The sequence below is a fragment of the Indicator indicator genome, chromosome 13 (genome assembly GCF_027791375.1).
Source record: "Indicator indicator isolate 239-I01 chromosome 13, UM_Iind_1.1, whole genome shotgun sequence".
Classification (NCBI taxonomy): domain Eukaryota; kingdom Metazoa; phylum Chordata; class Aves; order Piciformes; family Indicatoridae; genus Indicator; species Indicator indicator.
In genome coordinates this window covers 5,894,577-6,038,755 of record NC_072022.1, presented here as the reverse complement: position 1 = coordinate 6,038,755, position 144,179 = coordinate 5,894,577, and the positions used below count along the sequence as shown (strand labels likewise).

Genomic DNA, 144,179 nt, shown 5'->3' with positions numbered 1-144,179 from the left:
AGCTATAGCTGACTCCATATCCTTTCCCAAAATTAAAATGGGGACCTAGTGAGTGGTGGTTGCTTAAAGTGTCTGCCATTATGTGGGATGCCAAGAGGCCACCCCCTGCTGTTTTCCATTCAGATGAATGGGAAACCTATGGATAAATTACCACCTGCAGTGTGTGATAGTGGACATTGTAAGCAGCTGTCACTGTAGCTCTGTAATTATGCAAGTATTCTTCTAATATTATACAATTAGATGGCCCCATCTCCCTTTCTTTCTTTTGATAATGTTTTTGTAGGTGTCAAGAGCACTGAACTCTCTCCTTGTTCAATCATTTATGTCTCTGTGCAACCAAAAGCCCAAACCAGCACTTTCCTGATGCTCCTGGAGCTGGCACTCTTCCTATACCTGAGGTTGTCTACTGCTGCTTTTTCGGTACTGTATTAGATTTTTTTTTTTTTTTTTTTTGTATTGTGAGGTAGCAAAACCCTTTGGGATTACTGTTAGTAAGCTGTCACACCTTCCTTTTATTTGGCAGTGTTGGCTGTTAGAAAGATGCATCTGGCTTTATTTTCTTCAGCAAAATCTTCTTGCAAGCATTTGGTGATTGAAGTGTGATGTGAGAGACAGACCAAAAAGTATCAGTGAATCCTTTCTGCGTTTGAGAGATTGTTGCACTAACAGAAATATGAGAGAAACAGGATGTTAAGAAGCAAACCCAACTTTTTCATAATTAGAGTACAGGTCTCATCTGAGGGAACCATCTTAGCAGGAAATGGTTCTTTTTTCCTTGAAGTTGTTCAGAAAATAATATTTTACTACAAAAGATTTCTGCCTTTCTTGTTGTATTCTTCTTTTCTTCTCCTCAGGATGCCACTCTGTAATTAGCAGTGAGATTATGAATACAAAAAGCCTGAGTTTTCCTAAAGATTCTTTACAAAAATGGCTGATATTTAGGTTTTTTTTCCCTCCCAGAACCCACTTGTCATTTTACAACTTAGTACTTTTGATTTCCTCCATTTCTTCCATATGTTGTTTCTGCAAGTCTCTTTGAACAAGAAACTATGGTGATCTCTTGATGCCATACAAGGTGTCAGATCTCATCCTCAAGAGGTAGCATTCATTCTGAAGTGGTCTACATATTTTGTGTTAAAGTAACCTACAAAACCTGCCCACTTGGTTCTATATTTCTCTAAGCTGTGGAAAGTCAGTTACATAAGATGAGGCTCTGCTCTTCAAATTAGCCTTCTCCTGTTAGATTAAAGTTTAAAATAAGTTTAGCTTCAACAAGATGGTTGATCATAAGTACCTGCTTTTGTACCTAAATTTAGCTAAGCCACACTGAATTTCACGTTTGAAATGCTTCCTTCTTGCTGCCTTAAAGATAATTCCTCTAAATAGAAATTGTGAGCCAAGTTTGAAATTGCCTTTATTACTGCTGTTTACAAGATCCTCAATCCTTCTTTTTGCAGAAAGCATGCAAAGATTATTAAACTGCACTTTGGAAGCAGCTGTAATGATTAGCATGTTAACCCTCCCTCTGCAGCCACCCGGCTGCGTGAGCTGCGCGGCTAAGCTGGAGTGGACTCAGAGCGGTTATGAACACCACCGTTTTACAGGCTGGTGCTCATGCCAGCAGTTATGCAGCCATACAAGAGGTGAACAAGGATAGTGATGTTTTAAGGCACTTCAGTTATAGAAACAAATGTGTGATTGTGCCCAAAGGCTCTTGGGTGGCACCCAGGGTGCAAATCTGTGGTCAGTTCCCTGGGCTTTTGCTAGCTGCAGTGGGTATTTGCACACAACATTGCAGGGGACAGGAGACTGGCTGAGACCTGGTGACAAAGCCAAAGCTATTTGGCTGAATATTGCAGATTGCAGGTTCTCCTGCATGCCCTCTGAAGGAACAAGTGGACCATAGCTAGACCAGAGCCATCCTGCCCTCTCCCATCACCCCTGCAGTTGCATTGCTTTTCAAGTCAACAGTGAAGGAATAGTCTCATGCTGTGCAGAGCCCAGGACACTAAAGTTACATTACCTTTCTCATCTCTTGTTTCTTCCTTAAACAAGGCTAGTCCCATGCTTTCTTTGTACATTCACTCCACAATGGGTTTGTGACACTTTACAGATTAATCTGCACATTTCAGAGTAAGGAAATGGATCTAATTTAAATGGCAGGTAATAAGTAAGGGTGCCTATCTCATGCTTTGGATGGCCTGAAAAGGACTTCTGAAACAGCAGAATACATAGAACATAGTTTTCTATGCTCATTTCTTGAGTTGGCGTAAATACAGGGCTGAGAGCTCAAGGAATATCACAATAGCAGAGCATTATTCTAAATTAATAAATTAGAAGAACAAACCATGGTAACATAATGCCCCCTATGGTTTGTAAGGGAACATTTACAGCAGAATTAAGAGAAACAATTCCCTACATACTTCAGCTTAGTACAGTTACAATTACATATTATGTTCCTCAGCTACAGAGGAAAAAAATCTAGCTGGATTTTCTTAATAAAGAGGTCAAATGCTGCTAATTTGGATGTCCTTAATCTCCTTTTTTGGAGATTCAAAGCAATTGAAATAAAAAATGGTTTGGGGGAATGTAATTGCATAACTGAGAGCAGCTGAATTAATAAATTTACATGCCAGACATTTGAATGGAGGAATTTGTCACCTAAGGAAAGGCAGACAGCCTGCCCCAGAGGGGAGAGGTGCTGTGTAATTGAAAAACTGGCCACTTGATGGCAACATCTTACCACACATAAGTGAACCCAGAAGAATTTGACAGTGGAAACTATAAACCTGGAAAGATGCGCACTTCCTCAGGACCCAGTTAAAAACACGTCCATGCAACATTGTTTGCCAATAATCTCTGCAAATAACACTTTTATCCACCGTATCCTGTCTAAATCACAATTGGATGTCTGTTTAGGAATTCCCTTGTTAAAGTATTTCATGCAGCAGGTTAACACTTCCTTCAGTTGGCTAACCCTTTCAAGCAGAAGTAGGCACAACATACAAATAGGTTTGCAGAGCAGTAAGCCAGCTCAGGGATAAGTTATACAGAAGGTAATGTGTGAATAACAATAGGATGTTTTGCAGGTAAATCAGAGATCTTTTTCTGTTCAGTCTTTTATTCTGCTTTCTCACATCAAATTTAATGACAAGTCTTCACCCCTTGTGTTCTGTTTCTTTACGACCTCATGGTGGCAATGAGGGCAGAGGCATTATTGCAGCTGAGAAAGGGAGCAAACCCATCTAGGGCTGCTTGGTGCAGTGCAGTTAAGTGATCCAAGACCTAAAATGGATGCAATTGATTAAGCACACCTTTGACCTCTGGATGGGGAACATCTTGATAGTCGATTCTCTTTCTGTTTCCATTCACTTTTAAACCTTCCCAGTGAAATAAAGAAGTGACTCTTATGTGGTGGTTAACTGGCAGCAGACCCACAGGTTCTTATGAGTGCACATATAAAGTAAACCAAAAGTATATTGGTTGTTGCAGGTCGCCAAAGAGTAGATGTCTGCAAGTTGGCTGTGTGGAATGTTCTGGAGGAGATGCCTCCCAAGACCAGGATTTTAGCATTATGTCTTGAGATTATTTTGTGTTAATAATCTTGATTACACATTTCTTCTATTTCAGTAGCTTCTGAAAAAGTCACAGTTTTCATATTTATGACTTTGCAACCTGGGGACTGAGTGGGAGAGGAAAATACAGGGAGAAGGCAGAGGTGGCTCACTGAGAGTAACTATTGCATGTTGTTAGAGTGTAATTAAAATTATTCTGGCCTTCTAATTTTGAGCTGGAATCCTGCTACTAAACTGTAGGCAGATTGATTTAGCCTAAGTACACTTAGAACTCTGAAAAAAACAGATCTTTCATTTCACTGACAGCTTATGATAGTGTCCTAGTTTGAGTTGGAACAGAAATGATTCTGTTGATTTTACTTTTCAACTCAGTCTCTAAGTAACTGTACTTTCTGACATTGAAGGCATATTCTCACAGTGTCTGCTTCTGGCAGTGATAATGCTCAGAGTTTCTAGTTAGCACCAAGGATTGGTGTGCAGGTCAAAGCTGGGTGCCACACTGAGGGTGCGCAGTAAGAGGCCACACCTTTAGGGAGGAGCAGGCAAGCCTAAACTGACAAGGGAAGGATTCCATTCTATATACATCATGTTTGGTATAAAGCTAAGGGGTCACAAGGATCAAACTCTCTTTCTTCTTCTTCAATGGCAGATACCCAAGGAGGACTCTGTCTGTTCTGTCTTTTATCTCAATCCATAGGTTCCTGAATCCAGTTCCAGAATCCAGCTCCTGCATCTGGTTCCGGTCTGCCACTGAGTTCATTCTGGGACTTCTGCCACAGCATCAGTGGTGATGGTGCCATCAAGGGACTTCAGTTTGATAATGGTTTGTATCTATTTGTGTCTATTTTATTTTCATTAAAATAGTTCTACATTTATTTTCCAAACCACATCTTTCTTGTCCTTATTCCCTTTCTCTTCCCTATGGGAATGGTGACGGGTTAATAGAGAGCACCTGTCACTAGTTTAGTGGCTGGCCCGGCCCTAACCCTTGGCAGGTAGTAATCCTCTTGCTACATCTCAGACACAGCTAGTGCACATCTGGAGTGGACAGTGCCTCTTCTTCCTCACTCCTTCTGCAACAGCCATTTATTTGTTGGACTGGAACTGAAAACACAATTCACTGCTAAATTTACCACAGCTAAGGTTAAACAAATGTTATTTGTTATTCCAGCTCCTGGTCCATGGGCATGTATACAGTTAACATTTAAAATCCATGAAAGGACATATTCACAATGTGTGTGAAAAATGAGGCAGTTTTCCTTCCCATAATGGCAGGGATCTCAAACGAGATGTCAATGGGAGCACAAGAGGTTATATAGTTTTCCATAATCTATAAAGCCTCTTCAGAATCATGTCATTAGCTTTCCTGTGGCAATGCACAGCAGAGCTAATAATGCAATTATGGTTCATGTAGTTAAACTATGCTATTGATATTTTTTTTTTCCCAGGAGGCCTTCATTTCTAGCAATTCTAATCATCTTCATTGTACAGCTGTATGGATTCCACGTTTCCTTATGAGGGAAATAAAATTGCAAATAAATACCATCTTTCCTAATGTCTCTGTAAATGCCAGATTTAGTAACCATTAACCAAATGTTGGAGTCTATAAAATGTATAATCCTTTGTAGGGAAAAAAAAAATACATAGAAGAGGCCACATTCACATACCAGTCACCAGAACAAACCATTATGCTGCAGTAAATGACAGCAGAATTTCATCCAATATTGGATTATTCTCATTTCTTGCTGCTATAATTCATAACTGTTTCTGGATTTGGTATGCTAACCTTTCCACTCTCTGTCTACTGTATTTAAACTCTAAGTGTTAGTTTAAGTTAATGTAATTACCATGTGAAAATGATGTGTGTGTTTATCAGAGGAGGAATCTCCTTTCAACTTCCCATTCTTTTGAACAAATCTGGAACCTGGAGTTCTGCATTTTTACCTGATAAGCAGTAAGTATGAGAGCTAGCAAGCACAAAGTAATTAAAAGGCTATTTAGTCTATTATTAAGCATTAATTTATGATTCCCATTAAGGATATATTGTATTTCTAAAGAAATTGAATGGTCCCATCTGTGCCAATCCCTACAACAACAACAAAAAAGCTCAATCCTGAGATGCTGGAACCCTCATTCAAAAACATAAAACAAAAATAAGGATGTTCATTGCATCCATGGTTTCAGTCTTGCCTGATTAAGCTTGTTCCTAGAAGAAAAAATAATTAGAGTAATCAATCTCTGAAAGGATTGCCCTGCTTTTTTGAGAAATAATTTGTTTCTATCAATTGTTTTGCTGCTTCTGAGCAAACTATCAAGCACGTTACAAAGCTTTTAGAAAAGACAATTGATAAGGTGATAGAATGTTAAATAATTTTCCTGAGAAATATCCTTCTCCTTTAACATGCCTAAGACACCACAAAGGGTTGAAAACCAGCACAGAAAATGATTGCTATTAGGTGTCTGAGCTAAGAAGACAGCTATGAGAGGGACCTGCTAATTAAACTCCCTTGATGGACTACATGAAGATGGAAAGGATTTAAAAATAAAAATAAAGCAAACATAGCTAAGGCCTTTAGATATTCTTGGAAAAAAAACCAACATTATTTGTCTTTCTATGCTCTCAATAACTTTGGAGAGAATATCTGTCATTTTCCTGCATACATCAGAGACCAGGTTGTTGCTTAGGGATCTCATGGGACATACAACAGTCCAGGTTAAAGTCAGTGTTACTGAAATGAGGAAACAGCAGAACCAACTTTAACTATCAGAGCATCTTGTTATGGGCATAGAACAGCTCCTGCCATTCCCCACTTTGTTATTGCTTGAAGAGAGAAAGCCTGCAGTGACAGAGCTGGTAGAAGTATGAGTGAAGTCCACATGCATTTTCCATTATAACCTGAGTTTTTAAATTGTTTAACTCTTTCTACTATTAATTATATATATATAAAAATCTGTTATGTAGTAATTGTTGTGATTTTTAGTCTTCAGTAAAGCATTGGAAATAGTTAACCTGGTAGTTTGAACTACATAAGCAAAATGCTGTTGAGATCTATTTAATTAGAAAACTTGTATACACATAACTTCCTGGTGTCCTCCTTTGCTCTCACAGATTCAGATTGCATCAGGTTGGGAAAAGGCCCCAAAGGTCATCTTGTCCAACTTCCCTGCAGTGAACAGGGACGTCTCCAGCCAGATCAGGCTGCCTAGGGCCACATCAAACCTGATCTTGAATGCCTTCAGGGACGAGGCTTCAACCACATCCCTGGACAACCTGTTCCAGTATTTCACCACTCTCATTGTAAGAACTTCCTTATGTTCAACCTAAATCTACCCTGCTCCAGTTTCAAACCATTGCCCTTCATCCTATCACTACAAACCCTTCTGAACAGTCCTTCCCCAGTCTTCCTGTAGGTGCCCTTCAGATATTGAAATGTAGCTATAAGGTCTTCCCAGAGACTTCTCTTCTCCAGGCTGAAAAGCCACGATTCTTTCACCTCTCCTTCATAGGAGAGGTGCTCCAGCCCTCTGATCATCTTGGTGGTCCTCCTCTGGACCTGCTCCAACAGATCCATGTCTCTCTTGTGTTGGGGGCCCTAGAGCTGGACACAGCACTCCAGATGAGGTCTTAACAGAGCAGAGTGGCAGAATCACCGCTTTTGATCTGCTGGCCATGCTTCTTTTGATGCCACTCAGGATGCGATTGACCTCCTGAGCTGCGCTGCAAGTGCACATTGTTGGCTCATGGCCAGCTTCTCATCCACCAGCACTCCCAAGTCCTTTTCTGCAGGTCTGCTCCCACTTTCATCACCCCCCAGCCTGACTTGATAGTGAGGATTGCTCTCACTTGTTTTGCAGATAGTGCTGTCCTTACAAGACAAGTAACTCTCAAATGCAAGCATGGCTACGTTTTCATCTGTTTTTCTCCTTAGCTTTTTTGCTTTGGCAGTTTGCTAATAGTTTCTTCTCTCTTTTTTTACTTCATCTAACAGGGAATATGAGAAGCACTTTGCAGGAATTTAGTATTACAAACTTGTTGCTTTTGGGAGTAAAAAGCAAATGGAAAAATTTGCTGTGATTTTTTTCACCAGTAAGTGAACTGTAATACAAGAAAAGAGTAACATGAAACTGACTTGGGGAAAGAAAGAGTCTGTTTTCCAGATCTGCATTGACCAAAATAATGAATTAGTATGTCCACAAAAACGTCTGAGTTGACCATTGCTTATAGATATGTGAAGGGTGAGTGCTGGGAGGACAGAGACAGGTTCTTGTGAGTGATGTCCAGTCATAGCACAAAGGACAAAGGGTGCAAGCTGGATCAGAGGAGGTTCCAGGTGAACATAAGGAAAAACTTTTTTACCACGAGGGTGACAGAACAGGCTGCCGAGAGAGGTTGTGGAGTCTCCTTCTCTGGAGACATTCTCTGGATGGGTTCCTGTGTGACTTGCTCTAGGTGATCCTCCTCTGGTTGGGGGGTTGGACTTGATGCTCTTTCAACATCCCTTCCAAAGTCTAACATTCTGTGGTTCTGTGACTCTGTGAGCAGCAGTATAGCAGTCACTCAGTGACTATTGTCCAGGTAAACTGAGGCATAAACTATCAGCTGTGCACCATGTGTTCCAGATACATTCCGAGGATTTGGGATGCAATGGGTAACTGCTGTTGTGTAGCTTTGGTGGAAAATCAGCACTAAAGAAGGATTTTGTTTAAAGTCCATGAATTATCCATGCATTATCCATGCTGGCTATCAGTTTTAATAGTAGGAAATAATATGAAAAACAGAACTACCTAGTATCCTGCAAGAATTACTTTTTCCTAGTGGACCAATGCCATCTCCTCCATAGGTAGAAAGTCTGAATTGCAGTAAGTGCAAAACCAAAATGCTTTCAAATTAAAAGAAATTAATAATGCTCTATTGAGTAGAATTTCTGAATTTTGCTACTAAATGTAGAAAACCAATTGGATTCAGATCCTTAATTCCTTTTATTGTATTTTTTAGGGGACAAAAAGCTTTATTAGAGTTAAGCTCCTCTGAAATTTATTATTCTTTCAGTATGCTAATTAATAGATCAGGTTCATGGATTTGGTAATTAAAATAAGATACCTCAGGGAAACTGAAATGAATTTTTATGTCCTAATAGAGTTACTATTGTATCATTAAATTATGTGTGTGTCTTACCTCTTTCTCTTCTTTTTCTTCTCTCAGAAAGTGAAAAATGTTTTATCTACTTTCTATTTAGAATTAGAATATTCAATGTTGACTTTCCAAAGATGTGGAGGAGATCAGCTGATTGTCTTGGAATAGCTGTAGCCCTCATGGGAGTGTCAGGCCTGTTCACCTTGTGCACTCTCAATTAGCACAGAACCATTCACCACTGGGTCACTGGATCTGTGTTATTAAGGATTAACTTGTAGACAGTCACTCTAGTAGCCAGCTGGAGTAATTTAGTAATGTTGGCTTATATCTTCTAGAAGCAGAACTAGCAAAACTCAACTATCAGGCAGACATCATAATAACTACCAAAAATCATAATGACTACCAAAAATTTGGAACAGGCTGCCCAGGGGGGTTGTGGAGTCTCTCTCTCTGGAGATATTCAAGACCCACCTGGATGTGTTCCTGTGTGATCTGGTATAGGTGATCCTGCTCTGGCAGGCGGCTTGGACTGGATGATCTTTTGAGGTCCCTTCCAGCCACTTACATTCTGTGAAATCTACAGCACCTTAGTAAAATGTCTTTCATGGATGGAAGATGTCATCTGACAGCAATACCGTGGTCAGGTAAGTATGTCCATGTTAGTGATTTATATCATATAGAGTTTTAAAAGGGAATCCCCTGGTCATCCCCACTTGCAGTACTTGAGTTTAGTTTTGGAGCAGTCCTGAAGTCTGGAGACTGATTCCTGTTACGTGGGACCATATTGGAAGACGTGCCTGCCTTTTCTTTCTACAGATCTGCTGCTATTAGCCATGTGGGCATAGCTAGAGCTGTCCAGATCCTACCCAGTGCCTTGACAAGAGATCAGAGAGTCATTTTTACAAAAGGAAAAGCATCTAAAATATACTCAGTATTTTCTGGTACTCTGTTTTTTCAGTACACTTTCTTTCAATTTAGATGTTTCATAGTGTAGAGAAAGGGAAAAGGAGTGGTAAATATAAGGGAAGCACTAATTTTTCTTCTGCAGCAAAGCTTAGTTGTTCTAATTTTACCTAACGAATTTTCAAGGCCAGCAAAGTTGTTCTGCATCATCATCAAGAGTGTTAATTGCATTTGTATCCAAAACTTCTGATTCTCAATGTGCTAAAAGACAGAAGTCTTATTAATATACTAGTGTGTGTAATTAGAATTGTCTATCACATTTGAGCACTGTGTTAAATGGGTAAAATATAATTAGAGATAAGCACTAGATAGAGTTGTTAGAGGGTGCTGTGTAGTTGTTGTGTGGTTAGCCTTTGAAAATTTATGACTTCCCAGGAAGAATACTTACTGTTGGCTTTCAGCCTGAAAAGTGCTCATAAGCACTTGGTTACCTGTAAGGAAAGGCAAGATGCAGTTCTCTTAATGTTGAGTTAGTGTTTAATAAGCAAACAAAAGGTTGGGATGGTTTGTGAATTTCAGCTGAACTTGGCAAACTATTTCAAGTCAAAATAAACTCAGGTAACATTCAATTCTGCTGCTCAAAATGGATTAATCACATTTAGCGTTTACTGAAGTAAGCATAAAAGAGGCATAAAAGGTCTTAGTTTCCAACACACAGTTAAAGCTGTGAACTTTTTATGTGTTTCCAGAGTGTTCTGGAAGAGCTATAAAGTTGTTCACTCTGATACTCAAACCTAATGAATATTACAGGATATTTACCTGCAGTAGAATAGCCTCAGGATAGATTAAAAAAAAAAAAAATCCCAAAGAATAAATCGCTCAGACTGCTCACTGATTAGGTCAAATTCACTCAGAGGAGAGAGAGAGTTTCAAAATATCTTCATAACCAAAGAGAAGGTTTGGTACATGGTTTGGTGCAAGATACATTCAGGTCTTGCATGAAGCTCCTCTTGGGCCTTATTTTTGCTTAAATCACATTGGACTGCCGACATAAATCAATCTCTTCATTGTCATGTTTCCTCTGCTTTTATCTTAAAACCTTTTAAATATGATTCAAATTGAAATATTTGGATCTGAATGCTTCAATTCAGTATTTTGGACTAATGATTTCAAGCAGGTATTTTAGAACTTCCAGGAAACCAGAATGTGCACAAGGCAGTGCTGCTCATCAGTAGTGCCCACAGCCCCTTGGGGTGCTGCATTTTCATGACAATAAGATTTTCCTAAGGATTTAAAACAAACAAACAAAGCAACAAAAGCTTGTTACTCCCCCAAACCTGACAAAACCAAAAATCAAACACTGGCTCCCCCAAAAGAAAAAATAATTTAAAAAAATCAACCAACCAGAACACCCCCAAAGCCTCCTCCATCTACCAGGTCAAAACTGGATATGGAAGCTGGTTTATGAATTTCCAGTTGATTGTAGTATTTTCCTGGCATATATTTAAGTTCTGATCCATATCAATACTTTCTGTGGGCAGCTTTATAATTTCTGATACATATTGGGTACCTATTTGCTATTTCTAAATGCAAGTGCTTGGAAGGTTTGTTTTTGGTTTTTTTTTTTTTCTTGATCTTCCCTTACACTTTCATTTTATGATTGCTATTTTGATCCCCTTTCAATCTGGGGATTTTTGCATCTTTCAAATGCAAAAATAAACAGCAGATTGCTGAACAGTTGTTATTTTAAAGGGTATATTTTCCTGTTAATTCGTGCACAGGAATCACCTTGTGGCATACCTATGGCAAACGTACCACCGAGAGAAAATAAGAGAAGGCTGCTCTGCGGCACCGTGTGCTGTCAGCAGGGGAATTGACTGGCAAGCCAGCCGGTCAGCGCCGCTGGTGCCAGGATGCTGACTGCAGTATTTCAGCACAACTGCAGACGCCTTTGGAGGGGAGGAGTTACCGTAGCCACGAGCTGAAGCAGGATGCCTCACAAACCAAAGTTCAAGGTGAGATCCGTGCTAGACGGTAGCTGATTTAAGAAATTGAGTTTTTGTGTCTTTCTTTGTTTTCTCGAGTGCATAAAGCAGTAGTGAGCAAAAACGCTTGGAGCTTCTTATTGTGCAGGGTCTCTGTCTGATACTTATGCCCACACTCAGTCTTCCTCCCTGTACTAAAGGCAAGCCTAGTAAGGCTGTATAATTTCCTGTTAAAAATCTGACATTTACAACACATTTTAATCCTGGTGACAATTAATGTTTTGAGGAAAGGAAATTTAAAATGAAAAGGGATATTAGTGATCACCCCCCTTAGCAGTACATAAGCTCAGGCATTGCTCAGTAAGGTTTCAGGATGCCTGGATGCTGCTCCCTGAAATTCTTAAGACATAGCTAGAAATAGCTGTATACAATTCTTTAAGGGTTTATCCTGATTTCCTAAATCAGTTTTTTTTGGTGTGTATTTCTAAATACAGCAGAGTACGTGCCTGGATAAATATGACTAAGTCTTATGTATCTGAAGTCCTTGGTGAGGCTGATTTTAATCACAGCTGGAGCAGATTTTGACTAATATGTGAATATTTTGACTAATATGTGAATACTTACTTAAAAAAACCCAACCAACCAACCAAACAAAAAAAACCCCACCCCAACCCAACCAAACCCCCAACATTCAGATCAAAGAAATTATTAAAGAAGTAGTTTTACTTGTAAGGATCTATGCAGTTCAAGACTACTGCTTACAGATCCTGCAGAAATCTCTTTATGTAAGCTATTAAAATGATTGCTTCAGAATAAAACAATAAGAATAGGGTAAGAGAGGACATTATAGATACCTGGAAATTTGTGAAAAAAATGGAAAACATAAAATGTTCCTCAAGCCCAGTTTTATATCTTTCTATTACCTAGTTACTGCAGTTCTGTAGATAATGACAGAAAAATAGTTCTTTGGGGCAGAACTGCTTCAGGGAAATATGTTTCATGAACGGCAGGGTAATGAAATCTGTCTCCTGTAGACAGGTGGACCTGCCTGTGCCACTGTGGCTGCTCTTGCCCAGGTGCCTGTACCATGGTGGCAACACGTCCCAGCACCACCAGGCTTTCCTGTCCCAGAGCCCACAGCCACTGCAGGAATCAGTGGGACTGGTCCTGTATTGCAGCTACTGAGCACAGCATGGACAAGTTGCATTGGCTGGTGTCCATGTCTTCCTCCAGGTCAGCAACTGAGCTGCTTGGACTTCTCAAAAATGCTTATAATTGTTAGAATTATCTTCTTTCAGCACATGTATTTTCAGTATGTTTTAGCTTAGATATATTTCTTAATGTACTACACTTCCTTTGTATGCTTGCCTTTTTGTTTTGTTTCGTTTTCTAGGAAGTAAGTATTTGTTTATTTTAAAAGGTAGATGAGTGCCTTCTCATCTGAGTTTTCATCTATAATTTTCAAAGTTAGGTTTACTATATCTATCCAGAGCTTTCCCTATTCTTTCTTCTCTATTTAAGCTTTTGTCTTCTTTCTAGATTAGATACTCTGCCCCAAAGAAGCACATCTTTGTCAGGAAGAAAGGGATGTCAAACTTTTTCCTGATCCAGAAGTATTTTTAGTACCCAATTTTCAACAACCAAAGCTTTTATCTGTGGGCTACTCTCTTCCTTCACCTGGTGATTCCAGGGGTGAGCAAGCAGTGACAGGCTGCTGGGTTGAGCTGTGCTGCCACTGCACCCAGAGATTTCTCAAGCAGCCAAGGATCAACTCCTGGCAAGTTTCACATAGCCAGATTTTCATACGTTCCATAGGCAGACCTGAGGCCCTTGCATTTTCTAAAATAGTCAATAACAATCATCTTACATATAATTTGAGGGAAGGTTGGAGGGGTTTTCTGTATTCTTCATTCAGAGAATCCTCCTCAGCATCTTCCTGGACTGCAAACTCAAAGAATTAAATCTGCTCAGATGTGCTCCTACAGACCATTTGAATTCAGTAGGTCTTGACTGTAACAGAAAGCACAGAAAATGGTCTCCCAACACCTCACTCTGCTCTGCTGGACTCTGCCATTTATGCAGCCATGTGTCATATCTGTCTGCAGATTGCATGTGTGATGATCTCCATGGTGACTTGGGCACTTGAGGCAGAAATATGAGCTGGTAAGTCAAGGTTACTCTCTCCCTCCTCCTTTCCTCCTAGTGCAGCACAGGTGATTACATGACCAGTGCTTCTCTGGGACAAAGCACAGCCAGACTGGTTTAATCCTCCAAATCCAGTTTTAAACCTTCATATGGATCAGCAGAGCCCTGCATGGGTGGGTGGTGAAGGGGAGGGTACAGGGTCATTGTCTGTATCTGGATGTAAGCATGACAACTCTTGTAGGGGAGGCTGATGTTACACAGGTGGCATACAATGAGAAGTCCAAGGTAGCTTTTCCTGCTCTATGAACATTGACTGGGGGCCAGCAGCAGGGAAATGCAGGTAATTAGCTCTTCTGTCTGGATACTCTGAAGAAACAGAAACATAAATATTGAATTAAAAAGATGGAGGTCTTATAGTCTTAGAATACATACATACATTATAAAGCAAAATTTTGGGGTCTACGTGTTCAGTTAGCCAGTGGGTACATTGAAGTTTTGCTTCTTTGTATTCACAGAAGACTTTTTCCTCTTTCCATTGGTGCAAATGACTTGAAATGAATGTTTTTCTTGTTTGTTAGCATCATCTCCCCCTGTTGTCCGTCAACATAAAATGCAGTGTTCTGGAACATGAGAAAGGCAAAACATTTCCTCCAGTTCTTTGTAAGCTGATATGAAGTAGACAGACACCTTCTGAAGTTTTGTGCATGCTGTGCTCTTTTTTTCTTTGCTGCAACAAGAAAAGCCTTTTCTTTTTAACCTGGCTTCCTTTGAAGAAGTAACTCAGAAGCTTCATGGCCTCTCAAGGTAAGTGCATCTATAGTCCATATTTTTAGATCATGTTTACAGAAAACTACAGTCTTGTATGTTTCCAGCAATCAGCAGTCTGATGAAATGAGAATTTCAGGCTAAAACCACATCAGCCAAAGCACAGTTGTTTTGCCTGCCTTTAATTTTTCAGAAGTCAAGAGGCTCCCAAGGGAATGAAAATCTATACTAGAATGTTATTTGTTATAAAACGTTAGTGTTTGCATTCAGCCAGAAAATTGTTTGTATCTGAGTGCTTAAACCTGTCAGTGCAGAATATGTGGGAAGGACAGGTGCTGAGCCAAGGGTACCACTATTTTTGTACATTTCTTTCCCATTCATGTTGAAAATATCAAGTCAGCAAATGCTTTTCACTCAAAAAAGTGGTCAGAGTCCTGATAACCACATAAAGAAAATAAATATCTGAAGAATAACTGAATTTAATCAGGTTACATCTATCTGGGTTTGTCTTTGTCATGTATTGCCCTTTAGCAGCAACTGGTTGGGTACTCAGGGCTATAGGCAACCATTGCAGCATGCTGATCTACCGGCCTTCTAAACTGATTTTCTCCATGCTTTCAAATATTTCAATTAAGCAGAAGGACACAAAGATTTTTTTTTTTTTTTCCTCATCATGAATGCAGCTCACAGAGGCCACTTAGTTGTGATGGTCAGAGGGAGACGTTGGCCCAGGGAGTTTCAGGAGCTTCTGTTTATCTTTGCCATATATTTCCCCTCTTTGTTGCCCCCAAAATACTGAAGTCATTCTGCATTTACAGCAATAAAAGCAGGATGTGCTCCTGTCATATACTTGTTTTGTGGTGGTTTTTTTGGTTTTTTTGTTTGTTTGTTTTGTTTTCATTTTGCTGATCTTTAGCTACATAAAATAATCTGGGTTTGTATATTTTGACTGCATAGCTGATAACAAAACCAGAAAATATTACACACCATTATTTTGGATTTCGTAATGAAGGAACTTGATCATATACTTATTCCAGGAACAAGTAACTCTACAATAATTTGTCTGTACAGAATGCTCACTGTATCACACAGTAACTTTTTAGTTCTTACATATCATAAATGAAATGGCAAACATCCACAAAAATAGATGAAGTGTCAGAGTAGCTCACATTGTCATCAATATTTAATGCATTTACTGTTTGATTTTTATACAGCTTAAAATTTGACAGGTAGAGCTGCAATTTGTTGTCTTTTTCTCTCTTTATTATTGGAGAATAACACTTGGCCACTTCATGGCATTTCATGTAACAAGAGTTATGGCAGTAACAGAACCCTGTGAGGTAAAATGATGCAGAAGAGCATATGAAATATTTATTACCCAGTTATACATTTTTAACAGGCAGCTACAAATTAGAAGGGGTTACTTCTTCTTCCTGTGGTCACAGACTTTGAAAGCAAGCAGTGGCTGCAAAGACAAATTAAGATCAAAATATGATTAAATGATGAATCAGCCACAGTGAGTTCAAATAATGTCAAAGGATCTCATTTTAAACCCATAACAGCAAAAGAGAACTTCAGACTTAGAACCAAAGTTCCTTCTGGACCTCAAACCCCATCATCATATAGAGATAAAAATGATGTTTGAGGACTGTTTTACTGCCAAAGCACAGGAGTTCAGGCTCAGCTTTAAACAGGGATTTGCCATTTATATGTGGAGAGCTTCAACGTGCTCTTGTTCTGGCAGAGTCAGTGTTGCTGAAGGCTGTGGAAAGATGCTCATAGTAAAACCAGCAGGAGCTTGTTGAGAATCAAATGGCTGAGGTGGTCACTGCACTGTGGGAGACAATGCCTGTGCATATGAAGGGGTGTGGGCACACAGGTACCTGTAACAATTAATACTCCCATTACCTTCACAGTGCTAGCCAACATAATCATCACTGTGTCCTAAAGCATGTGTTTGAAATAGCAAACCAGAAAACACAGCTTAACACCATCTGATCTTTTCATTAAGATAGCAATGAATAATACACTGTAAGAGGCTGTGTAGATTTTATTACCAGGGTTGTAACATCCAGCTTGGGGAATCTAATACCTCTTGAAAGGTTATCTCTAATTAAGAGAAAATATGCATGCCCTCAAGAGGCTAGAAAGCAAGCCCTCAGCAGCTCAGTGTACTTTAGCAGCTCACAGGGAGCAGAGCTGAGCAACCTGTTCAGAGGAGGTTGTGGCTATCCTGTGTGTGAGTCCAGGCCAGCTCCAGCCTTGTCACACAGAGTGCTCACTGTCAAAGGAGATTAGACACCCTCCAAGACCAAATCTCCCAGTTTAGCTTCACCTGCAGTGATGCCACTTTGGATATTCTAAGACTGTTTTCTAGAGTGGATCAGTGTGGGACTATCAGGAGATTTGTTTCAGATCCTCACTCCTGATCTAAATTAAAATGCTGATACAGGTACAGGCAGAATGTGATATTATTGCTCCAGTTTTGATCCAAGCAGCTAGCTGCTATTTTGGCCCTGTTCATTCACAGAAGAGTTTAAGTTGGAAAGGACCTTGAATATCACCTAGTTCTAACCCCCCCCCCGCCATGGGCAGGAGCACCTTCCACTAGATCAGGTTGCTCAAGGCCTCCTCCAACCTTGGCCTTGAACATCTCCAGGGAGGGTTCATCCACAACCTCCTTGGGCAACCTGTTCCAGTGTCTCACCACCCCCAATGTAAAGAATTTCTTCCTAATTCCCAGTCTAAATCTACCCTTCTCTAACTTAAAGCCATTTTCTTTCATCCTATCACTACAAGCCGTTATAAAAAGTCCCTTCCCAGCTTTGTTGTAAGCCTCCTCAGGTACTGGAAGGCTGCTATTGCTATGACATCTTGTCTTTTCTCCTGGCTGAACAGCCCTGACTCTCGCAGCCTGTCCCCATAGGGCAGGTTCTCCAGCTTTCTGATCATCTTTGTGGCCCTCCTCTGGGCCCACTCCAGCAGTTTCATGTCCCTCTTATGCTGGGGGCATCAGCACTTTACACAGTATTCCAAGTGGAATCTCATAAGAACAGAGGGGCAGAATCACCTCTCTCATCCTGCTGGTCACACTTTTGATGCATCCCAGGATATGGTTGGCCTCCTGTGCTGCAAGTGCACTGTTAATTTTTTTCCCCTTCTTTTTCTGCAGAGTATCAGCCACAAGCCAACAGATTCTTTAAGGATTACTCCCTTGGTTCTTCTGACCTTCATGAACAGAATAAGTCTATTGAACCAACGAGTCTCTGGAAGCAAACATCACACACTCATAACTTGCCACCAGGTCTGGAGTACCTGAACAAGGTCTTGAATCTTTCCAAATGTTAGGACTGCTTTGTTTTCCTCATAGAGCTGTTTGATATCTTATGGGATGGGATTGTTGCATCTTTTTCTTGGGGAAGGGACAGGTGGAGATGGAGGGGCTTTTTTGCTGTTTGATATTACTATGAAATAAGGAGTATAGGATGTCAAGTCCTTCCATCATTGCTGTCACTCATTTTTATAGAAACTCACTTGTCATGCATGCAGCTCTCCTTGCACCAGAAGCATGGTTTTCTTCCCTCTAGGAAGTTTTCCAGGGCATACTATTACCCCTTTCTTTGTCCTGTCAGTTTCCTTCCAGCTTCATAAGACCTCACCCTCTTCCTTTCACAGGAAAATTTATATCAAACTCCATCTGGCCTCAAAAAGACTAAACCAAGCAGTGTATGAAGGAGTTGTTACCTCCTTATAACACATCCTTTGAGGAATATGAAGGAGTTTTCCTTCTGATAGTGCTCTTCAGGTTAGATAACATCCTGGAGAGGCAACCTCCCAAGAAGACAACTTTGTGAGTATGAGCCTGGCTGGCTACAAACCCACACCCACTCTGTGTTGGGTTGTGGGGCAGGAGAGGGCTAGTGACAGAGGGAAATGCTTGAAAATGGCAGCAGACAAGTACAGCAAAGGCAGGTTATGGAGAGGGAGCACTGAAGTCTTTTCTATCCTACTGCAAAACGTGTGACTGTTCATCTTGCTCTGTGAAACCTCTCAGCTTCTGGAGCTTGGATCAGTGATGGTCTCCAGCTCTGCCTCAGAGGTTTAATCTCTTCCTATGTTTACTTTATTGGGAGGGTCAGTCCCTGCTACTGTTTTGACACTTACTCCAGTTTGTATTTCACATATGTCTGGATTCTGCCCCTCTCTCATATGCTGAGTAGCACATCATACACCCTGCCTGGTATGGACAGGAAGAAAATCAGACCCCCAGGCTGCAATTCTGATACACAGGCTGCTGCTGTGTTTGTGTTTTGGTTGTGCTGGGAAATGTCTAGGTCTGTACTTTAGATACACATTTCTAGTGGTTTTGTACAGAAGCAGAAATTGAATGTATTTTGTATTTGGAGCTAAGTTACTTAGTTAGCTAATGAAACTGTGAAACCCTTCAGAAACAATGTTTCATGTGGAGTTATGATTTTCATTTCATGGTGCCCATGCACAAAATGATATGTGTTGTCAATTACATGAACATTTGCTCACAGACGGTGGGAGCTACATTTTTTAGTCTGAAAGTGATTGTGATAGTAAATACTTGGCAGGTTAGTCTGTACAGTCTCCTGTATGGACATGAATTATACTGGAGATTTACCCAGACAATGTAGGCAAACAAATTCTATTACTCCATTTTATAGAAGCTTTCTGTCTGACAGACACAAAAGAGTAAGTTGCTGTCAGAACTAGAACTGGAACTCCAGACCTCATTCCTGCTTGTTCTTGGCCCAATAACCATATCTGTGCTGCAGCCCTCACTAAGTATCCTTAATTTTCTCTACCATCTCTAAGTGGAAAGCATGGAAAGTGGAAGCATGTGTGTGGGGCTGATTAGTTGCATACACCCACAGCTAGAGTTGCTGTGCTTTGCAGAACGTTTTGGTGTGTGATGCTGAAGTCATACTGCCTTAAACAATCTCACACAGGATAGATGGGAGCAGAAAAGAAATCCAACCAGCAGGGAGAGGGCTGCCTGAAGAATGAATCTGGGACTCACATCTGCTAGGGTAATCCCTTAGGATTTATCCTGATGGACTAAGAGATTTTCATATAATGAAGTTGTCAAATTAAGATGTTTCTAGCAGAACTGGGAAATTTTGATGCCATTGGAAAGAGTGAAATACTGTGCATCCTTCTGTTTTTGTGTTTATTGGCAAAAGACAGATCCAAACTGAAATGGAAACAGACTTGTGCTATCAGAAGGATATGGGGAACAGAGAATCTGCTTGAAAACAAGACTGCAATTCTTCAATTTTCAGACTAACGCTACCAGAGAGGGAACATGACAGAGTACTTAGAAGAGTAACCAACTTGTGGGAGAAACATTTAATTTATAGAATTGTATTAGCAAAATGAAGATTATATAGCAAGTGGTTATGCATAAATACAGCACAGCAAACAGAAATGAGGTTCTGGTATTATTTCCAGCAGGAGAGGGGAAGATAGGTGGATAGATTTGAGAAAAATGTATGTTTTTCTTCAAATGTTTGTGTTATGTTTGACTCTATTCAAATTTAATGAATCTCAGAAAGATTCCTACTGTCTTATTCTAAACAGCAGTACTAGGACACAGACATAGGGTTGGATAAGAAGCTATCTGTACTATATCTTAAGGCCAAAGAGCAACATTTTAATGTCTTAAGGCCAGAGGCAACGAAGAGCAATGGAGGAGTTGGACTCGATGATCTATTTGGGTCCCTTCCAACCCCTGACATCCTGTGAATTCACTCTGCAAATACACACACACAGAGTCAGTCTTGCTGAGGAGCAATCTGCTACCTGTTCAAAGTGCCCTAGAGAAGGGCAATAAACTGCTTCAGCCTTGGCAAATGGATACTATGCTTTCTATAACTATCACAATTTCCTGCAAAATAAGGTTAACTAAACCTCATCAGCCATTGTTCGAGGAACTATCCAGCAATCATCATAAAAACTGAGAGAACCTTTTCCCATGGCAGGAATAGACTGAAGAATCGTTGGAGCAGAGTTTTTGAAGTAGCAAACCAGCATGTTTTGCCACCACTCAGGCTTAATCAATTTTGTCAAAGGCTTCTTAGTTCAGGCTTTGTTAGACTGGTCAGATGTACACTTAATGCACAGATGTAAACTTAATTCACAAACTGAATACTGAGAATCAGCTGTGTATAAAGAATTTTAACACATCAGACACTTGTAAACCTGAGGGCTTTAGATGCTTTTACATGCAAGTGCAGAATTCCCTTAATGAACAAATGCACCGATAAATGATGCATCAGCTGCCTTGCAGAAACCAGTGGAAGGTTTCAAGGCTAACAAGTGCTACTGTCATGTTTTCTCAACATTATTTACACACTGTTTACAGTAAACCACCACACAAACCAAAACCACCAAAAGATTTTAACACTTCAGGCTCTTAATTTTCTTTTCTGTGTGACAGTCTACATGGGACAAAGAAATCCATGTTAAAAACAGTACCGAAATATTAAAATATACTTACTATCTTGTTTATTTTTTTATCCAGCAGCAGAGCACTTTCCACAAGAGCTCACACCTCTCATGAAACCTAAACAACAAACAGCAAAGATTCTTGGGAGAAAAATTTTAAGTGCAAATATTTTTTATTATTTCAGTTACTAGCATGAACATTTCAGAGATTAATGAAAGATTTCTCTTTTAGCACCCTTTCTTTGCAGCCTGAACTAGCTGCAGGAGATGACTAGAACTGACAAATGGCTGCAACAGTTTGAATATGTACTAGGCAAGATTTATCAGATATAAAATATACTGATGCTGGAGAGCTGTAACATGCTGGTCTCAAGGTTGCTGTGTGCTTTCTGTCTGCAGCTGTGAGCAATGGCACAATCCTGTGCTAACGTTTGCCCATCAGGAATTTAAGGAAAAGAGATTAGCAAAGCTTAAAGTATCACATAAAACAGGCATAAAAAAATCACATAAAACTGAAAGGTAGACTGAAATTAAGTCTTGCTGGTTTTATAATCTAATGACTGTTCTCTAAAAAAGAATGATGTCAGAGGTACCATAAGCACAGCAAAGCTGGGGATCGTGGCAAGGAGGTTTTTCTTGCATTTGTAACCAAGTCACAGGAGGAGACATTTTCAGTGAGCCAAGGGTTTCTCTAGGGAGCTGTTCTTTTACTCACTCTGCCACCATGACCATTTGCCAGACTTAGGGTGCAGAATGTCCCAGGCCTGATATCAGAGCATGAAAGCTCCTGTGTGCTGTCATTGGCATCATCCAGTTGCTTTGCAGAGCTGCTCAGCAAAGCGAGGCTTTGGGATACAGCTACAGCACATTTTGAGCTCGAGCTCAAACGTATTCACTCCTGAACTACCATGGGGCTCAGCCTCTCCAAGACCAGGAGGGAGGAACAGGAGTGAAAAGTAGGTCTTGTTTCTCACATATATCTTTCCATTGCTTTTTGTCTCCCTCACTCCTCCAGTGAAGATTATTTTTCTTCAAATGTGCAGATGTATTTCATGACCACAGCACCCAACGTCCACTCATTTCAGAGGGATGTCTAAATTGTGACTTGAGATAGCCCTCAAGCACTCAGCTTGTGCACCTCTGGAAGGAAAACAGTCCTAATAATGGAGATGAGCAACAAAAAGAGACAAGTGATCCCTGGCAGCCCCAGACTTTTCTAACACACATCATCTTGTTTGTTTTTGTAAGCAGCTGGACCAGATTATTATTCATCAGCAAGTGGACCTTCTTGAAGGTATGGTGCAATCCTTGTTAGTCTTTAACAGTGCTGGTACACAGATGTCTCCAAAAGGTTTCTAAGTTGCCCCCCACCTCACTGAAATCATTGCAAAGCCTCCTGCTGCCTTGCCTCAGACCTGCAATGTAATGTTATTGTGGTGAAAGCTCACTTTATGCCTGATGTGCAGCAAACCAACGAGGAGGGAAAGAGTACAGTGAGTAATCCCTACACTGGCCCTAAATTCTTTCCCTCAGACACCTCCCTTTAAAATTTAACCATCTTTCCAATCTATGGAAAAATTGAGTGCCTTTAACAATGAATAACATGTTATGATTAGCAATGCAAATAAAGGAAAGTCAGAAGACACAAAATGAAACATAAGAATTTCTATTACATAGTTCCTCAGGATTTCAAAGCACTGTATGAATATAAAGTTCTGTGAGTAAAACATTTCCTCATGTATTTCTCCTATTTAAAATGTCCTTGGCTTGGTTTTTGAATACCTCATTGGATTTAAGTTTTGTCACTCAAGTAGGACAGCCTCATATTGTTACTGTTCACAGATAAGAAAGTAAGAAAAATCACCCAGACCAAAACTCAGGGTCTGAATTCTCTTTTGTGGTATGGACTTTACAGCAAATCAGAGTCTTTGATCTAAACATTCCACATAATTGTTTGCTTGCTTTGTGTCATTAATTCCAAATGATTTTTGACAGTCTCTGTTCTCCAGATTTTTAGAACATAATACTAACCTACATATGCTAATATCATACTGAGGTGGCATTCTACTTGTTTTCTTTATTAGGCATACTTGGCACAGAGACCTCCAGCAAATATGAGATAAAAAACCATTTGGGACAAAGAGTTTACTTTGCAGTAGAAGAAAATGATTGCTTTGATCGTAACCTGTGCTCCCCTATAAGGGCTTTCACCATAAGGATTGCTGATAACACTGGCCGAGAAGTAATTACAGTGAGCAGACCCTTGAGATGCAACAGCTGCTGGTTCCCTTGCTTCCTGCAAGAGGTGAGTGAATCCTAATTGCCTTTTGTCCAAGAATCTCTCTTGCTATATGTGTACAGAATTAATGAGGCCTCCTGCAACCTCTGCCAGGATGGCAGGAAAGAATTCACACCCACCTCTCAGCCTGGGGGACTGAGTGACTTTGTTCAGAGGTAACTATTGACAAACAGAGCCCTTTTGTGAGTTACATTCTCAGCATGCCTCCTCCCTTTCATGGGACCTTATTTTCCTGACATCCCAAATAAAGCTTTTGTGCCTGATGGTACAGTTGTCTCTCCAGTCAGGTGACATCCCAAAACATTGCTTGTTTGACACAGACTAAGGGCTGTTAGTGCTGCAGATGGAAATCACCCACTGTACTCCCAGAGTGTGATGGATGAAACACCCCTGGAGGCCATTAGTGTGTGTAGGTATGACTGGGAAGCAGCTCTCCAAGGAGGTCAATGCTTCGCTCCATAGCTCTGCCTCTTCAGGGCCATATATCTCCAAGGAATTGCTCCAATGAGCTGTGTTGAGTAAAAAATGTAGATTTGATAGAGTATCAAATCTTTTCTCCTTCTTTTTGACTCTATCTAATCTTACATATAAGACGTTAGCTTCTGCTGCAGCTTTTCAGCTTTGTGTTGTCCACTATGTTTAAAACCACTCTGAGACAGCCTTGAAATATCCAGTTCACAATCTGTTAAAATGATATTTAATTGTATTCAATAAATATATGTTGTCATTATATAGGCAATACACTATTATGGACAAATATACTAACATAAAACTAGTTTGTAAGGTTTTGTTTGTTTTTGTTTGTTTGCTAGTTAGAAGTCCAGGCCCCACCAGGCACAATAGCTGGGTATGTTGTACAGAACTGGGACCCTTTTCTGCCAAAATTTACTATACAGAATGAAAGTAAAGAAGATGTGCTAAAAATAATTGGCCCATGTGCAACTTGTGGCTGTTTTGAAGATGTTGACTTCGAGGTATGTTTCTTATGAGTGTCAAGTATTTTGAAGTTTTACTACTTTGAATAAATTGCTCACTCAATCCTGTTAGTCTGTCATTAGAAATATGATGCACACTGCTGTAATTAGGGCACAGAAACACAGCAATGTGAATTCCTGACTTGTACACTCAGATTCCTGCATGTCTTCTGGAGAGGAGTTTCATCCCTGCGTTCATGCATTCACTGTTAGGTGACACATAGTCCCTTAAAGCCTCTGGCGTTGAGTCTGCTTCCTTCATTACTCTCAGACTGAGAGCTATGGGCAGGATTACTGTATGATACATCTACATCCATTAGACCACACTCATCAGGAGAAAAATAATTCTGAAGAGATATTTAGATATTTAAGGGTGGAGAATGAGAGTGGGAGGTGCTTGAAGAAACTCTGGACAGAGTTTTCTGATGTGAACAAAGCGCTTTGCCTTAGTTAAGGAATCATAAAAGAGATTCTGTGTTGATTAACTTGTTAGCCAGATCAGAAGACTTCAGTAGATACTGTCTGAGATTTCAGTATGCTGAAAGATGCAGATGGCTACCTAATTGAGAACCTATCTGTCAGATGTAGGCAGCAGTGGTCTACAGCAATGGTACTGCTGGGACTTAGAGCATATCAGAAACACAGGAGAGGAAAAAAAACAATAATCATTGTGAAAGAAGACCAAAAGTGCTGTAAACTTTCACAATTGCTTTTCTCCACTTTTCTGTCAGCTCTTAAAGATCTTTTCTCATGTTACTCCTAAAGGCAAATCTGACACTAACAGAGCATCTCAATGCTAAGAATAAAAGAACCTTCTGACAACTATAGCATACTCTGTGTGTCGGGGCATAGTCATTAATTCTGTAGAGGTACAATCAGTGTACTGGAGTCATTATACTTGGGTATATTTTTCATTTGTGCAGGTAAAAGCTCTCAATGAGATGTCAACAATTGGCAAAATTTCCAAGTACTGGTCTGGATTTGTAAACAATGTCTTCACCAACACTGCCAACTTCGGGATCCAGGTCCCTGTAGATCTTGATGTGAGAATCAAAGCAGTAATGATTGGTGCTTGCTTCCTCATTGTAAGTATGCAAGCCCAGGAGCTAAATGTATAAAGCTGGGTAGGCTGTGATCAAAGGGGTCTCACTCTCAGCTATGATTCTACAAAGGTGGAAGTGCAGAAAGCCAAACTTGCTACCTAAAAGAAAAATTAACAGATACATTCTAAATTTTTGTAGCTGCTTTTGGTTCTTTCTTATTTGCTGAGCATCTTGAGGTTCCTTTGTTTTTGTTATTAAACCATTTAAATAGCATTCCATACGCAGTTCAGTGTCTTGCCTGGATGGATCAAATATCAACACATGTGTCAAACTTACCAAACTCTTCCAAACCCCTTACCTGTTGTGTTTGAATGAAAGAACGAAAGTTATGTTATTTCTAAATGATCACTTCAAACTGTGAGTGCCATTCCAATAGTTCTGTTGAGTATTGCATGTAAAAACTTCAGGTCATAGGAATTTCCTTACAAAAACTCCGTTGTGAAGATAATAATGAGATAAGAATTATATGAAAGAATGTTCATGTCCAGGGTTAAAGATGAAGTTAAGATGCAGGTTTTCTAGACTTAGAAATTGATGTTTGCTGTGTAGTTCTTTTGCCAGTGTGAGTGTGATAATTTTAATTGCAATGGTTACATCAGAGAATATAAAACAAAAGGATGAAACTATTTAAGTTATTCGCTGGAATGCATTTACTTTAAAATAGCAACAACAGCTTAGACTGTCCTTTTATTGGGACAGAAATATAACTCTAATGGCACTTAAGATTTTCAGATTGTATCCTCCAAAGCTCCTGTTGCTCAGTGAGAGAGGAATAGAAAACAATTGACTAATCTTACTACTGTATGTAACAAATGTCTACAAGTAAGACCTGATAGTGATCATTGCATTTCTGTTCCTTCCATAGCATTCACAATTTGTTTATTTGTAGGACTTAATGTTCTTTGAACACTCTTTGGATGCATTATAGACCACAGGAACAATATAGTATGCAGAATACATTTCAGTAAGTAAAAATGAACATAAATTGATCTTCTTGCTTTGAAGACTTCTATGTCCAGATACTTTCTAATTCTTTTTCATTTTCTTCCAGAAATCCCTTGAGCTTTGGACACGATTTTGAACTGCACAAATCCTTCTTCCTTATAGGAAAAGACAGGGGACTAATGATGCTATTTATTAAACTGTATCTCACGTAAATAATAATTTCCCACTTACATTTTATGTGTGTTGTGGCTAAACACATACTTTTCACACAGAGCACTGTTGCTTTGGAACAGTGCTATTCTCTTCTTTCTCTTTTGAAGTTCTTGCATGGGAAATCATGAAAGATTAGATGAAGCCTTGCAGCATCACTGATGAAAGGCTATGTTTAGAGAAGCCTTTGATGTTTTGCAAGTGCTGGTACTAGTTACTAACCACACAAGGGGGTGTTCTGGGGGTTTTGCATTTTCATGATTTTAGAAGTAATTTTCCCATTTGTTATTTAATTAACAGTAACAAACTGAGATTGAAAATAACAAATACAATGACATCATCCAATGGGAAATTCAAGATGCTAGCTGTGTCAGTGAGTTGAAAGAAGGGAAGTTATGTTTGCTAATAAATTACTGTTAAGGCAAAGAATTTTGTAATGAGTGGCAGCCAGAAATTAGGCTTCTAGCACTAGATTGCGGACCATAAACTCTATTAAGCACATCTATTCTTCCAATATTATTATTGAAGGCAGGTCATATGGTTTGAGGGGTGGTCCTCAGTGTGCTTAGAGGCACCACAAGACACTTCAGTTTGAACTATCCAGTGTTGAGGGTTCTTGCTGGATGGGGCTCTGAGCAGCCTGATCCAGTGTGAGGTGTCCCTGCCCTTAGCAGGGGGATTGGAACTAGATGATCGATAAGATCCCTTCCAACCCTGACAATTCTGTGAGTCTGCAATTCTATTTTCTGTATGAACTTGCTTATGCCTCTCTTAAAAACTCTAATGGGTCCTTTGAAAAGCAAATGAGTACTGTACAGTATTGGTGGCAAACCCAAATGCTTTCGTTGTCACTAGTCAAGCTTCCAAGTGGAACATTTTACAAATCACTGGGAATGTTAGCTATTATATATATATATATATATATATATATATATTTTAGCATGAACTAGTAATTCAATACTTGAAAACAACCAAGACATCAACGGAAAGACAAGGAAATGATGAATAATTCATAAAAATGAAAAAGATCTAAATTTATCAGATGATTAATTCCCAACAAATATTTAGACTAATTTTAAATTAATGTTCATGGATATGAATTCAAACACAGTGAAGTCAGGAAGTTGCAACTAATGTTCCCATAGTGAAATTAACTCAGGAATGCTTGTAGATTTAAACAGTATGTTTTAGATTATATAGCACACTTAGGTATTTATACAGATTTACATATGTCTTGAAAATAATTGTGGTTAACAAGCTCTGACAATCATAATTATCTGTTAACCATTTCAGTACTGGCTCTTGTCGTGACTCTTAGCAGTACAGTCAGGCTGAGCCTACAGACGTTATGAACTCACAGCAAACCGTGGCTGTCACCTTCCCCAGGCGAGCTGAAGCTCCCTCCTGTGGAAATTGAGGGTTTTGCAGAAGAATAAAGACGATGCCAGTTTGCTATTCTCATTAGTTTCACACTGGTGTAATTCTGCTAAATCCAGCCCTTTCACTTCTGAATCACTCTAATACAGATTGAGAAGAAAAGCCAGATTTTTATATTATTTTTTTTTCTCGTTGAATCCCTTTGCCATCTTAGGCAGAAGTGACTGTCATTGCAGCCAACAGTCATGGGTCTCATGCAAAACCATGTCCTTGTACTGTTGTTGAGCTGTGTGCCGCTGAATGCAGTGCCTGGTGAGATCAGAAGGTACTCCTGCTCTCTGCCACTCCTCCTCTGCAATTTCCAGCCTTCTTATGACCCTTAGCAACCAAAGATGTCCTTGAAGCAAATGCCACTGAAGTCAATACAAAACAGGGTCTTATTTACCTGCAGGGCTGAGTGTGACTGAGTACAGACCTTGTAGGAAAGCCTATTATATATTGCAACTAAATGATAGTACTTTATTTCTTGCACTTCATGACTAGTGGCTTTGTTGCTGTTTTGTGTGTTAGTACAATGTTTTTGTTTGGGGTTTTTTGTTGGTTTTTAAATTGTAATACTTCCACATATGTATTAGTATGTTTGAACGCCTCTGTTCACACCTGGAGGCAGCTTCTGGCACATACAGAAACTGGTTTGGTCCCTGGATGAAACAAACCACTGGGGCTGGGACAGTTCTAGTTGGTTAGAACTTCCTTAACAGCCTGCTTGACCTTTATCCCACCCTTCAACATTCTGGTAGAAATTTTGCACCAATGCCAGAGCTTTTTCACCTGGAAGCTTCTTCATCTAAATCACAACTCCCATGCTAGGGGAGGTAGTTGTCCTCAGCAAAGATGATGGAGTTATGTGTGCTAGTACTAAAGAAAAGCTCATGTGTACTAAGATTTATAAAACATGAAGCTCTAGCTTACTAATAGTAATGTGTTTCACATTATGGGAGCTACTTAATACTCTTTACAGATCTCACCTTTTCCCTGTGCCTAGGAGTTGCTCTCTAAAGGACAATTCATTATTCCCTACATGGGGACAGATATTCTTCAAAGCAGATTCATGTTCTGAATACCTTCTAGAAAGAAACATTTGTTCTAGTGAAAGAGAAATTTTACTTAATCCAGCCAAGCAAATAGTTTCACACTTGAGCACTAGCCAAACTGTAAATCTGTGCAGTACATCACTCTTGTGTTCAGTAGATGGCAGCAACAGTTCATTATTGCACTACTTAGCGTTCACAAGCTGTACCCAGGGCCCTGATTGAAGATCAACACACTTTTATCCTCTAATTGATTTCTATTTGCAAGGAGGATATAATTTTTTTTTGGAAGATTTTATTTTCTTTGTCTGATAGTAAACCTTTGTCATGCGATGCTAGGTTATCTTTATTGCCTAGAATTTACAGCTGAATTATGAATGATTTCTCTTTCATGAGATCTGCTAAATGCATGGGCAGACTCCAGTCTACCCAAAATCTATTGGGTTTGTACCTGGAGTACCTCTCCAGCTTCCACAAGTGGACAGAAGAGAAGCACCAGACCCAGGACATTCCAGACCTTCTGCAGCAACAGGAAGTGCTGTGTCTAAAGGACATTGCTTTGCAGTGGAGTTCCTAGAAATTTGTAAGTTTTCTATGGGTAAAATAACTATATGCCCCCATGTCATGTCATCATGGTCCACCACTATGTGCAGAATAGGGCAGAAAAGACTTCAATAATTCCTTAGAGGAAATTCCTCTGTATGCTGTGAAAGGAGATTTGTTGTTGTTCTTTTTTTTTTTTTTTTTTTTTTTTTTTTTTTTTGTCTGGACTCTTGGATGTTTTCTTAAACTTGGTCCCTTTTATGAATAGCTTCCTTAATGCCAAATCATTATTGAAGTACTCTATTAGCACCTGCCATGAGACAACAGTTTATTCATAGTTTGTCAGCATTTTATCACTTCACTCCTCCAAAATGAACTTAACAAACCAATTTTTAAGAGACTAATACCTTCTCTTTTTTGGAGTGAGACAGCCCAGGGCAGATACAAATTTATGCTTTCTGTCTATATTTGTTAGCATTATGCTTACAAAGGAAAGGTAAAGGACACAGAGTATCCTTTCAAGTGTAAAAGAAGAACACAGAGTGATGAATGTCCAGTGACTGTGCCCCCAAAGTGTATTCATCCCTTTATCCCAAATGACAATAAATGCCACTGTGAAAAGGAGACCTGCAGGTGACCTTACATTGGTGTGTATCTCCTAGACTGACATTGAAAATTCATTTCAATTCACAATTAGGTCCTGTTCTTCAGCATCTCTCTCCAAGAAACAAGGAGGCTTCCCACTCCTCTTCCCACTCCTCTTCCCACTCCTCTTCCCACTCCTCTTCCCACTCCTCTTCCCACTCCTCTTCCCACTCCTCTTCCCACTCCTCTTCCCACTCCTCTTCCCACTCCTCTTCCCACTCCTCTTCCCACTCCTCTTCCCACTCCTCTTCCCACTCCTCTTCCCACTCCTCTTCCCACTCCTCTTCCCACTCCTCTTCCCACTCCTCTTCCCACTCCTCTTCCCACTCCTCTTTCTTGTGGCAATTATTACAGCACTGCTGTAGAAATCAGTCCTGACCTCATCTGCTTTGATACCCAGCAGACCTACTTTGAAAGCTGCAGATTTCATATTAAACCTTCTGTATCAATGTGCTCAGGACCATCCAATCCAGTGAACCTCAGGTCTCACTGATCATTGGAAAAGGAAAAAAAAAAATCTTTCTGCAAAGAACTTCAACAGTACTTGTTAGTTTGATGACTTTTTTTCCACTTCAATGTATATTTGAAGGACATTTGCTCTCTGCTGGCTGCATCAGGTAAGTGCTCTATTTACTGATGTTTTGTATTTAAAAAATCCCAAACACAACAACAACAAAACTACAAAAAAAAAAAAAAAAAAAAAAAAAAAAAAAAAAAACAAAACAAAAAACACCAAACCCACAAGCTACTGTTGCAGTCATTGCTATTTCTAGCTAGAAATTACTTTGGACATTTATTTTATTTATTTTTTTTTTCATATGAGCATATTTAGAGAAAAAAAAAAAGTCTGTTCTTTATTGCTTGCAGAATCTTGGGGAATTTTTGGACAAGGCTAAAGACTATATTAGTTTTCTATCCAGTGGTTTTTGTTTTGTTGTTTTTTTGTTTGTTTGTTTTTCCCTAGAACCCTGAAGAATTATATTTTGCTATCAGGAAAAATTTTGGGCAGCTGTCATGATAATGTCCCTATATACCAACCAGGACTGAAATAAGAAATGTAGCCTGGGATCAAAATATAGATCAGTCCTAGAAATACCTCATATACTTCACACTTTTCTAGAATTCAAATGGAAGTTTTAAGTGCCTTTTATTGTTTTGTTTGTTTGTTTGTTTATTCTTTCTGGGTTTCATGAAGAACCCAATGAGTCAAAATAGAATTTTATTTTAAAAAGAAACATTTTATTTGCTTTGCAAATCCAGGGGAGGTATTTTGGTTATTATATAGGATAATTTGCTAAGTGCAAAGGACAGGAGTTTAAAAATATTATTTGTTTGTTTGTGCTTCTGTCTCTAATTCTATGCAGTTGTAAATTAGGGCTGAGAGTACCTGGGAACTAAGACAGAAGCGATGATTTCACAGAATCACAGAAAGTTAGGGGTTGGAAGGGACCTCAAAAGACCCTCTAGGCCAACCCCACTGCCAGAGTAGGATCACCTATGCCAGATCACATAGGAATGCATGCAGGTGGATTTTGAATATCTCCAGAGAGGGAGACTCCAGCCTTCAACATTGTGCAGTACCAGGGCAACACCACCACACCTGGAGCTGTAAGTTTCCCTTGCAAATAAGACTAGGGTTAGACAAGCCCTTACTATTTGCAGTTCAAAGCAGTTTTTGAAATGCCAGGACAAGCAGGTTAGTAATTTACTTGGTAAATGAGTTCATCGGTTCCCTATCAGGAAAGTTTTATCTCTGCCTTTATTGCTGCAGATTAACCAGGGCCTCATAAAATGGAGTCATCTAACACCAACTGTCAGAGAAACGTGAGGTATCTGCTGGAGAGCAGCCCCACAGAGAAGGACCTTGGAGTCCTGGTGGGTAAGAAGTTCTCCATGGGACAGCAATGTGCCCTTGTGGCCAGGAAGGCCAATGGGATCTTCTTAAGGTGCATTAAGGAGAGTGTGTCCAGCAGACTGAGGGAGGTTCTCCTCCCCACTCTACTTTGCCCTAGTGAGACCTCACTTGGAATATTGCATCCAGTTTTGGGCTCTCCAGTTCGAGAGGGACAGGGATCTACTCGACAGAGTCTAGTGGAGGGCTATGGGGATGTTTAAGGGACTGAAGCACTGCCTTATGAGGAGAGGCTGAGAGACCTGGGGCTGGTTAGTCCAGAGAAGAGAAGACTGAGAGGGGATTTAATAAATGTTTATAAATATGAGGGCTGTGTGTCAAGAGGGAGGGGACAGGCTCTGCTCAGCTGCACCCTGTGATAGGACAAGGGGTAATGGATATAAACTACAGCCCAGGAGCTTCCACCTCAACATGAAGAGGAACTTCTTTACTGTAAGGCTCATGGAGCGCTGGAACAGGCTCCCCAGAGAGGTTGTGGATTCTCTTTCTCTGGAGACTTTCAGGACCCATCTGGATGTGTTCCTGTGTGACCTGTGCTAGATTCTATGCTCCTGTTCTGGCAGGGGGATTGGACTCAATGATCTCTGGAGGTCCCTTCCAACCCCTAACATCCCGTAATCCTGTGGTCAGCAAGAATTAATGGTGTACAACGTATTTCATCCTTTTAGATATAGAGATGTGGGTATTGTACCAGCAAAATTAATACAGTCCCACAGTTTGGTTCCTTGTCTTTCCTAATGAGGCATAATAGGAGTGTTTTTTTTTCCTTTTGATGATCTGCAGGCTGTGTCATTATTGATATCCTTCATCCACCTGGACACTCACACAGTATTCATCATTCACAAGTGGGGTCTCCCAGGGATCGATATTTGGGCCCACACTGTTTAATGTCTTCATAAGGGATCTGGATGATGGGATCAGGCCTACCCTGATGATATTTGCTAATGATGCCAAACTGAGTGGGGAAATGGACATTTTGGAAAGGAGAGCCACCTTACAGGAAGACTGGAAGAGGGGGCTAACAGGACAGCACAGGCTGGGACTCACAGCACAGGTTGGGACCCACCTGGCTGGAGAGCAGAGGAAAGATGTCTGGGGGTCCTGGTAGACAACAATATTCACTCAATATGAATGAACAGCATGTTGCAGTGTCAAATAAAGCCAACATGGTGCTGGGCTGTAGCAACAAAGGCATCACTGAAGGAGACATCTCACTGTGCCACTCTGCCAAGTGCTTGTCAGGCCATAGCTGGAATACTGCATTCAGACTCTGATATCAGGCCAGTACTCACATCATTAAATACATATGCAATGTGCAGTGGTACTATACTTGTCTCTGCTGAAAGCCTGACTGGCTGGATTTGCTTCTTGCTTTGCTGGGTAACTGCAAGTAGGGCATGAGGAAATGGCATGAAGGTTTCAGGGTGGTAAGGGAAGTACAAGAGGCAAAAAGGGTAGGGAGGACTGCAATGAGAAGTGCTTTGCCTTTGAGGAAGGCTTTGTTAAGTAAGAGCAGAGGAACAGTGACTAATATGGTGACATCAAATGTGCCAGCCAGGGTGATAACTAAATAAAGACTATGTATGTGGTCCACAAAAACTTCTGTATGCTAAAACTGTTTGCTTTTGGCTGCAGTAGTTGGAACCTAGACATTTTGTCCTGATTTTCTTTTTTTTTTTTTTTTTCTTTTACAATGGGTAAGTTCCTATGGCTTCTGCACACACACCAGCTGTGAGAGATTGTTTTCACAGAGAGCTGTGGTTATGTGGCTGGGTGTGTGGGGAAGCACATTGACTTTGGACTAACCTGCTTGTATAAGCAGTCTCAGATAACCATTTAAATCAATCATTTCAGTCTTTTGCTCACTCCTCCATTGGCAGTACAAGGTTTCAACGTTGCAGGAAACACGATGTTTAGGTTGAACTGTAACCATTCCAGATAAAATCACTGGCCCTGATGTCCTGCAGTTGAATGATTGTGAAACTTGAGAAGAGGAAGAGCCTGCCTGACAAGAATTCCTGTAGAACCCCAGGGTAACTTGAGCTGAAGGAAAAAGCGAGAGTGTTATGGTAACGGAATAAGCAAGAGAAGGGGGAGGACACAAGGAGAATAAAGTATTTCTACCAAATGTTAGGGAATACTTGCAGCTAGCTGCGAAGTGTAAATGGTCTGTACCACAGAAAATACTGATTAATGCTTATACAGATCCACTGAGACAGAAACCATATGCTTTGAAATCCTGGGAAAGATCATTGAAAGAGGACCAGGTAGAATAATTGCAAATGTCAGTGTGAACAAGGCTTTTCTCTCTATTTTGAGATGTGCTCAAGGAGCATATTGGTTCCAGGAACCTGCAGATTGTACCTGTGAGACTTGTAGGCCAAATTATCCCATCCAACTTGCAGAAGCTGCAAGTCCAGAGGACTAGATCTCCTGCTTCTAGCAGGAGAAACCAGTCATTTCCTGTGAGACACAAAACCTTCTTCCCAGCATTGCAGGAGCATCATATGTCTTGGCAGGACCATCTCCACTAGCGTGATGTCCTCCATAAGCACACTACAAACCTGCTGTAACTGGAAGAGAAAAAGCAGTCTTTGTGGATGAGCTCCCACCATGACCTGTCCCTGCACAGGCAGGGTGGATGTATCCTGCTTTTGTTTTGGCAGCAGTGACAGGTGGTTAAGGGAAGAGAGGACATCTCCATTGTTACGTTAAACAATTGAATCAAGGACTGTTTGGCAAATACAACCTAGAATACCACATGATGCAGCAGCCCCAGGAAAATATCTCCTATGCTGTGAGTAACAAATCTGATATACTTGATTTAAGAATTAATAGAACTAATGGTTAATCTCCTGAAAGCTGTGGTCAGGTTTTCTAAGGAATGAGCCTGGCCTGAGAGTGAGGTCACTGCTTTGATGAGCAATTTCTTCCTGTGCAATTACTCCATGTCCTAGGTAATCAACATGAGAACTTACTGTACCTGACGTTAATGACTAAGTCTTAATAGTGAATGGAGTTTACGTCTGATGTAAATCTTCACTGTTTTCCTTTTCTTATGTTTGTTCCTTCCCAGCTTCCAAACCTCCCCAAATCCCCCAGATCTATGTGTGAAGCAGTGTCTGGTGCTGGGTCTCACGATTTTCATTCTTAATTGACCTGTAAATTCGCTTCATAAAATTTTGCAGATCTAGTGGCCCTTCTACCTTTGCAACCTCTTAATAATCTTAATTAATGAAATGTCCCCAGGCCATTTTTATCAGACAAACCTGTTACAAAATGAGTTAACTCAGACTTTATTGGTTTTGATAACATGCTCTCCTCAGTCTGATTGCATAGAATCATAGATTCAAGAAGGCTGGAAGAGACCTCAAAGATCATCGAGTCCAACCTGTCACCCTAAACCTCATGACTATCTAAACCATGGCACCAAGTGCCACATCCAATCCCCTCTTGAACACCTCCAGGGATGGTGACTCCACCACCTCCCTGGGCAGCCCATTCCAATGGCCAACCACTCTCTCTGTGAAGAACTTTCTCCTCACCTCCAGCCTAAACCTCCCCTGGCACAGCTTGAGACTGTGTCCTCTTGTTCTGGTGCTGGTTGCCTGGGAGAAGAGACCAACCCCCTCCTGGCTACAACCTCCCTTCAGGTAGTTGTAGACAGCAATGAGGTCACCCCTGAGCCTTCTCTTCTCCAGGCTAAACAGTCCCAGCTCCCTCAGCCTCTCCTCCTAGGGCTTGTGCTCAAGGCCTCTCCCCAGCCTCGTTGCCCTTCTCTGGACATGCTCCAGCAATTCAACATCTTTCCTAAACTGAGGGGCCCAGAACTGGACACAGTACTCAAGGTGTGGCCTAACCAGTGCTGTGTACAGGGGTACAATGACCTCCCTGCTCCTGCTGGCCACACTATTCCTGATGCAGGCCAGGATGCCATTGGCTCTCTTGGCCACCTGGGCACACTGCTGGCTCATGTTCAGGTGGCTGTCAACCAGTACCCCCAGGTCCCTTTCCGCCTGGCTGCTCTCCAGCCACTCTGACCCCAGCCTGTAGCTCTGCATGGGGTTGTTGTGGCCGAAGTGCAGCACCCGGCACTTGGACTTGTTGAATGCCATCCTGTTGGACTCTGCCCATCTGTCCAGCCTGTCAAGGTCCCTCTGCAGAGCCCTTCTACCTTAGCTTTGCAAACAAAACACTTTACAACTTCCCCAAACATACAAACAAACCCCCTAAGCAAACAAAAGTCCCCCAACCCAGATAACTCTAAGCAGTCTGTAAATTCAGAGTGCCAGTTTTGGCACATGGAGCTGGGCATCTGCAGGATGGGGTTTGTGGAATGAGCCTGAGGTGGCTTTCTTGGTGTATTGTTTTAATTAAGCTGGTATTAATTATGCTTTTTAGGGGAAAAAAAAAAAAAGCCATGCCTAGGAAAATGTTGCCTGTAAATATTACTTTGCAATATTAGCACTTGCTGGAAGGATAAACCAGTAGAAAATTTACCAAGCCCAATGCTTGGTGACCAGAGCAGGCACAAAGGGTGGATGGATCTGTGTTGCTATGGCACTGGGGAGAATGAAGGGGCCACCTACAGCACTGCTGACCAGAGGACTCACACCAAAGAAAAAACCCAAGAAATATCTTGTGCAACTGATGAAGGAACAACTGGCTGACCATCAGGTACTATTCATGCTCTTGGTTGCTTCTTTGGAATGTGGCCAGATCTACAGCAGACAGGCTGTTGGGGTATCTGGTGTTTGGCCTATAGTACCCACAACTGGCCTATCCATTAGAAGGTAAGTCCACCCACCCCAAGCCTCTCTAATCTCCACAAACCAGCTAGAATGAAAGGAATCTTTTACCCAGTTTATCCTTCTCTAAATGCAGCAGCATCCCTTTAGCAGAAAACAGGATTTACACGAGCTGCGTCTCAAACTCTTGGTATCACAGTTAATCCTAAATGCTGTAAACTGTAATGGCTTATTTCTTTGTGTTGAGTTGTTCTTTTCATCCTTATACCCTGGTTTCTGACCCTAAAGCAGCTTATCTGCAGTGATGACATTCAAAAACATGTATGACTGGCAGCAATAAAACTTTCTTTAGTCTCCTTCTCAAGTCTGTGAAAGAAATTGGCTTGGTACAAAACCCATTTCCTAGGAAAATCAAATCTGTTGTGTTGTTCTGCTGTTGTTCATTGGTTTTCCTTTGTGTCCAAATATCTTGAGGAAAGCCTGATGATAATGGCTGACAGTTCAGTGTGGGAATTGCTTTGCCTGTTTAAATTATTGTCAAGATTGTTGGTGACAGCTTGAGGGGACATGTTGCTGGTCAGTATAAGTAAAAATATGGCAGCTGCTTTATGGGGCTTGGAACTCTTTAACTGTACAACCCTGTTATCTGAATGCTGAACTAACAAAGATCTCGCAATACTAAAACCATTCTCACTCAGTTCTCAAAGGAGAACCTAAAACTGATTTGTTAGACTGCAGGCTTGATAACTGACTTGACATTGTTAAATGAAATCAATCACGCTAGCAGTCTTGTTAGCACAGTTAAAAATCTTTAATGCAGAGATAATGTGTTAGCTGTCTCTTCTGGTTTCATGAATATATATATATATATATATTTTTATTATCTTAGTGAGGGCTTAACTACCAAACTAAAAAGAGAGCTACACTGGACTTGGGAAACATCAGGTGCCTATTAGCTGTTAATGTGATGGAATCCATTTGCCCCAGTTCCACATCAAGGAAATAATAACAATAGTGATTTTTCTACTTTTAAAAGTGTTTTGATTTAAGCTGCCTTTTAGTGCATGTGTATCATGTCTGACACACTGGTGGTGGTCTCATATAAGCCTCATCATGTTTTATTAAAGTGTAGCTTTTTGGCTATTGGAACATTTCGTTATTTACCTGCCTGCTTTCCAAACCATTAGTTTGGATACAACAAGCAATATAAATGCAAAAAAAGGAAATTAGCTTGAGTAAGATTCCTAAAATGTGATTAATTGGGGGTTAGCCTTTTAAAAGCCAAACTGTCCCATCAAGTCCTAAATATTGTGAAAATCATATCAGGCAATTGTCACACTAGACAGATTTTAAAAGCTTATTTTTGTGGTCTTGGCCAGCAAAACCTATTCAGTGCAGAGCAGCCAATGTTGTGATCTCTGGTACAGCCTACCATTCCTCCTATAATCACCAAAATGTTTCTGATATCTGATACTCAGTTTCACTTTTCTCCCATCACCCCATAAATCATAATGCTGGCTCAAATTTACTTCATCCCGTTTTATCCCCGCAACAGTTTCTGTGCAGAGAGATGGAAGGATTTTACAATTCCAATGTCCAAGCGCTGCTTGGCAGGTACTAAATCTTAGGTCAGAAAAAAGGTCCTGGACTCAGTCAGCACTTTTTCTATTCCTCTGTGTACACAGTTTGAGTGACATCAGCCTTTTAGACCATGTCCACGTGAGGGATAGGAAACAGCAGAAAAAGAAATGTTACCACTTGTCTGAGGCTGCTGCCAGTGCATCTCAGGAGCCTTTCCTTGACTGCTATAAGGATTTGGGGCATCATTTCTTTACCTTCCCCACCCTCCTCCCCTCTTCTCATTTACTCTCTGGCAGCACCCTGGGTTTTGTGCCTTAAGCCTCAGATCCACTGTCTTCTCTGTTTTAAGACAACGGCAACTACTCACAGCTAATCTTTCTCTGCATCTGCCATGACTGCTTGCTCTTCTGTGATCTGCTTTTCCAGATCACAAACACCAGAGAAAGAGGAGTTGCTTAGGTGATGTTAAGAAGAAAGATGAGAGCTACTTTGGTCAACACAACTCCATCCAGCAAAGCAGGTTACTGGAGACCTCTGTGTCTGAGGCTGGTGGAGGCACAGATCCCTTTTCTGCTGTTGATCAGAGGAAGTGCTGGAGTGAGTGGAATCAGAAGCTAATGTAGCAGAAGGTAATATTATGAACGTGCAGACCATAAGCAATGTGTCTAGAAAACAGGGTAAAGAATCTACAACGTTCCTTTTCAGACAAACACACTTAAGCCTAAAAGAATATATTGCTAAAACATGGGCCCTTCCTCACTTCTTCTGAAGCAATTCCAAATTCTCATCTTCATGTTTGAGGGATTCCCCTGCAGCACTGATTATGTCTGCTCACTGAAGAAAATACAAAACTACTGAGCTTTTCAACCCACTGATCTAACATGAAAACACTGACTGCCAGTCACATCAGTAATCCTAGCTGGATAACAAGTGGAGCATTATTTGATATGGGAAAGACTAATAATACTCTGTATTCTTGTGAATCATGGTATCCTTTTTTTCTGCCAATGTAGATTAATAGTGTTTTTTTTTCCTACTGATGAATGGCTCAAAGGAAGAGGAAGAGATATGCTGCTATTTCTGTTAATTTTGGTAAGAAGATATCCTTATCTAAGAAGTAACACTCATCCCTGTGTAAAAAAAAAACAACAAACAAAGTCATGTTTGCTGAGCCACGTGCAAGTCTGAATTGTGCTAAATCTATCTTGGTTATACTCCATTCCTATGTTAAATAAAAGAAAGGTAGTACCAAATGCTACCATGTATTTCTAATTCTAGTATCTATTTCTGCCAGGCTGCCCAGGGGGGTTGTGGAGTCTCCTTCTCTGGAGACTTTCAAAACCCACCTGGATGCATTCCTGTGTGGACTACCCTATGCATGGATCCTGCTTTTGGCAGGTGGGTTAGACTTTGATGGTCTCTGGAGATCCCTTCCCACCTCTAACGTTGTGTGATTCTTAAAAAAAAAACAAAAATCCTTAAAACCTATTTCTTGGTGTCTGGTATTAACCCTAATGCAGATGTGTGGCAAAATGCTAATCTACTTTAGATTAGATTCTTATGTACCTGAGGAAACTAGCAAAATAAAGCCTCCAAATCCTTGTCATATCTGGTGTCTAGGTAGAATTCAGGGGGAGGGGTAGAATAAGGGCTTTTTGTTTCTGGAAAGCTGAATATTGAAACAAAGACCTTATTTTGGGAGCTAGAAGAGAAAGGCTGCAGAGTGTGTAAAACTACCAAGTGACCTGTGCTTACCAATTTCTGTTTTCTTTATCAAGGATTCAAATTTAATTCCCAGCCTTGGGCTCCATGCATGCACAAATTACCATGATCAGATTAGTCTGATTTAGATTAAGTACAGCTTACTTTGCAGAGATGTAAATGGATATCAGTAGCTCCAGTATGGACTGCATGCACATATAGAAAAGGATGTAGAAGATTAGTCCACCAACACCATTAATCAGGACATTAGCCAAGTTTCTCCAAGTGCTTTGTTTTCTAATTCAGTATTCATTTATTCTTGTTCCTGTTACTATGGAGTCCACATGAATTGTGGTGATTTTTTTTTTTTTCCCCTGAGGTGGTGCCTTTTAAGCAAAGTAAAATTGTTTCAAATATAATTTATTGCCCTTTCCAGGTACACGCACAGCTTGGAGTTATCACCTCTCATAGCCAGGTATTCTGTGGCTAACAATTAAAACATAATTGAAATAAATTGAACAATTACAATTAATTACAACTACACTGAATCAGAATTATACTCTGAAGTTGGAGATGGAAAAAGTAAATAACATGAGGAGAAAAGCTAAGTAATCTTTAAAAGCTCAGATACACAATATGTTTCTGCTCTTCTACTCTGTGAGAGGAAAAAAAGGCCCTTAAGCAGAAAGTGTTAGTTTGGGGGTTCCCCCCCCCCCCCCCTCCTCCACTGAAACAGAATAATATCTTTTGATAGGGGATTGCTTGGTTGGTTGCTTTTGGAGTGAATATTAAACATGTGGATCTGTAAACAGTAGAGACTTCAGTATTAACAACATCATAGTATCAGTCTTCTGAGGGCTTGACTTTGCTACAGGAAGGAGCTGAAGCACAGACAAGCATTATTTCTGTCCTGGCACCCATTCAAACATGCAGATCTGGGAGAGTAGGCTGCAGACAGCACAGGTACCACTCTTTTCTGATGAATTTTATTATGAGGTTGCCTTTAAGGCAATCCTGAAAAGCCAGTGCAGCTTTTCAAAAACGTATCCAAGTTCTCAAACAGCACCATGGGCACCATGGGCCAGCTCCCCCATGATAGAAGGGAGGCTTTGCAATTCAGGCAGCTCACCAAGCAGCTCCAGCAGCAATGCAGTTTAGATCATTTCATGTGATGCAACGCTAATTTGTGCAGGATATCAAACCCCTCAGCAGTAGTTCAAACTGAGGCTGCTCTCAGGTATTTCTATGGAAGTTCAAAACCCCCTATTCAGGGGACAGTTTGTCAGATTTTCAGCCCTGAGTGCATCTGAGTGCAATCTTGGTCAGATGAAAGGCCATTACAACTAAGCTATAAATTTGGCAGGTGGTGAGAAATGGTATAGATGAGACAGGATTTCATCCTGCTCTCCAGCATTCTATCTTAGAGTGGTGTGAGGTCAAGAGTTAATTTTCCAAACTGTTCTTTCCTAAGATCAAGATGATTTTATCTTTCAAGGTTATTCATCAGGAGTTTCCTGTGCCACTTGCATTCCTGGAGAAGCTGTCAGGAAGGCTTTCTTACTGTAAACCTAACTTTTACAGTTTATAATCTCTGAGTGCCAAACCCTTCATCTATTACTTCAAGGTACATAATGTGATATAAACTGAACTGCAGTAAATAACTTGCTTCAAAGGTGTTCAGTACTGTGTGATCTGGTGAAGAGGTAATTTGTTGTGCTGTCTGGGCAAGGATCTTATTGTTAATGCCACCTGAACTGTATTTCAGAATGATGCTACTTATTATGGGCAACCTTCTCTAGGTGAACCTGCTCTGGCAGGGGTGATGGACTAGATTATCTCCAGAGGTTCATTCCAACCTCTATCATTCTGTGTTTTTGTGCTTCTGTTAGTGCTATATGAAATTTTGTATGGGGTACCAATATTAAAATAAAATTTAAAACCATTAAGTCAAAATTGTATGAAATAAAACAAAGCCCAAAAGAGAACCCATTATTTAAAGCCTTTGACAGAACAGAACTGATCTTTTCTTTTATAATTCTATCCTGCAACTGTACACATTGTGAATATAATAATATTCAAAGGCTTTTGCAGACAGGACTTTCAACAATATGAGCATAAGATTAAAAGACCCCAATACATGTGGGATTTTCTTTTAAAGCTCAATTTACCAGGCTTGCTTAATGATCTAGGAACCAAAATCACTGAAGAAATTAGCGGGACAATTCAGTATTTAAAACCCGAGAAAATATTTTGTTATTCACTGTAATGTGTTATAAATAAATCAATCTATAATGTAATTGTTTTTACACAATCTAAAAGTTCATTAATATGTAACTGACAATCCATTACAGTGAAAACAGAGACTTGTTTGTGGGCAATAGCACTGCCATGTGAATCTCGACAGTGGCATTTAAAGAAATGTCTCCACAAACTAAACTTCTGCTATACAACCAGTTTCTCTGTAACCCTGGAAGGTTTTATGATTAACAAGCATGCATGACTCTACAATCACCCGTGCAAAATCAGGCTTTTCAATGTCATATATCCATGGCTGTGGGAAAATAAGGGAAGATTGGCGAAGAGCATTTTAAACAGCTCAACGGACTTGCAGCTGGGGTGTAGAAAAATATATCATACTAATTATTGTTTATAGTCTTGTTTGTTTGACAAGTAGAACATCTGTGTTTGCATAACATAAGGCTGTGATAGACTTGGAGGAACATTACTGAACATTTCTCAGCAGGTTTGCAGATGAAACCAAGCTGAGTGGTGTGGTCAATATGCTAGAGGGACCTGAACAAGCTGGAGAAGTGGACCCAAGTGAACCTCATGAAGTTCAACAAGGCCAAGTGCAAGGTCCTGCACCTGGGTTGGGACAATCCTTACTATTAATATAGGCTGAGGGATGATGTGATAAAGAGCAGCCTTGCAGAAAAGGACTTGAGGATGATGGCAGACAAAAAGCTGATCATGAAAAGCAACATGCACTTGTAGCTCAGAAGCCAAACTGCATCCTGGGCTGCATCAAAAGAAGTGTGGCCAGCAGGTTGAGAGAGAGGAACGAGTTACCCAGGGATGTGTGAAGGTTTTGGAGACATCCAAGGTGAGGCTTGATGGGGCTTTGAGCAACTCAATCGAGTTAAGGATATCCCTGTTTACTGCAGAGGGCTGGACTAGATGACCCAGTGCGTTCTATGATTCTGATTCCTGAAATTCCTGCCCTGCTGTGGGAAAGATCAAAGCACAGTGGAAATTTGCACCTGCATGAATCTGTGATGTATAGGTGCAAATGGGAGGTTTGGTGATTCTCTAGCAAGCATCAAGCTCTGCAACAGAAACCCTAATGAGCATTCGGACCCATCTGGGTCCAAAACTCCAGGTGTTTTTTATATGAAAGCCCTTCACCATCTCTCTTGATACTCTCTTTTTGGGCCTCTCCATTCTGCATCACTGTTAATGGATTAAGGATGGTGAGTAACTTTACAGGGTCTACATGGAAAGAGGAAAGTGCAGTAAACTTGGGCCATGCACAAAGCATGTCTGTATATAGTCATGATTGAAATTAAAGTATTGTCTGTCTTTTCTGAGCTTCACCTTGTATGATGAAATTTGCTATCTAAAGAGTAAACAAATCAATAGGTGCCCCATCCCTTACCCTAGTTCTCACCATCATCCATGTCTGGATTCTGCATAATGAAACTGTCCCTTTTTGTAAGACTCCTTTTTGAGGTAATCATCTAGAAGCAAAAGTTTTTGAAATAACAACTTCAAAATTATTAGGAAACTTTTAGAAACTTTGGACTAATTCAGTCTTGAAGTGTTTCCTCAAGAGCTATGAATGCATTGCACTAGTCTAGACAGTATAACACCTGCTGGAGAGAATCCAACAGAGCCATGAGGATGATCAGGGGACTTGATCATCTCCCCTGTGAAGTGAGACTGAGAGCCCTGGGGCTATTTAGTCTTGAGAAGAAAAGACTGAGAGGGGATCTGATCAATGTCTATAAATATCTGAGGGGTAGGTTTCAAGTGGAGGGGGCCAGGCTCTTTTTGGTGGTTCACAGTGACAAGACAAGGAACAATGGGTTCAAACTGGAACATAGAAGATTTCACCTCAACAAGGTGTTTCTTCCAGTCCTATGTTCTCAGGAAACCTTTCAGAAATGGTACATCAGGATAAGCACCGCTGAAAGAGGGTTAGTTTTGGAGTTTTTTCTTCTATTGACAGATACTTCCTAGAAACCAGCAGTTTCTAACAAGTGGGACGTTCTTCAGACAGGAGAAGGTGGTACTGTAAATATTATAGGAAACCTAAGGGCTGAGGGTTGTTTGTTTGTTTGTTTTATATTTGTTTAGTTTTTCTGGGGTTTTTTTTAGGATTATACTGTGAATAATCATTTGTTATGCATATAAAATACAATAATTTGAATAATAGTTGGGCAAGTTTGAACTTCCTGAACACCCTCATCACTTTAGAGAGGTAGAAGTTATACCGAGAGAGACGTTACTACCATCTAGAAATATTGCATCACTTGATGTTAAGAAAGTATCTGACCTTGTGTTCCGCTGCCGCAGCAAAAGGAAACAATTAAATGAGCGAGCACGGTGACGCAGGGGGGCCACAATCCTTCAGGCTGAACGGCGCCAGACCTGGCTAGGAGAAAGTTCGAGGAACTGTGCTTTCCCACCAGAAACAAGGAACCGCTTTCGTTTCCTATCCCTGCCCTCGGGAGGCGACCCGGCACGCCCAGCGCGGCTTGCCCCGGTCAGCTCCCGCCCCGCAGTTCCTGTAGCTCGGAAGGCTTGGCCCGGGGCGGAGCCGAGCGCTGGAGAGGAGAGGAGCGGTGCCCGGCAGCGACGGCGCGGCTGAGAGCGGGGCTCGGTGCTGGACGCAGTGGAGCGGCCCCTCGGCTTTGGGAACGGGTATTTTTTTGTGCTGTGAACATAGTATCTTTGCCGTATATCACTTCTAGGTCCTTTCAGGTGCTTGTTCGTTTTTTTCCACACAGAGATGTTTAGTGATTAGGAGGGCTGTGAAAAGGACCTGATGATTAGAAGGGTAACTATTGCACATTACGTGAGAAAACGGCGCTCTTTAGCGAAGTGATTTGCTTGCAAAGACTAGTTCAAGGAAGGCTCTTGCTGCTGAGGCTGACCTCGGAGAGCCCTGCTCGAGATAGCCGACAGCAGCAGGCAGGTCTGGGACAGCAGTGGTCCTGCCCCCATCACCGAAGCAGGCTGCGGTAGAGATGAGATGTGCTCTTGTCTCGGTGCGGCTGCTACCCAGTGGCGTGGTTTTTTGGCTTCTCAGGTGTTGGGATGCAAGGTTTCAGGACCTGAGAGGCCACCATACTGCATCAGAGCAAAACAATGTTATCAACATAACAATTAGACTAACTATTTTAAAATGTACTGTTTCTCCAGCAGTCGAGGTTAAAATCCAATGGCTGAGTAGTTCCAGTGCAGCATGATGATGAAAAGAAGTGACACAAAGCTAGCTGGGGTGAACTGATGCCTGCTCCACAGTGATTTTGGCTAAGTTTGTTGTTTGAATCATGCACCTTCTGGGAAGGGGTATGGCTCGGTACTTAAATGGCACCACGCCTGATGTTCATGCCTGGAGGCTTATGTTCATGCGTTCTGGGCAGTATTACAGTGAGCTGGGTAAGAAGTGAAACTGGTGGTCATGCTAGGATACAAGGTTTCTACCTGATAAAACCAGAAGCTCTGTAGTTAACTCAATTAAGACATCTCTTAATCAGTTGCAGCATAACTACTGCCATGCATCAGTGTAAGGGAGACACAGGCATGGAACGCAGTTCTGAAAATGAGTGAAAAGAAACATGGACATTCTGCCATTGTTAAAATGCAACAGTTTAAGGATGTTATCTTTTCACTCTTCTCTGAACTAGAACAGTTTTATTCTGACTTCCTTCAGAACCACTATTTTCTCAATTTCCTTTCCAAAAGTTTTTGACTGTCCTTAAGTGTCCCCTCTCCTGGAGGGGAGAAAAACATGGAGCCTGGGCACTTGCATGCTACTGAGGTTGCTTCCATGTTACCCATTTTGCAATGATTTAAGAAAGCCAGAAGAAAATGAGGAACCAGATCAGTGTGCTGGGCCTGAGTGAAGGGGCTTAAGCTGTCATAGCAATTGATTGCTACTTGTGAGAGCAAAAGGAAAAAGTCTGGAAACTCCTATGGATGAGGAGGAAGGCTGGCAATGCAGGTTTTAGATAGTACATCATAAAGGGAGAGATTATGAAGAATGAGACATTTTGATGAAAGTTCCTTTTTCTCAAGAGCAATAGAGCGAATGAGTTGTAGGGTTCTGCTGTCAGCCTGCTAACCTACAGCTAAACAGCTGAAGGACTTGTTTTGGTTTCGAGGGTTTGGGGTTTTGTGTGTGTGTTTCGAGGGGGTTGTTTTGTGTGTCTGTGTGCTCTCGACTTTCATTTCCCTCTCTGTGTTGCAGTGGCTGGAGCTGGAAGCCACACCTCGGGGTTCAGTTTTCAGGAGAGGCTGCTGGCTGTGTGCATGGTAGGGAGGCAGCCTCTGCCATTCCCACTCAGCAAGACCATGCAAAGGCTGTGTTTTGTGAGGGTCATTTTTTCACCAGACTGCTTTGCATCAGTCAACTCCAATTCCCACAGTGCTTCCTTCTTACTAGAAAAATTGCTTCTGCTTTCTCTTGTGTAAAGCTGAACTTGGTGACTTTCCTGACACAGGTTGCGTTGCACAGCCCTGGCCTAAAATAGCCCCAGTGAGGGGTGAGCCTGGTCCTCAAACTCCCCTTGTCCTCCTGCACTGCAGCTGCGGTGTTGTGGGGGATAGTGGTCAGCAAATACAACAGGTAACGTAATAAAATATGAAGGACCTGTATAATTTTAGCATAATTTGGGTTGGAAGGGGTAACCTTTGCAGGTCATTTGGTCCGCTCCTCTGCTTAAAGTCAGACAAAATTCAAATTTAGATCAGATTGCTCAGGGCTTTGTAAAATTTTTTATGATGTCTGCAAAGGTACACAGCTGCTTCTTCAGGAACACCGTGGCCAGCTTCTTGACTCCGATACAATTTACTAATGATTTATTGTGGGAATTCAGGCTGTCTCACATGTCCAGGGTAACACAAGGGATTCACGCAGCTACTGTTTTTGTTGAACTAAAATTAATGCATTAATGGGTTTCTACTTCCTGAAGCACCTTTTTTGTTGTTGTTGGGGTTTTTTTGTTTGTTTAATTCTGTGACATTTTAACTCCATTTGTGGGAGCTAAATGCAAATACTTTTACTTGTTCCTGTAAGTGAATTTTTTAACCATTACTAGAACTAGTAACACCTAGCAGCATATAAAGCTTCCTTTTTATTAAGTTGAAATGAAAATGTACACTTCAAAACATTGCTTTGTGTAATCCAGGAAGCTGGAATTTACACATTTCTAAGTGACTGGTCTGCCCATTATTGTTCTTGACTAAGGTTTCACCAGGTGGGAATTTCCCCCTGCATAACAACATAACCAAATAATATATTGTGAAATATAAAAGTTGCCAAAGTGAGGTTTTGTTCCTCATTCATTTGGTATTTCAGAATTTTATATTACTTCACAGTCTTTATAAATTACTCAGGGAATGACTGACATTGTGTTAGTCTTGGTGACAGAACTGGAGGTGATAGGAGTCTAGTTTAAAAAAAATAGAAAAAAGGAGAATTTTAATGAAATAAATAACCTTAACTATGCTCTTGAGCATCATGTCTGATGAAATGGGAGTTGAACTTTGTAAAATCTGTGGTGCTTTTCTAGATCATATCAACATTTCCTGAATCCTAGATTGCACAGAGGTGTATATGTGTGACAGTAGGGAGAAATAAAGATTCTGGGCTACTGTGAAGCCTTTCTTTTAAATAAATCCTATGATTCTGTTTCTGCTGTCCCTTTAACAAAAGGTTCAGCTGTAATTCTCAGCATTTCACTGCCATTCAACATAAACTGATTGTGATGGTTTTAAAGGCTGTCTTTAATTTTTCTTCTCACAAAGTTCAAGCAGAGAAAGTGAAAGAATGTAAATAGATCACTATTGGGTGTAAAAAAGCAAAATAGTGATTATTCTAAACACTTCCATTGGAGAGATAGAAATGTTTAAGAATCAGAACTCAAAACAAAGTCACTTAGTCTCAGCTTGCTCTGCCTCTCTCTTCTTCTCCTTCTGCCTTCAGAAGTTAACACTCACCCCCACATACTGACCTTGACAAGCTCAGTCTAACAGCCTCCCTGCTTCTTGACTCTCTGCCTTCTGCCAGGGAGGGTCTGGGGGGAGTCCTTCTGTCTGGGAGGGGAGGCCCCTTGGGGAAGAAACATAGCCCCTCAGGAAGAGGGGCCAGGGGGCTTGGTTGTGCTTTTCTGTTGAGTGTACCTATTTGTAAATGTTGTGAATAGTGTCTATTTGTACATATTCATGGCATTTCATCATAGATTGTAGTTTTGCCTGTAAATATAGCTTCATTTTCTTCCAGACTGAGCTAGCCTGGTTATTGTTGGTGTGAGAGGGGGATTTCAGCTCTCACACTGTAACACTGATAAACTGATCTTTTGCTAGTTTATAAAAAAGGGAGTTTTATTCATCTGTAATTTGTGGTATTCCTACAAGTTTTGTCAGTATGTTTTAATGTGGTCATATGCTAAACTTGTCACTCTATTATTAACAGTGAGAACAAGATTTAAGTTATGTAGTTTGAATATTTCTTATTTTTAAATTAGATGTATAATTTTAAATTCTTTCCTCTTATTCTTTTTCTCCCAACCTGTATTCATATGGACACCAAAATCCAATTCAAATACATAAACCAGGATGGTGGATTTGTAAGTAAAGTAGAAGAAAAAAAATTATTAAAAAAAACCCACTCTAAGACTATTTTATTAAATGCAGAGGATGTGTACAAGTTCTGAAGTGAGCTAGATGCCATGTTATGTCAGAGCTGTTAAAGATCCTCTTGTGACATCTGCTTTTTACTCTGGGAGTGAAAAACAGGAAGAAACTGCCTTTTCATTTTCAATTTCATTCCTAGCTTTGAATGACCATCTTTATTCAACTGAACTAGTTTGAAGAACCATAACAGACAAAATATGTTGCTAATTTAACTTGAAGTGCAAAGACGGACTTGTGGGGAATGTCAAGGTTGGAGGCTGTCTTGGGCATAGTGAACAGGAAATGGTAGAATTTTCAGTTCTTGGAGAAGTAAGGAATGTGGTCAGTAGAACTGCCACCATGGACTTCTGGAGGGCAGACTCTTGCCAGTTTGAGAGACTAGATGACAGAGTCCCTTGGGAGGCAATCCTGAAGGGTAGAGGAGACCAGGGAGGCTGGACAATTTTCAGCAAGGAAATCTTTAAAGCTCAGAAGCAAGTGGACCTGGTGTGCCATAAAACAAGCTGTTGGGAAAGACGAGCAGCATGGCTAAACAGCAAGCTTTGGCTGAAAACTTAGTAAGGAAAGGGAAGTCTATAGCCCATGAAAGGAAGGGCAGGCAACTCAGAAAGACTACAAAGATTTTGCAAGGCTATGCAGGGAGAAAATTAGAAAGGCCAAAGTCCAACTAGAACTTAATCTGATTTCTGCCATAAAAATAGAAAAGAAAAAAAAAAGTTTCTATAAATACATTAACAGCAAAAGGAAGACTAAGGAGAATTTCTGCCCTTTGCTGAATGCAAGGGGAAGCATAGTGATCAAGAATGAGGACAATACTGAGGCACTGAATGCCTTCTTTCCTCCAGTTTTTAAGAGCAAGGCCAGTTGTTCTCTGAGTGTCCAGCCCCCTGAACTGGAAGACAAGGAAAGGGAGCAGAATGAAGCCCTCATAAACAAAAAATAAATGGTCAGTGACCTATCACACCACTTAAATGCACACAAGTGTGTAGGGCTGGATGGGTGGAGCACTTCCACCAGTTTTTCATCATTTCTTGTCAGTCCTGGTTAACCAGGGAGGTCTCTGCTGACTGGAGAAGGGTAAATGTGACACCCATCTAGAAGACAGTTCAGAAGGAGGATGTGGGAAACTACAGAGCTGTCAGTCTGACCTCAGTGCTGGGGCAGGTTATGGAAAAAGACCATCTTGAATGTCACCATGTGGCGTGAACAGGACAACCAGGTGATCAGGGCCAGTCAGCATGGGTTTGTGAGAGGCAGGTCCTGCTTGATGAACCTGATCTCCTTCTACAACAAGGTGACCCATGTAGTGGGTGAGGAAAAGGCTATGGATGTTGTCTACCTCGACTTTGGTAAAGCTTTTGATATTGTTTCCCTTAGCATTTTCCTGGAGAAACTGTCTGCTTGTAGCTTGGGTGGGTGTAGGCTTCACTGGATAAAAACCATAATGGCCAGGCCTAAAGGGTGGTGGGGAACAGAGTTAAGCCTGGTTGGTGGCCAGTCACAAGTGGTGTTCCCCAGGGCTCAGTTTTGGGACCAGTCCTCTTTAAGGTCTTTATCAGTGATCTGGAGGAGGGGATTGAGTGCACCCCTCTTAAGTTTGCACGTGACACCAAGTTAGGCAGATGTGTTAATCTTCCTGAAGGCAGGAAAGCTTTGCAGATGGATCTGGGCAGGCTGGATTGATGGGCTGAGGCCAACGTTAGGAGGTTTAACGACGCCATGTGCCAGGTCTTGCACTTTGGTCATACCAACTCCATGTGACATTGCAGGCTTGGGGCAGTGTGGCTGGAAAGCTGCTTGATAGAAAAGGACCTGGGAATGTTGGTTGATAGCCAGCTGAACATAAGCCAGCAGCGTGCCCAGGCGGCCAAGAAGGCCAAAAGCAGCCTGGCTTGCATCAGAAGTACTGTGGCCAGCAGGAGCAGGGAAGCAATTGTCCCCTTGTACTCGGCACTGGGGAGGCCATGCTTTGGGTACTGTGATAGGACAAGAGGAGACAGCCTCAGGTTGCACCGGGGAGGTTTAGGTTGGGTATTAGGAAAAATTTCGATACCAAAAGGGTCGTCAAGCATCAGAACAGGCTGCCTGGGAAGGTGGTGCAGTTGCCATTCCTGGAGGTATTTAGAAGATGTTTGAATGGGATGCTTAGGGACATGGTTTAGTGGTGACCTGGTGTGATGGTTTTAAGACTGTCTTTAATTTTTCTTCTCACAAAGTTCAAGCAGAGAAAGTGAAAGAATGTAAATAAATCGCTACTGGGTGTAAGAAAGCAAAATAGTGATTATTCTAAACACTTCCATTGGAGAGAGAAAGAAATGTTGAAGAGTCACTACTCAAAACAAGATACGGGACAGGGGGCAGTCAGGCACTCTCACAGTCTGCCTGTCTCCTTCTCTCAGTCTGCCTGCTTCTTCTCTTCTCTGCCTGAAGATAACACACATACTGACCTTCACAAGCTAAGTCTAACCAAGCTCTCTCTGCTTCTTGCCTTCCTTCCCTTTTGCCTGCTCTGGGAGGGGAGGGAAAAGAAGCACGGACCTCTCTGTTTTGGGAGGGGGCCCAAGGGGGCTTGGTTGTGCTTTTCTGTTGATTGTACCTATTTGTAAATGTTGTGAATAGTGTATATTTGTACAGATTCATCGCATTTCATCATAGATTGTAGTTTTGCTTGTAAATACAGCTTTCCAGACTTTTTTCCAGTTTTGCTTCCAGACTGAGCTAGCCTGCTCATTGTCAGTGTGGGAGGGGAATTCCAGCTCTCACACTGTTGCACCTGGCAGTACTGATCATAAAGGTCTTTTCCAATCAAAATGATTCTATGATTCTAATTTGTTTCTGTGAATTGCATGATGTTTCTGAATAGCTGCACAATGGAGTCTTGCACTGTAATGAAATATCTGCATCTCCCAAAGCTTTCCTCTGAGTTGAGAGTGATTTTATGATACCCAAAGCATGAATGCAGGCATAGATAATTCAGACTTATCTTGTGCTGGAGAGACAGCCTAGATGAGAGCTGAGTTATGTAGTTTTTTTTAGCTTGTGTTTGTAATTAAGCTTTCCCATAGGCACATATCTTTTATCAATAATAGAACATTCTAAATAGCTCTTGTGAAATTAGATATTAAAAAAACCCTCCATGAAATAAAAATGTTTCTTTTCCAGAACAATTATAAACAGATCTGCGGCAATGGAAGGTGAGTAAAATATAAACAAAATGTCATTTTCTGTTAGTATCAAAGATAACACAGGCCTTTTCGAGGTCTTCAAGCAATATTAGCTTAGCTAATAGTTTGCCTTCTAATTTTATGACATATGTATCAATGTTTTAAATCTAAATTGAAAATTCAAGTTATTTCTGCTTATAAACTGAATTTGGTAAATGTTTTTAAATCCATGACTGTCCAAGTCTGCTGGAGAAGCATTAGTGTAGTCTTGACTTGGAGAAAAAGTTTTATGTAGGGGAGATGACTCATTCTCCTTTTCTCTCTAGGAGGGCAGCCTGTCAGTTCCCTGCCTATTCTTTGAATTAAAGTCTACTTCTAAATGTAAATGAACAAAGGCACCTCTGGTCCAGAGAATGGACTGAGCCTGCTCAAGCAGGAGCTGGAATAAGTGATCCCAAGAAGTTCCTTGAAGCCAAATGATTCTATTATTCTGTGGCATCTTCAAGACATCATGTGCAATACCTGCCTTTTATCTGCACTTTAAGGATCAGAACTCCTTTAGGTTATACTGTTTAATATTTTTAATAAATAAGATATTTTTATACACTTTCTGCTATACAGAAAACAGCTACTTAATTTTCTTGTATGTCTTCTCTGAAAAAGGAAGCAATATTGTGGATCTTTAACCCTAGGGTAGAAGGAAACAAACAGTACTCACATATGTATTCTGTTCTTCCAGACTATAAACCTGCCCCATCATCTGAATTTTCAAATGCTGCCTATGTACCAGGAAATCAAGTCCCCTATGGCTACCCACAACATGCACCTGGGGCTTACCAGGGTAAGTTGCTTGGCTACAGATCTGCTATATCATTAGGAGATAAACATGGGAAACAGGATATTTCATCAGGTTGATTGTATCTGTTTTACTTTTCTGCTGTCAATTCCACAGAATTTCTGTTAATGTTTGTTTTGCTGAAAAGTCATCTTCTTTCCTTCTTGGTGTTACATGTTAGCATGTGCTAGGAGCAGAAGTTAAAAATGTTGGATGTTTCTGTGGTCACTATGGGGAGTTTGTTAAGGATGTGCTACTGAAGCAAAGCAATTAATGTGTGTAAACTAGTTGCTGATGATCAGATTTTTATTAACATGTTATTTCAGTTTTCCGCCTTATTTCTCTCTAGAAATCCAGAACTGAAGGAAAGAATTGTTTTCCTCTTGCAGTTCTACTAGTTCATGTATTCTATTCTCATTTCCTACTCTGTTGCTGTACTTTAGACATGGTGATTGTTACCTTACACTTTCATTCATCTGCTTTTCTCCTCTTCTATCTCATTTGCTGCTCCACATTCAAAATGTAGCACTCCTAAACAGCTTCTCATAGAACAGAATCAACAGGTTAGAAGGGACCTCTAAAGGTCATCTAGTCTAACCCCCCCTTCAGTGAGCAAGGGCATCCTCAACTAGACCAGGTTGCCCAGAGCACCATTGAGCCTCACCTTGAATAGCTCCAGGGATGGGGCCTCAACACCCTCTCTGGGCAACCTGTTCCAGTGCTCAGCCACCCTCATTGTAAGGAACTTTTTCCTAACATCCAATCTAAATCTACTCTCCTCTAATTGCAAACCATTGCCCCTCATCCTATCACTGCAGGCCTTCATAAACAGTCCCTCTACAGCCTCCAGCAGTCTCCCTTCTCACCTTCTGGCACCTAATTGCTCTCTGAAGAACCAGATCACAGTGAGCAATATCTAACCATCAGACTTAAGTGATAGGTTATAAGTAAAAGGCAAACAGCTTGGTCTCAGTTTACATGCTGTTCCTAAGTTAAAGCTTGTGCACCTTGTGGCAAGGCAATTTGAGGTCTGTGAGTCCATGGGAATGGGCATGTGCTACCTGTGTGATGAAGGTCAGGGGAGCTTTTTTCATTTTGAATAGCTGTATGTGCACATACAGCTATTTTATGTCTTTGTCAGACATAAAAATTACTTTGTATTCCATGAGGGTGGATCCTTCTCTCAGGTGAATGAACCTGCCACCCATGAGTTGTGAGCCACATGAAAACATCAGCTGAGGCACTGTCCTGCTTATAGCCACAGTGTGAGCTTTCCCATGGTACAGTCCATGTTTTGTAATATGATGTGAAACATTGTTGCTGAGCTGATCTGGGATAAAGATAAGTCTACAACTTGGCATCTCTTGAACAATCTGTCTTTGTACAGCCCTGCAAAAACATTCAGTGGGGCTTCTGCTTTATGCATGCTTTTGAGTGAAAACCAAAACTCTTCTGCATCAGATTGAAAGCCTGTCTGTCTACCAGGAAAGTGTTCAATGAGGACAAAAGTGCAGTTCTTGTTCTGTAACTTTCAATAGCAGCTTCAACTACAAAGTTATACAGCATTTCTGTAGTACAGGCTATGGCTGCTCAGCACAAGCAAGGCAGGGCTCTGTGCACAGCTCAGGGATGTGGGATGGGTTGTGAGCACCAAGCAGTGCTGCATGTGCCATCTGGCAAGGTACTGAGCATTGAGACCCTGAAGTGCTTCACGAAAGCTTGTGTTTCCTATTGAATGCTAACTAGAGAAGACTTACTTGGAATTTACAAAATGTGGAAGTCTTTCCTTGTGTACTAACTCATCCATGAAGGAAATGCAAATTTCCTGCATTCTGAGGGAATCTATTACACAAATGGGAAAGTGCAGTTTTTAGATCATAGTCCTCTGGTTTGAAAATTGTAGATGAACTTTGCAAAAAGGATGTTTCCTGTCACATAAGTAGAAAGTAGAATTCCATGGGACAATTCTTTTCCAACATCCAAGTTTCACAACTGCCTGTCTTCTACCACAGCAGGTGTTGCAGGTACAGGGAGCTCAGGCTTCCAGGTACAGGGCATGGCAGCCCCACCTGGATCTGCTGTTCCACCCATCCAGAACCAGCCCGTCATGATGCCAGGAACAATCTGGATGCCCATCCCTCCTTCTATTCCCAACTGCCCTCCTGGACTGGAATATCTCACACAGGTACCTGCACCCTTCCTCCCTCCCCAGAGAACAGGTATTCACCTGAGAAGCCACCTATGAAAAAGCTAAGAAAGCATCCAGCTGTGTTACAGCCATGTGGGTTGCTGCTTTTGGGTTGCTAAATGAAGCCTTTTGTAATGTGACTGAGGCATTTTTGAGAGTGGAGATGCCTATTGGCTGCAGTGCTTCATGGAGTACTCTCCTGATTAAAAGAGATGCTATAAGGCTTGGGTCACAGGGCTGTCATGCATCCTTCCTATTTCTGAAGCTAGAGTTTGTGAGATGTGATGTGATTTAGCAAGGTGTATATGCATATATATATGTATACATATATCAATGCATATAATATGGACAACTGTAGCACATTAGAGATGCCTAATTTTCTATGATGTTTTCTTCACACCTCTTCATAATGTTGTTAGGAGAGATGCTAGTCAGACTTCATAATGTAGAGAATGCTCACAGCAAAATAAGAAGTGTTTCCACATTACAGAGTATGACCTTGTACTGTAAAAGTACAGTTCAGCTCCTCACTGGCAGCAGATACCCAGGCTAAACAATGAAGTATCATTGCCAGCTTATTTTGCTTGAAAAATAAACAAAAGTACTAGTGTGGGAAGGCTGAATTTCCCTGAGTTTACTCAGTGCTGAGCAGTAGCTAAGCTTCTGCTCTAAATTTTTTCAAATTCCATCTTTCCTCTGTATGAACTCCTAATGATCTGGGATATGCAGTGCTGGAGGCTCTGCCAAGGTCTGTAACTGAATGACCCTCAGTCCTGAAAGGAGCACAGACAAGCCCTGTGTGCTTGTAACCAAGCTTCTGCCCTCTGCTCTGGTGCAGCTGAAACACTGTTCTGCTAATTGACAAAAGATAGGACAGGACAGGAGTAACATGAGTTAATTCCACAGCTTTACCAGTAAGTGATCAGGCTAGACAACATGTTGATCCATAAAGCTGCATGAAACTAATGCTTTTTGAAACTAGATTTCTCTTATTTACTAGATTTCTCTTAGTTACTGTTCTCTTAGTTACTATTTATTCTATAAGTAATTATTTATTCTATTTAATTTTTCAACCATGAACAGATTGACCAGATATTAATTCATCAGCAAATTGAACTTCTTGAGAGTAAGTGAAAAATATTTACAGCAGAGAAATGTTTAAATCTAATAATTCCAAGGGCAGTAAAATTTAGACTAATTTTGACACTATGTATTTAAGGTGAATTGCCACCTTTCTTTTTCCTGCCTCTTACCTTTCTCAAGTCCTGCAGAACTGTGGAGGAGGAGAAAGGAAAAACAGGAGGGCAGAGGATTTTAAGCAGGTTCTGTATCTTAAAAGATACATAGTAGTGTGACTGAGTAATCTTGGTAGGTAGTTATATTTAAGCCACCTATTTTCCATGATACTCATTCACATTATTCTACTTGCCCCTCTTTTCCTTGTTTAAAGATCTTTTCTGTCCTCTCTTATTCGTTCTAATTCCATAGACTGGCATGCAGCTCTGATTCTGTTTCCAGGCAATCCTGCTGTTTCAGTGCACTGAACTGCTTCCCATCTGCTCCCTTCATTCTGTTCACTTTAAGAATATCAAAGTCATGTAATCATTGTTTTTCAAATAGAAGAAATAAAATGGAACATCCACCTTGGCTGACATCTAATGCTTCTGCATTTCCTTCCTGTAATGCTTCATTTGTTAGAGGAATAAATCAAAATTTCTCTCCAGGTTCTTGTTTTCTGCTCATGCTGCTGTGAATCTTGACTGTGAGGGCATTTTTGTGGCATTCTCGTTCTGAACATTTGTGCTCTCTGGAGCCCTTTTTTTGCTCCACCTTGAAATTCACAAGTTTCTTTAATTATCCTCCCTTCAGCTGTTCCCTGGGAATCTTCCATGCTGTGTTATTTATAACTGCTGTCTCTGGCAGTAAGTGTCTATGTCTGGTGGGAGGGGACTGCTGGACATCTCCACGCTCTTTCCACATTGCCATGTTCATGCTGGCTTCTCCTTTCTGAACTTTTCTGTTAGGATGCTCTGCTAAAGGGTCCTTCATTACTGCTTCCCTTCACCAGTAGCTGCTTCTGACAGACTTGGAGTGAGGGCTGCCTTCCCAAAGGATATCTTTAGATGGTGGCTTTTCTGACCAGATGCATCTCAGAAATGTAACAATTCTCTTCCTATTTTTAAGTTCTGACTGGCTTTGAAACAAACAACAAATATGAAATCAAGAATTCGCTAGGGCAAAGGGTGTACTTTGCAGCAGAGGACAATGACTGCTGTACCAGAAACTGCTGTGGGCCATCACGACCCTTCACCCTCCGGATTATAGACAACCTGGGCCACGAGGTGATAACGCTGCAGCGACCCTTACGGTGTTCTTCATGCTGCTGTCCCTGCTGTTTGCAGGAGGTGAGTTGCTTCCTCATCACAGGACCACAGGATGTTAGGGGCTGGAAGGGATCTCTGGAGATTGAGTCCAACCCTGCTGGCTAGTGCAGGTTGCACGGTGTATTAGTGTGAGAGCTGAAATACCCCCACACCGACAATGACCAGGCTAGCTCAGTCTGGAAAGCAAATGAAAGCTGTATTTACAATCTACAAAGCAAGTCTACAATCTACGATGAAATGCAACGAATATGTAAAAATAGACACAATTCACAACATTTATAAATATATACAATCAACAGAAGAGCACAACCCCAAGCTCCCTTTGCTTCCCCTGAGGGGACCTCCCAAGGGGCCTCCCCCCCAGACTCTCCTGGCAGAAGACAGAGAGATAGAAGCAGAGAAGCTGTTAACTTAGCTCACCAAGGTCAGTGTGTTATCTCCAGCCAGAAGAGAAGCAGCAGCAGCAGCCAGACAGCCCAGCAAGGAAGCTGAGAGCTCAGACTCTGACTGCCCCACTTTGAGTAGTGGTTCTTAAACATTTCTATCTCTCCAATGGAAGTGTTTAGAACAATCATTATTTTTCTTTCTTACACCCAATAGTGACTTATTTACATTCTTTTGCTTTCTCTGCTTGAACTTTGCAAAGAAAAATTAAAAAGACAGTTTCAAACCATCACACACAGGAATGCATCCAGATGAGTTGTGAAAGTCTCCAGAGAAGGAGGCTTTCCAGAGAAGGTTACTCATCATCTTCCATCGCATGGGACGTGTTCCACCTGTGCATTTTTAAGATGGGTTTGTCTTGAATCAAGAGGTGAGGTGAAACAAGCCAGGTTTTGTCTGTCAGTGTGGAGAAAGATATCCATGAGATTTGTGCATAGGGTCTCCTTGGTCTGGGAAGAAGCCAATGTGTTGCAACACTTATGTTCACTGTAGCCATGTCTGATCATGGTAATGAAAAATTTGATTCAATGGTATGTCAGGGATCTCAATGGCTAGTGCCAAAATCTGTGCTGGAGATGGACTTGTGGTGTAAGAGTTGGGCAGTGGCTTTCATAAACAAAGTGGTCTCAGTAATAAAATAATAGCTGCAGTGAAAGCTTTAATGAAATTTAACATATGAAATGATGAGGTTTTTAAAATATTAACAGGTGATGCAACTTCTGAAATCTCAAACCTGAGCTTACTCAGCTTCTACTGAGGCATCTGTAGTAGCCACATCCTGTGATGTCTTCACTGAATGCTTCCAGGATGCTCACAGCCTTTCTTCCTCTAGACTTTGATCTTTCTCCTGTAGATAGATATCTTCTGTGCTCCACAGCCTTAGGAGCATCTTGTTGTTTTCAGGGAATGCAAAATTTGCAACGTGTGTGTGGTTTTCTGAAAGCATTCAATGAAAACCCCATGCAGCTTTCTTCATTGGAAAGCCATATTGCTGAGAAAAAATAAGTTGTGCTTGGTTTGTGCACCAGTGTGAGTCTCATCTAACAAGAGCATCAAAGCATGAACTTTCACATTTTCTTTTTTCCTGTGAAGCTGGAAGTTCAAGCACCCCCGGGAAATCCAGTTGGTTACGTTGTTCAGAACTGGCATCCCTGCCTGCCGAAGTTTACCATTCAAGATGAGAGAAGGATGGATATACTGAAAATTAGTGGCCCCTGTGTTGTCTGCAGCTGTTGTGAGGACATTAATTTTGAGGTATGCAATGCTAAAAATTGTGTGTGTCTTCTTTCAGATAGTAGTTTGTTGCTCGATTTACTACCTGTCCACTGAACTGCAGTATATATTAAGTAATTAGTACCTAGTATTTTATTGCTAGTTTATTCAATGCACTTATCTAGATTACACTAGATGAGCTAAACTTCCAGAAATGACATCTTTCAGCCACTCATCAGTGATCAATGAGACTGATTCCCTGTGGTTGCAAACAAATCTCATAATTGAAATGTTTAGCAGTAAAATATTTTTGAATGTATTATATTGGGCCCTAACAAAAAAAAAAGTTATTCTCAGCTGTACCAGGTATTTATTAAAATGACTTCCTACAACCACTCATTTAATAATATAATAATTATTCACTGATCAAGTAAATAAAGATAATTATGAAATATGTATTTGGATCTATAGATGAAATATATATTTGAATGATTGAAGAGTTGCCACTTTCACTTAAAAATAATCATGATTAATGCATAATTATTTGTGTACACATTCAGTAGTAGGTATTTAAAACTACATTGCAAATAATTGCTGAAGCAAATTGAGTGTCATTTGATTTTTGGGGACTAGTCTTTCACATGACCCTGAAAACTCGATCAAACTTTATGAAAAGTAATGTTGACAAAGGGCTAATGTCTGGAACAGAGGAGTGTAATTTGTTTAATTTTCACCTGAGCAGTTCCTGATACGTGGCAAGTGAAATCAATTCGCTCTATTGACTTAAAAGACAACACTTCCAGCAGAGTGTGTGTACGTGCATGTGGTGGCTGTTTTCCAACACCATTAAAGCATTGAACTCTCTGGTCAGATTTAGAATTAAGTTCATGTCTGTGCTACTTAAGACTGACTTTCTGATAGTGAGAGTTGCCTTTTGGTACAAACAATTGCATTCAGTTGCTGCATTAATTCAGACAGTCCAATCTGAAGCTTCGAAATCTATTATGAAAAGGATTTGGGAATATTATGAATGTTTTTTTTTTTAATTAAACTAGGTGAAGTCTGTGGATGAGACTGCTGCTGTTGGGAGGATTTCTAAGCAGTGGACTGGGTTTGTGAAAGAAGCCTTTACAGATGCAGATAACTTTGGAATCACATTTCCAGGAGACCTTGATGTAAAAATGAAAGCTGTCATGATTGGTGCTTGCTTCCTTATCGTAAGTCTGTCCTTCACTAGCAGTGGCATATGAAGTCCTCTCCATCTTCAAGTTGTGCTGCTAAAAAATGTTAACTCAGAACTCCTTGAAGTGGGTCACAGCTTATTGTGAACTTCCATGGAGGGCAATAGAGAATTACTTCAGATAATAAGCTTTTTCTAGACTACAGGTAGTGCTAATTATATGTAAGCAGAGTTTCATGCACAGACTGAGAAACCCTGTAAAGGGAAGACTCCTTACAAACTGAAAGCCTGTTTAAGTGGATGGTGAGACCAGAGAAGTGCAGATCAACAATAACCAAGAGACCTATCAAAAGCCAGAGTAGCCTGCTGAGCTGGTGACCTGGACAGCTGAATGCTGTGATGACTTCCTCCTGACTCTCCTGGTGAAGCACTGAGCTGAGCTAGGTTAAGCACTCTCAGAGGATTAATTTCCAAAGGAAGGGACTTCTGTGGAGGCAAAGCCCGTCTAACCTGATACAGCACTTTTCTGCTGTACATGACTGGCATGTCAAACACTGCAGTACAGCTCATTTTGCTTTTTGAAAGCTGTGTGTGACACACTTATATTTGCACTTGCCTGTGCAATTTGGTATCAGGTACCATTTCATAAACTGCACTGATTCTGTGCTGGCAAAGCTATGGAGGGAGAAGAAAGGGGCATGTGAAGCACCCTGAGTTTGGAAAGTTCTCAGTAGCCTCTAAATCACTGTGCATGAACCAGGTTTTCCTTAGCTGTGCATATTCATGTGCTACCGTGTGCATGAAGTACAGTGTTTGTGAGTGTGAGCAATCCAGGACTCCCAGACAGGACCCACATATGTACTCAGCACTGGTGAGGCCACATCTCGAGTACTGTGTCCAGTTTTGGGCATCTCAATAGAAGAGAGTTATTGAGGTGCTGGAGCAAGTGCAGAGGAGGGCAAGCTGGAGAATAAACCTTATGAAGAGCACCTGAAGGAGCTGGGACTGTTTAGTTTGAAAAGGAAGCTCAGGGGGGAGACCTCATCGCTCTCTACGACTACCTGAAAGGATGTTGAGGAGAGGCTGCTGCTGGTCTCTTCTCACAGTTAATTAGTGATAGAACAAGAGGGAATGGCCTCAAACTGCAACAGGTTGGATTTAGACTGAGCGTTTGGAAACTTTTTTCCACAGCAAGAGCAGTCAGCCATTGGAACAGGCTGCCCAGGGAGGTGGTTGAGTCACTGACCCTGGATGAGTTTAAAGGTCGTTTAGATGTGGTGCTTGGGGATATGGTTTAGGGGTAAACTTTGTAGAGTAGGGTCAATAGTTGGACTTGATGATCCCAAGGGTCTTTTCCAACCTGAGTGATTCTGTGATTCATATGTAAGCCAGTGACTATTATGATGAATTCCAATTTGCTATAAAATTGAGGGGACTGAGTCAGGTTGAACAAAACCAGGGCAGGAATCCCAAGTAGCAGAAGCATAGCTTTAGCTAGTGATAATTGAAAATTTAAAAGCAGGTCTTTCACCACCTCTGCCTGTGGGTGTCCTATTCTGAGAGACCCAGGTGATGATTATCTTCTGATAATTTGAGGTTTCAGAAAGGAAGGTGCTTTGAAAAGCTTGCAAAGCAACAACAGGGTCTGTGAACTACAAACTGCATTGAAGAAGTATTTTTGTTTGTTTGTTTCCTCTTTGTTTTCTTCTTAGGACTTCATGTTTTTTGAGCATGCTAGTGATAAGAAACAGCGAGCAGGAGTTTGGCAATGAAATTTGGAACTAAGAATCTAGAATGTGGAGGAACATAAATCTTCCATCTTTCCAGTGGATTGCAGAACTCCAGTAAGAAGGTGAAAAATGTACATCTGGTGCTTGTGGCTATATTTCTATAAACTACAAGCTTTGTGGTCCTATTTTTTTTATGTATAATCTGATGAAATAATTTTTGGTATTGAAATAAAACACCTTTGTCTATATAGATATCAATACTTTAATTTATAGAGATATATAGAAATGTTTTTTTCCAAGAAATCTGGAATTGTAAATAATTACCTTAATTCCTAAAAAGGAAAACTACTACTATATTAAATATTAATACAAACAGTGAGCCTAAAAAAGAGGTCTTGATCTTTTCCTGGATATCCTTCTTTGGTACTTTTTCCTTAGTGTTCACATGCTGTTGTTTCCAACTTATCAAATATATATGTTCAAAACAAAGTAATCTCAGTGAACAGAACTATCAGAAGTCACTGTAAAATTTTATGAACTAGTGATAAATCTGCTGTCACATATGAGCCATTTAATGTAATTTAGTTTCATAATTTGTCTTCTTTTGAAAATTTAAGGCTTTGATTTTCACCAACAGAAGTTTAAAGACAGGAAATATAAATGTCTATGGTTGTTTCTATTTAATAAATTTTTATCAACTGCTTTTGTGCATCAGTGTGTGTTTTATTCTTGAGGCAGGCAAAAACTACTTACTTACTTTTCAGTTTCTCCAGTCCTCTTTCCTCTTGATTTAGTCCATGGTTTTCACAGACTGTAAGTCTGTCTGTAAGTGTGAGTGTGCAGGGATAATAAACAGAACTATTCCACTTCTAAAGCAGATGCATGAAATGGCAGGTCTGCTTCTTAGCATTTATAGCTTTATTTTAATGTGCAAGCAATGGATAAAGTTGCAGTTTCTTACTCCAGCTTCACAAAAGCATGTGCATATAGCAGTTCTTGGGTTCTAGCTATGGAAAGAGGTCCTTGCCAGTATTTTCAGTAAATCTGATGAAGATTCCTGTTATTCAGGGTTTTCAATTTACTGACTGATCCTGGGCAGTCAAAAACTAGAGGCAAAGAGGGGTGTCATTTGGAGTTTTATTGTTGTGTGCTGCTTGTGTTTAGTGGTCAAATTGCTACAGCAAAAACATAACACTGTATGTAGCAAAATTAGTAAGTAAAGTGAAGAATTAGCTCAAAGGAATCAGTACATGAATCCGGCTACATAGTAAGGTGTAAGAGGTTCAAGCTGAGCCTCTTAGATTTGCCAGAATTGTGGTGAGAACAGGAAGGAAGTTCCACAACCTCAGATCATAAAAGGACAGAGAGTACATTGGACTAGGGAAGCTTCCCATCAGCTGGGTAACCAGATAGCTTTGATACTGGTTGCACAGCTCATAAACTTTTGTCTGGTGAAATGATTCACAGTCTCTCATGAGAAGTCCTAAGGAAAGCTATCAAGGACTAACTCTTTAGTTCACTATCTTATCACTTTTGTAATCTTTCACTTTTTCCTAATGGTATTTAATTGAAAGATGCTTATACCTTAAGTTTTCAAGAACTTATGGAGACAGCTTTATTCACCTGCATGTTTCTGAAACTGGCTGTTCTAAATGCAGAATAAATCATTCTTTGAGCTGTCTTTCTTCATTTTGAAAGAACCCGTAACAACATCCATATTTAATAAATCACTGGACTCAAGAACACTCCACTATAGTCATTCATCAGGCCATAGGCAATACAATATTTTATCCCCCTATCCATAAATCCAGGCTTTGGAAAGCATTGGAAGAATTTCAGCATGCTGCCTGTTATTCAATACCATCTCATTTAGATAGAGCTGTTACATAAAACCTTTACAGAGTGAGATTTGCAGATGGATTTCTCTAGTTCTGTTAATGACCTTTCCATCTGTATCATCTCTCTAAGTTTTTCATCTCCAGCTGTACAGGAGATGCAGTCACCCAATGAAACCCTTGGCAGAGAAAGGCATAATTTATATGATGTTTCTCAGTAGAAAAGCATGTGTCATTCCAGTTTTCAAATCCCAAAATTATAAGCATTAAAATAAATAAAAATAATAATAATTTACTCTTTCTTTAGTCTTAAGCAAGGTTGTTTTTTTCCTAATTAAGGAGCGAGAAGAATTTTGCTAATTGGAAAAGAGGAGAAGCATTGTTTTAAAGTATATTGTATTAAAGTTGGTCTCCTAAAACCATTTTAATTCATATTAGCAGAGGACAGCCTCATCTTAGCTTTATTAATGAGAATAACTTTAACTAAGAACTTAGAGTGGAAGCCAGGACTGAGCAGTAACAGGTGAGTCAGGGAAGAGGGAAGCAGCTAGTTTTTCTGAGCTGAATTTAGCTCATTTACTGAAGGTGCAGAGGCAACTCACTGGAAATGCTAGGGATAATAAAGAAAAGAAAATCTTTATTCAAGGGAATTGTACTGTGAAATTGCTTGGCTTAAGTGTTTGACTACCAATGGGCATTGTATGCAGCACTGTCGAGGCTGCACCTTGAATATCTCATTCAGATTTGGACCCCTCCCTACAAGAGAAGGATGTTGGAGAAAAGGAGGCTGTCTGCAACTACCTGGAAGGAGGTTGTAGTGAGACAATCTTGTCTCCCAGCTAGCAAGCAATAGGACAAGAGAAAACGGCCTCAACTTGCACTGAGAAATTTCTTTCCTGAAGAGGTTGTCAGTCACTGAAACAGGCTGCCCAGGGAAGTGATTGTCACCATCCCTGGAAGTATTTAAAAGATGTGTAGATGTGATGCTTGGGAACATAGTTTAGTTGTGGACTTGGCACTGCTAGGTTAATGGTTGGACTTCATGATCTTAAAGGTCTTTTCCAACCCAAACAATGCTAGTAAATGTGTATGAAATTGATAAATGGTAGAAGAATGATGTAGGGAGCAAGTTGTAGAATCATAGGAACTTGCAGATAGGTGAACCTCTCGTGATCAGGGCAAGGAAACCCATACAGGTTGCATGGAAGGGAAAGCTGCCACTACACCACAAGAAGCAGCAGCCATGTCAGGCAAAAAGTAATAATGGGGTAAGATTTGATTTTAAAATTAATGACAATGTAAAAAAAACTTATAAAAACCCTACAGAAAACAGCAAGAGAATAACAAAGAAAAAGGTACAGCTCTCCTAGGACAGAGGGGAGAGTTGAGCTAGTGCTGATTTCTGTTACGTTGGATCAGGACTCTCTGTGCCCTGATCCATCCTGATCCAGTATTTCCTGATACTTATGCTCTGCTTATGTACTGGATCAGTTTGCTCTAGGACTCAGGAGCTCCCTGTCACCACTCACAGGAGGACTTCCATGCATTGCTGGTTTTGACCTGGAGAGACTTGATCCTCTGTTCTGCAGACATTTGTGACATATAAGTTGGGTTTGCTTTATCTTCGCTTTTTTTTTTTCTCTGATAACACAGTATTATTAAAGACAGTAGTGAGGAGAAAATATGCATGAGAGCATTGCAACGTATAGAGCAGAGACAGAACAGGGCGTTACGATGTCTCCTGCCTTTCACTAGGTGGCAATAGGTGGCAGTGTTGGCACAGGAATTGCTTTCTCACTGCTTATAACCTCTCTGGGATGCACAGGCAGCTTTGTTAGTTGTCATTCCGATTTTCTCACTGGAAGAAATTCAGATTACACTATCTCCAAAGTATGTATTCCCTACATGAATGTGGAAAGCTAGATGTGTCTTTTCCACCAAAGCTGCAAAATCATAAGCTTCAAATGCAATTATATGCATGTGAAAGTATGTTAAACCATGATTGATTTTTAAAAAAAAATTAAAAACCCCAGACAAATACTGTGTAATGTCCTTGAAGTTGCATTAGGCTTGGTAAATGGTAGAATTTGGAATTGCACTATGACTTCTGACAATTTACCATGTAACAGAGTTATGAATATATCACAGCAGGGTGCATCTAAGCAAACAGGCTAATTCCATTGCAAGTTTGATGTCACTGAGTCACATTTGAATTGCATTTAGCCCCCTAGACATGAGATGGCTTCAGTGTGTGGGGCTGTGACGTGGACTGCAAGCATGCATGGCAGTGGAGGCGTGGGTGAGGGACACAAGAGAAGATGGGAGATCTATAGAATCAGTCAGGGTTGGAAGGGACCACAAGGATCATCTAGTTCCAACCCCCCTGCCATGGGCAGGGACACCTCACACTAGATCAGGCTGGCCAGAGCCTCATCCAGCCTGGCCTTAAACACCTCCAGGGATGGGGCCCCAGCCACCTCCCTGGACAACCCATTCCAGGCTCTCACCACTCTCATGGGGAAGAACTTCTTCCTCACGTCCAGTCTGAATGTCCCCACTTCCAGCTTTGTTCCATTCCCCCTAGTCCTGTCACTACCGATATCCTAAAAAGTTCCTCCCCAGCTTTCTTGTAGCCCCCTTCAGATACTGGAAGAACACAATAAGATCTAAGGCCAGGTCTGGGAATCTGCTTCTCTCTAGGCTTTGGTTGTGGTTCGTTCCTTCCTTTCCTTCCTTCCTTCTTTCCTTTCCTTCCTTCCTTCTTTCCTTCTTTTTCTTCCTTCCTTTCCTTCCTTCCTTCCTTCTTTTCCTTCCTTCCTTCCTTCTTTTCCTTCCTTCCTTCCTTCCTTCCTTCCTTCCTTCCTTCCTTCCTTCCTTCCTTCCTTCCTTCCTTCCTTCCTTCCTTCCTTCCTTCCTTCCTTCCTTCCCTTCCTTCCCTTCCTTCCCTTCCTTCCCTTCCTTCCCTTCCTTCCCTTCCTTCCCTTCCTTCCCTTCCTTCCCTTCCTTCCCTTCCTTCCCTCCCTTCCCTTCCTTCCCTTCCTTCCCTTCCTTCCTTCCTTTCCTTCCTTCCTTCCTTCTTTTCCTTCCTTCCTTCCTTCCTTCTTTTCCTTCCTTCCTTCCTTCCTTCTTTTCCTTCCTTCCTTCCTTCTTTTCCTTCCTTCCTTCCTTCTTTTCCTTCCTTCCTTCCTTCTTTTCATTCCTTCCTTCTTTTCCTTCCTTCCTTCCTTCTTTTCCTTCCTTCCTTCCTTCCTTTCCTTCCTTCCTTCCTTCCTTTCCTTCCTTCCTTCCTTCCTTCTTTTCCTTCCTTCCTTCCTTCTTTCCTTCCTTCCTTCCTTCTTTTCCTTCCTTCCTTCCTTCTTTTCCTTCCTTCCTTCCTTCCTTCTTTCCTTCCTTCCTTCCTCTTCCTTCCTTCCTTCTTCCTTCCTTCCTTCCTCCTTCCTTCCTTCCTTCCTTTCCTTCCTCCTTCCTTCCTTCCTTCCTTTCCTTCCTTTCCTTCCTTCCTCCTTCCTTTCCCTTCCTTTCCTTCCTTTCCTTCCTTCCTTTCCTTCCTTCCTTTCCTTCCTTTCCTTCCTTCCTTTCCTTTCCTTCCTTTCCTTCCTTTCCTTCCTTTCCTTCCTTCCTTTCCTTTCCTTTCCTTCCTTTCCTTCCTTTCCTTCCTTTCCTTCCTTCCTTTCCTTCCTTCCTTCCTTTTCCTTCCTTCCTTCCTTTTTTTCCTTTTGTTTTTTCTTCATTTTTTTTTAATTTAAACTTGCTGCTCCTGCCTTCGCTGATTTAACCTTCAGCTGACTTGGCTATTGAGCCAGGACAGCTAGCAGCTGAGAAAGCTTGCCATTTACTGAGAAGCAAACAGAAGTTAGTAGAAGGCTGGGAAACAGAGGGAAGTGTGTACTGGTGCTGTATGCACCAAAGCTTCAGCAAGTCCCAGCGTCCTCGACCCTTCTGCACAACCAGCTTCCATCCCTGATTCCAAATGCATGCCAAAAAATAATTGGGAGTGGGTTAGCAGGAGTCTCCTGGTTTGTGTTGCATGCACTAGAGAGGGAGTGGCACAGAAACAAGTCAGCAATGTGTAGCTGTATGTCATCACTGCAAGGGGCATGGAAAAAAGACTTAATTCAAAAAGTAAGGGGTCAAATGTTACAACATTGCCATAACACTGGGTACAGAGTTGGGAGATGGTGCTTGGCATTGTGGTTATGGCACTGTGGTGATGCTGTGAGCTGGCACTGAGCCCCAACAGCAAGCAATGGGTGACAGATGCTGCGTGGCAACTCCTATGCAATCTGGGGAAGTTGGGGTTTATGATGAAGGCTGTAATTAAAGATATTCCGAAGAAGAAAAGTATAAACAGAAGGTAATGTGCTAATTTAAATGACCCAGACATAGATTTTCACTCTCAAGACACTAAAGGCTTTGTGTCTGCCTTAACTATGTGCCTTACAGCAATGTTGTACTGGAATCATGTATAAGCAGCACGTCAGCACATCTGTGTTCTGCACTTAAGATCCTGGTTGTGTGTCTGCTCTTAAGTATATTCCCTCTAGTGTAAACATACACAGTTCCTTCTCAGTGCTGAAACTGGGTTTTGGCACAATTTGAACAGCACAACCTCCCAAAGTATCTGACCTTGCATAACAGTGTTTCATGATGCTTTCTTTGGTTATACCCTGCTATACAACTGAGCTGTTGTGTATATCACTGATGAGCTCACTCCAACAGTCTTCATTCTGTAAGTTTTTCCTTCAGTTCTTTATGGTACTTCAGCTCAGACTCTGTAGCTCTCTCCAACCGAACAGAATGACACAGAGCAACAAAATTAATCCTGGTACTGCAAGGGTTGTTGTGCATTTGCCAGCAACCTAGACTTCAGCAGTTAAATTCTGTCTTTAACTCCTACAGCCAGTCCTGCTTTTTACTGGTGTAAAACTATTTGTTTTATCCCACTGAGTATGGCAATGGAACCAGGGCACACTGCTTTATTGTGTCAGCAAATTTCTGATTTTTTTCAGAGAGAAGAATTTGTGGCTCCTGGAAAATAGCAGTCTTTCAGTGGACTGAGGCTGAGCTTGCTGACACCATTTATGTCTGTATTCTGCTTGTTGCCAGATTAGGATAGAAAATACAAGCAAAGCTGTTCAACACAGACAAGGACTCACTGTGCACTGTCCTCTTTTTCCAGTGAACAAACTTTGGAAAGGCCATGAGAGGTAGTGAGTTAATATTAAAATGCACTGAGAATTAAAACCAGCCATTGAGATGAACAAGAATTTACCTGTGTGTTGAAGGACACATTTTTCCACAGAAAAAAAAAGAAAGGGGGATTAAAAAAAAAAAAAAAGGAACAGAGCAAATAGTTACTGTTTCAGTGGAAGAGAAGAGAGTAACAGAGAGGAAGGTAAAATCCTTGTGGAGCAAATGGAGTAAATTGATGTATGTTGTTTGTGCTCCATTTACGCTGTTCAACTTGCTGAGCTTAATTGAAGGAACTATTTAGCCAATTGTGCATATGAAAGGAGAGTAATGAAAAATAAATTATAAAAATCTCAGTGGTTATGTATGCTTTAAGGGAGGTACTACAATGTGATGGCAGCCTACAACATCAACTAACCAATGCCTCTTAAGATGCAAATAGAAAATAAAGAGTAATTTGTTTTTCGTGGGGTTTTGTACTTAGGTAATTATGTGGTGAAATTTAGCAAAAGCTTGCACTATCAGATAAACTCAAGCCAAATTTTGCAAACAGAAATATGCACTAGTCAGGTTTTTATCTTTTCAGAAAGATGTAATAAGGTGTAAATATCCTTGAAATACGTTTGACTTCAAAATCCTCTGGAGCTCAGTCAAGTCAAAGGCAATTATAGCTGCCTGGTTCAGAGAGCATCTGGCAGGTGGGTTGTGTCTTCCCTCAGATCTAGCCACACCAGTATTTCTATCCAGGCAAGGATCAGGAGATTTTTGGTTCATGTACATTTGAGATTAGAATTTGACCACTTAAAAATACAAATGTACCTGCTGACAATGGAGAAAACACAAGACAAGGATGCTAAAAGGATCAGAGCTTGGAATCTCAGCATAATCATGCTGCAGCCTGGAGTGACTGTATAAGAAAGTACGAGTGCTTGCCTTGGAGATGTGCTTTGGTGCAGACTGATCCTGTAATCATGTACATGGAACTCTGATGCACTTCCTAAAACTTCATCCATTCCCTGAGATCACCTTCTGCTACATCTGAGCTAGCTACCTGCAATTCCTATGGATTCAAATGCTTTTGCTTCAGCTAGGAGGGAGAATATGGCATGTCCACCCAGACCACAGCAACTGATGCTGTCTGTCCTTTTTGCTGCTAAGGTAAATCCATATTGACAAAGCATCTGCAAATGCCTTCCTACAAACTCCCACAGCAATGCCACTAATAGCTGGTTGCTGTTAACAGGCTGTCAGTAAGGCATCAACAGTTTGCTGAGGACCAAAATGTTTTAATCTAACTCATGTTCTTGGCTGTAATGTGAGGGTACATAAGAGCGATGCAAGGAGTGTGACATTCTGGTTAGAACAGCTGATCAAGTGTCTCTTCTCATGTTAAAATGTAAGAACTTCTTTTTTTCTTCTTCTTCTAAAAGAAGTTTAAAAAAGTAGCCAGGTAGAATTATGAAGATGCCTCTTTTGATCTAGCAGTTTCGTGCTTAAGGTTTTTATGTTTTCATATATGACAGAATTCTCTAAGTAATGGTACTTAAATTAATGACTGCATCAGATTTATTTAGGCACTACGGTGTTTATTGGAGATTTCTGTGGCTCGTGGAGCTGTAACTAAGTTTCTTCTAAGTATCATCGTTCCTTGCTACTAATGGAGCAGATGACTAGTGCCAGAGGTTACTTTGTTTCAGAGGTTTACATATGCAACTCCAGAATGAGTTTCAGTGTAAAATGAAGAATTTATTCCAGAAGTTTAAAATCTGTATATGGCTGAAATGCATTCACATGAATCATCTGCTTAAAAGCAGCATTTGCTTCCTCTATCACCATTGAAAAGGCACAGGATTCCCTGTAGCACTGCTACAATCTTGTGGCAGCTGAGGAGGACCAAGGTATCGTGCAGGGTGGCTGTAGGTCCTGTTACCGGTGACATAAATTGTCCTCCAGTGATTTGTCATGAACAGCCACTTCAGGCACAGTGTATGTGGAGGAACAAAGCATATTTGCTAGTACCTGTTTTCTGAATCTTTGCTGATGGACAAATATTTTTCACCAGAGTAGGGGGAAACAACATCACAGAGTTGCTTCCTTGCTGTCATCCATCCATCCATCATCTAAACGAGGTGTTTTCTAAATGCTTAATCACCAAAGTATGAGAGCCTTTCCCTGCCCAGTCATGCTCCCGAGTTCAGGAGCCCAAAAATGATGGGAATCACAGACTGAGGTTTGTGTGGAGTTAGAAGTGGATGGACAAACTCAGAATCAAGCCTCCTCCATAATGACAGACTGATAAATCATGTCTGTTTTCTCTACAATGCAAAGAGGGGAAAAGCAAAGGAGTGACCTAATTTAGTCATTGAGATGTACGGCGTGACAGAAAAGTGTTCCTGAAAATGCACATAAAATGTAAATCCATCTTTCCTGTAAGTGCCTGGGCAACAGTTGACTTCTCTGGCTCACTTAAGAGAAATTCCATGGGTAAAAGGTTACTCTTTCTCTGGGATCAAATGAAAAAGAGTAAATTATATAAATGGTGACTGTAAAGCAAATCTCTGCTGAATGTCCCTTGTCTGCATTATGTGAAAAGCACACGCAGACATTAAAATTTCAAGTGCTGCAGTAAATTCCATGTCTTGAAGGGGTGAAGAGTGCTCACTGCCTCAGAGCTCAGCTTTGAAGGTCAGCCTGGAAGCGCTGATCCTTTTTCAAAAGTGAGAAGGAGCACATCTTGTCTGTGGTTCTTGGCACACTGGCTGAAAATCATGGATATTTAACCAGCAGCTTTTTCCTCACTCCAATCAGATGTTGGTCTGATGTGGAGTAATATACAGCAGAGTCATGGCCAAAACATCTTCCCCAATTAGCTGTAGGGAGAAACAGCTGGAGTGGAAAAAATGTGTAGGAGGAATACGTGCAGTTGAATTCATGCACAGCATTTGTTTATGGAAGCTTACATTCAGCTGCACCATCAGCTGTCTCAATTATATTCCTAGAGCAGAAGGAGAATAAAACACTAGGGTTTTGTTTAAGAACCAGATTATAATTTCTAATAATTCAACAGAACAAATTCATATTGATATAGAACAAGTTGGGCTGCTCATGAACAGCGGAAAGAGGGTATGAAGAGCAGGATTAAATGGTGTAGTCTTACTAAAACAAGAAACTTCATCCACTCTGACACTGATTTGGGAAAAGATACACTAGGTACCACAAAGAGTCTGCAACTGAGAATTTGCAGAAGCCTGGTTTCAGCAGTGCATGAGTTTTCTTGAATTTCTATCATTTAGAGGTGAACTTTCATCTTCATCATTGTCAAACAACACCAAATTTACCAAATTGGTAACAGTAATAAAACCAAATTAATAATAATATACTGAGCTTATATAATGCTCCTGTCTGGGGAAAGATGCTCACTTAAACACTTTTTTATCTTTAAAAAGTTTCAAAGGTGTTTACAATATAGATGTGCTATTTAGGAAGGCAAGGTTGAAAAAAATGCCTTGCCTTTGGATGAGAAACTAATAATGTTTGTAGTAGTTCCTAGTTTCTTGCACACAGTACAATTTCAAAGTTACTCTCATGGATGCTATTTTGAGAACTGCAAACCATGGCTTTTATGTTGTCTGGCAGCTTTAAATCTTTCAGGTGACATTAAGCTCCAGGGGCCTGATCCAGCAATTCCCTTGGTCTGCATTCAGTTTAGGTATAAACACTCCAGCTGGCTAAATGCAAAGTGAAAGGATTAAGTGATCCACAGTTTTGGGATCTAATTCTTGTATCTCATGAACTAACAGCTTCAAAAGGATTTTGAAAAGAAAGATGAAGCCCACATGACTGGAAATGTTGTATTCATGGCTGAATGCATTTACCAAAGGGCTGGAAAGATGTCTTGATATGCTCAGTGCTGTTCCAGGTTGGAGCAGTGTGATGGACTTAGGGATGATCAAGTCATCTCCATGGAGAGCTGGCTGAACAGAAGATTATACACACAAAAAAAGGGGACTGAGCTAAAGGTAGTCTCATGATCCTGTCATGAAACACAGAGAATGAAATCTATGTGGACATGGAGATCTTTTATAGTGAGACTATGCTACTACAGCACTAATACAGCTCTAATACTAAAATATTGCATGATCATATTTTATTAGAAGTGAAGAAGCAGCATCTTGAGGATGAGGAAACATAAAAGGGAAATAACGTGAAAATGACTGGTATAACGGCTATTTTTTTTTTTAATTCAGAATTTGTATCAAATTATCTGGTTAGAAACAACTTAGTAGTTTAACACAAATGTTTACATAGCCTTTCATAGCAGAGTAACAAGAGTAGTATTACTACTCTTTTTTTTTTTTTTTTTTCCTGAATCAAGTGTAAAAATTCCACTCTGGGAAACTGAATGGAAGAATAAGTAATATTGATATTCTCTACTAGATGTGGGGAGCAGAACAGTTGAGCCATAGTGAATTCTGCAGGCCTTATTTCAGTAGAACTGTGAATTCTAGCAGGCAGAATGTAAGCACAACGAGACAGCCATATTAATAAGACTTTCCTGCAAGGGTTTGCAGAGATGATAATTTGCTAGGTAGCTGCCTGCCAGAGTCAGATATAGAGGCTGTAATGTTTTCCTTATTTATTTTCAAATAATGTTGTTAACATGTAAATATCTCAGAGGCAAGAATATCCTTACATTGGCACAGAGATATGAAGAAAGGGAACTTGTGTTTACCCCTTTTCTTTGTTATGACAATAGGATGGCTTTTACCTGGTCATTTATTAGGAGCAGCCTGGGGAGGAGTGCTCTGTGCCTATCAAGTTTCCCTCCTCCTTTAAGTACCCTGGATTACTGGCTGCCTGCACGGTCTAAGGATACTGTTAGGTTGAGTATTCTGGTTTTTACTCTTATAAGTCCTACAAAAGTTATTTTGGCTACAATCTTATAGCTATGCATATCCTCTTGATGGAGTGAAGAAAAGCTGAGGAAGAGCAGAATGAGACAGTGCCCGAGGCTTGTCAACATCTGATGCTCAGGCTGTGTACAATTTGGGCTGCTTTCTTAGTTCTGCTTGGAATCTTACAAACAGCCATTCAGAGTGCTGGAGCATTGCTGGGCTACCTGGGACTCCTGCTATTTATTCATCATGATGTTCCTCTCCATTTTGGAGGAGGTCGCTGCCACTGCCTTCTTCTGATACATCAAATTTGTTTAGTTTTCTTTAAATAGGAAGGAATTTCATTTCCTCACATTCCCTAATATAGAATCAATCTGTATGTTGCCTTGAACAGCACAGGCTTTGGATTATCTGGAAGTGAAGCAGCCAGATCACCTTTGAAACTACCCTCCTAACACCCAGACTACTGGAGCAAGATGTACTGCCAAGGTTAGGTTTTGCCAATCTTGACAAGTCATCAGAATTTTCTCAGCTAGAGGCTTCATCTTTCTGAGTGTCCAAGCTCAAGAAGTGCAGTCTCTGAGAAATCATTTCAAATATTCAAAGTAGCCATCCTTCTGGCTTCTGTTGAGTGATGTACTAAAAAAAAAAAAAAAAAAAAAAAAAAAAAAAATTAAATTTCTAAGTCTTTTGAGAAAAGCCCTCCTGAGGTTCTGTTGAAAGTTCTCATTTTATTCCCATCACTGCCTGACCAGCAGATAGGTGAGTCTTAAATGCAGAGTGGATCACAGTTATCAAAATGTTGCTTCTATTCAAAACTTGCCTTCTCTGTGCCCCTTTGTGTATAAACTGAGAATAGTCAAGCTCCCAGCCTTACAAAAGGCACACATGCTTTTGCTTACTGGTTTAAGAAGTACAATCAAGAAGAAGCATCCAGACCCAATGCATTTCACTTTCACAACACACAGCCTGAAACCTAAAACGTTTTCATTGCTTCAATAACTTCTGGCCATGTTAGTGTTAATGGTATGAATCTGATCTCATCTCACATCCTACCAGTCACTGAGTTAAGTGATTAAATCTGCTAGTGTGGGTTAGCAGTTGTGAGCACTGCTCTGCAGAGAGTGTTCTAGTGGTGATCTGAATGTGACCACCTTCATATCCCTTTTTACTAAATAGAACTATGTGCACGTGCAATGCAAGATGGAGAGGAAGATGAGGGAAAACCAAAAGAAAACAAAGCAAACAAAGCTCTCAAAGGCAGTGTTCAGCTCCTAAAATATTCCTAAACTTGAAAGCACATTCTCTTTCTGACTCACTCCCGCGATTTTCTTGCTTTCTTGCTTCTGTGAGGGACACTGCTCACAACCTCAGCTTTCCTGGTAACTGTATTTAACTGTTCATTTAAAGGTAGTATTTTTACTTTCCATGCCTTGTTTTTATTGGCTGCCAACTCTTTTTCCCTGTAAAAGGTTTTCTTGTCAAGAGGCAAAACAGTTAGGTATTGCAAAGCCATATGATATTTTGACCAACCAGACAGCCACTAAATTAAGTAACATTTGTGGCTCGGCTTTTCCTTACCTTTCCTGTGGCCACCCTTTCATGCAATGCCTGATGAAAAAATGGAACTTAGAAGGCTCTGTGCAAGGGGACTTCAGCAGCAGCAAAATAATGGCCAGCCTGGCTCCTTTCTTCCTCAAATCCAACACTCCAGAAATGCTGCCAGAAGTTGTTCTGGGGCCATCTGGGATTCCTCGTTTAGATCATACAGGAAGTAGGAAATAAGACTAATTTAATGACAATTTTGCTGTAAATCAAACAAAATTACTACAAAGATCTACCTGTCAAAATTAGGTTTGGTCAGACAGCAGTTTATATTTATATTTACCATATACAAGTCGGGTGGAATGAGATCATTGTGGACAGACAGAACAGTCATCAAACTCCCAGAGCAGGGGCAGGAAAAGAAACTTCAACCAAAACCATTGCAGTAGCAGAAAATATGAAATCTGATGTCTTCCCTTAGGGGAATACTTGTGGGACATGCCTCTCTGCTCCAGCGGTTTTCTCAAATTGCCACTCTAGGAGTCTCCACTAGGCTTCTGAAATCACAAAAATTGTAGGCTTTAGGGTGACTGCTCTAAAACAGATACTGACCTTTCCATCTCTATTGGTCATACACGTGACATGCTTCAGTCTCTTTAATACCACAGGCTGACTTCAGAGGAATGCTTTTTACATTACGATGATTTGTTGACATGGACACAAATGCTCACATAGACTCCCAGCTTCAGACAATTCCATAAACACATTTTCCCACTATTAATCCTATTCCCCTATTAAACTTGCAGTAAATGTTCAAAATAATATTTTTAGTCAAATTTTCTTCCATGTCAGTTCCTTTTCCATTATATACTTTTCTGCATCCCTAAGCTATAACAAAAGCAAGATTTTAATAATTTTGACTATGTGTCGGTGTGAGCTGAAATTCCCCCCCCACCAACAATAACCAGGCTAGCTCAGTCTGGAAGCAAATGAAAAGCTGTATTTACAAGCAGAGTCTAAAATCTACAATGAAATGCAATGAATATGTACAAATATACAAAATTCACAACATTCACAAATATATACAATCAACAGAAAAAGCACAATCGATCTCCCTTTGCTTCCCCCCAAGGGGACCCTCCCAAAGGGGCCTCTCTCTCCCAGGAGCTTCCCCCCCAGACCCCCCGGGACAGAGAAGCACAGTTAGTTAAGCAGAAAGTTGTTAACTTAGCTGCCAAGGTCAGTGTGTTATCTTCAGCCAGAAGAGAAGAAGAAACAGCAGCCAGACAGCCCAGCAACTGCCCCCACTGCCGAACGCAGAATGTGCAGAGTGCCTACTTTGTTTTGGGTAATAGTTCTTAAACATTTCTCTCTATCCAATGGAAGTGTTTAGAACAATCGTTATTTTGCTTTCTTACACCCAATAGTGACTTATTTACATTCTTTCACTTTCTCTGTTCTGAACTTTGCAAGGAAAAATTAAAAAGACAGTTTCAAACCACCACAGTCCACCCCTTCTAAACAATTCCATTGGCTGCTACTATCATTTATCTAATCTAAAATAATATCTACAACAATAGGTGAATAAAGACCATAGTCCATTCCGGCTATCTCAGATGTAGATGATTCAAAAGAGTCAAATCACAGGAAAAACAGCAAACAGCTTGTTTCCTCGCAGATGGAGTGAAGAAAGGAACAGGGACTCTCAGGTGACTCAGGGTTCGTGCACCGTAGATCTCATGAACTCTCCTCTTGGGCGCGATGCTGTGTCTGCGCAACACTCTGAATTTAACCTCTCTCAGCCAAAGTTAGATTTCTTTGTGGAATACACTGAATTTCACCATTTTCTTGCATCACCCAATAGGTGTGACCAGGACCTTCAGCAGAAACCACCCCTCGGACAGGTTTGGCCTCTCCTGAAGGAGAAAATACCCAAACAGTTTTGCCTAACAGATTCTTCTCTCTGATAACAGGAACTCTATCACCTTCTTCCTTTCGCAACAAATCTGATTGGGCAGGTCCAGCTCGATTCACTGAACCTCTACTATTCACCAACCAGGTTGCTTGTGCTAAATGTTTCTCCCAGTTTTTCAAAGATCCACCCCCCATGGCTTTGAGAGTGGTTTTCAGCAAACCGTTGTAGCGTTCGATCTTCCCTGCAGCTGGTGCATAGTAGGGAATGTGGAATATCCACTCAATGCTGTGCTCTTTGGCCCAGTTTTTTACAAGATTGTTCTTGAAATGAGTTCCATTGTCTGACTCAATCCTCTCTGGAGTTCCATGTCTCCACAGGATTTGTCTCTCCAGGCCAAGAATGGTGTTACGTGCAGTTGCATGAGGAACTGGATAAGTTTCCAGCCATCCAGTGCTTGCCTCTACCATAGTCAGCACATACTGCTTACCAGATGGAGAACGAGGTAGAGTGATGTAGTCAATCTGCCAGGCTTCACCATACTTGTACTTGGACCATCGGTCACCGTACCACAAGGGCTTGATCCGCTTTGCCTGCTTAATAGCAGCACAAATGTCACAGTCATGGATGACTTGTGTGATAGCATCCATGGAAATGTCAATGGATCTGTCACGAGCCCATCGGTAGGTTGCATCTCTGCCTTGATGTCCTGACGAGTCATGGGCCCACCGAGCTAAGAACAGCTCACCTCGGTGTTTCCAGTCAAGATCAGGATCAGAGTTTGTGTCCACCTGGGAAACTCTTGCAGCTCGATCTGCCTGATGGTTGTGTTGTTGTTCCTCTGTAGCTTTGCTCTTAGGAATGTGAGCATCGATGTGTCTCACTTTCACTGGGATTCTCTCAATGTGAGCAGCAATGTCTTGCCACAGATCTGCAGCCCAGATTGGCTTTCCTTTCCTCTGCCAGCCATTCTTCTTCCAGTCTTTCAGCCAACCCCACAAGGCATTGGCTACCATCCACGAGTCGGTGTAGAGATAAAGCTTTGGCCATCTCTCACGTTCAGCTATGTTAAGAGCTAGCTGGACAGCTTTTACCTCTGCGAATTGACTGGATTCTCCTTCTCCATCTCTCGCTTCTGCAACTCTGCGCGTTGGACTCCACACTGCAGATTTCCATCTCCGCTTGTTCCCAACAAGACGACAGGAACCGTCTGTGAACAAAGCATATCTCTTTTCATCATCAGACAGATCACTGTAAGGAGGAGCTTCCTCAGCGCAAGTTACTCTCTCCTCTGGAGGTTTTGCACAGCTTGTGCCTTCTGGCCAGTTTGTGATCACCTCCACCAAACCAGGCCTTTCGAGATTTCCCATTCGAGCTCTCTGTGTTATCAGAGCCATCCACTTAGACCAGGTAGCATCTGTTGCATGATGTGGTGAAGAACCTTTGCCTTTGAACATCCAATTCAGAACTGGCAATCTAGGAGCTAGAAGAAGTTGTGACTCAGTTCCAATCATTTCAGAAGCAGCTTTCACTCCTTCATAAGCAGCTAAAATCTCTTTCTCTGTTGGAGTGTAGTTTGCCTCTGAGCCTCTGTAGCCACGACCCCAGAAACCAAGAGGACGTCCTCGTGTCTCCCCTGGAGCTCTTTGCCATAAGCACCAGGTTGGACCATTGTCACTCGCGGCCGTGTACAGAATGTTCTTAATGTCTGGACCAGTTCGGACAGGTCCCAGACCCATCGCTTGGACTACCTCTCGCTTGATCTGGTCAAAGGCTGCTTGTTGCTCAGGACCCCATTGGAAACTGTTTCTCTTTCGAGTCACATCATAGAGAGGTTTCACAATCTGACTGTATCCAGGAATGTGCAGTCTCCAAAATCCCACTATGCCTAAGAAACGCAGAGTTTCTTTCTTGTTGATGGGATTTGCCATGGTGGAGACTCTGTTTATCACATCCATTGGGATGTGACGGCGACCATCTTGCCACCGCACTCCCAGAAACTGGATTTCTCTGGCAGGTCCTTTCACCTTGTCTCGCTTGATAGCGAAACCAGCTTGCAAGAGAATGTCAAGGATTTTGTTACCTTTCTCGAAGACTTCTTCAGCAGTCTCACCCCAGACGATGATGTCATCGATGAACTGAATGTGTTCTGGAGCTCCACCTTTCTCCAAAGCATCATGGATCACTGCATGGCAGATGGTTGAACTGTGAATCCACCCCTGGGGCAAACGATTGAATGTGTACTGAATGCCTCTCCAGGTGAAAGCAAACTGAGGCCTGCATTCCTCTGCTATGGGAATAGAGAAGAAAGCATTAGCAATGTCTATGGTAGCATACCATTTGGCCTGCTTGGATTCCAGCTCATATTGGAGTTCCATCATGTCTGGTACAGCTGCACTCATGGGTGGAGTTACTTCATTCAAGGCACGGAAATCAACTGTCAGACGCCACTCTCCATTCTGCTTTCTCACAGGCCAGATTGGACTGTTGAAAGGTGAATGAGTTTTGCTGATGACCTTCTGACTCTCCAACTGACGAATCAAGTTTTGAATGGGCACCAAAGAGTCACGGTTGGTTCTGTATTGTCTGTGATGCACAGTTTGAGAAGCAACCGGCAGCTTTACATCCTCTATCTCATGTTGTCCCACAACTGCAGATTCATCTGAAAGCTCAGGTCTAATGGACAACTTCAATTTTCCTCCATCAATTTCTACAGTTGCTATTCCAAAAGCCCATTTGTAACCCTTAGGGTCTTTAAAACGCCCTTCTCTCAGAAAGTCAATTCCCAAAATACAAGGTGCATTAGGACCTGTTACAATAGTATGTTTCTTCCACTGCTTCCCAGTTAAGCTTATATCAACCTCTATCTTAAACAACTCTTGAGATCCACCAGTGACTCCCTGAATAGTTATAGATTCTCCCCTTGATAATTTGATGGTATTATGGTGCACTGAGCTCCTGTGTCAACCAAGGCCCTGTACTTCTGAAATTTTGAAGTGCCAGGCCACTGGATGTACACATCCCAATAGATTCTGTTATCTCCATTATCCCTTACCTCCCCCTGGCGGAAGGCAGGGCACCCCTAATGGTGGGGATTACCTCCACATGTACAGCTGGCACAACGTCCAGCACCAGAATTAGGATCACTGTTGGAGCTATCAGAGTTGTTCTGGGAAACTGAGGAAGCGACAGCTACCCTCCTGGTATTGCTACCTCGGGATCTGCCCCTCTGCAGCTCCCGTAACCTCTTGAAAAGATCAGAAGTTGGTTGACCATCCCATCTGTTCATGTTCTCACCAAACTGATCACGCAGAGTTATCCAGATACTGCCACGTGATTGCCTCTGCTGTCTGTTTTGGTTTGACCTATTCTGGAATGGCCTTCTTGGAGCACGTCTGTTCCTAACAGCTGAAACTTGTATCCATCTGGAGGAAGAGGAATTAGAATCATCCCCCTTCATCAAGTTGGATATGGAGGTTTTAAGTTCCTCCTTCAGCTCTTTCATGCAATTCTTCATTTCTCCAGACAAAGTTTCAATGGCTGAAACCAAAGAAGTACGTGCAAGACTATCCTCCAATTGCCTCATTTGGTCAGTGAAATGGCCAACAGTGGGAGGTGCTCCACCATAATTTCTTGCCACAATCCTGCTTGCCAGAATAGTGGCATAATTAGGAGGAGCAAGCTTAATGAGCTTTTTGGCAAGGCCTGTTCCAACAGGAATTTCATCAGGATTCAGAGTCTTATGATCTCCATACATTACTTCTCTCACAGCAAACTCTCTCAGACGCTTGATTCCCTCAGCTATTGTGGTCCAAGGCTTAGGGTTCCATGGTAAATCATCTCTGCTGGGGTACCTCAGCGAGACTGCCAGTAGGAGGCGTGCCCACAGAGAAACTTTACCAATGCACTTGCCTAGGTGCCTGTCTATGCCAGTATCCTTTGAGAGCATCCCCAACTGAGAGGCCGACTTGTCACCTACCACCAATGCTGGGGCTCCCATATCAAAACACCTGGCTAGCCAAGACAGGACTGGCTCATTATCTCCTCTGATGTAATCCTTCCTCACATGTCTAATTTCCTGTCTGGGTGCATTAGCTGACTGTATGTCATCCTCATCATCATCATCATCATCATCATCCTGAGGTTGCTGTCCCCTGCACTACCAGCAGTTGCTAATCTACTAGGGTCTACATCCTGACCTACATTTCCATCATCCATGTGGGGTCTCAAGAGGTCTACCAGAGTTTTAAGGCTAACCCTCTCTTCCTCATCAGAAGGATCTTTCTTAAGAGAGGGACCCTGAGTAGAAGGACCCTCATCTCCATCTGCACCATCTCCTGCAGCATCTGCATCTCCTTTACGCTTTCTGGTTACAGTGGCCACCAAATTTACTGGCTTGGTTTTCACATTCACAGCAGAGTTGGAAGAGCAAGTAGCCTTATGTCTTTCTTGACACAGTGCTATCAGTAGCCATATGATTATTCCAAGAAGCAACAAAATTAAGATTAAGGCTAGTACAAGATATCTAGGGTACCACTGGTTACAAAGACCCTCTGTAGTTGTAAGAGGAGTAACAAACTCATATGTGTCTGCTAGCAGATCCATAGTTGAGTTACCATAGCTTCTTAGCCCAATAAGACCATAACAGAATTCACCAACATTCAGTAACTTGTTCTTAACCCAAAGAAACGACTTATATGCCACATATCTCACAATCTTGTCTATCATGCAGGAAACGGCCCATCTGTAAACAATCACACTGATAACAGAGGAAATAAAATTACTCAAAATCCAAAACAGCTTCATTTTGCTTCCTAATCTGAGCAGAAATAAATCAAACAAGCAATCGAGCCCCGAGTTGGAGCGCCAAAAATAAAAAGTGTGTCGGTGTGAGCTGAAATTCCCCCCCCACCAACAATAACCAGGCTAGCTCAGTCTGGAAGCAAATGAAAAGCTGTATTTACAAGCAGAGTCTAAAATCTACAATGAAATGCAATGAATATGTACAAATATACAAAATTCACAACATTCACAAATATATACAATCAACAGAAAAAGCACAATCGATCTCCCTTTGCTTCCCCCCAAGGGGACCCTCCCAAAGGGGCCTCTCTCTCCCAGGAGCTTCCCCCCCAGACCCCCCTGGACAGAGAAGCACAGTTAGTTAAGCAGAAAGTTGTTAACTTAGCTGCCAAGGTCAGTGTGTTATCTTCAGCCAGAAGAGAAGAAGAAAACAGCAGCCAGACAGCCCAGCAACTGCCCCCACTGCCGAACGCAGAATGTGCAGAATGCCTACTTTGTTTTGGGTAATAGTTCTTAAACATTTCTATCTATCCAATGGAAGTGTTTAGAACAATCGTTATTTTGCTTTCTTACACCCAATAGTGACTTATTTACATTCTTTCACTTTCTCTGTTCTGAACTTTGCAAGGAAAAATTAAAAAGACAGTTTCAAACCACCACAGACTAACCGTCCATTTCAACAGCTCTCATCTATGGCTCTGGGAAGCATTTTATAGTTTATTGGGTGATAGGACTGAAATCTTTACAAGATCAACCCTGATCAGCAGGGTTTACAAGATACACTCTGCAGGATTTAATTCTCGGTTTATTGCGCCTATATAAATCTTTGTGAAAATGAATGCAATAAAAGCAAAAAAAGGGAGATCAGACCTTTGTATCCACCAGAAACAGTGATGGAGGTCTAAAGCACTGGGTCTAAGGCCAGATCAGTGGTATTTATTCTCTTATGATGCTCACTGACTTCTACAGTGCAGAATGGGACATTGCGGCTGGAGTGATCATGTCATAGATACCAAATGATGGATCCCAGACAAAAACTTAGCACAGCTTTGCATGGTCATTCCTGTATTGCTGCTTAGTCCCAGTAAAGGAATGTAACTCTCCTTGTAATTTCAAAGCCACTCAGTCAATCACTTGAGTAATTATGGGATGACAGCCGACTATACCCTGGAAATTCTTGCTAGCGCTATTAATCTTTTGCTCGTATTGGCTGTTTATAGCTATAATTATAAATGAGTGAACGAAACAAAGTAATTTCTGATTGGGTGGCTTGGGTTAGGGTTAAGGTTAGGGTTAGGGCTATGACTACAGCCCAAAGGATTAACTCGGCTCCCAGCAGTGAAAGGTGCTGAGCATTTGCTGAAATCAGTGGGGTCTCAGCACCCCAAGGAGCGCTCTGCAGATCTTGGCAGCGGACTGGATCGCACCCATAATAACAAGACTGGGGTGGCAACTCAAAGAAATGTTCTTGAAGCTGAGGATAAATTAAAGGGAGACAACCAAAGAGAAACTATTTTCAGACAGCGAGAGTAGAATTTCAGTAACATTTAACTTGATTTCTTGGAAAGCAAATGTCTATGGAAGATTTCTTATTACAGTTGAACTTATTGAGCTTGAACTTCTTAAGAGGTTCTTATTAAAGGCTCCTATACACATACTAAGTCAGGCAATGTGATGCATGTTTTAATGCTATATTATTGCCAGATGGGCCTTTACAGTAATATTGATGTATTTTTGAAAAAAAAAACATATTTGTTCTTTTTTTTTTTTTTTAGTTCTCATGTTTCATTGGCTTGAGATCAAATTAAAATGGCCACGAGCATCTGAACAAAATACCTCTGAAGAACATGTTTTCCTGTGACTGAAAAGGGATTTTTAAGCTTTCTATTACTTTGGAATGCCAATTTCTATTAGTATTATTCTGTAATAATAGACTTTTATTTTCAGGTACTGCTGACACATAGAATACTTCTATATCTTTAATTCATAATTCAGAACCAGCATTTCATTTTTATGAATTAGACAAGGTAAGTCAATTAAGTGGAAAAAATAAGTAAAACTTACTAACTCAAAGGTGGTTTAATAATCTAACCTCAAAACTAAACTCAGGATTTCTATTTTGATGTATTAAACTAGATCAGTGATATAACCAATGAGGACCAAAACTTGTATTTAATTCGGTAGCTTTTATGCACTTGACCCAGGCAGTGAAATCACAGGGCTATGGTATTATCTCTGTAACACAAAGGGAGGACAGATTTTATGAAATGAGATAAATATTTGAGGGGATGAGCTAGGATAGAATGGGACAGGAATTTATTTTCTTCTTCATAACAAATGACTAATGACTGCTACTGTTGAAAATACATGGGGAATGACTGACTTTTGCCCAGACAAAATAGACTTTTGACTGTTATATATCAAATTAATTTTCTGCAATAAAACCCTTAGTGGTCTTTATTGAGGTAAGGGACATATGATACTTGCATGATGATCTCTTTTTAATTTTTTTTTTAAATTCTTGGAATACTGTTGCTGATAAATTGCTGGCAATTCCCTTTGTCCCATGGATTTCAACAGACCAATCTTGCTAATTTTTTTTCTTTTGATTTTATTGCTACATAATGAATAGTCAGTGTTGCAAGATTAGGAAAGCAAGTTCCTGTGACCAACACTGCTCCATTTTAGCATCTAAGGGAAGGTATTCTAGTGGGGCTCCACAATAAAATAGATTTTGAGGCCTAGATGCAACATGGGGTGGATTCAAGGACAGGCAAAGCCCAGCAGGCTGTGTTCTTAAAGACAGTGAAATGAGGAGTAGTTAGAGCATGTGAAAAAGGTCTCTTATAAGAAGCTTCTGTAGTTTAGAAGGCAAATTCCTATGAGAGGACCTAGCTCTGACTGGTCGCAGTGATGGGCTAGTGATGCAATGAACTATGTCCATTTCCATTCCATGTGGCACTAGCTATATGCTGTCTGAAATGTAAAACTGTTAGTGGCTTGGGGAAGATGGAAGTTGCCAACCCCTTTATGATTCCTTGTAGCTGATTAGGAAAGAGACAGGGAAAAGGGGGTTAGGCAGATACAGACAGGGAGGTGCTGAGGCTGCAAAAGAACTATCTAGACTTCTGAGGAAAAGGCACTGAAGGAATGCAGATTGCTAACAATTCAGGAAGCTGTTGTCTCCTGCAGAGATCCTGTAGAATTTTGCCCAAATATCTGCCAGCTGAATTCCATATAGTATTGCTGATCTGTTGAAAATGTGCTGGGCCTGAATAAAAAAAAAAAAAAAGTTTGGTGACTGATTGTGAGGTTACAGAAAATCAGTTTCCATAGAGACTTTCTAAAGTGAGGATTGATTGCAGTTGCTCCCTTTCTGAATTTGCTGACTATTGCTGGCATTGCAGGACAAGAAAACTCCTTGGGCTCCCATGTTCAGAGCCCCACAACTAACAGTAATGAACTCTCTCTCTTCTTCCATGGCTGCTTAATCAAACCGAGTCATTTCTCATTAAGATATTGCCTTCTTGCAGAGGAAAAGGAAGGTTTTATTCTTTATGAAAAAGGCTTGATAAAGTCAAAACTCAAAGAAGAAATTAGTGACAACAGCAAGAATATGAGACTGTTCCTTGGGACATTTGTAGGAATTGTTTATGGAGTGAAACTCTGTAGTATAGTGTGCATACGTGCACATTATATTACACATTATATTATTATTTTATTTTGATTTGACAGTAAATTCTTATTTAGCAGTTCAGAGATTTAAGTATGAGTACACTGCAACTAGTTATACAATACTAAACCAGCTTGCAACAGCACCAGGAGAGCTGAAGACCCTGCAACCACGAGTTCAGGCCTTGAAGTTGGTATTTCTGGACAAAAGTAGCATTTCTAACCCAAATTTCTGTGGAAGCAGGGTGAGACAGAGCCCTTGGGCACTGTGCAGCTGGCAGACCTCAGCTGTGAAGTTTCAGAAGTATTTTCCCTTCCATCAGCCAGTGTCTGAGTGAAGCCTCTGGGGATAGGAGATGTCTTGGCCACATCTGTCACTTTGAAAGCAGTGTTTCGGATAGCTTTCAGCTCTGTTTTCTCTCTCAGGCAAAGCTTGAATTTTCTAAGAACAGTTGAAAATGAAATCAGCTTTCAAGAGACTAAGGAAAATGACAAGAAAATGAAAATGTTTCTAGTCAAAGTCTGGGCTTGCCCTTACAGGTATGAGCTGTCTTTTTATCACCATTCTCTCAACCCACTTTTCTCATACATTAGAAATCCATCTTTGTCAGCTATTTCCTCTTCTCTTGTTATTGCATATTTACAACTTTCTTTCACTAATTCTTTTCATTCTTCCCTGTTAATGTTTACATGTACTTTTTGATAATAAAATGCCTCTTAGGGTTTCTATTGGATGCTCCCTCCTCTATATGCCCCTTGGTTTCCACCTAGTAGTGCTGTTTCAGGACCTGTGTGTTAGTCTCTGATGAAACCACTTGCTTCTTCTGAAAGAGGTGTCTATGTATGTGACACTCACTTGCTGATTTTACTCTCAATTCTCAGGGCTGAATTTTCATCTGCTTCCCATCTCATCTGTGGGAGCTGTGACATCATCTCCATGGTATTCCTAAACGATGCTCAACGGTCCCATCATTTACCCCTGAGACTTTATTGGAGTAATTTGTTTCTTTCATGGCTAATGGTATCTGTTAGGCTGATAGAGACATTTAGGATAAAAAATTGGGTGTCTATCTGACGATTGGATAGGTAGATTTCAGATACATGAATTCTGCTTTCAGCACTAATTTTTGGAACTTTGGTCCTCAAATAATATTTCCAAGGTGCAAATCCACACTGATTCCAATAGGCTGCCATCTGCTTTTATAATTTTACATTACTTTTAACCACTTAAGGTGCTGCTTACAGTGTTTTTTCTCATCTACTTTGAATTGCAATAGGAGAAAGAGTGGAGGTGGGTCAATACATTTCTTGTCACTGTGCCTTCAGTAATTTGGTGATTTACTGTGTGTTCCTTTATTGATGAAAGTGTAATAGTTTTGTATGTTAAGATCAGGCAAACTGTGTTGCTTTTTGGAAATCTGAATGACAAAAGGATGGGACTTTTGAAATCGTTCACAGTCAGGTCAGATGTGTAGTGTAGTCCCAATGCCAACAATGCTATGCCCGTACATGAGAGCATTGTATTGGTTTTGTTGGCTCGTCAAGTCATGACTTCAGTTTCTCGGAGTCTCCTGAACAACACTGAATTTTCAGGAATTCGTTTATCGGGACGCAATGGCAGCCAGCGAAACCACTGACATGTTTCGAGCGGTAGGTGAGCACAATTGTCCATGGGGCCCGCACCGGAGGTGCGGTCCTTCACTCAAGCAGGTACCTAGCGCGGACGCTCCGCGCTGAGCCGAACCAGACTCGCCCCGAGGCTGCTGGGCCCACACTTCGAACGCGCCGTCCGGTCCCGCCCGGCCCGGCCCTGCCCTGCCCTCTTAATCTCCGCTTAATCTCCGCTGCAGCAGCGGGCGAGCCTCCGCAGCGCCGCACACCTCTGGCGGAGGCCAAGGCGGGGCTTGGCCACTCGCCCCTCCCCCGGCGGCGGCAGCAGCGTGCACCCGGGAGCGGTGGCCACAAGTAGCTCCTGTTGCGCCGCCGGGTGCCCCTGTTGCCCGGGTCCTCCCACTGCCATATAAAGCCTGGGGCAGGCGCCGGCGCCCTTCATTTTTATCCGCAGCGGAAGAGGGATAGGGCCCCGGGGTGCGGCGGCTCCTCAGATATCGGTTTTCACTCTCGTTTCCCCCGCCCCACTCTCGGGGGCTGGCGGCGCGGGGAGCGGCGGCAGGCCAGCGGATTTGGAGGGGGAACATGGCGTGGAGCGGCGGCCGGCCGCCGAGCCTCCTCCTGCCGCTGCTGCTGGCCATGGCGTTGCTGGCGGCGGCGGAACGGCGCCCCGGGCCCGAGCCCGCAGGTGAGGCACGGGGCGGTGTGGGGGTTAGGGGTGCGTTGGCGGAGCCCCGCGGCCCCGCCGCCTGTGGAAGCTACATTTGGACGCGGCATGGGTGGGTGCGGCGGGGATGTGCTGCTGGCCAGTGCCGTCTCCTTTGTGCTTGCCGGCTCGGTGACGCTCGCCAGGAGGGGAAAACCCTCCCTACTTCCTTACGGAGGCCGGGAACCGCCGCTTTCCCCCTCTATTAACAACCCCCCACCCCCGCCATCCTCGTTTTCCGCTCCTCACTTTAAAATGCCTCTCTGGGCGCCGGAGCGGGAGGGGGCTGTGGCGCTGGCGTGAGCTCGGCTATCCAGGTTGTTCTCGAAAGGAACCGCTGGCTGGAAGTGTTTTAACCCCACGGAGTGAGTCATACAGAAATAGATGCATAACTCTCCCTGAAAAAGGAAATAGCCCCTAATGGGAAGCGAGTCCTGATTTTCTCATTATCCCCTCCTCCCCCCGGCTTTTCTTTCCCTGATAGAAGGTGGCGATGAATATGTTCTTCCACGGCTGGGAAAAGCATAGCGTCATTTTGTTTCTTCCCTGATGTGTGGCAACCGCCGATAAAGTTTCCTATTTAATGCAGAACTTAGCTGAAGACTTCAGTGACCATTCTCGTCCCACAAAGGCTTGCTTGCTCTTTGCTCATGGTATTTTGTAGTCACTTTAACTTCAGGGAGACAGAAGACAGAAGTTTTATCTCTAGCATGTAAAATACAAGAACGCATACAGGATAGCTCCCGCAGTGAGAGGTGGCCAAGCACACGTATGTCGAACTATATGCCAAAATATATATGTCTTGTGCTAATAGCGTTTTAGAATTTCTACTTCTGACTTTTATTTTAGGCATACAAAGATATTTCGTCCCACTAGATTATTGCCACATGAAATCCAAACTAGTTTCTTTCTTGGCTTGTTTACCCGAGAGTATAATCAAGTTATTTTTAACGTCTAGCTTAATTTTCTTCCAGTGTGCAGAGGGAAGCCCCTTTGTTTGAGAAGCAAGTTTTGTCAACAAGCTCTATTTTTAATAGGAAAACCACTGACTTGGTTTATATCCAGTATAAAATACTGTTTGCTATTTTTAAAGAAAGGTGTTGATGAATACCAGACTTTAGTTTCTTGACGCTTCATGCAACTTGGTGTAAAGCGGTACTCAAAGGCATAATTTGCTTGTTGGATTTCAAAGCAGTCTGTTAGCATTGCTTGCTTCAGAAGCAAGCTGTAACAAGAGTGCCTGGAACTGATTCCCAAGCTGCATCTTTTATTCCTTAATGAGACTTTACTGCTATACTCATAAAGGCTTGGAAAAGTTAATACCAAGAGAACTGCCTGTTGCACAGCAGTTGTTGCTTGAGCAGTCAGCACAGCCCTGTGGCAAACCATCTTTGCAGAAATCGCTCCTGTGCTCCTTTGCCTCAGCTTTGTGTTTCAAGCAGTCAAGAGCGTTGTTGAGCTCTGAAGATACAAAAGTTTCTGTGTTAAAACAACAGTTAAAATATTTCTGGTGCACTCTGCTGCATCCGTGTTGCTTATCTTGTAATGCAGTCCAGGACGTGCAATGGAAAAGATACTTGTCATTGCTGTAGAAGCAGAGGCTGATCTTGGCAACAGATGTGAATTATGTTCCTACCTAAAATATTTTATTGATCATCTGTTCGCATGGGAATGGTTTCATCACCTTTGAGTCTGTTCCTTAGAGCAGCTGTAGAGACTTGGCTGGTGTGCGGCTGTGCTGACATGTTGGAGTCACAGGTTTTAACGGTGTCAAATGGGCAGATTTTGAGGTGAGCCCCATGGTTCGTTGCTGGCTGTGTGTGCTCCTGAAATGTAAGGGAGGATGGGTCGTGAGGGGGTTTGTTGTGGAGGGGGCCCTGGCGACGTGGGTGGTTTTGCAGAGCCAGCGTGGCTGGGAGGTGTGGGCAGCCTAGCAGGCTGTGGGAGCCAGCAAGCCAGCAGGCTTTCTTCCATCCCAGTGACCATTAAATGCTGGTCAGAAATGCTTCAAGCAGTAATTTCTCTCTGGTCTAGCTGTGTAAGGACACATTTGGAGATGCAAGATGTTGCCGTTTATATTGCCTTTTTAGGGGGGCAGGAGGGGCGCTCAACCAAAATGGTCCCTGTGAGTGACAATGATTGATAGGTCTTTCCCTCTGAGGCACCTGTGGAATGCAAACGAGGGAATTTGGTCATTTAACCAACTCAACATACTTACTAAAAGTAGTGGTATACTTGGCCTGCTTGGTGAAGGAGAGGCCATTAAGGAATACCATCACTCTGACTCTCTGGGGTTTATCCAGGAATGCACGCAGCATTTGTGTGCACCACTTAAGATATCTCCCACATACTTTAGACTCCAGTTCTGAAATACATGGTGAATATCAAGCAGTGTGTGGTAGGTGGAGTGTGTGTTTGGAAATCACTTAAAAATAAGCAAACATGGTTGTGGAGGTACAAAGAAGCAAAGTCATTCTTCTGTCACTTATTTTTTTCTCTTGAAAATACTTGTCCTTGAAGACACCCAAAGTTGGCTGTCTTAAGTTCTTCGTAGCAACTAGTTTAGAGGCTGCACAATGGCAGTCTCTGCTGCAAAAGAAAAAATTAGACTTTTTTTTTTTTGGCCAGGGTGTTCATCTTTTCCTAATGAAATAGGAAGGGAATAGTCAAGCCATGGAGGTAGATCACAGTGGTGGATGTCATGTTGCTTCTATGCGGTATACAGTGGTGTTGGATAAGATCACTGCAGCTTTAACTGGGAAATATGTTTCTAATTAAAACAGGAAAAAGTAAAGCAGTATTTGAGGCTGTAAATTGCAGTATAAGATGCTGTGGAATAACCACCATGGTTCTCCGACCCAGGGAGATTTTTGGGTGAAATGTATTCCTGTCAAGAGTCTGAACTAACAGATTATTTATCAAAGTTTTTTTTATATTGGTAGCATATACTGGAGAGTCATGATACGCTTCTGAGTTCCTCTTTTTTGGTTTTTTTCTTCACTACTGATTTCCTGAGCAAAAGTGACTTGGTCACTTTTTCATGGTGAAGTGTTTAGTTTGTTGAATTTTAAAACTGACATACGCAGTATTTGTAATTAATACAAACAAACCGTAAAGGGGAAAAAAAAGCCAGAAAAATGCTAAACAAAAATGGCTTTAGGATTTAAGTGCTATTCCTCTGAGAATGAGTTATATACCTGTGGATCTTGGTATTAATGCACTGAATGAACCCAGTAGGAGTTCTCACTGAAATCAGCTGTGCAGAAAATAATCAGTACCTGATAGAATTGCTCTTTAAATGTTTTGTACATTGCAATTGTATGCATGTTGGATCAGAATTAGTTCTATAAACTTACTATCTGAAATTGCTTGGTCAAGTGCTTGATCTTAAAAGCGTCTTTAAATGTTTTACATGACATGTCATGGTGTCTTGTGTCAGAAGTAGGACAGATGTTTTCAGTGCTACTTCATTATTTGAAGGATTGAGTTGTTCAAGGCAGGGCACTGCCTGTATCTTGAAAGTACGGAATTTAAGTTGCTTGTTCACACAGAAGAGGGATCTTTGAACAGGACAGATTTTTTTCCTCTTTCAAGGTTTGTGTGGCTTTTATTTCTGTTTGGAGGATTTTACATGTCCGGTGTCTGGATATAGGGCCAGATGTGAAACTGTAGAGATTTTTCAAATGAATTGACCAATTGGGATGTTAGTGTCTACTGACATAAACCGTGGTGTCTGCATGGAGAACAGTTAACACTTCAGGATCTCTGCAGTTCCGGCTCCAATGTCTCTTTTTAAGCAAAGCTTAGTTTAAGGAGAGACTGTTATTGCAAATCTTAACTGCTGAGTTTCATTGATAGCTTGATTAGCTGTCAGAAAACAGACTTTAACAATGCCTGGTGCTGTGTGACTGCTTCTGTTTAAACAGCTGGATTTGCTAAACAATAGCTTCAGAAGAGGCATGCTCTTCTCTAGATACATATTTATGAGAGAGACAGAGAGGGCAAGTCCATGAAAAGGCAGAAGCTGAGTAAACTTTCTCACTTAGACAGCTGATGTTAATTGTGTCCCACTCTCAGCTGCACAACCCTGATGACAGTTTATAGCAGGGCCATCCAACTGGCACGTTCAAGCAAGACCAGTCTGTGCCATGACTCCATCCACTTCTGCTCTCAAGAAGATTTTTGTGGTTTGCTTGGTATCTGGGCACTCATAAACAGCTGTAACCTGATCTGTTCCCCACTTGTCAGGAAGTTAGGCAGCTCTCCTTCAAGGAGTTGCTTCATGCATGGCAATGATGTCATTGACTAACAGTTGATTTAATTTTTTTTTCTTATCTGGGAAATAAGGAACATACCTTTACTACAGAATAACTGATTCATTAAACAGGGTCTCATCCAAATCCAGTGAAGCTGATGGAAAAAGTCTTGACTACTGCTGCTTAAAATCTGGTTTTGTTCAGCTATCAAAATGAGGAAATCATGTGTTAGAATGAGTGCAGGCCTGAGCACTGGCCAGTGCTGCACCCAGGACTGACACGGGTGATTGATGAGTGCACATACAGGTCTTAATGAGCTCTTGTGGAGTGTATGTTCAATACTACTAAATTAAAAGAAAGTAATTTAATTGCAGAGACTGAACCAACTTTCAAATGTTTCCTGAAATCAGTTATGTATTTAATAGTGGGAACAACTGCTGATCTTTGTCTGGAAGTGTATGTATATATGCATATACAAAAATTAATTACAGAGATACACGCTGTGGGTTTTTATTCCTTTTTTTTTAACTAGCTTAATTCAGCAGTTGATGATTTCCATGTAATCATTTAAGATGCTATATCTGAGAACAGAAATGATGTGGTAAAAGGCAGGCATTAAGCAGCAACTCAGCAGGCTTGCTGTTTGAGTCAGTACACAGGGAAGAGGGAAATGCTTGTTCACATCCCTGTGGGCTGTGAATTAAAGCACAAGAGAATTTCTTAGCATGAGAAGTCCTCAGTAGTTTCATAAACTTTAGATTCTGAAACGCACAGTTGCTACAGCACTGTTCACCTCTTCATAAACAGATTTAGATGGCAGATATTTAACAGTAATGAGACTAATTCCTTGGAAAACATCAATTTAGATTCAGTTAGAAAAAAAACCCACAACTAACCCCCCCAAATCAAATGAAATTGAAAACTTCAGTGTCCTGTTCAAGCCCTGTATGTTAGCAAACACTAATCTAGCATAAATGATATATTATGAGAAAATTCAGAGCACCTCTTGCTTAATATAAGCATACATTTCTGCTAACCCAGCTTCTTTGTTCCTTTAAAACACGAGGAGATGGAGGGCCCTCTAACAGGTAACTTTTACAGTGGCTGAGGAGGTCGCAACATTACGAGCTATGCAAAGGAGCTGAAAGTGGCAAATTTTACATTCTTTTTACATTCTGAAAACTTCCTGTCTGTACTAGTTCCATTTGCTGGCTCAGGATGCTCTTGGGACTTTTGATACCAGTAATTACTGCTCTACAACATCAGCAAGGTCTAGTTAGCGGGACAGAGAAAGGATTATTCATGGATAGCCCGTGCATTCAGTGTTCCTTGATAACCACAAATGCCAGTTGTGGTCATAAACTGTTCGCTGCAGTTTAAAGGCAGCAGTAATTTTTCTTGGCAGGTTGAATCATTTTGAGAATCAGGTTGTAGCAGTGTTGATACCCATGTAATTGCATTAGTTCTGCAATAACTACGTATCAAAAGACAGACTTCTGTTTACTTGGCTTTAATTTAATATGCCTGGTTGAAAGTGGCAAAGGTACAAGTCTACTAATAGCTATCTGAGAAGAGTGCCATACTTTTGGGACTTTAATAAATAACATTTGTGCTGCTCTTTGTATTTTGCAGTAGAATGTGTGTGTGTATTGGAGTGCAGTGATTAACAGGAGATTTGTGATAACAGACCAAACTTTCAGAAGAGGTCTGTACAAGAAGGTCTGCTTCTTGTGTCCATCCCTGGAGGTGATTAAGGAAAGATTGGATGTGGTGCTTATGTCATAGGCTGGACTTGATGAACTCAGAGGTCCATTCCAGCCTCAATAATTCTGTGATTCAAAAATCTGTCCTTTAAGATTTATTTAAAGCATAGCTTCTTAGAAATCCATCTCTCTCACATGAGTATGTATTGGTATAGGAAATCAGTATGCACTACGTGTTTGGCCCCCCATGACTCTTAACTTGCTATTTGTTAATTCTAATGTAACCTTTTATTTTAAGTCTTGTTACTTTCCAACCTTTTATAGGTTTTTCAAGCATGGATTTTTTTTTTTTTAACAGCAATGTAATCATGGTATTGAATTGCAGAGGATCCAATCTTGTAGGAGATGGTGACCATGGTTAATGGGACTTTGAAACCAGTTTGCCTCTCTGGGAAGCAGTAAGCTATAGGATGAGTGGAGGCATGCAGCTAAGTGTTCTGTGTGAAACAGAAGTTGACTGTATAATACAAATATCAGGATAAAAAAATCCCCAGGACTTCCAAATATGAAGTCGTATTGTTGATGCGCCACTCATCTTTCTTGCTCCTGCAGTGACATGTGCATTCCTTCCCTGAGGAAAGAGGATGACCATGTTTACTATTTCAGCACATCATTATGTGTCTAAAGAATCCTGGGGGAAAATGAATGGTTGTTGGATGTCTGACTTTTCCTCTCTTTATGCCAGACGTTTTATTTAACCAGAAATTCTTCTTTTGGATTACTGCTTTCTTTGACCATATGTACGTCATATAAACTGATGCTGGGTACATACATATGTTTAAAGTTTGTGTTTTTTTCATGTTGTGTACTTAAGATCTTTCTTTGCTGCTGGATTACATTCACCAAGTACATGTATATAGGTATAATTTATAATCATGGTTGCATTGCATGATTGTTTTTTCCTGTCTCCAGCTGTTTGACATCTTTTCAGAGTATGCAGATTTTCAGAATTTTTTTTTTTTGTTGGTTGGTTTGCTACATAGAATCTTAGGAACTCTTACATATAGAGGGGAAAAACGAAATTTCCTGTTGAAGATTCTAATATTGCCTTCCTGAATGGTAAGTGGAAGATTGTGTTGTGCTATAAGTTTGGATTTTGAAAGCACTCTTCAATATTTCAGCGTTTTAGTTGGCTTAACAGTTCTTTGGGTTTTGAACATATGGTCTGAGTCCATATAAATATGGAAGGGGAGTTGTTTTTGGCAATATTAGTGACGCTTCAGCTATCTGCAGACCTTTCACCTGTCTCGGAAACATATGGGAGGATTGGTCTTAAAGTCATTAAAAGTGTGTGGGAAGGTGGTTATCCTAACTGTATTGATTCCATACAGTATTGGGTAGACTGGGCATTCTCTTTAATAGCTCTTTCAAAGTTTTGCAGTGAATTGTGAACTTCTATAAAGGAAACAGCAGTTGAGCTATAAATAAGATATCGTCCAACAGGCTTTATATCAAATGTTTTCTCTGGTTCTCACTCAGAAGATATTGTAGGATATTTTACATTTTCCAGGATATCTTCAAGTTAAGGAAATTACAGGAGGTTAGTTGTATAGCAGCTGTATTCCTAAATGGTCTTTAAAGTTTTATTCTTGCAGAATTTACCAGTTTTATCACAAAGTTATGAGAAACTGTAGATCTCCAATCTCAGTTATGGATTGTGTTGAAGACTATTGCTCTAGGTCTCCATCTCTTTACTGGCTGTTTGGTGTGAGATTATTTTTTTTCGTGTGTGTGAAACTATTGATTTCCCAAAACTTTCATTTCTAGAGATGTGGGAGGTGTAATAGATGCAGTGTGATAGGTGCTTAAATAATGGGCTTGGATGCATCCATATGACTCTTTCAGATGTCCATCTTATCCTTCTTCTCTTCCAGGTATTTACCTGGCCTGTGTCATTGATTCCTTAATCTTACCGATCGCTGCCAAGGTTGCTACCTGACCTTTGTTTGACAGTGTCTGTGCATTTTTTAATTTTTTTTTAATTTTTAAATCCACGGAGGTATTCCTAATATGGTTGCTTTTCCCACAGTCTTCAACAATTTATTTGCTTGCTGGAAACCTCTGGTGAGTTATTTTGCAATCAGTTGTACATCTTTGTTCTTATTTAATGGTGGGGTGGTTGAGCAGTTGTTACTCTGAGCAGTTCTGCACACAGGAAAGTAGACTTCTTTATGTACATGTATTCCAGGAACCAACCATCATTTGTTTACCATTATAAACCACCAGTTTTGAAGACAGGTACATTTTAATGTCATCATGTGGTACCATGCACAGATATCCTTTGATTCTACTCTTGAAGTCCGCAGTACTTGAATCCAAAGCCCAAATATGAGCTCCCATGTGACTCTGAGTGTTATCCTCAGTTTTGGCTGCCCTGACACTACTGTAGTAATGCCTGCAAACCCTGGTAAAAATGATGTGGTAATCTCCATCAGCCTTTATTCAAGATAAGTGAGAACCACGTGGGTGTGTCTGGAATGACTGCAGTTCTTTGTGTGCTTCTCTGCCAAGGTACAAGGAGAGAGGCTGCTACTTAAAGGAGTCCTGCCATGGCAATTCCTGACGGAGACCTTGCCAAGCAAATCACTGGAGACAAGGGCTATAGATTATAGCTCTTATTCCTGGAAATAAATTCTTATGATGCAGTCAGATCCCTGATAGCAGCGGCACAAAAGACTGAGGAAAAGAGTGGGATGGTTTTTATAAATAGTAAAAGCTAATACATTGTGTGTGCTCTCCATGCAGTATTGTCTTTCACAACTCGAGTGCCAAAGGGTTTCCAAATTTGCATGTAAAAATGAATTGTTTGTCACTGGATATACTTTTCTTGGCCAAACACGTGCTCTCTTGGGCTTACTTTCAAAACAGAACAGCTGTTTTCTGAATGTAACTATTGGGAAGCTGTCTGAAATAATTGCTGTCTAGTAAACTTCAGGATCCTCGTAGCTGGCATGAAGTTCTTCAGAGTTTGGTGTTGTGTTTCTTTTTGTTTTTTTTTTTTTTTCCACACCTTCCTGTCAAACTTCAGTATATGGTTTGCATTTCCTTTTTACATAAACTGAGTTGACTTGTGGAAGTAAATGCCAAGCTTGGTAATCCCCTCCAGTGACTGCCAAGATGCCTCTGGCAGGCTGTGTGCTGGGGGAGCCCAGCCCTGTGGCAGCCCATACCCTCTGCGGTGTCTCAGTACCCTGCAAGTGCGGAGGGCTGTGACCACCTGCTGTGTTTTTGGCTTCGTGTATGTTTGCATTTTGAGGATGCTGTTACTGTTTGTTGGAAAATATTACTGTGTCAGTGTGAGCTGAAATTCCCCCCCCACCGACAATAACCAGGCTAGCCCAGTCTGGAAGCAAATGAAGGCTGTATTTACAAGCAGAGTCTAAAATCTACGATGAAATGCAATGAATATGTACAAATATACAAAATTCACAACATTTACAAATATATACAATCAACAGAAAAAGCACAACCGATCTCCCTTTGCTTCCCCCCAAGGGGACCCTCCCAAAGGGGCCTCTCTCTCTCCCAGGAGCTTCCCCCTCAGACCCCCCTTGGACAGAAAGCAGAGTTAGTTAAGCAGAAAGTTGTTAACTTAGCTGCCAAGGTCAGTGTGTTATCTTCAGCCAGAAGAGAAGAAGAAACAGCAGCCAGACAGCCCAGCAACTGCCCCCACTGCCGAACGCAGAATGTGCAGAGTGCCTACTTTGTTTTGGGTAGTAGTTCTTAAACATTTCTATCTATCCAATGGAAGTGTTTAGAACAATCGTTATTTTGCTTTCTTACACCCAATAGTGACTTATTTATACTCTTTCACTTTCTCTGTTTTGAACTTTGCAAGGAAAAATTAAAAAGACAGTTTCAAACCATCACAATTACCAAGAGTGTGTATTCATCCCCTTCGTGTGAGGGGGTTAGGCTTAAGAACCTGGATAGTTAAAGTCTGTGTAAGACTACACAGCAGAGCCGTGTAGGGTAGACACCTGGGTAGAGGGCAGGGCAAGGGTTTGTGCCGAAGTGGATGGTGAAGTAGGGACAATGCTAGCTGCAGCTGGAGAGTTCATCATGCTGTTTTTGCAGACTGAGAATTTTGCACCTTGGTCCTTGGAGAGTAATGGGCCATAGTGGTAACTCAGGATTTGAGTAACTGCAGGGTGCTTTCTGGTCAGGTTCTTTGAACAAGTGGAGCCCAGGAACCAGCACAATGATGCTGCTGGGGACTCTGGGCAAATCCCTTCACTTCTCTGTGCAACATTTAGATGTGGCTCAGCCTGTGATAAGGGCTCTGTTGCTGCAGTGAACCTCTGCACCAGCATGGCTTTTTGTGGGACCAAACCTGTTCTGCACAGCAGAGAGACGTGGGTGGCTGTGGCTAACAGAGATGTAGCTGAGCCCATCCTGAAATGGAGGTGGCACTTGTATAAACTTACTCCCCTGGAATCTGTGTTCTGCTTGATGATCCTTGAGTTCATGTAAGTCACTCTGGACTTGTGTTAGTAGACACAACTGGGACAGGTGTTATAAGAGGCTTTTGTACCTTAACGTAGCAAACAAAGAGTAGACTTCTCAAAATGAATGAAGTTAAAAGGTTGGAAAGAAATGAGCAGAAGTACATGGTCAGAAGTGTTTTCTTCACTCACTAGAAGAAACAAGTATCTCCTGTGCTACACTTAGTGGAACTCTGCAAGCAAGACTAGGTCAAGTTGTCACTTACATTTAAATAAAGTCACAGGAGCCTACAGGAATTACATTAATCTTAGCTTCCTGTTTTGTGACTGCAAACCTGACTCAGGCAGCCTGCTTAGATTGCTTCTTTGGCTGTGAGTGTAATACATGTTCATTTGCAGTTTCATGCAAATGTAATCTGCATTATTTGTCTGCTTGGCTTTCTCTGTTTTATATAGCTCAGGCTGAAATCCCTTATGATTTGGCACATCTTCCTATTCCACAAAACTCAAATAACATATTAGGCTTTGTAGTGAATCTTGAAATACATGAATGGTGTGTAGGTGGAATTACTGTAGCTTCCATTAAAAGAGAGTAATAATATCTCATAAAGAACAGCAGATTTTGTTTGGGCTTTTTTTTCTTTTCCTTGCCAAACTGTATTGGTACATTAATTTAGAATCATAGAATCATGGAGTGGCTTGGGTTAGAAGTGGTCTGCAAAGGTCATCTAGACCAACCCCTCTGCAGTGAACAGGGACATCTTCAACTAGATCATGTTGCCCAGAGCCCAGTTGAGCCTCACCTTGAATATTTCCCAGGATGGGGCCTCAACTAGTTGCCTGGACAACCTGTTCCAGTGTTCCACCACCCTCACGCTAAAGAGCTTGTTCCTAATATCTAACCTAAATCTACTCTAATTTAAAACCTTTGCCCCTCATCCTATTGCCTTTGTAAAGTCTCTCTCCAGCCTTCTTGTAAGCTCCCTTACAGTACTGGAAGGCTGCTCTAAGGTCTCTCTGAAACCTTCTCTTCTCCATGGTGAACAGCCCCAGCTCCCTCAGCCTGTCCTCGGAGAGGTGTTCCAGCCCCCTGATCATTTTTGTGGCCCTCCTGGACCTGTTCTGTCAGGTCCATGTTCTTCCTGTGTTGAAGGCTCCAGAGCTGGATGCAGTATTCCAGATGAGCTCTTACCAGAGCAAAGTGACAGAATCACCTCTCTCAATCTGCTGGCCACACTTCTTTTGATCCAGCCTAGGATGTGACTTGCCTTCTAGGCTGCTAGCACACAGTTTTGGCTCGTGTCCACCTTCTCATCCACCAGCACCCTGGAGCCCTTTTTTGCAGGGCTGCTGTCAATTTCATCATCCCCCAGCCTGTATTGATACAGAGGATTGCTCTGAACTAGGTGCAGGACCTTACATTTTGCTTTATTGTACCTCCTGAAGTTCACCTGGGCCCACCTTCCCAGCCTGTCCAGGTCCTGTCCTTCAGGCTCATCAACTACACCACTCAGATTGGTATCATCTGCAAATTTTCTGAGGCTGCACTCAATCTCGTTGTCGATGTCATTGATGAAGGTATTGAACAGCACTGGTCCCAGTGCAGACCCTTGAGGATCACCACTTGTCACCTGTCTCCATCTGGGCATTGAGCTGTTGACCAGTACCCTTTGGATGTGATCATCCAACCAATTCCTTATCCACTGGACAGTCCACCTGTCAAATCCCTGTCTCTCCAGAATGTTGTAAGGGACTGTGTCAAAAGCTTTACAAAATACTTTGACTTAGTGACTATGAAAGGAATATGGCACAGCCTAAACTGCCATTTACATCATGTTGTCAAGTATAAATTTTGAAAACTCTGCTCTTAGCATGCATTGGGAAGGGGTAGATGTGAAATATGTCTATCCCAAACCAAATTCCATGGTTACAGTCAGTGCTTGACTGGTCATCTAGGAAACATTCAATAATGGATTTGCTTGGCTTGGCAATGCAGTTTGGTATGATTGAGTTCTTCTGGTTCCCTCTAATTTGAAAATGTGGTGCTTGAACAAAAATTAATCATAACTTAATCTGTTCTATAGAGAAAAATCATATCCTCTGTCTTTAGTTCTGTTTCAGTTGTAGTCTGAGATATCATGTTCTTTATTCATTCTGTGGTGACTTCTGTGGAATTACTTTAGCTTGGATGACATTCAGAATAAATGATCTTGAAGTAACTGAACCATTATTTCTGTGTCAAGGATAGGTGTGAGTCAGTGTGTCTGTGAATGCATTGCACTGGAATCCTCTCTGGAGATCTTCCTGGCCTTCTGAGATGTGCTTGTGGGATTTTTCTTCTGATTTTTGGGTACACAAGACTGCTAGAGCAGCACGTAAGGGGGAAAAAGCTAGAGCAATTATCTTCGAAAGCTGTCTGTGCCAATTTTTTTCTGTGGTTTAGTTGAAGTGATTGAATAATTTCAAGTATTTCCACTTTCTTTGCTGTGAGTATCAGTCTGGTTCAGTAGAGCAGGCAGTTAAAATCTTTACTAGGTCTGTTGAGGAAAATAAGTTGTTCCCCCACCCCCCCAAACAACAAACAAAATTGTTGACCCCCACAAAAAATTGTGGACGAATGTGGGAGAGGTCTGTGTCTGTATATGAAGAACTTGGGCAGTGTCAGTTAAAAAACGTAGGAGCCCTGCATAAGGCACAGAATATGTTAAGGGTTAGAGTTTGTGCAGTAGGTTCTGGGCATGTATAGTGCTGTCACTGCTTAAAGGTTACATCAAGGAATGACCAGGTAAGAACAAAGCCATTAGGTGGACTGGATGTTTCAGAATATATGGAAACTCCATCCAGGTCAGGAAAACCTATCAGCTGGGGACTGATAGAGAAAGTAAAAGAAAGCATCATATATGTTTGTCTTACCATTGCTCTTCCTCCATGCACTTTGTTACAGCTGCTGTTGAAGATAGACTAGCTAAACCACTGTCTGACCTGTTAGAAGTGTTCTTGGAGGTGACCTGTGGACCAGGGCTGAATCTAACCCATGTTGCAGGGGGGAAAATACGAATGGCTCCTGAGACTAGTCTCTGTAGTTTACCTGCTGTAGCTATTTTTGACAGACGTGAGTTTCATTAGAACAAATGTTTTTCATGTTCCTCTGCAAGACTGGGCAGAGATGCACTAGAAGTACCCTAGTTGCTTGGCTGCAGAACATTGTATGTGTAATTTGTGAGGCACATTTCTTCTACAAAGTGGGAAGCAGATCATCATCTTGTATACTAATCTTGATGGCGTCAAATAAAACCAAGTGGCAAGTGGTGACTGTTTTGAATCTTCTTAGGATGTCATCTAAGGCATCTGAGCACTGATAAGTGTATGGTGGTGAGTGAAGTTGTTGCTTGAACTCAGGCTAGACTGGGGAACTTCAGTGTGTTCTGGGATCCAAGCTGATTTGATGAAATATTTGATGCTGGACAGGGGTACTGCCTTTATCATAGCTTTAAATTGTGTGCTTTGGTTGCGTAGTGTATTGCAGGGGGTGCTGAATGTTGTTGAGCCATTGGATATGAAAAGAAAATTGGGTTGCATGGTCATGTGCCTGCATGAAGTAAGAGGGTAAAATGAGAACTTAATTTACAGAGGGTCTGAATAAATAAACAGCAACACTTGCTCTTTTGTCTCTGCCCAAGGACTTAAAAGCACTAAATATTACCAGTTTGGGGACTGGTTCCCATGGTTTTTGTGGTGATATTTTTTTTTTGTTGTTGTTGGTTGGTTTTGTGTTGGTTATTTTTCCTGTTTTTGTGAAGAGTATGAACAGCTTGCTTTAAGGTGAGCTACTGAGATTAAGTGGAGTTCTATGGTACCATTCAGTCCTGTGATAAAATCTCATAGCATTAGCTCAGGTTGAAAAGTAATGTTATGTCTGTTTTGAAGATTCTTTCCTGGCCAGTAGTCATACTAGCTTTATTTTCATGTCTTGAGCTAGTTGCTTGCAGAATAGATAATTTCTTTACTTCCTCTTCCTGAGGATAATTTTAAATACATCACTTCTTTTCTATAGCAATTCTTGTTTGCTAGTGGCTTATGCCTGTAATATGACAGTATATTTGCCTCTTCTTTGACATGCAGGCAAGTAATAAAGCCCACTGCTCAGTATATTTGTTTATTCTAAACTGTGGCCTGAAAGCATTAATATGTGTTCCTTCTTTTTCTCCCTTAGACAAACTACTAGTTTTTACTGTAGCAACTAAAGAAACTGATGGCTTTCACCGTTTCATGCAAACTGCAAACTACTTCAACTACACAGTAAAGGTACTGTATGTTTTCAGACCAAACAGTCGCACTGTGCAGCCTTTAAGACAGAAAGAGTGCAATGGTAGTTGAAACGGCATTAGCTTCCTTGCATGCTGGGGCAAAGAAAGACAGTTGCAGAGCTTGGAGGCAAGTAGGGCACTTACACATAGCCCTGTTGCTCACCTGGAAGCCCCACCTGAATGATCACGGAAGGGTGCTTCTTCCACTGCCTCAAACTGTTTTAAGATGAGCAGCAATTGTGATCAGCATCTTCAGTCACTTAGAGGTTCTGTCATGATTTGTCACATAACCTTGCTTTTCAGTGTGGCTGATTTTATTTGCATGAATGTTTCTGGAAGCTGCATAGCACTTTGAAGTTTTGGATGTCTCCTTTCTCCTTAAAGAAGGCTAGATCCCTGCTGCAGTGCAGGAGGGAGGGTCACAACTGAAAGTTTCACAGTTTTTTCCCAGGAACCTGGAATTCTCTGAGAGAACAAAATGTTTCTATCATTCTTGCCAGCATTTTCTGCCTTGCTCTGTGCCTGCATATGTCACATACTGAGATTGGCCTCTGTGTGACCGTGGAGAAAAAGGGAGGACACTAACCTTCTAAACCTTCTCCAAAAAGATTCTGCAAGAGAAAATAGAGATAGTATTACGAAAGTTTTCTGCTTGATTGCCACAGTGCCTATACTATAAATAGGAAATTTCTTGAGTCTCTGAAGTTTGACTACTACTCCTGAACCTGGCAGACTGAAAAAAAACTTTCTTAATATGATAATGCTAAAGCACTTGAGAGGCGTAAACCTTGGATACATCTTTTAGCATTGCAGATTTGTTCCAAAACATCATGCAATGTAATTTTTCCACATTTTAGAAGTTCTAAAAGCAGTATGTTTAAGAGTCATAAAAAGCCTAAGAATTTCCTTTTTTTTTTTTTTTTTATGTAATTTCTTCTAGTGCTTGGCTAGGGATTAGTTTTGCTTAGCTGATTTTTAGCAACTAGCTGTATATTGGGGAACCTATCCTTTCCTTGTACAAAACTATTGTGGAGAAATTCAGAATGACTGGAGCTTGCAACTTGTAGTAGTAATAACCCTGATCCACTGAGGTCTCTGCTCCTAAAGTGTTTGTATTGAATTTTAAAAGTCTCATTTAGAATGTTTTTCCAATGCAAAATTCTATACAATTAGCTTTTTTCTTTTTCTGAAGGAGATACATTTGAATAAATGGTGGTAGCAGGCAATTGCTCAATTCTTAGTTAAGAACTGTCTGGCTCATGTTTTTGCAGTGATGTCATTGTGCTGAATGCTGCTTCAGACATGGAAAACTGAAGATGCTGGAAATGCTGGCTTGCTATGCTTTAATGTGTTACTTCTACTTTAACATCTGCTTTCAATAAAGATCTGCTTTAAAAAGCCTCGTGTTTAAGGGTACTAGAAGAAGTGTGGGGTTTTTGTGTTTTTTTTTCCTTTTTCCTTATTTCAGGTACTTGGAAAAGGTGAAGAGTGGAAAGGTGGTGAGCTGCCTAACTCTATTGGTGGAGGGCAGAAAATTCGACTGCTGAAAGAGGCCATAGAAAGTTATGCTGATCAAGAGGACTTGGTTGTAATGTTTGTTGAATGGTGAGCAAACCTGGCTTGTTGCCTTTGCATTTTAGTCTGTGTAGGCATGCAAAAGTAGCTGCTGTGACACGCTGAAAGTTTCATGCTGCTTTTCCCCCTCTTGGTTTACTGGAGAGAGTTTGCTTCCATTTTTCTCCATTCATTAAAATATTAGATTGCTCCTGGGGCCATGGTTACTTTTTTAATGGATTTACAAATGTAAGGGTTGTTCATAGTTCTGCTTCCTCAAGGGGTAAAAAAATGTTATTGGGAACTGACAGGCTTTTAGGGCAAACATTTGTTCTTTCCCTGTTTAGTTGTGGTGAGGGCAGGACGTGGCTGTCGGCTGGGAGCATGGAATGGGAGGGGAGCAGAAGTAGCTCCAGAAGTAAAGTGTCTGGTAAGGGCCAGAGTGTGATATTGTTCCATGGAGTAAGTGATATAGAGGAAGCTGGAAAATGGACCCTAGAGAAAAACATTTAGAACCTTAGAAGAGTTTCTTTTTATGTGTTAGAGAACTGAGACAAGTCTTGGTGCCAAATATATCCCTGTGTCTGTGCTGTCTGTGATGGAAGGCTGGAGAGGCAGTACTGCTGCAGGTGCCAGATTATTGCTCATAGCACAATTATTTTTGAACATCCTCACTGGAGGACGGATAGGTTTCTCCCTGTCACAGGGAAAAGGGAGCTTGCTCAAACCTGTTCACATCCTGCTTTTTTTCCCCTTGTTTCCCTCTGCCTTTTTTTTCCCCCTTTTCTTTATTTTTCGTTTCCCTCTCCTTTTCTTCTTTTGCTCCCTGACAAGAACATGAACAGATCAGCTAAGAATATAGTTCACAGTAACCTCTAAGCTCTTCCATACTAGCATTAAGTACAATAGGGTTACAACTCTAAAAGAGTCACTGCTAGGAAAGTACAGGATTTGGCAGGATTTGTACAGCAGACGTCACAAGAGAGTGTTTTGACAGTGGTAGTTGCTGGAAACTTCAATCGTTGTTTTGCATAGGTTAGTTTAGGAAAGTTGGAGTAGCCTCTTCAACTGGTAGCAATTTTAAAGATGAATTTCTGTTTTCAAATTCATTATTCTCATTCATTACTATGTTTTCTCCCTGTATGGTATAATATCTGAAGTTGTTACTAGAATTGGATATAGATCAAGTTCTTCTCCAATGTAATTTATTCTCTCAAAGGGCAAGTTGTCTGCTGGCATGGGGATGAGAGAGTACAGAGAACCATGTGTGTGGAACTGCGGATGCCATAATCCTTGCCATGAATAATCACAGGATTTAAGGCCTCCCAAGTTCTTGTAGTCCATAATCCCAAGTATTTATTGATTAGAAGCTGGTGGAACTGATTCCAGATATGAGAAAAATTAGTTTGCTGATTCTAGCATTATATTTTAAGTCTAATGAGCTTTTTAATTCCCAGGAATTCTGGTTTGCAGTTTAAATGTTGATCAGTATAAGTTTGGAAAAGACAAATATAGTCATCATCCTTTCTCTTTCAGGTGTTTTTCATTATATTCACTGTGAAGCATTTGGAATACTAATCTTGGAGATGGGGAAAGGAAATGTCAGCTTTGCTTACTGTAACTAGGGAAAATAATTTCTAGTGAACCTCTTTACTTAAACTTACCTTTTTGCCTTTTTTTTTTTGAGCATTTTTTTTTTCACATGGATCACAGTTCTGGAAATAGCTTGAACTCCTGTGGACAGCTTGGGTCTAGGTGCAGAAAGTAAAATGCTTTGCCTGCATATGGAATTGCTATTTAAATTAGCCATGTTTTTGCAAAAGCTGACTAGTGGTTTACTTTGGATCATTTCAGACTGAACTGACTAATGGCCAACTGATGCTGTTACTATTTATCCAGGATTCTCACAGTCCTCTATTTGTGTCTTAGAAGACTTTTGAAGGCTTATAGTTTTGCTGTTTAGTTTTGTTTGGTTTTTTGTGGTTGTGGGTTTTTTGTTTGGTGATTTTTTTGTTTGTTGTTTTGTTGTTGGTGGTTTTTTTTGTTTTAAAAGATTTGTTAGAAAGTGAGAGAGAATTACATTTTATACATGTCTCAAAGGTGTCATTCTAGTGGCATATGGTGTAAATGATGAAATGGCTGTGTGGCTGAAGAGTGCAGTTAAAAAAGATGAGATCCAGGACCTGAATTGCTGGTTGCCAGTAAGCCCTCTTTCATTTGCATTTTGAGCTCTTACTGTGCAACTCCAATAGCAGCAAGCCTTTTTTATTCTAAAAGTCATGGATACAAAGTCTAGAGGACCCAAGCCACCATTTCCGTGTTCTGCTGGGAGTATTGCGTGCATAGCTGGGATGCTGTGCTGGTGCAAAAGAGAAGGGCTGCCCCTAACTAACTGCACAGGGGGCTGGACTAGATGACCTTTAGAGGTCCTTTCCAACCCAGACCTATGATTTCAGCCCCAAGCATCTGCCATCTGAGAGCTTCAGGAAGTGGGATTGGAGTTGTGGGAACTTTCTGGGTTTCTTGCCTTTTTTCTTTTTTTTTTCCTATCTTCTTGCTTTGTGGTTAATTGAAAGGATTTATGAAGGACAAATACGAGTCTCTGAGCTTTTCCCAGCCTGCCAAGGCAGCCTGCTTTTTTCCAGGATGTATACACACTTTTTCTTCCCTGTCAAATGTAGCTGAGTCATGTGCCTTGCCCATAATAACAATATAAGTATTGAGGATAGTGCTGGGACCTGTTTTTTGATGGTCTTTAGTGGTGTAGATCTGAGGTGAATCCCCCTTACAGTTGGAGCTGAGTGCTGGGTAGACTGAACATAATCTAACATAGCACGTAGGCAAGGCAAATCATAGATTTATAGGCTATAGTTTGACTCTGGAAGTTTTCCTGTTGCCTGGGAAGAAAAGCAAGTGAGGCTCAGAAAACTCAGGTGGAGGTGTGGTGGCAGTAAATCAATCACCTCTTGACGAAACAAGAAGGCTGTGAAAATTAGTGGGAAATGTAGGTCCATGCAGGATTCATACTCCTACATAATAGGTTAGTGTGCAAAGTTTACAGTAATGGACAGTGCAGCTTGGGCACTCTGTGCTTTGTGTTATGAACTGTGCTGTATGAAGCAGTATGTCCTGTTCACAACCAGAGCCTATGGCTAGCCCAGTATGTTGCTCAACTTTGGCTTTCTTTTACAGAATGACAGCTCTTGGAAGCAATGTTCCAGGGGTGTTTTCGTTCCTTCCTGCAGCTGTAAGTTGTTGCAGCAGCAGCACTGACCTGATCAAAGAGGAGAAGCACAGCCTGCCATAAACTATTAAGTTAAAGCCTCAGACAAATCTCTGTTTTTGTCTGTCTTCGACTTGTCTCCTGTTTTCTCGCTTGTCCTTCAGGCTCATTCTGCTTTTGAATTGTGCTATACCAACTGAATGGAAAAAGGAGGGAAGTGTATTCCTGTATATCTGGGCAGAAACAGGCAGTTTTTGCAAAACTGGGGAAGCTCCAAAATGTACAGTGGTTTTTCTTTCCCCATGTGTTCTTCTGCCAATGTTACAGAAAAACAAAACACTGAGAATTTTCAGAGGCCGCTTACTTTATATAGACTACATAACACACTTCCTCTCCAGGATTCATACTTTACTTTGCAGTGGAAATCTTCCCTTTTGCATTTGTAAGCCAGCTGTGCTTCAGTTCTCAGGCCAATTGTATGAAATCCTCATCAAAGAGGAGACTTTTTAAATTTCAAAACTGTAATAAAGAAGTACCAGAAATCAATAATGGTTGTGCTGTTGGCACTATGGCTGGGTAGTACATTGTAGTGCAAAAAGTTGTGTATTGCTGTACTGTTCCTTTGTCCTGTATCAGGACTGATGGTTATCAGTCACTAAGGCAGGTATGGGGAATGAGAATATACCTGCATTCAGATGAGGAAGCTGTGAGGTTGCAATGCTGCCATTAAATCCAAATATTCTGTTTCTCTACCCAGAGACATAATTGCAGTATTACTGTGTCCTGGTTTCATGTGGTGTAAAATGGTTTAAGTGTTTTGTACAGTTATATGTAGATCTCAAGTACAAACAAAGGAACTTTATAGTCTCAATAATTTAAAAATTTATGTATATTGTATTTTTATTTTCGGTTGGTTGGTTGGTTGGCTTTGGGTTTTGTTTTTGTTTTGTTTGGTTGGTTTGTTTTTTCCTTCCAGAGGCATTGATTTGGATATGGTTCAACAACAAGAAACCACAAGTCTTGTGGTACTATATTCTCACATAACCTTTGCCAAACCCATGCATGTTTCTTTCTGTTTTGAGAGCACTGATCTTTGACTGTGGGTAACTGCTAGTTTTAGAGATGAGCCCTCCACCTTTAGGTCTTTCTCCTCAATATAAGATGAGATGCAAAACTCACAAAGGCAGATGAAGTTTTGCATAAGTAGATACTGTGAAGCCTTCTGAAGTCTTCGGCACACTAAACAGGTAGAAGGAGAAATTTACATACTGTCAGGACATAACAGTTTAAATTCATGAGCAAATAAACTTTATTTAGAAATACCTAAGTCAATTCTTGATAAAACCTTTCAGAAGAAAGTCAATGATCTTGTATTTTGGAACAAGATCATCTAGAGCTTCCCAGTGAGAGCTGCCAGTATCATTTTATGGTCCTACTCTTATTTTATTCTCTGTTTTGATTATTTTTGTTGTTGTTGTTAAACACATACAGTTTTCTAAATGTGAAAGTACTTTTTTTTGGGGGGGGGTGTGTGTCAAAATGCAAGGAATGTGAAAAGCAGTTTCAGGTGGACAAATTCTGAAGGAAAAAGAATGTCCAAAATGTGCAAGGAGGTAGAAAAAAATACTGTAAATAGAAGGGGAAACTGTATTTGATAAATAGTATTAGTTGAAGTTTTTTGTCCTAGAAGGGTATAGGATATTTATATAGTGATAAAACATGTTCTAATGAATCATTTTTTCAGAATAATAGGGCTGTCTGTCTTTTTATAATTTGAATAATCCAACCACTTGTTTTGAACACAGAAGCATTAAGATTAGTCTAATGGATATGTTTTCTGTATTTTTCAGCTATGATGTTATCTTTGCGGGAGGCCCTGCAGAACTGCTCAAGAAATTTCAAGAAGCTAATCATAAAGTGGTCTTTGCAGCAGATGGACTGATTTGGCCAGATAAAAGGCTGGCTGATAAGTATCCTGTTGTCCGGAGTGGAAAACGATTCCTGAACTCAGGAGGCAAGTGTGACTCTTGAGCACATTAGACTCTGGAGCTTGAACATGACTCACTTCTGTTGTGTGTTTTGTGTATTTGTGTGTAGAACTGTTCCTGAACTTTCCAAATATCAAATCAAGGACTGGATTTGGTGTCCTTTTCTCCTCTCCTTGACATTTGAATAGCTCCTCTTTTGTACTTAAAAATAGTTTTCATTCAAACTTATCTAGTGTTTGTTGGCAGTAACTTATAAAAAGCAGATAAACTAACAGTCTGAGCAAGTGACTGTGCCTTGCAGTGAAGTGCTGTGTAGGGATGACCCAGTTGCTGCCAAATGAATCTATCTGAGAAACAATTTAGTGTACAAGCCCAGGCAAAGCCTTACATGCTATTTTTAGGCACAGTTTAGCTAGGTCACAGAATTTTCTGCTTTGGCTGTCTTGTTCTAGGGGGATCTCTGCATACAGAGTGGATATGCTCAGCCTGGCCTGTCAGTGTGGCTTGGACAATCATCCTGGGTTCAGCTAGGATAGGGTTAATTTTCTCACAAGAAATTGGGAGGGCCCACACAATGGGGTACTTCATACCCTACTGCCCACTGTATAAGGGAAGGGCTGGCCCAGAGCAGGGGTGACAGTTTTTGGAGCCAGTGGGGTCTGGCAAGTGGGTTGTGTTTTATTACTCACTTCATAACTTATTTTAAGTAGTGTTATTGTTATTCCTGCTGTGTCTTCATCCTGTGTCATTCTGTTAAACTTCCCTTATCTCAACCCACAGAATTTCGCATTTTGGTTCTTATTTTCCCTTCCATCCCAGCAGGGGTGGGGATGGGGAGGGACAATGTGGGTGGCTGTGTGGGGCTCAGCTGCTGACCAGGTCTAAACCATGGCAGCAGTGCATTCCAAGAAAATAGTGTGCTGCTCCTGTTAATCTCAATGACTTGTTTACTTTGGAATCCTCCTTGAGATGTCAGCTTTGGTAATAATTTTGCAGGTGATTAATACATGCACTGCCATTGATACTGTTTATAACTGCTACTGAGCACATGATGTTACTTCTTCTAAGTGCATGGTGCTGGGCAGCAGGCAGATCGATCTTCCCCCACCTTCTCTACCTCACCTATCTGCCCTCTTTTTTGGCTTAAACATAACATGTATTGGTTTTTAGTTGAATTCTCTTTTTAGTTCTGGCAGGATTAGGTTCAGGCTTCTCTTCCAGCAAAAAGCAATTGTTGAAAATGCAACTCTTGCTTTGTGGTTCTCAGGACCATCCTAAAGTGATCTGTTTCCTATTTTTTCCTATTTAAAAAAATCAGTGCAAAAATAATCCTCAATTATGAACTGCTTAAAATAGAACTGGTGCATATCACAGGAAGAAAACTGGAATTTTGAGCCAAGTTGTATGAATTTCATATGTTGCTGGCATGAAAAAGTCCAGATGAAGTTCCTGACTGGTGGACAGCATTGGCAGAGTAGTGGTTTTTGTGGAAATAACTCATTTGTATGTGATGTTGCAGGATTTATTGGTTACGCTCCAAATATAAATCACATAGTGCAGCAATGGAATCTGCAGGATAATGATGATGACCAGCTGTTTTACACCAAGATCTATGTTGACCCACTGGCAAGGGTAAGTAGTGACTGTCTTTCTCATTTCTTTCTGCTTGGAATAACATGCTGCTACTCTTAAAACATCAGAGTATAAAAATAAAAGGAATGCTGTCTCTTTATTCCTGAGTGCCATATTGGCGGTTGTTTGTTCTCTGGAGGTTCCTGCTGTTGGAGTGATGAACAGGCTTCCAAAGAGTCATGACTTCATCTATCATTTCAGGCTGTCTGCAGATTCAGACAGGTTGTGCTTCGTTGTTAGAAATAATAGCTCTGAGGTATATGATCGGTCGCATTCATCTTAATGATGGTCCCGTGTATTTGGCAACTTGATGGCCAGAGAATGTGGCATTTTTCCAGGATGTCACTGAACTACTTGCTGATCCAGTGTTTTATATTTTTGGCTTGCTGCCATTTCAGATCCTGCCTGCAGCTGTCTGTGACTCTTCAGCTTTTGAGCAGATATGTTCAATAAAGCCGCATAAATTTTTGGTGAAGTCTCTGTGCCCTAGCTTAACAAAGCAGCAGCATTAAAGCATGATAGATGTCAGAGACATGGCCCTGGTGCTGAAAAAAAGGCAGCTTAGAAAAGTTAATATTTTAGAACCATATTGAGGTTGATTTTGAGCATTTGTATGCTTGAGGCAGATAAGCTTCTGAAACATGTGTGTTTCCATTAAGTTATGCCTGGAACATCAGAGGTGTTTAGCTACAAGTATACAAAAAGACTATTTAAGTTGGAAAGAACCTACAATGATCATCTAGTCTAACTGCCTGCCTGACTGATAGAGGGCTGACCAAAAGTTAAGGCATGTTATTCAGAGGCATTGTCTAAATGCCTTTTAAACACTTGACAGGCTTGAGGATTTGACCGCCTTTTTAGGAAGCCTGTTCCAGTATTTGGCCACCTTCTTGGTAAAGAATTGCTTCCTGATGTCTGGTATAATCCTCCCCTGGCATAGCTTTGAACCATTCCCATGTGTCCTATAACTGGATACCAGAGAAGAGATCAGCACCTGTCTCTCAGGAGAGTTGTAGAGAGAATTGAGGGAACTCCTCAGTCTCCTTTTCTCCAAACTAAACGAATCCAGTGTCCTCAGCTGCTCTTCATAGGACATTCCTTGCAGCCCTTAATGTTTGAATTGATTTTATGGAAGTTGTCAGATGCTAGATAGGCAACTGAAAGGACAGGATATAGAGACATTAAAGCTGACTCTGCACCAGTGTCAGAAGTCATGTAATTAGCTGTCTAAACAGATTTTGTCTTCTAGGAAAAAAACACTTACTTCTGCACAGTCCGCTATTGTCCTGTGATTCAAAATGCTTCCATGGCACCTAGTTTGGGATACTGCACTATCCATTACCAGTAATTCTTTGTATGCTGATGTGTTATGATGTAGAATATGTAACAAAATCTTGGAATACTAGTAGTATGTTATCTGTGTCATGATTTTAGTGTGTTTTAAAGGTTGTGTACTTGGATCAACATGTTAAAATTTCAAAACATGGTACTTGAATAATCTAAATGGGAAATACAATTTTAAGACCCTATTTTAGAACTACTAGTGTTTTCCTTCTGACGTGATACTTAAGTTTGGCTTTGTATTTTTGAAACTGAAACATAGGACTTTTATTCCTTCAAGCTTAAATAAAGTTTATGCGTTTATAAAACTGATTGCCATGCAGCTGCACAATTCAGGAATACAGAAAAAATTTAACAATATAAAATTAAGAATCATATTAAAGACCTGAATACTTAGTTTTGCCTGATTACTTGCTGCCACTGCAGGTATAACAGCAGCATCTTTGGTGCTTCTATTTCAGGAACGCATCAACATTACTTTGGACCACAAATGCACAATTTTCCAGACCCTGAATGGAGCTGTTGGTAAGTGCATGATTTGCATATTATGTATTTTATTAACTGTTGCTACCACTTCTTTACTTAACTGTGAAATAGTGTTTCCTAAACATATACTCATTTTAAAGAGTGTTTGAATGAGTTAAGCTGATTACCAGGTTAGTTACAGATCTGCGTTTAGTACTGACTTCTCCCATTGATAACAGTATTTGATTTAAAATAGAAAAAACAGTTTTCAATGAATGCAGTTAGCAGAAAAATGCCAAGCTAAGAACCATTTTTCTATCTGTCTTTCCCAAACTTAATTACAGGAGTAAGATTTGTAATTAAAATTGCATTTTAGATATTCCTAAGCAGGTGACTATATATCAGAAATGGAAATGCTGAATAGTACAGAATTTCCCTTATTTAACTGTCATGAATTTAAATTAGAGATGTCATTTATGCAAACATGCTTTCTTACCTTTAACTTCCAATTATGTTCCAATTATGGAACAATGTTTTTATAGTCAGATTGTATCTGAAATAAATTATTTCTCTATAAAGAGTGTTTGCACAAAACAGTTCTATTTTTAAAGCAGAGATCTTACTGAAATACTGAGTGATGGCAAATACTTTGCTGATGGCAAACTCAGAAGTTTGATGTATTTAGCATAAAGAGCTTAGAATTCAAGAACTAGTTAAAAAAAATGAAGAAAAGCTTCCAGATAAGTAACGTTGACAATGGTAACAGCAGCAAGCTATATTGCAGCAGCAATACCTTGAAAAACTGCTATTTTGGCTTTTATTATTAAACTGTTATTAATGTGCCATCTTTGATTTGCAGATGAAGTCCTTTTAAAGTTTGAAGAAGGAAAAGTAAGAGCAAGAAATTCAGTGTACGACACATTACCCGTCACTGTTCATGGAAATGGTCCAACTAAAGTGAGTGATGGATTGTTTTTATTTTCATGTGAAGACTGCAATTTTAATGGAGGCTAACACAACAGTAGAGTCTGAAACAGGCACAGCACACCAAAACTGTTCATTTTCAATTAATGTTGTTAAGAATTGCAAGGATAAAAGCTCCATTCCAATACCTCTCTCCATCATATTACTCTGTATGTAATTGTTACTGTAACTTCATATCACTGCTGAAGCAGCTCATTCTGCTCCCTGAGCCATTGTAGCATAGGATATTAGAAATGAGTAAGTTTATTTACTCACTGTCACAAAACACTTCTCAAGCTTGTGAAGAATATATATCTGGTTAGTAAATGGCAAGAAGAGGAAGTTTTTGGGGGTGAGAAAGATATACCAGTATGAGGAAACTCATATATATCTATATATCAATTTGTCAATGTGTGATTCTTCTGTTTTAAACAACATGAAATTAAGAGGACAATAGGATTGGAAAAAGTTTTCGTTAGTAAGTAATTAAACTACCATGAAAGTGAATCCCAGAATTAAATCCAAACAGTAGAATCTTCTCCTATGTATTTAATTTCTTCAATTTGCAGATGAGTAAATGGCATCAGTTACAGACACTTCTTTGAAATGGATTCCAAGTTATCCTGACATGTAATGTTTTTTTTTTTCCCCTCAAGTGCAGTATCTTTTTTTCTGAAATACTTGTTTTTGTAGGCTTTCTTTCTGAAATTATGTTCAAGCAATTCTACTTTATGATCTGTCTAGAACGATTTTAAATATGTGTAAACAAACACCCAAAATATGAAGAAGTGCAGGCTGAGTATTGGACTTGAGTGTGTTTTGTATGCAAAATAGTAATATATCTTTCCAGTGTTTTGAGAGTGGTAGAGCAGGAATGAATAGCAGCCTTCCCTCAGGCAGACTTTATGCAATAGAAGAGATCCCTTAACCATTGCAAATGGATGTAGGAAAATGTGAAATTCTGCACAAAACTCCCATGGAATCCAAAAATACAGGGCAGCCTATCAACAGAAAAAGTACATATTTCATTCAGTGCCAATTCAAAACGTGTTAATGAGCTAGATGCTGCTTGAAAATGTATCCTCCTGGATGGCTTCTGAATCTTAGTGTAGTTTGTCAAGAACACATCATCTGGGCATCCATCTTTTATGTTTTCTGTGTGGTTTTCATACAATCATTCTTTGTGTTTTGTGCTATGTGCTGGAGATTCTCAGATTTAGGAAAATAATTGTAATTGTTTTTTAGTTATTGTTTGTTGTTGTTTGTTTTTTGTAGTTGTGGGTTTTGGGGTGGTTTTTTTGGTTGGTTGGTTGGTTTGGTTTTTTTCGTAATCATAGAATGGTCTGGGTTGGAAGGGACCTACAAAGGTCATCTAGTCCAGCCCTCTGTACAGTTAGCAGGGGCATCCTTGAAATCATGCCTGGCAGTTTTTGAGAGGTGAATGATATAGAGTTTGTGTCTTGGAAATCATAGAAGCATTTGGTTGGTAGATACACAAACTTTTAGTTTAGCTGAAGCACTAAATGTAGATGCTAGGAGAATATAATATTGGGTTTGTAAATAAAAAGGAGCAAAAGCTTTTACTAGCTACTTTTGTACATTTGTCATTTGGGTTGTTTTGAAATCTTACATTAAAAAAAAAAAGACAGTCAATTGCCTTTAGCTCTGAGAGATTCAATAAGTGAGCCTGAAATCTTTAAAAGATAAAAATAACCATTTGTATGCACCCTTAATAATCTGAGTTGTTCATTCATTTACCAGATACACTTGAATTATTTGGGAAACTATATTCCTAATGCCTGGACACGGGAAACTGGTTGCAATGTTTGTGATCTAGACTTACTAGACCTGTCAACAGTCATGGTAAGAATACTTTTCACTAGAATAAAACCCCCTTGAATGTAGTTAATACATGTGCATAGTGATTTCTGAGGCAGAATGGCTTCAGTGTGCAATATTATGTTTTGTAGGCATCTCAGGACAATTTTTCCTGGTGTATGAGCTTTTAAATGTGGAATTTTAAAGTTTATTAGAAATATCAGTACCTCTCACAATGTTTTTATCCATGTATTTTAATGTAGGTTTCACCAGTATTACTGAAAATGATCCCATCATCAAAAGCCCCTCAGATCCTTACTTCTGTTCTGAGGGTGAATGAATTAGGATCATGCAAGATTCAAGTGAATAATTACAGTGTTTCAGGAGGTAGAAAAACTCTTTAGAAATTTCTGGGTTTTAACTGCAGACCTACAAAACACTTGATATCCATTAGTTTGAAAATTTCTGTTACCAATAGGAAGTTGTTAGTTAATTGTAACATGGTTACAATTACTATTTTGAGCAATTCAGGCAAATAGTCCAAACCACTTTACCTTGTGAAAGATAGGTACTTGTACTGTATATGCAGATGAGTTTCTGTACAATAAATCTCATGTAATAGAGGTAAAATATCAGTTCAGCCCTGAGAATTCTTTAGAAGAGAAACAAAAATGTAAACGTGGCATGTGAATATCCAATATTTGGGAACTTATTTTGTTTGGCTCCAAGTGTGATACATTTGGTGTCTTTATGAATATTTCAGCTTGTACTTAATACATTTTAGGCAGAGCAAATACTAAGATCTACCACGTGGAAATGTAAGGCATGTACTTAAAAGAACATTCTGATTATTATTAACAAGCTGTTTCATTTCTGTTCCGTATTGAAGATTTGAATAAGAACAGGTCTTAGAAGGTCATGTTGAGAATAGCATGGAAGAGTAGTGGCTTGTTACCTCTTAATGAACAGACAAAGTGAAAGAATTCCTGAACAATAATTATGAGCTTAAGTATAAATGAAATTTATTGCTGGAATTTTGATAATGTTCAGATTTTTATTCTTTATTTTAATTTTGCTTTGGGTACAACATTCAAATTGTGTTCTACTGAAATAGTTCTTGCACTCCCAACATGGAGTTTACCTGAAAAAAAATTTGTCTTTTTTTTTTTTTTTGTTCCTGGTGGTGTTAGTAGTTAAACTGTGGTTAAGGAGCAGTTAAATTTTAAAGCCAATAATGGGGAATCACTGACAGTGACTTACTGCACAGCTTGCTGTAGTTTATGTACATTTACTTGGAACGTGTCTTCCTTACTGCAATTCATTCTTTGGACTTTGTACCTCACTTGCTCTGCCAGCAGAAATAACAAACTTTTCCTTGGCCTCAGTGGAAGTGTTTACTTCTGGCATTTCTAAGCACAAGCAGTATTTAATTTTCTGAATGTGCTTTCTGTTCAGGCCTGTCTGGTTGCTACGTAACAAAAAATCCTCAGTGAAAAGAGCAATACCAGCTCTGTGCCTCTAATCATTCTTCCAATATTGTTTTATTTAACTTTCTTCATTGATAGACTCATGTCTTCTGAGGATTTTTTTGTTCTTCTCATAAGCAAGTAGACAAGGATTTGTTGATGGGGCTTTGAACTCCTTTAGATGACTTCTGACATGAATGAATGGGTTCTGGTGTTGTTGATTCGGTATTCTAGGCTGGACTCACCTACAGACCTTGACTTCAGCACTGCATACTAGACAAGCTCTACTCTAGAACAAGGTGATGAAATAATTGTGCTTACTCTCATGAGTATAGGTAGTTCATTCTGTTTGTGAAGGTTGGGGTATGTGTGTGTAAGGCAGGTGGAAGCACTGCCATAGGTGACGTGAGTCATTGTGACCTAGATTTGGATTATCCAGTGATGACTCTTCATAGTATGGTCAACCAGGGTCTGTATTAGTGAACTCTGCTTTGGGGAGATGCAGTGGAAGATGCATCACAGAACTCTGCTTCAGTCATAGCTCCTTGAGATTTTAGTGTAGAGCCAAGTGGTTCACACTTATGTCTACTGAAGGAGTGTTAGTAATTCCTGCTTGTCCTTATGACCTTTGCTGATCTAACCTGAACCTGCTTCTCTTTGACCTGGATAGTAAGGGGAAAATGGCTTAGAATTGGAGAAATACGCAAAGGAAATTATTGCAGCATTTCTAGCTCTGGTAGCATTTGTGCATGATCACCTTAGCAAGCCCAGTGGCACAGGCTGTTTTCCTCATCTGCTTGCCACCAGCAGTGCTAGTGTCTGTGACATCAGCGTCAATGGAGTGGCTGCCAGAGTGTATCACGGTTGCTTTCCTGATGGTGTGTCAGTGTACTTGTCTTCATGAGCTGTTCTGATGTTACTGGGACATCTGTGTGAGTATGCATTAGGTTTGCAGACAAAGTTGTGAATAAGAGGTAGTCAGGGTAAACACTGGTGCCTAATGTTTCCAGTCTGGTGCACTTGCCAGTATGTTCCTGGATTTCCCATACAGACAGTGACACTGTAAAATCTCAACATGCGCTGATGGCTTATCCAGACACTTTTCAAGTGGGTGTTGGCTTGCTTCAGGAAAGCTATCTTCCAGCCTTCTATGCTTGTATAAGGTTTCACTCCAAGCCTTGTATTGTCTGTTTATAGAGGTGGAGGAAATTTGTAATTAGTGCATTTCTTTGTGTGAGAATCAGGGCCTTTGAAGATTAGATTTGTTTCTCACATCATGTAATAAATATTTAGGAATACATGAAAGGCTTCCTAGGTTTGTTTTAGAGGTCATAGGCTCTGTATTCAGTACACAACACCAGGAATTCATACCACTGTTCAGAAGTTCTGAATTAGCATGAAAATAATGTGGATGAAAGTTCAGTATCGTTGGATGTGTGGGAGAAGCTCTAGTTAGTTTGTCAAAGGTCTTGACAAAATCATTGAGTAGGGAGGTAATGCAGAGCCCACTTACAATGGTGAAGGGGTAATAGCCCATGTAATGTATGGAAAAGGTATTGCCATCTTTGGCTTGAAGTACAGATAAGTGAAATGTTTAGTGGTATTTAACTACTTTTTAAAAACTGGTCTTCCTTATGTTTTCATGTAAATGTATCATAGTTTTATAGGATGCTTTCAAAAATGCCATGCAGTTCTAGGTATATTTCCATACTTTTTTTGCTGTTTCTAATTTTATTTTTTAAATAAGAAAGTAGCATGCCTCAGTATGTTATTTTTACATCCAATTTCTGTTACTGGAATTCAGTTTTCTAGTAATATTTAATCCATTATCTTTCCTCATGCAGTGAGTAAACAGGGGACATAGCCCTTCTGAGCTAGTTGATTTTGATTGTTTGAAAGTTATATGGCCAAAGTTACTACAACTTTTTAATATTTTTTTAAATACTTTTTAATATAACTTATCTTAGGAAGGAGGCAAGTCTTACTGGTTGTCCCAAAGGGGTTTTTTGTGTATTTTTTTCTTGTTTATTTGTTTTTAGGAATATCCAAGAGTAAAAATTGGTGTTTTCATTGAACAACCCACTCCTTTCCTACCTAAATTTTTAGACAGACTGTTGACTATGGATTACCCAAAGGAGAAAATCAGCATCTTCATTCATAATAATGTGAGTATGATGTTACTATTGTGCCAAGCTTCAGTTTTGGAAATTCCAGTATGAATGAGTGTGTAAGGGAGTATATGGATTCTCTGGATGTAGTTAGACTGCGTAGAAAGACAAATCTTTCAGAATTTAGTATGTGGAGGAAGGGACCTACAACCATCATTTAGGCCAACTGCCAGACTACTTCAGGACTGACCAAAAGTTTAAAGCATGTGTGTTTATGTTTCTTTTAGTGCTCCTGTTGGGTGCCAAGGGAAAGACTGGTGTGCCCAGGTATATTTTGAATGACGGTGTGGAAAAGCTGTGTTTTGTTTTTTTGTTTTGTTTGGGTTTTTTAAATTTTTTTGTTTGTTTTTTTGCTAATTACTTAGTAATCTGATGTTGCTGATACTTCACTAGTGACATCAGTATTCCTGGTTTAAAGAGCAAGGTGTGTCTCTTTTGGAAAAAACACTGAGCTGGAAGGGAAATGGGAAGAAAGTGTAATCTTGCCCTTTTTCACTTGGCATGCATTATAGTTGAAGCCATAAAACAGAAGGCCTGAGTTACTACTCAGCTTTTAAGACTTGTGTCCTTTTGTAAGGGAATGTTAAAGAGATACATGATAGGTAGGCTGTGCTAGGTTTGGTTGCTTCAGCCAGAAGTCATTTTTTTTATCATAGAGGGGGTGGAAAACCCTACCCCATGTTTTAATTATTCTAATGTCAGCCAGAATATGGGAAAGCTGCAAATGACCCTGGGTTGGAAGCATTGTATGCAGCTCTGATCTCTTAAATTAGAGGCAAGGTAATTAGAAATTAAAGAAACAGTCATGGTGACTACATTTTAAAGAAACAGTAACTGTGGCTGTCTATCTGGGTACAGATGACAGCTCCTTCTCTAAAGCTATTCTGGAGTGGCATAAACTCCTGTGTGCCTCTCTTGTAGGATGGAAGACTAATAAGTAAGAAAAATATGCTAAAAAATTAGTGTGTAAAGAGTCTGTGACTCTTGTATTGTTGGTTTGGAGATTCAGCTTTGATTTGGATTGCTGTGGTGTTGGATACTTTTGCTAATAGTTTAGACAGAAGAGTTTCATTTTAGTGACAGATTTACTGGAATATCTTCAAATGTTGTATACCATCTGTTTGTTTGGGCTAGAATACAATGTGTTCTTGGACACTATGTTTATGATTTCACAGCAACTTGTACTTTTCATTGGCCATAAACAATGTTAACGTGATTGCAGGAGGTTTACCATGAAAAGCACATCAAGAAATTCTGGGAAAAAGCCAAGAACATTATAAAAAATATCAAAATTGTTGGACCTGAAGAAAATCTGAGTCAAGCGGAAGCCCGGAACATGGGAATGTAAATTCTTATTTATAAATCTGTTAAAATGATGCATGCACTTAAACTTTTTTTTTCCTTTTTCTTTTTTCTTTTTCTTTTTTTTTTTAACCTTTTATGCATGTTATTTTGCATTTAAACACCAACAACTTTTTCTGTCTGAAGATACAAAGAGAGAGCTTTTTGTGGTTTAAAAAGATTTAGATACAGGGTATAACTTGTTGAGTATTTTATTTTTTTTGTCTAATGTAAAAGGCTGTTGGTCATTATGAAAACATCTCTGGTTTGGACTACTTTGGGAGTCTGTCATCTTGCCTTCTAAAGGAGGTGTAGACAACAGTAGGCTACAAAAAAGTACAAAGTGTCAGATTATTTTTACGTCACAGGTATTTCAAACATGGACATATATTAAAACATAATGAGCATAAACTGTAAAAACTTCAATAATTAAAAAAATTCTATTGAAATTAAGGAGGTGGTAAAATACAACAAACTTTAAAGTTTGTGCAGAAATTTATACGTAGCAATAACTGAAAAAAAAAAAGATTGAAGCAGGTGCAACTGTTAATAGAATTTGGAATTAGAAGGTATCTTCTAATCTACAAATGTATTTAGTTTAATTTTTTTAATCTTTTCAAGCTAATCTATCACAGATTTTACTGAATGGAAGTACCTCTTGCATTGGATATGCATTTAGCAAATGTTTTGTTGTCAGATTCCCTCTCCTCCTTCTTTTTTTTTTTTTTTTTTTTTTAATAATATGACAGTTAAGTAATGGTATGGTTAAAGCTTGACCTGGACATACAGGTGAGAGAATTAAATTTCTTCTTGTAGTTCAAAGAAACAAGAGTGCTTTCCCAAGTCTTTCATGAGTGTCAGAGCAGAGAAATTACTTTCAGAAGGCCTTTTTCTTGTCTATATTCAGATGTTAAGAGCATGTCATGGACTGTTCATGACATCAACTGAAAGAATGAAGGTCTGGTCCTAGGTCTCTGTGGTATTCTTGGAAATTGGTTTGAATGTGGTTTTGTTGTGCTGAAGCCATTGGGAACTGATATTTGACTGAGGTCCAAGCCTCTCCCATGGTCTTTCTAGGAAACACTGCAGATGGCCAGTGTTAGTGTAAGCAGCTTTTCACATGTTTGTAAATCATTCTTTCTTTATTTCTAATAGTCTTTACAACAAATGTACCATGTTTGCTAGCTTTCTGAACTAGTGTATATGTTACATGTAACTGAGGTGGATATTTCTGGAGTGGCCTTAGTTTTCTGCATTGCTGCTAAATCTCACTCAAAGCTCTTCAGACCTGTCATCTTTTGACAGAGCCCACAGGCTTGAGACAGAAGTTTTGTTATAATATGTGGGTTTTGCTTCATACGTGGACAAAAAAATAGTAACTTAAATGTATGTTTGTGCAAAATGATTTCAAATTCTATTAATGTAAGGCAGGGAGATAATCATACTTGTGATGTGTACCACCTGCTACACTACACAGTGCTGCTGTTTATCTGTTGTCTGAGTACAGTTTGGGGCATGTTGGTTCTTGCTTTGAAAGGCCTGCTCAATAAAGAGATCTATAGCATTGATAGGAAATTCTAAGTATAATGCAGGTGGAATGAGTCCATGTTAGAACAGACTTCTCCAGGAAGTATGAGTGTTAAATAGGAGACTCTTTGATGTGGATAATATAGCTGTAATTTGATGTCTCCTTTCAGTTTGAAATGGGTTCAATTCATCTTACTTTGCCCAGCTGGCTTCCAGCATAGTAATTTTGTTTCTTGCTGATACTGCAATGGGAATAAGTCCAGAAGAGAGATTCTTCAAACCTGAGTTTGAAGAATGAGGTGATTTATTGGAGATTGAGATAGTCTTCTGATTGCCTTTCTCCTGCCTCTGGATGTATTATTGACTGATAGTTTGTTGTGGTTTGTCTTCCCATCTGCTTCAAACATTCCCTTTTCCCCCCCCCAAAATTATCTTATTTTAGTACCTCTCTGTAGATTTCCAGTAGACTTAGAATTAATTTGGTTTCCTTACTTGCATACTTTACACCAAGGCTATTTATCTGTAGCATCAAAACAGACCAGTTAATACAGAGAGAGAACTTAAGCATTGAAGGCCTCTTTTGTTTTCAGCAGAGTACTTTGGAGTGTATAATGCAGTTGGATCAGTTTTCCCTTTGTAGCTCAGTAAAAAGTGGTGATAAATAGTAGTGTTCTCAGGAAATGAGACTCAGTACAAATGTGACAAAATACCATGTTTTAAATTTCACCCATAGCCATGCAGCAAACCTCTGCCTACTTTTCTCATTCACATAAAAATAATTGAAGCTTTTCCTTTCTTACTGATAAGAAAAGCCCTCCTCTGTGCTTGTGGAAGTTGGATAAGTTTTGGAAAGGACCTAACATTGTGCAGTCAGCAAAAAAACTCTTACAGGTCAACAATGTTGACAAACAGGAGTGCACAACTTTCGTTATTGTGGAATGAAACAGAATAAAAAGGGATTTTTTTTCAGTTCTTTTTTGTTCTCCCTAAGTAAAACTCATTTACATTTTTCCCTTGTTTGGAGGTGAGATTTCAGCAAGCTGGTCTTTATGACAGAAAATGTAAAATATGTTCAAGCAATCAAGCAGGGAAATACAGAACTGTAGCTCATTCGCTTCTCTGAGGTTTTACTTAAAGCTTATTTTCAGTAATTTTTTTTTTGGGGGGAATTTCCTTTTGGTTATAGGTTGTCGCTTTTTTTTTTTGTGGTTTTCCCTCCATCCCCCAAAGACTTTAGTAATAGAACTATCTAGGATTTTTCCTGTACTTTTAAAAACTGTGAATTACCTTAGCTTTTTGTGGGAATATGTGTATTTTAATTCAAGTTTACAATTAAAGCCTTCAAAAAATTCAGGAAGAGTAGTGGAGAGGTCAGAATCAGTTAGAGTTCCTTGACCTCCCTGTTGATTTTGAGTCTGTGTTCCTTGAAAGAGGATGTTAAGTCCTTGTCTCTAACCTCCTACTTGGTATTGATAAACTGACATGGACACAGGAGGACTCCATTTCAGTCCTTAGAGTAGGGCAAATGTCTTGGCTGTGATTGAAGCAAGAGCAGGGACTAAGTCTGTGCCTGTCAGCTGTGAAGTGTTTTCTGTTGGAAACTTGGATTTTTGTGGACCTGCCTCTCCTGAACACTTCAGCAGCTTTGGGCTTCAGCCTCGCTTGAAGGAGAAACATTTTGGAGTGTTGCAGAAGAAAAACAACTTTCCCACCCATATCTGATTTTAGTAGCTTCGAGGTCTGGTAACAAATACTTAAGCCTGAGATGCAAAACTAAACATTAGTGCTTTATCTGTTTTGTGGCTACACTTGTTTGTTTTTTAGTGATGGCTGATAAGAGTTTCTTTATAGTGTTGTGGCTGTCTGGAGCAATGTGAAGCGTAACAAATGGCAGGCAGTGTCAGCCAGTCTTTCAATGTGTGTTACAGATTTGGATGTAGGACACCTTTCCTAGGTCTGTCAGCTGGTACAAAAGTGCTCTCTCTTTGAGTTCACAGTCCACAGCTGGAATTATATTTCCAAACTCTGAGCAGTATAAAAATGATAAATTGATTAATTGCAAATTCAAATAATGTCTAAAAACTAAAAATGTGACTCAGTGGTAAATAAAATGGATAGACCATCTGTCTTACTACTATAAACAGCTAGCCCCTTGGAAGATCTCAGTGGAAAGCTTGAAAGAATAGCAGTGAAACTTTCCCTTTTCAGATGAGGTCACTGTTCCAGATGGGGCTTATGGCTTTTAAAGCAAAGTTAAACATCCCTCTGATTGCAAAATACTTAAGTGTTCTGCTGAGCTTCATTTCACACTTCCAACAAGCTATCTTTGTCCTCTACTAAATTTTTGCTAATTGCTGCACTGAAATGGCTTTAAATTGCATACAAAAATACAGCTTTCGTCTTGACATTTGGTCTTAGTTTATAAGCAAGTGGACTGTAAGGATTAAAGGTTTTAGCCATTGTATTTTGATTAGGAAGTATATTACTGTACACATGTGTATTGCTATAGAAAGTAACTTCCATGTGTTCCTGGATATACATAATAAATAGTTTCATGTTATCTGGGATTTCTACATCTGGAGAGGTTAGCATACATTGTAAGATGCTCATACTTTAAAGTATGAGAATATCCAGGATTACTTCTATTTCCTTGGGCCGATAAAGAGGTGGTGTGTGAATTTGTGAAGAGTAGGCTTGCTTTATTAATTTTGACAGAAACTTCTACAACTCTTTTTATATATCTGAAAACTGAAGTGTTTTCTGTTAGTGACCTTGAACTGCAAAAGCAAAACTTGCACTTCACATAAAACAGGGTGACCTGTGTCTGGAAATGCAAGGAGAAATAGACTTTGAACATGAAGTTTTAGAATTTGGTGATCCAGTCTTCAATGTTGTGTAGAAAGAAATGGGCAGAAAAAATTGTCAAAGAACAGTCAGAATAGTAACCTTGATTTTTTGATTCTTTTATATCTGTATATGCACACAAATATATAGATAGATATAGATATATATATAGATATATTTAATATTCGTTATTTTAGGGCTCAAGTTAGAGGTTTTGTACTGTAAATGATTTGTGCTATAGCTAAACTTTGAGACTATTTAAGGCAATAATGCTCTCAAAGAGTTCTCGATAGGGTATTGAATGACTGAGCATGACTTAACCCAAAACTTTTAATATTGTGTTTGGATTACTACATGAATGAAGAACAAAAGGATTTGCAACACTTAAACACATTGGATGAGTTATATTAGAATTCTCTGGCTTTGTATTCAAAGGTGGGGTGGGGGGGAAAGGGAATAAAAAAAGCAAAAACTGAGGTACCGTACAATTGAAATTTTGTAATCAATTTTCCACTTATATTTGCCTACAGTTAACTATAAATCTGTTCCATTTGCTTTTCTCACAGTTTTATAATTTGAAACATTGATTCCATTCATATTTTAGTTAGCAGCAAATAGTTTAACTGCTTTTGGGAAGGTGCTGGCAAGTGTTGTGGCTGGAACCCTGGACTGGCATTGAGTCTGGTCTTTCAGGTGTAGTTTCCTCATTAGTAGAATGAGAATAAAGGAGTTGAATGTTTTTGGAAGTAATGTGACATCTAATGTCAAGTGTAGTATAAAAGTCAGGTTACTATTAATAATTATGTAATTACGCTAATGATAGAGCTACATGTGAATTGCTTTCAGTAGTTGTAAAGATTTGAACAGAGTAGGCTAGTAATTGAAAAAGCCATAAAGAAAGATGTAATTGTTCAATTCTGTTATGGCAAAGCAAAACCTGTTGGGGCTATTATGTGAGAAACTGCTAATTAAAGAATTGCTGTCATAAAAACACGAGATAAAAAACTGCCAGTGAGGGAGATACCAGTTAAGGTAAAAACCCAAGACTAACCAAAGATGTAGACTGGGGGTGTGTGTCCAAACATGGTGACCTCAGCAGTAGTGGCAAAACCATTTCTGTCACTTGGACAGTTTAAAAGTTTGGCCCAGATCGTTACTACATCTTTAGTGGTTGAGTTTGAAGAGGAAGGATTGCTTAGATTTATGAAAGAAGAATAAAATGCTCTACCATCCACTATAATTCCAACATAGCCATACCTCTGAAGTCTTTTGAGCAGAAGAAAATTTGAAAGACCCAAAAGGTATCAATAAGTGATAATCCTTGTGGGAGATTGTAGAATCAGAATTCATTCTAAGTGCAGCAGAGGAGCAGCAGCCAGGAAGCCATGTCAGCAGTTGTCTTGACTTCAGATTTTCTGAAGTGACAGAGATCTCTTTTCCTCAGCAGAAAACAGTCACAATCAAGTCAAGCAGAACTTTAACTAAAGCAGTGTTTATGGAAATTTTAAAGCATGAAAGTAAAATAATTTTAATCTTTCAAGCTGTTATATTGGAATTAATGGAAGTTCAATCAATAACAGTGGGGAAAATAGGCAAAACCAGTATTACCATCTGCTGCTGATATAGTATGACCTGAGGAAATTGCTCCATTTTCTCTGAAGGTGTGTTTGATTTACTGTAATCTCACACTGTTCTGTTGGCTGTGAACAAAAATGCAGGAACGTTGCATTCTATTTACTGGACCTTGGACTAGCAATTGTACCCTACCAGAAGCATACCAATGTAGGCTGTGTCTTATTTTTACAGCAGAATGTGGCTTCTGCTTGGTGAAAGCTTTCTCTTGAAGTTGGGGCAATGTATGCAAATAATTTATTCTTTTGAGATCAAAATCAGAAGCAATGGAAGAAGTGTATGGGTCAAACTCAGTTCCTTTTTCTAATTCCCATTGACTGCCTGTGAAATTGTTTTATATTTCCCTTTGCCAGCTGTATTCTTGTTGGTCACAAAAAGACTAAGATGGCATCTTTAAATATATATTTCTGTATACTTTGTCTCTTACACTCTCCATAATACTTATATAAGTTACTATTCAGATCAGCAGATCACATCACACCTGTAGTATCCTTCCCCAAAGACAGTGTTACAGCTTACTGAATAAGCTCATCCTTCATTAAGTGACTATACTGATATCCAGCTATAAAAATTAGTGGTTTGATTTCTCCCTCCCCTTCTCATTTACTATTAGGACAGTGCATAGTAGCTCTTACTGAACTTGGTAAAAGTTAGAGATCACTTAGTTTATTAAAAGGAAAAATAGAAGGCACCTGATCCGTGTTTGTGAATCTTGCTTTGGCTTATCAAAGACAACTTTCCTGTACAGTGCTATGCTGCAGAGGGCTTTTAATGCAATGGCTGAGTAGAGCACTTGGTTGTGGTTTGGGCTTTTTGACCTTTTGTGGTTTGTGAATCTTTCCTGGATGTGTGTGAATTAACCATTCCTTTTTGTCTCCTTAGGGACCTTTGTCGCCAGGATGAAGCATGCGAATATTACTTCAGTGTAGATGCTGATGTTGTGCTGACAAACCCCAAAACTTTAAGACTACTTATAGAACAGAACAGGTGTAGTATATTTCTTGATTTTATAGGATTTCCTCAAGCTTGAAAGGATTCTCTGGGGCCCATCCAGAGAAAATAAGATCCTGTTTGTTTTCAGAGTTAAATCCTCTTTGTTTACCTGTGGTATTTGATTGCCTTAGTTCATAATGGGCTCAGAGGCCAACAATTCACAAAGCATTTTTTTTCCTGTCTAATGGCAATTGCTGATGTGAATTTCGAGTTCCTTGAAGAGAATGGTATAATGTAAGCAAGTTTTATGAAACGAATTAAGATTTTACTGGCCAGTGATGTCAAGGTTGGTCCCCCACAAAATGTAAAAAAAAAAAACTTCAACAAACAAGATGAAAAGAACCAACCCTCACAAACAAAACAAACAACCCAAAGACCACCAACCCCAAACAACAACAAACCCAACTCCCTAGAGCTTACTGTTCTCGTATTGCAGCATTATTGCATTTTTAAAAACATAGATGCAGTAGAATAGTGGAAAGTTACTGTCAATGAAGCAGCTGCAACAGCCAGTATTACCTTCTATTAGTTGGATCTCTTAAGCTATACAAGGATATGACTATTAGCAGCCACTTCCATCTGAGTGGGCCCTCTGTGCATGCTACACACTTAGAATTATAGAATCAATTAGGGTTGGAAGGGACCACAAGGATCATCTAGTTCCAGCCACCCTGTCATGGGCAGGTGCACTTCATGCTTGCCAGTTTCTAAATTGCCATGTTGGGTAGGTAGTGTTTGCCTGTTCATAACAAATTGTGGAATTTCTCAAGTGTATTGCCAAAGGATAAATTATCAGTGATTATTTTGACCTACTAGCTAGAATGGATGGAGCTCAAGTAAAGATCTTGCTGCCAGTGCATTAGATTGTAATATTTACTATATAGAAAGAGGCTAAGAGCCAGGTGCACAAGGTAGAAGAAACAGAAACTTTGCAAAATTTATCTGCCAGTAGGCACCCCTTGAAGCAAAGTGCCTTTTTATTCTGATCAACTTAGATTTTTTTTCTTCTGACTCTATTAAATTTTGGGTAAGCCAAATCTAAATCTCTCTGTGTTTCTGGTTTGTTTGTTTTCATGTCTTTGATTTTGTGTGTTGTTAAGACTTGACTGAAAATCAAGCCACCTCTGATGAATAGAAATCTGCTTCTGTTACACCGATGTTATTTCTGGCCAGTAGGTGCTTGCATGCTGTTTCTTCCAGCTGAAGTTCAGAAGAGCTGTTCCAAACTTTGACAGCTGTTTTAACAATGCTCTACTCCAAACTGAATGAAGTTGATATATTTTGATGTGCAGTCTATGTATAACAGTTCATGTTTTCTTACTCCATATGTCACTTCACAGAAAGATAATTGCTCCTCTTGTAACTCGTCATGGGAAGCTGTGGTCCAATTTCTGGGGTGCTTTGAGCCCAGATGGCTATTATGCTCGGTCAGAAGATTATGTTGATATTGTTCAAGGGAACAGAGTGTAAGTATTCGTATGCTAATTCTAAAAGTCAGTGCACTGACTGTATGGTTATTAGCAAAATGTTCTAACATCTTCATGCAATATACTATTATTCCTGAAGAGCCTAGGTTAGTTACATTGTTTAGCTTTTTTTCTATTTAATAGAAAAGCATTTCCCCCCCACTTTTTTTTTTTATTCTCCATTCAGAACTGGGATGAAAAAAACAAAGCATTTAGAATGACGAGCTGGTATTAGCAATTTACAGTCATTACTAGTACCTGTCTGATTGTGTTTGGTTACTCTAGCAGTGCATAACACAAAATGGCAAGGCAAGCAAATAGCAGCCCCAAACCTCTGTATCTCAGGAACCTCAGTCAAAAGAAATGATTGTTGCATGCATCAAATTACTACTTCATCTCTTTGGGGCAAACGTTTAATGAACTGAACAGCTATAATTCTTCATGTGTTTCTTCCTATTCATTATATCAGATATATCCTAAGGAGGTCTTGAGAAGTAGTTTTGTCATGTAGCCTTTTTGAGTTTGTCCTTTCCTTAAATGAATGTAACGTAAGTAGTTCTAAGCCTGACTTTCCCATGTGGTGATGCCTTTTTGTTGCCCTGGAAGAATAAAAAGGTCTGAAAGTTTGACTGCTTGAATAGGACTGGCTTGTTTTCAGTCACACTGAAAGATGTGCCTGTGGCACTGAGAGGGAAGAAATCTGCTGAGTAAGCATTGTGACAGCAATGTGTTTCTGTTGATATTGCCCAACTCGCATAAATCCATGGTCTGCTCTAGTTGCTGGGTATTTATGTAAGGAGGTCAGACCGGCTGTGGGAAGCCTCAGTGAAGTCTTTTGACTGATTTCAAAATCTAGTTTAGAATTACTTTTTCTGTCTGGTACTGTAGAATAATATTACAAGAGACTTTGAACTGTGTGCCTTAACTATGGAAACAAAGGGCATTTGTAGTTAAAACTTGTTGGAGAATTTGACCCTTTCTTTTTTTTTTTTAATTTTTACTGAAAAGCTTAATTACTGCCTATGGCTACATCTGAGATTTCAGATGAAGTTTCTAAAATATTTTGGGAACATTTCAGCTTCATTTTTATGAAACTTCCTTGGTCTGGTCAGCAAATACAGGGATGCTGGTTTGATATAATAGTAAACAAAGAAATTTTCATAGCTTTATTTGCATCTATGTTGTGTGCTTTGTTCTTTTGTCCACAGAGGAGTATGGAATATTCCTTATATGGCTAATATATACTTAATTAAGGGACAAACTCTCAGATCAGAGATGAAAGAAAAGAACTACTTTATGCGTGATAAGCTGGATCCTGATATGGCTCTCTGCAGGAATGCCAGGGAAATGGTAAGGTGTATCTAAAGGCTTGCTTTTAAATATGCATGGACTTTTGTAGCCTGCTTCACTTGATTGATCTTGGCTATTACATTTTTACTTCTCATTCAAAGTACTGGCCAATTTTTATGACATAGAATATTTCAGGTGTATTCCTCTAAGTTGTTGAGAACAGGGGTTTTTTACAAGGCTGCATGATGGCTTTTATTTAAATTCCCTGACAGTTCCTATTGATGTTTATGTAATACCTTCCTCATTAGCACAGCCTCAACAGATGAAGAAAGGCTGAACTTCTCTGCTGTACATAACTTCAAACTTACCAGTGCATTTCAAGAATTTCTACTATGCACATTTTTATGCAGTGAAATTTCTGGCAGACTAAGTTGGAAAATTTCATATTTAAACTAATGATGGGCAGTGTTGATATAAAAAGCCTAAATGATTTATGAAATGGTAAGAGTCTTCTTAGGGAGCATGAACTACTCCATTTTTTTTCCCCAGATAGATTATAACTGTATCAGAAATTTATTACCTGCATTAAGCTGTAAATAATGAGAGAAAACTTACTTATATTGTAAAATTATGAATATGTAAATCCACATTTCTACTGATATTTACACTTAGTTTCAGCACAGAAACAAGTAAGACCTAAACCAGACCTATTTCCAGACACTATAGCATTGAAAAATAATTTTGCTGAGTTGAACAAGAAAAGTTGGCAAGTATTCATGTTTTTTTTTATATTCCCTCATAACAAGGCATGATCTCCTTTGTTTGTACTGATTCTTCAGAACGTTCCCATCCGGTTCTGTTGTATTCAAACCTTCTGAGTGTCAGTCATGGCAAACTTGTGCTTTCCTTGTACTCATTAAACTAATCTGCCTGACTCATCAGAAAATTGCTTTCTCTCTTCCTGTCTATCAGTCTGTGCTGTAAGATGGTTTGGTACGTGCTTGGTTTTGAATTGCAGCAGATAAGAAGGGGCTGGTGGAAACAGCTTTGACATGTCTATTGTGAGCTTTGCTTGGAGATGCATGTTGTCTGTAAAGGCATATCAGCTTTTGATCAAAGGCTGCTATTTCCCTAATGTAACTGTGGAAACCTAATAGTCATCAGAAAAAGAGAAAGTTTGTGTATCAGAAAACTGATGTGATGATTCTCCTTCATTTTAGACTTTACAAAGGGAAAAAGACTCCCCTTCTTCGGAAACATTCCATATGCTCAGACCCCCAAAGGTGTTGATTTAATTGTTTTTTTTTTTTATTCATTAGCTATTATTACATGCAGTATTATTCTACCACAAGAAGATAATTCTTCTCTGTCTACTTACTCTAATGAAATACTGCTCTACCTATCTCTTCAGTTTCCTAAGGTTCAGGTTTTTTTGCCAGGGACAGGTTCTCCATGACCATCTAAAAGCATCTTAAAGAGGCTCATTTTTTTCTACAGGCAGGTTTCTCAGTGATTCTGAGGGCAAAGTGTGCTGAAGCTGTGCTGCTTCAGCTAAAAGTGGTTCAGCAGTCCTAGGAAGAACTAAAGAAAAAGCACTAGGGAGACCTGCCAGGCCTCCTCAGTGATAAGACAGGGCAATTGTGGAATCAGTGTCACTTTAAGCTGTTTTTCTTGACCCAGATCCTCCTTATTTTCCCTGCTGCAGCTATTTTATGATTTGGTAAGTGCCCAAACTGGGCATGTGTTTAACATAATAATTTTCTCTAACAGTTTAACTCTTTTTCAGACAAAACCAGCCAGAAATACCAAAGTATCCAAATGGTAATGTCTAAATCTGCTGCAAATCCAAAAGTCACAAACACTTTAAAAATTAAGTTTTAGTCTGAAAAACAGTGAACCAATAAAACCCCACAGAACCCAAGTTTCTCTTACCAAAGACTGTTTTCTGCTACTATTTCTAATTAAGAAAAAATTGTTAATATCTTCTGTTAATAGCTTGATAATAAAGCTTTATATTAACACATTTGATATCTTGCACATATTTTGCAATGATTTCTTAGGTGAACATCTGTCAAAGTACTCAGCTGTTATATACCTGATCTGAATATTTTTATAAGCTGTATTTGCCAGTATCTTTTTTTTTTTTTTTTTTTCAGGCCAATTCACCAGAAGGATCATGTAGTGAATACTCTGAACTAAGTTTCTTGTTCTGACTTCCATTAGCTCTTCTGTTATTAGCTTATTCTTTCCAGGTTTTGATCAGAAACCTACGTCCTAAACGTTGGTTTTCTTGAGAACAGATGCTTCCAGTGAATTTGCTTAGGCTATCTGGAAAATAAATCAACCAATCACTTCTTTTTCTCTTTCCTTTCTTTTTTTTTTTTTTTTGGTTTCTTTCTACGACTGTATGTGGGTTTATGTTATAAACAATATATGTTTTGGTTTAATGTGTTTAGAAAATAAATTCAAATTATGAACACTAGTAGGTAACCCTTTCAAAATTAAAAGATGCTAAATGAACGGCACATGTATAATATGTATGTACAAATGTGTCTTGTCTTTTTATGCCTGCATTTTCATAAAAGATCTTTTTTTTAAACACAGTTTTTTTGCTGAAATGGGCAATTTCACTAATAATGTTTTCTCTGCTCGGTACAGGGTGTTTTCATGTACATAACCAACAGACATGAATTTGGAAGACTTCTTTCTACAGCCAATTACAACACCTCCCACTACAACAATGACCTCTGGCAGATATTTGAAAATCCTGTGGTATGCAGCTCATTGATGAAACAGTTTTTTGTATTTGGAAAAAAAAAAAAAAGTTTATTTATTATAAATTATTTGAGGTTTACAGACTTAACATCTGTTTATCAAGCACTCAATATTCATTGTGTACTAAATGGTGTTCTCTACCATCCATTTAATCAAATGGCATTTTATCATGTCAACAAGCCAGCTGATGACTAGACTAAAGATTTGGAAGATATGTCTTGATGTAACAGGTTTCATGACTTTTGATATGATGAGAAGCAGTGTGTTTACAAGAAACTGTTTCAAATGCTTTCAGTAGAGCAAATTACTGTAATTAATCTTTGTCTCTTAAAACATTAGAACAAACCAAATTAATTTCTAAAATCATATTTTTAGGACTGGAAGGAAACTTATATAAATCCTAACTACTCAAAGATCTTCACTGATAACATAGTAGAACAGGTGGGTATCAGTAGTTTTCTTAAAATTTGGGGGACTGCCTGATAATAAATTGTCATTTAGAACTATTTCCATGCAGATGTTCTGTTGGTCTGTTGCTGAACAGCTTTTTGATGTTTTGCATCAGAATTAAAGTTTTGCCATTTTGAAAAACTAGGTGAGGGTAGTCTAAAATGTAGTTACTAGATTGCTCAGGATAATGTGGTTGTCCAAGTAATTGCTTTCTTTAAAGTACAGCTGTATTTAGCTTATTTAATGGAACTAGGCAGTGCCACTGGCAGAAGGCCTAATAAAATTACTGTAGAATATTGGTGTGTTTTCTAGTATCTAGTAAAGGCAAGCTCATGTAGGCACATTCGTTTTGGAGTGCCTTTCCCTATGGATTCTTAGGGTGTTTCAGTCATGAATTGTGAATCCAAAATAAAGCCTTTTGCTGGATAGGAAGAGCTCCTTTGGCTTTGGGGTGTTTTTCTGTTGTGTTGGGTTTTTTTTTTGTTGTTGTTGGTAGTGTGTGTGCTTTTGGGGTTTTCAGGGGTGTTGGTTGGTTGGTTTTATTGTGTTGGTGGTGTTTGGGATTTTATTTAGCTGCTTGCTTTCATACAATTAATCTGGAGAGAGCACTACTAAGACAGTAATTGTTGTACTAGTGTTGGATGAGCAGTTCTGTGACAATTCAAGTAGTGATTTAATGAATTTTGCATCCCTAAGAAGCTGAGATAAATTCTTGTTGTATTTAAAACAATGTTAAGTTTTAAACTGTGTTTCATAATAGGGTTGTTATTCAGAGAAACCAAGGCACAGAGTACGTGCAACTGTTAATGCTGGCTCATGGTTTGCAGAGTAGCTCCTATCTTTTGAATTATTCTGTGAGAATGTGCTTGTGGATCTAGACAAAACTCAATTACATCTGAATTATGGCTCAGATGAGAACAGCTAATAATCTTTAGTGACTAAGAGAAGTCAGTATGTCCTTTTTTAGCAGCTGAAAATAAAAGATAGCTGTTTAAGTTTAAATGAACTGAAAAAGATGAATGTAACTTCTTTTTTAAACTAACTTATTTTGATGTGCTTTTGTAGCCATGTCCAGATGTGTTTTGGTTTCCCATATTTTCTGACACAGCCTGTGATGAATTGGTAGAAGAAATGGAACATTTTGGACAATGGTCTGGTGGAAAACATCAAGTAAGTGTCAGTCTATACAAACATGACCTTAATGAGGGAGTACCTTTTATAATAATAAGTCACAGTGTACTGCAACAAACTCACTCCAACAACTGCTAGTGACCAGAGACATCTGCTCCATGATATAAACTGTTGGTTTAGTCTACCACACAGCCTGTCATTCAGTGGATTTAGAGACGTTCCTCAATTAAAACTTGTGGTAGGTTGACCATGACTGGATGCCAGGTGCCCGTGAAAGTTGCTTGATACTGCCCTCCCCAACTGGACAAAGGAGAGAAAATATGAGAGGGTTATGACTTGAGTAAGGAGAGAGGAAGATCACTCATAATTACTGTCACAGCTAAAATTGATCCAGCAGTGGGTCCATCTGGGAGCCAACTGGCATTGGCTTTATCCCTCATAGGGGAAGCTTCTAACAGCTGCTCAAGCCAGCCTTGTAGCCCCTCACTACCAAAATACTGCCACACAAACCCAAAATAAACAAATTCAGACAGTAACGATGGTGGTGTTTATCCATGGCTTGGATCTTGGATAGCTATTGATAACTCTTCAGAGCAGTTTTCCTTGCTTACATGTTAAGTACTAATTTGTCAGATTGGTTCCTCTAAGCAGTTACTCATAAATGTTACGAGGTGTTGTGTTTGTGTGAAAAAGATAAAGGTATTCATCATCTAACATCAGAAGAATGTTTGTCTCATTCATAAATATAGTTCCTTAGAAATAAAGATAAATTACAGTCATTATTTTGTTTCAGGGAAGAGAGCCTCCAGGAGGCTTTTTAACATATTTTAACTTCAAATTGTTCCAAAGTTTATACCATGTGAAATCAAGTCCTATATTCTCTTGATCTGATCCTGCTTCAGTTGCATCTACATCTCAATAAATAAAACTTCTACCCCAGGAAGGCCTTATTACAGCCAACACATCCAAATATTGACTTTAAAAAAATGTCCAATTTTTGCTCATCTGATAGCTCAGTGTTTTTCCTTCCATAGCAGTTAGCTGTGAAATGACTGTAGAGCAAGCTCACATACCCGCTAAAGCGTTGCTTTGTGCAGTTTTGTGATTCTGCAGACTTCCAATAAATATTTATAGAAGTGCCAGAAGCGTTCCAGGTCCATATTTCAAGGCTGTTTATGCTGTTTGCATTAGGACAGCCGTATTTCTGGAGGTTATGAAAATGTCCCAACTGATGATATTCACATGAAGCAAATCGGACTGGATAACGAATGGCTGCACTTCATAAGAGAGTTCATTGCACCAGTAACGCTCAAAGTGTTTGCTGGCTATTATACCAAGGTATGGGTTTGTAACTTCTGCAGGTGATTACTGTATGGCATGACTAATTCTAAGCATTTTATTGAATTTGGTTTGGTTAGGGAGTTTATATGTGATGTGATACAGTCTATATGTAATGTAGCAGGCGTTACAGATGAATGTTGCTGAGTTGTGTGTCAGTGTGAGCTGAAATTCCCTCCACACCGACAATAACCAGGCTAGCTCGCTCTGGAGGTGAATGAAAGCTGTATTTACAAGCAGATCTACAATCTATGATGAAATGCAATGAATATGTACAAATATACAAATTTCACAACATTTACAAATATATACAATCAACAGAAAAGCACAACCGAGCTCCCTTTGCTTCCCCCAAAAGGGGATCTCCCAAGGGGCCTCCCCCCCAGGCCCCCATGGCAGAAGGCAGAATTAGTTAAAAGCAAAGAGGCTGTTAACTTAGCTCACCAAGGTCAGTGTGTTATCTTCAGCCAGAAGAGAAGAAGAAACAGCAGCCAGACAGCCCAGCAAGTTGCCTTGAATGTGCCTACTTTGTTTTGAGTGGTAGTTCTTAAACGTTTCTATTTATCCAATGGAAGTGTTTAGAACAATCATTATTTTGCCTCTTACACCCAATAGTGACTTATTTACACTCTTTCGCTTTCTCTGCTTGAACTTTGCAAAGAAAAATTAAAAAGTTTCAAACCATCACAAGTTGCTAACTTAGCTTTGATCAACCCCCCCCCCCCCCAAGGACCCTCTGTGTGACTTGCAAGTTCCTATGTTGAAGTCTGACTTATTTTTTTGTTTCAGGGGTATGCCTTACTGAATTTTGTTGTAAAATACAGCCCTGACAGACAGCGATCTCTAAGACCTCATCATGACTCCTCTACGTTCACAATCAATATAGCTCTCAACAAAGTAGGAGAGGACTTTCAAGTAAGCTGGCAAACTTCATTAAAATGTGTTGTCTTTTGAGTGGCTAATAACATTTATAAACTAGAGCCCAAGTGGGGCTTATACTTAAAGGTCTTGCTGAAAAGAAAAAGATGATTGTCACAAACTGAGATACATTATTACTTGGCCTTTTTTGACAAATAGTACATTTGCTTGATTGCAGGATCTGGAATTATTGATGCAGTCAAGCTGAATTAATCAAAATGATTTGAGGTGGTGGGGGAGAAAGGATTTAAAGAAAAGCATTGGAAATGGTAGCTATTTTATTTTTAACATTCTGAAATGCTTTTTCCCCCTTTCTAGTCATTTTGGCTCAAATGGCTTTTCTTTAAGTCTTTTTTTAATGATTCTTTTTTGTTTAGCCACAGAACAGAAAATTGCAAATGTTGTTGCTATTTTTTTGTTTATTTGTTTTCCTGAGTTAAATTATTTTCTACTCTGATATTGATTCAAATAAAGCAGTCCCCAGAGCATAAAGATAAGTAGGGCAGTGGCTGTCATGTTCAGCTTTGACTACCAGAGAAACTTAACCTATTTTGTTTCTGAGCCTGTGTTATTCACAGTCTTTCTTAACATCCTTAAATGTGTACATCAAACTTACTTTAGAACCCACACCTTCAATTTGGAAGGAGGAGCCAGATTAATATTTATAAAATGCTACCTTAGGTAGGGATACAGTCCTGAGAATAACCTGTGGACATGATTTGTTGCTCTCTGGTATCACCTACATAAAGTTATAGAAGAGCTGTTTGTCAGAGTTGCTGCTTAAATGAGTTGTTATCCAGGGAGTGCTAAAGCAAAGCAAAAGGAAATCTTTGATTGCAAATGCATGTCTGAAAATGCTTTGCTCTGAAGATGGTGTCATTTAATCAACATTGCTAGTATGGATATTAAAAGAAAAATAAGTTATTGCTTTATTAATAGTAGCACTCCATCTTAAGTTGTTGATATATAACAAGGAAGTTTATTAAAACACAAGCTACATGTTTGGGTTTTTATTTTGTTGTCTTTTTACTACAGGGAGGTGGCTGTAAATTTCTTAGGTACAACTGCTCAATTGAGTCTCCCAGGAAAGGATGGAGTTTCATGCACCCAGGAAGACTTACTCATTTACATGAAGGACTTCCTATCTTGAATGGCACAAGATACATTGCAGTATCATTTATTGACCCTTAATTTTATTTTATTTGTTCCCTCTTCAAAAACAGTGTTTGATTCTTTACATAAACATTTATTTATAGATTTCATCTGGAGGACGGTGACAAAAGAAACTTTTAAGTTGCTGTTCCTAGGTAGCAAACTCACTTTGGGCTAAAAGAATGAAAAAAAGAAAAAGGTCTAAAATTGAAGATTTCTTGATATCTGCTCTGAGCCTCGAGTCACAAACATGTCCTGCTTGATTTTCTGTTCTGAAGTCATAAAAGGAGAGAAAATGCAGACATATTATAAACAATCTATTTCTTTGTTGGAAAACGTATATTAAAAGGAAAAAAAAGGCAACAAACAGCTCTAGATACAAAATTATGTAAAAATCTGTAGTGGCTTTTATTCAGTAAAAGGACACAGCTGAGATTTTTTGTGGTGTGTATATTTGGTAGCAATCAAATGGTAAAGCCAAAATCAAGTGAATCTTTAGAGTTGTTGGGGATAAGCAATTATTCCGTATGTTGGCATACACTGAAGGGAAAACATCTCAGTAGCCTGTTTGCTTAATTTATTAGCAATACTGAAATGCACACCTTTAGAAGAAAAAGGAAAGTAGTTGTGGAAATGGAGCTAAATAATTTAACTAAGAAAAATGGCTGATGATTTGTTTTGAGAACTCATCCTCTGGAAAGTTTAATTTTCTTCACCAAGTGACCTTCGTTTAAAATGAGTTATTTTTCTAAATGTGTAGTTGTACCCAACTGGAAATTCGATGTTTATTTTTCAGAATGCTGTTAAATTTTAATAATATGATGTTTTGTAAAAAAAAAAAAAATACAAAACAGTTTTCTACTCTTACTTGAAATTACTTGAATTTTGTATCAGGAAAACTATGACAGTCTGAAGGCTCTAAACTTGCCGTTTATTTTAAAGAAATGGATTTAAAATATTCCTACTGTATCTACTGTTTGTAATTTAAAGAAACTTGAAGCTAACTTTCTCTAAGTCTACCATGCCAAAATGCACAGTGTGTTGGAAAAACTTGTGAAAAATAAAAGAGTAATTTTAAGTTAATGTAACGACTTCACTTGGCTGTATTAGTTTCTTTGCATGTTGCCATTGTTCTTACAGAAGTTATATTCACTGAGGAATACTTTTAAAGGAGCTGTAGATACATTTCAGCTGGAGGTATTGTTAAGTGTCAGGTTTTTGCTTGTTAACTCTGTTACTATTGAAGTGATTTCTTGTGTGAGTTGGTGCCTGTGTACCAACCAACTTAATATTTTTAACCCTGCATTACACTTTCAGAACGACCCCAGCAGGGTGGATATTTCTTATTCTGTACCAACCTTCTTTTTTTGTATAGAAACGTTTCTGTGATCTAAATGGTAATTTCTCTGCCAGCATTTGAAGAAGCTTTATGCTGTGTTTCATAAATAGAAGCTTTATTTGGAGCTGAAAGGATTGGGAGAGGAGTTCAAACGTTGTTCTTTTACCAAAAGCAAGAAGTGTGTTTGCTTATTTCTCCATTCTGCTCTTTTGAGGAATGAGTTGTAGCCATACTTAATGTGCTGAGACAAATGCATCAAAATGTGGTTATTTCAATAATGCACTAAAATGGGCAGGTTTGAAAATGAATGGCATTTCGCAGGAAGTGCTTTGCTTCTAATTTCTCTTTATGCTGTCAAAATGTCTCCATTTCAGTCTAATATTTGGAGACTGATAACCCTCAAATTTGTTCTGGGCAGGCATGGAACACCTCTGTCTTAGTGTCCCTTTCTATATAGGCTGCGTTTAAGCTAACTTTACAGATAAGAAAAAAATTCAGGTCTTCAGAATGAAAGCAGCCTTAGCTGATTGATCACCTTTTTCTGTGCATTTGCCTGTGGTCTCTTAGAGTAACTCAGAACCAAACAATGTTTTTACCACTGCATTGCTAACAGTTTACACTTATGAGGATCTTTCTTGGAGAAAGCCCCACGAATACAGACCTGTAACACACAGGGAAGCTCTTCTGCAGAATTTTTGTTTTCCATAATTTGTACTTTAGTAATGTTTTTTTTACACTCAGTCACTTTTAAATGTGTTTTCTCCCTCAACAGTAAGCTTTATTTACTGTTAAATTTCTGTGTTTGCAGCTGTCAATTCTGTCTTTCATGTAGTGACACAATGCTGCTCTTATTGTGCTGCATGTTTATTGGAAGGGAAAATGTTTGCCATGCTCATGTTACTAACATTCATTTTTTTAATGAAATATTTGCAAAGGCTAACTACTGCTTTTCAGGTGGCTGCAATGTGTATGGAAGTGTCCTCATTAACTTAGGAACTGACAGATAACACAGAAAAGTTTGTTCTTAACAATTCACTTGAATTAGTTCTGAAAGCTTTGCTGTGCTCTTAGCATGTGAGTACTTGGCTCCTACCACCTAAACAGAATTGTCACTGTTAGGAAACTTTTTACTTTTCATTATTTTTAAAAGTGCTTAGAGACTCCTGTGTCTGCTAGCAAAGTTTGTTTGGGGCCATAAAAGACACATGCATGAGAAGGAAAGCAGCAACTTTAATTCCAGCAATATATGGGAAGCCTCAGGAGTACAGGGACATAAAGGTGCTCTGCAATAGATGAGATGTTGTAAAGTATTTGATTTGTTCTGCTTTCATCTAGCTTCATTTTTCACTGTTAAATACTTGAGAGACTGTGGATAAGAGGTGGGAAACCACTTTATGGACAAGTGATTTCTTAATATTTTTAACCAAAAGGTGACTGAACATAGCTTGGTTTTATATCCTATCCATAAACTATTCTAACTCTACTCCTAAAAAACTGCTCAGGGCATTTGGTAGTATTTCATACATACTTAATCTTCTTTAATAGCACTCTGTGACAAGTATGTATTTGTCATAGCATTTTTTCCCCCCTAAAGGATTAATGTTCTAGTCTTACTGTGAGCTACAAAGACTGACTATTTTTTTAATTATGGGATTTTTTGATTCCATAGCAGTGCATGAATTAGAGGGCAGAGCCTTTCTAGAAAATGCATTTATAGAATTGATATTGGCAGTTCCTAGAGCTGAGATTTGTACTAGTAGAGTTAATTGTAGAGCTGCAGGAATAAGTAAGAAATTTATGACTGCCAGGAAGTCCCAGATGTTCTATTTCTTCCCTCTAGCTGCTGCCAAGAAAGATGGTCCTGACAGAAAATTAGTTTCCAGCCAACAGTAAAAATGAAATGAGAACTGGTGGTACAGGATTTTGTTACACCCAAATGGTGGAAGTGCCACTTCAAATGACTTTCCCCCATGGTTTCCCAAATACTTTGTCCAAATACTTTCTGTATGTTCATACAGGAAGTTATTCTGGGTCTAACAAAGCAGATAGTCTTGCTCAGCAGTACTGAAGAACCTTGTTTATGTGTACAAATCAAATGTTAAAAACACAATTTGGAAGAAATGCTTTTGTCAGCGAAATATTTTATTTGCTAACTGGGGGGAGAGATGGCTTTCCCCCCTGTAACTATTTTTCCATTTGACATAGCTTATAAGATCTGTGTAAATGCATCCTGCTTACAGGATGATTGCTGTCTTTAGTGTTTTTCAGGACTGGAAGGAAGACACAGCTGCACGGTGTGTTCCTGTAGCACCTTGATCCTAAGCTAACAGGAGGAGATTTGACAAGCATTTGTTATCCTGGTGTGATGTTAATTAAGGCTGCTAAATGTAGAGAGATGATCATAATTCTATTTTTCTCTCGTTAAAGCACTGATTTTGGAAAGTTATTTTTATGGACCAAGCAGTGCCCCTCAGGATTATTTTGCACAATAATCAAATGTAAGATTAATTTTCTCATAAAACTGTAGTCTTTTTAAGACATTTAACAGAGTAAGGCAACAGTTCAAAAGCAGGATTTCAGTTAACTTGCCTTTATTGGCATCAATGCAACTCAAGAAGTAGCAAAGCTGAGAGCCTGACCAGCATGGAATGTATTTGCTGTGTCACAGGCAGCACACAGGGGGGATGCCATGCTGGCTAAGGAGTCAAAATCAGTGTTCTCTTGAAAAAGCTCATTTGTGTTTGGGTCTAGAATACTGTTCCCTTTGCATATGCCTGCTTCTCTTGCTACTGGTTGACAGTTGCTGAATGTCTCAGAATGCCAGAAGTTGGCAAGGGAGATGCACAGTAACAGCTTTATTCAGGATCTAGTCTTTTGGCTTGACACCAGAATTCCTCTATTTCCAAGAAGCTTGCTTAGTTGTAAAAGGACTTTGTCTGTTACCAATCACTTTACACCATTTTGTTTCTGCAGTCTTTAAGAGTGGGGTGCAGTAAGAGGAGGAAAGTAGTACAGCAAAGTTAGTATCAGCTACCTTCCTTACTACAATACCTGTAGTACAGAGAGCATGAAAACCTTAAGACAGTCAGGACCTACCCTTCACGTTGGGCTGGACTAACACTTCAGGCTTCAAGCTTTCTCAGACTCGAGTTGCTAACCACTCCCAATGCATAGTCATCCACTGGCAGTTTGTGAAAAGGCTTTTGCCAGTCTTTTTTTATTTCTCAGTTTTAAATAGAAGTATATTCTTCCAAGCACATAAAATAAACTATCTTCTCCATGTAAGGCAGTAGTAGAACTAGCAAAATAACTGTTCAAGTCTTTGTTCCTTAAATAACGTGATGACTGATAACAATTCTTACTCTTCAAGGGGAAGGAGTGACAACTGCTGTTAGAATTTAAACGGTAACTCTTTCTCCATCCTCTCATAGTAGTGAGGATGAAGAGATGGAGCTGGTGAGGGTACCTGAAAGGGTGAACTGTATCCTGCTCCAGTTGCTGGCTGCACTCAGCACACTGTTTATAGAGGAATTTGGGGTTTGCTGCTATAGTTGGAACCAGCTTAATTGCCCTGGGGTGTTTATAAAGAGCCTGAAGAAAACAGAGTGTGCTTTGTAAGGACAAACTCCTGATGTTTTAGATCCTAAATTCTAGCAAGTGTCTAAGCTTACAGGAACTGAGGATATGTCAGGTTTAACTTACTTTTGTTTTTGCTCAGAGGCTTCTGACTTTGTGGTGGTGTAAACTGAAGGTGTTTCTGTAGTAAGTGCTGCCCCTTAATGAGCTTTTTTAAAGGAAGGTTCCCCAGCATAAAGTAAATGTGTGAGAAGTTGAGGCAGAAATTGTTAAGTATAAATTACTAAAAGCTAGTTTTTATCTCTTGAAATACTGAACTTCTGGCACACCCAAATTTAGAGACTCTGAATCACTTTTGCAAACTGATTCCCCAGGGAGCTTCTTCAAGCATTTGGTCATTCTTTAAAAGATGTGCAGGTTCTGTTAAGCAATGTTTTGCCTTAAAATTTTCAGATCTGGCTGTCTCAAGACTTGTCTTTGCTATGTCACCGTGAATTGTGGAGTGATGATTTTGATAGCATTATTTGCAAAATGACTAAACTCTCAAATCTTGTATTTTAGCTCCATGCATTAATCTGCATTAATTGGCCATAAAGATATAAACTCTTTGTTCTCTTAGACTGCTTGCCTGCACCCTCCATCACTTAGGTGTGTGTCACTTTCCATCCAGACTTTGCCCC

At 40.0% G+C, this 144,179-nt stretch overlaps 3 protein-coding genes across 3 annotated transcripts; all 3 read left to right on the top strand.

The window, feature by feature from the left end:
• Positions 1–14,533: 14,533 nt before the first annotated feature.
• Positions 14,534–26,285, top strand: PLSCR5 (phospholipid scramblase family member 5). The gene is made up of 7 exons (XM_054386180.1): positions 14,534–14,546; positions 17,680–17,831; positions 22,233–22,275; positions 23,066–23,286; positions 24,093–24,254; positions 25,178–25,339; positions 26,247–26,285. The coding sequence occupies exons 1-7, from the start codon at positions 14,534–14,536 to the stop codon at positions 26,283–26,285; spliced, it is 792 nt and encodes a 263-aa protein (XP_054242155.1).
• A 28,830-nt stretch (positions 26,286–55,115) lies between these two features.
• On the top strand, positions 55,116–62,314 carry PLSCR1 (phospholipid scramblase 1). Its single transcript, XM_054385793.1, has 6 exons — positions 55,116–55,216; positions 56,303–56,345; positions 57,476–57,624; positions 59,140–59,301; positions 60,315–60,476; positions 62,152–62,314. The coding sequence occupies exons 1-6, from the start codon at positions 55,139–55,141 to the stop codon at positions 62,209–62,211; spliced, it is 654 nt and encodes a 217-aa protein (XP_054241768.1). The 5' UTR covers positions 55,116–55,138; the 3' UTR covers positions 62,212–62,314.
• Positions 62,315–87,635: 25,321 nt separating this feature from the next.
• Positions 87,636–139,359, top strand: PLOD2 (procollagen-lysine,2-oxoglutarate 5-dioxygenase 2). Its single transcript, XM_054386179.1, is given in 22 exon segments — positions 87,636–87,675; positions 87,872–88,080; positions 88,083–88,320; positions 103,016–103,107; positions 104,578–104,714; positions 109,737–109,900; positions 111,394–111,506; positions 113,309–113,372; positions 114,172–114,269; positions 116,037–116,138; positions 119,599–119,724; positions 120,950–121,071; positions 127,954–128,058; positions 129,405–129,530; positions 130,739–130,880; positions 132,041–132,103; positions 133,479–133,592; positions 133,971–134,036; positions 135,111–135,215; positions 136,368–136,514; positions 137,304–137,429; positions 138,468–139,359. Coding segments are annotated over 22 exon segments (2,655 nt in total). The 3' UTR covers positions 138,624–139,359.
• Positions 139,360–144,179: the final 4,820 nt, after the last annotated feature.

Coding starts and splice junctions, on each gene's coding strand:
- PLSCR5 (XM_054386180.1), top strand. Junction 24,255..25,177: donor TTGAAGATGTTGACTTCGAG/GTATGTTTCTTA, acceptor TCATTTGTGCAG/GTAAAAGCTCTCAATGAGAT. Junction 25,340..26,246: donor TTGGTGCTTGCTTCCTCATT/GTAAGTATGCAA, acceptor GTTTATTTGTAG/GACTTAATGTTCTTTGAACA.
- PLSCR1 (XM_054385793.1), top strand. CDS start 55,139: ATGATGCCAGGAACAATCTGGATGCCCATCCCTCCTTCTATTCCCAAC. Junction 55,217..56,302: donor GACTGGAATATCTCACACAG/GTACCTGCACCC, acceptor AACCATGAACAG/ATTGACCAGATATTAATTCA. Junction 57,625..59,139: donor GTCCCTGCTGTTTGCAGGAG/GTGAGTTGCTTC, acceptor TTTCCTGTGAAG/CTGGAAGTTCAAGCACCCCC.